General features: G+C 40.9%; 1 protein-coding gene across 1 annotated transcript; it reads left to right on the forward strand.

Annotated features, from left to right (window-relative positions):
* Window positions 1-15,359: 15,359 nt before the first annotated feature.
* cntn3b (contactin 3b) lies at window positions 15,360-91,689 on the forward strand. Its single transcript, XM_079578543.1, has 23 exons — window positions 15,360-15,535; window positions 27,057-27,182; window positions 33,565-33,700; window positions 43,835-44,010; window positions 49,025-49,123; window positions 54,508-54,711; window positions 57,898-58,000; window positions 58,815-58,999; window positions 59,441-59,577; window positions 64,808-64,937; window positions 66,353-66,503; window positions 68,846-68,973; window positions 70,771-70,946; window positions 76,866-76,983; window positions 77,621-77,779; window positions 78,003-78,152; window positions 78,852-78,922; window positions 80,376-80,610; window positions 81,136-81,245; window positions 84,993-85,179; window positions 86,682-86,794; window positions 87,674-87,839; window positions 88,793-91,689. The coding sequence occupies exons 2-23, from the start codon at window positions 27,107-27,109 to the stop codon at window positions 88,882-88,884; spliced, it is 3,102 nt and encodes a 1,033-aa protein (XP_079434669.1). The 5' UTR covers window positions 15,360-15,535; window positions 27,057-27,106; the 3' UTR covers window positions 88,885-91,689.
* The last annotated feature ends 52,490 nt before the right edge of the window (window positions 91,690-144,179 follow it).

Here is a 144,179-nt window from a genome sequence, read left to right on the forward strand (position 1 = left end):
CCGTGCTTGTTTTCAAGGACAAACACACAGGAGAAAAATAAGGAGAAAGGACTTAGACGTAAGAGGAGTTTCGAGCAGCTTTGTCTTGAGAATGTATCCGGAGTTCATTAAAGGGTAATGGGGCATTGATGATTAGTTTTATCCTCTCTTGTAGACGAATGGGGCTGTGCTCGCACTTTGACTTTGCAGATAGGATTTAACACCTCAGGTAAGTGCACCCTTCTTCATGGCTGCTCGCAAGTTTTGCCAGACAGGAGTTACGACTTGACCCACCCGTATTCTCACCATGCCCAACATGTCAGCGTATCTCTTAGCATACAGAGAATAAATCTGATCTGATGCTTATCACCCCATATCTCGACATCGCCCAAGGCAGTAGCAGAGTGTCATATAAAGTTGCAGCTATCTCTGGCGCTTGTCTGAAATGCAAACAGAAAATGGTAAACTTGGAATCCGCTGGGCATTACAAGGTGGGTGGACGCACATACAACATTTGGAAGAAGTTTTCTATGGATCCGCAAGTATTTGATTTACTGAAAGTACTTTGAGACAGTGGAATGTGTTGTGCTTTTTAATGTTGAAGGGCGACATTTCAGTGCTGGTCTGTCTGGAGGGAAGTTTTGGTACTTGAACAGATGCCAGCATTGCAAGACTACAATACTAAGACTTCTTAAACTTATCTATCTCATAGTAAGCAAACTTACAATCCACTATGCAGTATAGCGTAGGAAAATGTAAATATGCATTGATTTCTTGTGTTACCAGTCTGTACCTTCAGCCTACAGTATATGACCTCCACCAATCACTCTGTCACACACCGCACGCTCACCCTCCTGTTGGAAAATGACAGTTGTTTACAGGCTTTACTTTTAACTCAACAAGTTTTGTGTTTGCCACATTGTTTCATACCAATAATACAGTCTCACATCAGTCGGATGTGTTGCCTCCCTGCCTGCCTACGCTCTGTCTCACAGCATGGCAGTGGTTAATTTCACTATGTCTGGCGTGTGTCATGTGGAGTATACTGTATATACAAATGAAAAAAAACAAAGATGCTGTTTATTGCACAAATGTCTTAAACCTCAGGATTAGTATACCATCTAAAAGTGAAAGGTTGCCTCCAGCCGAGCACAAAACAACAGCGGCAGTCTCACTTTATATTTCAATATATGTGGTTCAAACAAAGCATTCATATTATATGTACCACACAAAGAAAAACACTGATTTTCTGGTCTGGAATACCTACGAGCTTTGACCAATGCATAACATTAAGACAATCTTGGTGTCAGGGAAGCAAATATGTTAAAAACCCTTGAGGACATAGTTGTAGGGAGGGTATAGCTTTCCTAATGGGGAATTAAACTTTTGATACAAAGCTCGTAAGTTAAAATTTGACACTGTCACAACCATATTCAGAGGCATTTTATCCAGCAGTTATCAGACCTCCTCACAAAAATGTAATATACTGTATCTGCTTGATCCCATTATTGTGTGGGAGTCGCTGGAACTCGGCAGAAAAAGAGACTGAGCTGGTTGAGCACAGTCACTTCTCGCCACACCACTGACAACAGTATGATCCCTGACCTGCAGACCGAGAAGAGAGTTGCTCAAAGTGTGTGAGGAGATCTATAAGACGGTGGCGTCATGAAAGTTGCCAAAAACATGATACATTTGTCACAATACAGGTTTTTTAACATGAGAAATGTGTTAGGGGTGAAATGCAATTGTCACACAGCTGATGTGTAACTCTTGCGAGCCTTACTTGATGATTGCTGTATTGTGTATGTTTTTGTTTCAATGAGGAAAACGAAGTACTTGTTGGTCTGTTTACCTGAAACTATTGGTGAATGTGATGAACATATACAGGTATTCTTGTCTCCTTCTTAAAAACATAGTCAAAATCTTCATTAATTGCGTTTGAATAGGGAACATCTATAGCTATTTCTATATAAATTGACATAAATTAATTGACAGCCACAGTCTCTGTCAGAATCCTTTCACACTTCAAGTCGTGGAAATTAGACACTGCTGTCATGTGCACACAACGCTGTTGGATTGAGCAGACAGTAAGCCACAAATAACTTTCTCATCCCAGTATGGGCATATCCCTGCTGGTACATTGCATAAAGTTTGCTACTTTCACTGGGCACACCTGACTCACTCTACCAAAGGTACGTCACACAGGATGGGGACATTCTTTTGGTCTGTGTTTGGCCTATGCACAATGTAATTCCTTCACTCATCTACTCTCTGTTTGTCTAACAGCTGCAGAGAACCACACACCAATGCACTCAATGCTGTCTCCAGAGTCCTTTTGTGCCTGTCTAACTTCACAACCCTCCTTGAAGCAGGCTGTATGGTGGTACTACTAGGCAAAAGTAAGTATTTCAGGACCCCTTTCATGCGTATGTAGCTGTATTTGCAATAGTTAAAGTAGTAGTATGGATGTTAATGAATAAACAAACAAAGAAACTGAAACCCATCAGCTTTATAATAAAAACTGTGTGCCAGCCTGGCCGTTTGATGGCAGAAGCTGAAACAGGTGATGTGACGGATGAGAAGAGTCATTTAGAATGCTTTTTTGTTTTACTTTATGGAGAAAACGCGAGTGAAACATGTCCTCTATTGTTGGCTTTTGTGTTTATCATTGCCTGGGTGCTTTTAACCACTCTCAGCAGGGCATTCTTCTCAGCTGTACCACTCAAGAAACCCATATATATATATATATATATATATATATATATATATATATATATATATATATACATACATATATACATACATACATACATACATTGTGGCATTTTTGTGTTGCTGCTAAACTGCTAAGGCTAACCACTTGCAATGCCACATTTGCAAGCACTGCCACATACAGTATAGCATATACACATGGAGACATGGCAGTTTGTCTATGGCTACTCTTGCGATCTTCATTACATTCAACATTTGCTAGAAATTGATAGATGTGCCATTTATAAAACTAACAATAGCGTACATTCAACATAATATTATTAAGCATGGCTAATATTAGGAAGACATTGCATTTTGGCAAAGAGAAACACTGCTTATTCAGAGTACCTTGTTCAGTGTCAAGCATTTTGCCTGAATTGCTGCTTTTGGTGCAATGTCACTGGTGTTTGTTGTGAAAATACTTTCGTAAAAGTGTGGTATCACAAAGGCTACTGAAAATACAAACTTCTCTGAATAAATATTCTCCAGAATTTTAAGGCCAAGAGAATTTCGGAGCGGAGCACTACAACAGCTTATTTCTAGCTTCCGTACCGCTTCTTAACAAACTTAACAAATGTGCTGCCCGGTCAGCTGTTCCATTACAGGTCTGTTATTGAGATTAATGTTGTTGTGTTGGTTATTACCTGTGTAATTGTATGGAGCTGGGGGGGGTTGAGATGGCGTGCGCAGGTTAAACGCGGTGCCAAGCCTCTGAGTGGGGATGTTGGACAAATTGAACAAAACATCTGTGAAGGGACTGTTTAGTTGTTAACCTCAACGGCACACCCTAATGCCTGTGCTGTGTGCTGTAACGGCAGGGTAAAAGAGGGTTTCTACACCACTGCTCAGTGAAAACTCAGCTGCTTGGAGAACAATTTGTTTGATTGGTCTTCGGTGTCGAGCTGCGCAGTGTTGAGTTGGCACGCAAACTCCATTCGGTTTACTCTTTAATGATGGTAGTCATTTGTTCTATAGCAAGCTACGCAAAATATATCAAATCTTAAAAATATATTCTGTGTAGTATAAAAATACATTAAAAAAAAAGGTCTGTGATTAGGTTCAGAAAAAATGTATGTGTTGTTCAGACAGTCGGTAATAGAAAAAGAAAAATATTTGAGTCACTTCAGCCTGCTCTCTCAACATGACCTGTGAATCGACTGCACAGCACAAAATGCGAGTGAGAGCAGAAAGCATTTGGCATTTAACAGTACACAATTTCTTTCTTTTTTTTTCTTACTAACAAGGGATTTCTCTAATGATGCATACAAATCAATGAAATATATAATTCTTTGGGGATTTTGACTGACAAGGCAATACCATGGTGTCCCCCAAGAAGGGCAGGATGGATAGGAAAGTCTACTGTAGGCATTGCAACTTTATTTATACCACACATTTCATACATAAGGCAACTCAATGCGCCTGAGAGTTTAATAGGCTTCAACACTTTGACATCGAACTTTCTCACTGAAGAGCTTGCAAAGATGGTGAATAAATATCTCAACAAACCCAGATTCACAGAGCCTGAGGGAAGCATGTGTCTTATGGTACGGGTGGTGGCATCCATGATATTTCTATTTTGAAGCTAAATCTGCACTTAAGTTGCTGTGACAGCCACTCAAATCACCACCAGAGAGCGATCAAACAGAATGGAGGATTCTGTGCGTTAGCTGTCTCCAAAAACCCAGCGTACTTCCTCTGGCAGTGGTTTTGTGGTGCGGTACGCTTTTCCTGGGAACAAAGGCCTTGGGTTGGCAAAATCTTGTGACAGAACAACAGGAACCTCTTGATAGCTCCCATGTCATAAGTCTGCCACAGGTATGGGACAGACAGATGCTCTTACAGCGTGCCTGCTCACAAGTGCGCACACATTATGAACAGGATGCAAAAACACAGCTGTTTTTTGTGCTCCACTGAATCAGTCCAATTAATGTCCTGACTGTGCTTCCGTTCTGGGAAATTTGCATGAATGCTAGTTTCGCTCGGAACTGCTCAATGATTCCAAATCATTTGCAGATAAACTATGTCAATGAGAAGCCTTTTTCTCCCTTTTGCCATTCATGACATCGATTCATTTCCTTCGTCCAACAAAGTTGTTTATTATATTTCATAAGCTGGAGAGTTCTGACAAGGCATCCATTTGGATCTGCCAGCATTCAAGATCAAATTAATTGGCTGACAAAAAAGATGCAGTTTGTACACAGGGGTAGGGTACAAGTCTGCAAAGAAATGTTTTGTGGATAATCACAACAGGCTGGTGGGTAATCAAAATTGCAACGTTAGCTCAAGCACTCAATGCCTTGTTGAAATAATGATGGTTAGGATTTGTTTTGTTCTTTACAATATTGAAACGCTTTAGAACTTTATTATTTAATTTTCTCACCACTCAGCGTTATTAAATATTCCCCTTCCCCACACCCGATAGTGGTAAGCAATGTAGCCACAGTTGCCCTGATATAGGCCTTTCTGACAACCACTACTCATGCATTTACTCACTACCAATCATACACCAACGCACACAGCATTCATTTATTATAAGGTGGGTCAAGTCTCTTGGCCAAAAATACAAAGCATCAGTCAGTGCTGTGCTTCAAACTGCTGAATGTTCTACTGCTGTCACCATGTCCACTATGTAGTGTCTTCTTTCCAGTCTTTTTTTCCCAGCTTATAGGTTCAGTTTTTGGCATGTAGTCTCCTTAATTTGTTTTTTATCCATATTCTGGGGGAATACTGATGAAAATAAGCCAATAGTTTAAAATTGGCAGCTGGAAATTCCGTAGAGGTAACTATGGTGACCATCAAATTGATCCTTTGCAAAAGCCCCGCTGCCTTAAGTAATGTTAACTAGATTTGTCAATAGGCTAAGTGTAGCTTAGCAAATGTCATAACGGAGGAGAAGAATCAACTGCATTTCCACAGTGGTACATACACAAGCAAACAGGAAGTGAATTAAACCAATCAGCAAAGGGCCGTTGACGCGGTGTTATTAGCGGTTCTGTGTTAATATTTGCACAGGATTATGAATCACAAAACCCACCTGCTGACGATGTATTTTTGGTCATGCACTGTTCGTAGATTGTTATTGAGGGGACTTCCGCGTGTCATGAGTGACGATGCTCGTGAACAACACATGACCACAAATAAACAAATCTGATTGCACGGGCTGGTTTGAATTGTTCTGAGGCCACTAACAAGGCTGATATCCCGCTGTATCAAAAGGTGTGTTCGAGATGAGCCAGACGGAGGCAGTTTTGACAGCCGACTGCAGACGCACGGTGCATGCCGGTTAGATTTCTCCAGATAGGCTCTGATGTCACGGGCACGTGGGGCACGGAAAGATCGTGAGACCCCAACGAGACCAGCCGACTTGATCAGCCGCTGCATCTCTCCAAAGGCAACTGCAGGGGCTCCACGGCCCCGTGCATGACGGGAAAACGCCCACCTGTCACGATCAGGTGATTGGATACCAGTCTGCTGTGATCAGAAACGTGATCCTTTCGGCTATGACCCCCCCTCCCTTATCCTCAGGGCAATACTGAACTGATAAACGATGACTCAAACTATGAAAGTTATGTATCGCCCCCTAAAATAGAGCTCATGTTTGATACTTTTCAGAACAAACTCAGGACTTAAATGGAAATATTTTATCTCAGAAACTTGAACAAACAAATGGGAAAGTTTTCTCTGATGAAGAATGATGTCACTGGAGTAAAGGAAACAGAGCAGGAGGCAAACTACCTTTATTTAGGATAAACTTTAAATGAACGCAATATCTGAACGAGACACTGCGTGATCTGAGGCCACTCTTGTTCTCTGCATGTGGAGCGGTCGGATGGTCTTCAGACTTTTTTGTCCTCGCCCCGGCTTCTCTCGCCGATCATCCAGGCGAGCCGCAACGGCATCTTGAACGAACCTAACAATATAGAGGGGCATCATCTCTTGCGCTACCAGGTAAATGACCTCCTTTTGTTAATCTAGTATTGATAAAATAAAAAGTTATTGTTAAGTTGGCTATCTTAAAAGACCTACAGGTGCAGTTCTGACTTAAATCTGAAAGTTACATTTCCTCAGCGGCTGACGGACGGCCTTTTACTGCGGGGGTAGGACTTAAAAAGTAAATGTGCCAGATATTCCAGTGGCAGAAAGTTTTTTTTTTTCTTGGGGACAATGTCCAGCAACGAAGTGTAGTTTTCGGCTTTGAAAGGGGAGAAATAGCTCCATTCGTTTCTATGATATGGGAGGATATCCGGGGAATGTCTGGTAGCAACAGTTGCTACAAGATATGATTGGACAATGACCATTTTGAGGCAGGGACTTGCAATATTGCAAAATAATGTTTTGCCTCGGTTTATGGTTTACTGATATCTTCAATCACAATCACAAAGTTTCCCATCTTCTCTGTCAAACACATATGAACTAAGGTCAAATTATTTCCTCATAAAGGTGTCCAATATTGTTGACAGTCTATATAATGATGTACGCGTGAAGTTGGTCAATCGAAAGAACTTAAATTTTCTTTCAAAAACTGTTACTCTCCCATAGAGTCATGTTGGCTCCTGCCCTCCAGCTGAGGTCATGACACCATCAAATTTAAGAACGTGATACGTGAACAACTTCAACAACCATAAAACAATAATAAAAACTTGAAAAAACTTTCCTCAACTTACATTAACACCTAATTCGGCACTGGGGCAGGCGGCCTTAGAGAGGAAAGCTTTAGTTTTCCTCACCACACGCTCCAATAAACAGACCGACAGTGTGCATAGTCCCAATCTGTTAGCACAGAAGTCCGCCAACAACAGTCAGGTCTACTCATCAAGCTTAAGTGAAACTCATCTATCATCGTGCCTATCCATTTTAAGGCACTGCAGACAGAGGCCGAAGATACATGTGTGATTAAATATCCAAATATTAACAGAAACCGGGGGTCGTGTTGCTGACTTGACAAGATATCAGCAAGAAAGTGCCACTACCAACTCTGATCCTGGGGAAGTAATGCATTTACACAAGATACTACAGTCATAGTATAGTATGAACGCTTCTTACTCATCTTTGTTTGCGCTTTGTACCGTTTACTGTGTACATGCATATTTGGTTAATTTCCTTTTCATGTCCTTATCAAATTTACAAAACCTGGCTGTCTGCTTTCAGTCTCCTCTGATCCTCTGAAACGGTGCACCGCTTCCTGGGTTTGTCCCTGTTTCAGAGCATGGTGTCCTGCACTGGTCAGCTCCACCTTCTCCTTCCTCTTCCTCCTGTGCAGCTCCCGCCACTCCACAACAGTCTTTCACCATCTTCTTGGAAGAGCATACAGTTAATCTGTTTTATTCTCCAGTGAACATCCTTTAGCCAGAAGGCATGTGTGTGTGTGTTGCATTATTACCATTATTATCTATACATCTACACACTTGAAATAGCTAGTGAGATGTATATTTAAAAAAAGAATTAAAATCCTCAGGCATGAGGCATAAAAGAAGGCCTTGAAATATGTTTTTATGAAGCCACTACGGTACGGAATCTAGGAGGCATTAAGATAGAAGCTTCTGGTTTTCTATACATTTCATCTTCACTTCTTTTTATGCCACTACTGAAGAGAATAAATTAGTTATTCTCTGCATCCTAATGTTCACAAAGAGTTTGATCCATGAGCCATCACCCACTACCTCAAATCAGCAGTTATTAAAGGTTACACACAAAAGAATTACTTCAGCTCCAAGAAATGAGTGAGAATGCATCAAGTATATCTCTTCTTTTGGCATTTGATGAGAAGCGACTCATGGGTTTATGGAATCATCAGCAATGGCTCAATGTGGTTGCTTGAAGTCAAGTGAGATCAATGGCCTCACAGCTGGAACACCAACTAAATACACTGAAAAGAAAATGAGTTTGATGTGGGGCTTTTGTGATGCAAATCTAGTAATATGCATAAATGTCCACCTTCTGTACACAAAGACAAGTGAAAACTTTATGAATTAGTAATCATGAAAGGAATCATTAATTAAAGAGTGGCTGTGGTCCTTGAATTTCTTTCTTTCTTTTTCAGTTGCAAAAAAAAAAAAAAAAGATAAAAGAAAAGGAAAACTGGCTTTCATGTGAGAGTAGCTCCTCCAAATGTCAAACCACATATAAAATTATGTGAAAAATTCTCTGCTGGAAACTCGTGTGCCATACAGTACCCAGGCTGGATTAAAATTGCATACGAACATGTACTTGTCGACAATGGGCACATGTTAATTAATGATATTCACGATGCTTGTGTGATTTTACAGGCTTCTCTAACCTGAAAACAGTCTTTGAAGCTCCACCAGTATAATCTGGCTATGTATTCCCATTCCCAGTCTGATGGTCAGTGAACAGATGGAGGTTCTACCCCTGCAGCTTCTCTCACTCACAGCTGTGGTGGCACACACATTGTTTGGCGCCTTACGTCTGTTGCTTACAGCTTTGTGGCCCGAAGGCTCACAGCTGAAATGACAGAAATCATTTCACCACCTTTCAATTAATATTTCTGGATCACATTAGTTTTTAGTAATCAAAGTTGTATTCCTGTTTGAGGAAGTATTGACTGCTGAAAAATGGCCCAATGACGAATATGAAATATGGACACACATACGGAATACTGCTATTGCGGCTTTAGAACAAAACAGAGAGGATGAGGCTGGGTCCTATGGCTCAGTTTTGTGACGCGCAAGGAGGCTATGGTTACAAATATGCTGAAATCTTAAAGGCACACTGCGCAACATTTTGCACTACACTGTTGCCATGCCAATGACCAGCTTAACAGAAAATGCGATTGTTGCAGTGGGTAATCAAAGAATGGATTTGGATGAGGAACGAACCTATTAAAATCTCAAATTCTGCTGACTTTAGTTAACATCCCCATTGAGACGAGCCGGAGAAGTACCCACTCCGGTAAAGATACAATCATGTCTTAGGAAAGGTGAGCCGCTCACAGCAAAAACACATGATTGTTCATTTAGTTATTTTTCAATGATGAAAATATCTGTCATAAAATAAATGCTTGTATTTTGTATAGATTACAAAGTCCAAGTCGTCACAGGAAATATCTTCATGGCATACTGGTAATTTGATTTGCCTTGTGTACGAATTGTTCTGTACAAATAAACCTACCTTCCCTAAATGAGAACATTTCTATCAGCTTACAGTGCAAATTGTTGCATCATGCTGCTGTGCCGCCTCGCCTGCCCGTTATATTTTGGCACTCTACAGAGGTTTTCCCAAAATTCACACTAGAACTACATATTTGCAGTGTCAAACAAATTAGCTGCTGGGAAACCTTCACTGAAACTGTACAGCAAACATGTTCACTACAGAAACATAAGCTACAAACTATATTTTGCTCTGTATTTTCTCTTGTCTGTAGTTTCTCAACCCTTGACACTTCTCACTGTATTTTTTTCCACAGATTGGTTTTCTCCCTGCACTCCAGACCAAAGGGGCACCAATAAAATGAGTATTATTTTGGCCAGTGGATGTTGTGCTAGCTGTACATTTGGAGAACTGGCAGCAACAACAATCGAAGCAGCGCTGTAAACTGGCAAGCCTCAAGCCTCAAGAACACCGGCTCAGTCAAAGCTCACCAAGAGACTGCACACTTCCAGCATAACTGAAAACCTCCGCTGTCTTCAAGCATCCAGTATTACGCTCTGATGCAGTTGAAAACATTAGATCAAGAAAGTCCAATTGATAGGAGGACTTACTGTGCAAAAGGTTCTTAAAGATTTGCCTCGCAGGTGTGGCAGTTAGCGGTCAGCTGGCCTTTGGTGCCTTTAGGAGGAGCAAACCAGATTTAAATAAACTTTGGACTCCGGTTTCCTCTCTTTTGCATGTTTAAACAGACATATGGCCATATTTGAAGAAGCGTCTGATTACATTTCCAAGTGGAAATAAAATCAGCGAGACTGGCACAATTTTTTACCAATCCCTTCTCCTCAAAGAAATATTTTAATACATAAGTGAATTGGAGTAATGGATGGAATCTGCTTACAGTAAACATCTGTATAATAGAACACTGGGGCAAAGTGCAGCCAAATAGGATATTTTACCTCACACTAATTTGCATTTGGCTTTGAATTCTATTGGTAATTACTTATTGTGTGCTCAGTCTGTTACTTGTTTACTCCAAAAAGTGACATGGAAGTGGTTCGAGAAGGAAAATGTGCCAATATGGCTTGTGCAATTTTCAAGGGATATTTTAAACCCCAGCTGGCCAAATCTTTGCTGGGCATTTTCAGTTGTGTGTGTGCGTAGACCACTTATATTGGTTGTTTATTCACTCAAAGATGTGGTTAAACGTTGGCCCTATGTCCCTTTTTACTGCTGCATTACACTGGAACAGGGATCCCAAGTGGATGAATGTCTACATCCCTGATACTGTTCGGTGAATGGGAGTCAGATCAAAATATTACTTTGTTTTGAGTGGTAATTTGTGTGTAATATGTTTAATATTTGAACGTAATGACCAGAAGTGTGTGTGTGTGTGTGTGTGTGTGTGTGTCTGCGTGCGTGTATGTGTGTGGTCAGTACTCCAGCTTTACAACCTGTTCCCATCCTGGAAATGACTTTATAAGTTTATAAGAATGATGAAAGCTGATCTGCTATCGGTATGCATGATCATAAACACACATCTACCATATTTTCCGGAGTATTAATTGCTCCGGAGTAAAAAGACGTATAATCAATAAAATGCCTAATGAGAAAAAAACAACAGGCGTGCGGTATGCTAACGTAACACATTAATGGTTAGCTACATGATGCAAAAACAATAGGTGTCTGGTATGTTGACGTCACATAAGCGGGGGGAAGCGGGGAAGTCTTTAGGAGTTACTGCGCGGACGTTGTGCTCCTCGTATCATTACGCCTCACAATATAGTACCCCTTTTTATCTGCTTATAAAATCGACATGTTACATTTCTGTGTAAATATACTTCGCATGACAACACTTCACGTAACTTTATTTAAATAGGGAACACGTGGAAGAGCTTGGTAGCTTCTATCGTGAGCTTTTTTGGAGCTATATGACATGTGGGAGAGGCTGCGTATGTGCTCCGTTTGCATGACAGAGCGCACGGACAAAGACCAGACGGGTATATATTAACTCGTCTAAGGTTAGGTAAGAATATATCTCAGTATGTAAAAACGGTGGCCTATTCCTTTAAGGAATAAAAAAAAACGTAACATGCTACAACACCTGCAGTGGTGCTTATGGCCTCTAGGGGCACATGTTACTTAGTACTGCTTTAAAGAGTAACCTCCGCTTTCTCGCTCACTCAAAACTTTCTTTCTGCTGGACGATTAGCTTGCAGTGCCCTCTCGCGGCATGTGAAATTATATATTTGACTTTTTTTTTTTTTAAGAAAAAAAAAAAATCACATATTAGTTGCTCCGAAGAATAAGATGCACCCCCTGCCAAACTACGGAAAAAAGTGCGACTTATAATTGATACCAAAAGACAGTGCTCTTCTTAATATGCAATTAGTGAGCTTTTAGGAACCAGAAAAGTTTCTGTGTCAATTCCAAAAGAGAAAAGCCAAAATGCATCATTTATTTAGTAAGGACTAAAATAAATCTATAGTTAACACTGAGCATAGTTCCAAACAGAGTATCCCCATCATAAAAAGTGTAGTTTATCGAGCATCCTCCATCTGCTCCATGTCTATCTCCCTCTTGTATTATTTTCCATCTGTGCACTACCTCTATATCACTTCACACTTGCATCATAATCCACAGCTGCCAGCCACTAATGACTGTGTAGATTGGAAAATTTAAAAGAATCTCATTCATCACACATGCATACATCAACAAACAACTCAACAAAGAGTGGGAGCTTACCAACTATATCGAGAAGGGTTATATAATAATCAGCTGCGGCGCTTTGAGAGGTATCACAATATATTAATTAGGCTATTAGAGAAGAACTAGCACAGGAAAGACCACTTTCCTGCTTTCCTTTAGTTCAGGGAATTATTCTTATTCTGATTTTGAGGCGCATGTGAATCTCATCATGTGGATAGATCTGCTCTAAAATTGATGAGGCGCTGTGGATGCAAAGCAGACACCTTCCTCATTCGCCTGTATCAGTTGTAGCGAATGCAGCTCGTCTTCTGTGGCCCTGTGTGTGATAACCGCACACCTCCACTGACCTTCATCTGTCATTTCAGTGCAAACAACTCCCTCACCAACATGTCCGTGGCCCGTAGGAACCTGCATGACCTTAATTAATAGAGTTTCACCCCATCTGTATGTTCTATCAGTTATCCCGAGAAGCCCTTCACTCGTACCCACAAACATTAAATATTCATATCTCCATTCAGCCAGATTAAACTAACACCAATTACACATGCAGAGATAGGGAGATTTATTTAGCGTGATGAGTGACAGTTGGTGAAACACGAGGCTGTCACCCGCCTTCAATCTCTATTTCATCAATTGTTTTGTATAATTTTTACAGTGCAGTGCTTTCAGGCCTTCCCTCAACTTGAAAGAGAATAGATGTTGTGGCTTTTGAGGGGTTTTCAACATGATCCATCTACTTAGAACAAAAAGCGACAGTGGCCCCTTGACAACATGAGAGTTACAAACTGGTGGCATGCATCGCTCTGACAGGAAAGAGCCCTGACACTTTCTCTTTCATCAGCACTTTAAGTGTCAACGCCATTTTTGGGGCAAATCAAAACATTTATTTGTTGAATCTGTCCCAATAGCCTATATATCAATGCTAAACATAATAGAGGATGTCAAGCAATATGCCCACACACTTGGTTCTATACAGACCATTTTAAAACCCTGTCCGCCTTTATTTGTATGTTGTACTTTTATGTTCTACCTGGGTCTGAGTAGATTTATACTTCGGTTTCCCCTACCTCCAAAAACACGCAGCTTTGGCCGCGCACAGAGAGGCAGCAGTTCAAGAACCATCCATCTGATCTTAATTTTGTTGTGCAATTTTAGAATGCCCAAAAAAACACTTGCCTTGGAGGGGTGACAGTGGCACAGATGGTAGAGCGAGTTGCCTCATGAACGGAAGGTCGGGGGTTCCGATCCCGGCTCCTGCAGGCGCACGCTGTGTCCTTGGGCAAGACATTTCACCCTCCTTGCCTCCAGTGTCTGTCTGCGTACATTGTTGTATGAATGAGAGTGTGAATAGGTGAGTGGTTCCTTGCTGTAAAGCACTTTCAGTGCCTAATGGTGGTGGCCACTACGGGATCAATTCTATTTCAGGTTTTATTGGGTTTCTGGTAGGTTGTCTGGATGGAATGTATAACCGTGGAGACAGTTCCATCAGCAGTGAAAACCTACCAGAAACAAAGAAACAAACAATTGATCCCCACCAGGAGAGAAAGTAATGACGCCATGCTGACCGCCCATATGGCTGCTGAAAGGTCAAATACACACTTATATCAACATTTTTGTTTGCATCTAAACTACCATAATGCTCCTTTAATCGTAGATTTGCCCTGCATTGTATCCCCAAACATCAAGTTTCAATACCGCGTCAAATTCTTTATTCTTTTCTATACTTTTAGATGAAATACATGCTGGAGTTCTGACTTGCTGTAAGTCAAAGTGCACTATAGCTACAGACATTGACCACCTTGCCAGAAAAAGGGAATGGTTGTAAGTTAAGTTAAGTTAAGTTAAGTTAAGTTAAGTTAAGTTAAGTTAAGTTAAGTTAAGTTAAGTTAAGTTAAGTTAAGTTAAGTTAAGTTAAGTTAAGTTAGGTTAAGTTAAATTAAGCTGGTGCTCGGGGAACCATCTCCATGATGTGGAGTCTGAGTGGTGGTCAGAAACACCTGGCTGGAGCATTAATCTATCGCATATGTTTTTTTTAACCACTAACCTACGCAGACACGGGTAGAACATGCAGACCCCACACAGAAAGACCCCGTCCAGGTGGGAATCGAACCACGGACCTTTGAGCTGTGAGGCACGAGGGCTATCGCTATTGGAATTATTTTCTTGGTATATAAGTGATCAGCATTACAACAATGGACGCTTAACCTGATCGAACATTGGCTATATATTTATTCATTTTGAGTGACTGTGCTTTCTCTATGCGTTTTTTTTTTTTTTTTAATTAATGTTTAAAAAAGATGAGCAATATACAGTACGTACCCATGTGGATGTGTTATCTATTTGCATTAGTATAACCCCACATTCGGTTACCTGCATTTCCCATGTGACGGACAATAACCGCCTCGCGATCAGGAGCTCAGTGGCTTGTGCAGAGCGTCGGCAGGTGCTGTCTGCTATAGGCTGGTGGCGCATTACATTAGCGTTTGCACGCGTCACCAGTGGGCGCTTCTGCCTTCTTTTCTCTCCTCTCCCTCGTCTTCTGCAGCGCACAAAACGAGCGCAGCCGCCGGAGGGATGTGACTCTGCTCCCTCTCTCTCTCTCCCTCTCTCTCTCTCTCTCTCCCGCTCGTTTCCAACTCTGCTCCATCTCCTTTGGCAGCATCTCTCGGAGTGTACTAAAAGGACGAGGTCGTGGAGCATCGCGTTCTCCTGACTCCGCGCGATTGTGGGATTTATTTGCCGAGGTCTTTCTTTTTTGCTTTCTGTTTTTTTTTTTTTTTTTTTTTTCTACCCCCCCTCTTCTTTCGCCCTGCGTGATCCTCGGAGTAGACGCGGAGCTCTAAGTAAAGAAGTGGATCACGCTAACCTTTTCCCTCGTGGTGGTGCTGAGGATGATTTCTGGACACTAGTAGGTGCAGCGGCAACGCGGCTCGTACATAGCAGGATTACGCGCAAGGCAGTTTGATGAAGAGGAAAAAACTGCGCGGAACAAGTAAGTGTCCTGACAAACCACTTTTGACTATTTCATTTCATCTGCCGCCCCGTGTTGTCCAACTAAAGCGTTATTCAAGGGGGTACATTTAATCTGATCACACGCTGCACGGACGGTAACACCGATCGCCTCCACGACTGTTGGATCATTTCTTAGATGCGTAAAGTTAAAACCCTCTCGCATCGCTGCAACGATACGGCTCACGAAGGAGCTGCTGAGTAGATACCGACTTTCCTGTGTTTTCTGAACCACAACATTGTAGCTTTTTGGGGAGACTTAACAATATGACCCGCGAGGAACACTTTATTTCCCCGTTCAGGCTTCGATTCAAATTTGAAGTTACTTGTCCATTTCTTTTTTTTTTTTTTATCTTAATAGGATGAGTCAGTGCACTGCCCCGTGGAGATGTGCGTATTTGCCCAGATAGCCCTTGTTAAGAAAAAAAAAAAAAGGACACAGAGTGCAGTCTTGCCTGCCACTGCTGCTGCTTCTGCTGCTGATGATGACTGCGATTGCACAAATGCTTTGGATGCTCCTAGTGGGATTTCTTCTGTTGGGGCTCATTTCCCTCTCATCTAGGACTATCTCCATATGGTGCCGCTTTGCTCAGTCACACAGAAGCGGGGTGAGGGTTGTACTTTAGAAAGTTCTTTAGCTGATTTGAATAATGTACAAAATGATTTTTTTTTTATTTTTTTTTGGCATTTCGTTTTATTCCTCCAGGCTAAAATACATAAAGAAAAAAATAAATAAATACACTGCTGCATCTGCAAAGCACCACCATATTCTGTTGGGTTTTGTCCCTATATCATCTCCGTTCATGTTTATGGTCCCCGTGCACAGGTGTGAGGGATACCGTGCAAGCAGTAGGCAAATGAGGTGAGCCGTCTTTGAAGCAGAGAGGAATATTACGAAACAGGCAATATCCTCTAGCTTGGATGACTTTGTGTAGCGCCATTTGCTTTGTAACGTCTTTGATTGAACCCTAGTGGCAATTACAGTTAAAAGAGGCAGTTTGCCTTTGGCGAGTGAAATGGATTGAAAAATGTTAAAAAAAACAAAATAAAATAAAAAAACATTGTCTCCGGCAGCTCTTCATTCGTGTGCGTCTGCGATTGAGGGGTCTCCAGAGGGCATAGCGTCTAGATATTATCTGTAAAGTGTTAACCCTGCACTGAAACAACATGGTCCACTAACACTAATGCTATAGATCAGTGGTTCCCAAAGTAGAGCCAGAAAAATGTACATTTATTTGCTAAAATGTGTCGCATTAAATCAGTATTTAGCTATAGTCATTGCAGATGTTGTTTTTCGTGTAATTTTAGCTATGAAATAATTACAAATCCCTTTTGAATAGAGTAAATTGCAAATATTGGCGGCCCCGGGAGATTTTTGGATCAATAAGGGGTCCTTGATGTCTTGGACTTTGGAAATGGCTGCTGTAGATTATCAGATGCATAAATGTCACCCTTTTTCTAGCCATTTCTACAGGTATGTTTTATTTGTACCATTAATTGAAATTATTATAAATATTAATTTAGATATTTCACTAGAGGCTTACAAAAATGGCATAATTGAGAAAAAAATATTATTAAGGATGCCCTCCCACTTGTCCATCCAAAGTGCAGAAAGTCCGTCCTGTGCGGTTTGTGTGAGTGCGGCTGATCAGCTGAACTACCTGCAGCGTGATGAACTGTCATTTGTTGCAGAAATAATTATATTTTTTATATGTAGCTCTTGAGAAACCGCTACAGATAAGTGCTCACCTTTCGCTGAAAGGAGAACAGAAGTTTAGAAGCCTCTATATCCTTTGCCCAGGGCTGGTTGTTGCAGAAATGTCTAAAACTCTTCTTCAGGAGCAGATATCACAAATGCAGCTCAAAGCAAACTCGCATTATTTCATGCTGCTGGGATGATTGTTTCTGTTCCCTTCGCATTTCACTTGCTAATGGCACATGCTTTGGTCCATAAACAGGCCGCACAGCTTAGTTTGCTTTGGCAGGTGTGAGGGCCGGCCAGCGAGATGTCTCTAGTAGAGGATTAGTTTAGAAACTGTAGCATATTTAATATAATGTGGACTTGTTTAAACTGTCCAAAGAAAATATATTGCATCGTTTTTTTTGTATATAAATAAAATAAAGAGTTTTTTTTAAAGGCAGCAAATAATCGTTTGATCGTTTGAATAATTGTGATTTCAATTTTATTTTTATTTTTTTTATCTTATGATATTGTACCCAGATCGTCATAGTTTAAGGATCCATCGCAACAATGTGTTGTTATTGGCAGCTTCTGTCTTAAAGCACAGTGAACAACACATGATTGTACTCGTGTGTCAAGTTTTCCCCCGGTCCTCACTGCCCACTAAGTCATGACGATGAATGAGTGAATGAATGTAAGAAAGTCTGAGTAACTAGCTCGTCAGGAAGGTGGCTAATTGAGGCCCCTAGTTACTCGGATAGAATCTCCAAAGTGGAAACTCAAGTCCCGTTGGCAGAATAAAAGTCTGTTGCCATTGTTAGTAGTTGGTCCATTTTTGTAATCGATTCACTGAGGCAACAATATTGCCCTGGGGCCATGATGGAAACATGACTTCTTTCCGCTAGGACTCAAGGCTTAGATTTATATTACACTCTTTAAGATACCCAAAACGCTTTAAATTGCTGTACTTTTGTAACCACAGCTGCCCTGACAGAAAGGTGGCTTCCAATGGTCTGTCATGGCCAAAACCAGACAAACGACCGTCAATGTGAAGTTAAATGACAACTATAGTATTATAAACTATATAATAGTGGGCTTTAAGTGTGTCTCTATCAGAAACTTGTTTAATACAAGCTGGAATGAAAAGGGCTTCATACTGTATTTATCATATCATGCTGCCTAGATGTTCATCATATTCCTTCAATGCAATATATATTCAGCCTTATCCGTACATCATGACAAGCCACTCACATGTGAAGTGGACACGTTTATTATGTTATCATTGAAATTGCAGTGGAAAAAAAAAAAAGTCTCCCGAGAGAGAATGTGGCGCTCAAGCAGCTGTAGCCTTTTTTATCCCTCACTAACATCACTTGGAGATTTCCTGTTCAAATTGAAATTATTGTTGGCTTTTAGGAATTACCGCTTCAGTCTTTATGATGCTGCTACCTAATCACCCACAGGCCTCTAGAGAAGCATGCAACTATTTTTTAAGAGTTAAACATTTAAGTGCCCATAACCTAAAGAAATTGCTGCAGTATATCTGATGATTTTTTCCCCTGTGTCTGTACGTGCTCCTTCTCTAAATCCTAACCCCTGATATAGAGCAACATTTATCGGACTAATATACCTTATGGTGTTTTATACACTACTTTTGGACACCTGAGCCCTTTGGTGTTTCATTCAGTGTAAGTTGAAGTAATGCTCAGACTTTAAATTGTCAGTGTACAAAATGGAACTACAAGAGAATCACCAGCCGTTGATTCACTGACAAATGAAGCAGGTAAAATTATGTATAGAAAAACAACAACAGAGAGACTTAATGCAGATGTTTGCGACTATCCAGCTTGCAGCACAGGGTTACTGGAATTCAGATTGAGTATTTCCTTGGTGGCGAATTGTCTTTGCTTCGCACAAACACATTCCCAGATAGCTGTCATTAAGACAATAACACAGTGGAAATGACCATGACCCACGTCCTTTGAATACCTAATCTTTGTGCTACTCCTGTCCTGTTTAGATAACATTCTCCCATCTGCATACAGACCCTGCGTTTACAGCCCATGTGATTGCAAACGGCTTTCGTTGCCTCACTTATATTCCATTTTGCAATTGCTGTGCCCTCAGAGGGGAAATAGATGCATTTAACCACATCTCATATCAATTATATGGCAAACAACAGCGGCGCTAACCAGGAAGCCGTCTCATTTAGCAAGGAGCGCATTTAGCTGACGACTCCCATTTGCTACGGTGGAGGTGAGAGCGTGATGCCTCATTACATTTGGCATAGAAATCTCTCGCTGGTCGTCTCGCCGGGAAGAAACCCATAAGGAAAAAGCCACCTTTACCTTATAAGGATGCAGAAACGTGCTTTTCTCTTGATTTAGCCACGTTGACTTCAACAAGAATTACTTAATGTAAACTTTACTGGAGGAAAAAGGGTGTGGTTTCAAAAGTATACAGTATGAGAGCCGTTTTATTTCTAAAAACTTTTTTTTTTTTTTAAATCAGTCTAGATTGCGCTTTTTTTTTCAGAAAAAGAAAATGATTTGGACTTTTTGTGTGCAGGGAAGAATGTATTACACCAAATGAAGGTTGCAATGAAACACGCAGGAGCTCTTCGTCTGAACCTTGCAAAACATTTTACACATGTTTCTATATAAACACAGATCCTTTGCAATAATGCTGTATTTAAGGATGTTTCTTTAGTATGCTATACTTAAATATTACTTATATATTTCTGAAGAGATATCACAGAGGGTTTTCCAAATTAAGAATCTGTTATGCAGCATGAGAGCCCCTTTTTATTCAGTTGTCAGACTATCTGGAGATTATGCCCCCTTTAGATCCTGGAACTTAAAAAAATAATACTTTCAAAAGGAGGTGTGGAATTGAGCTGTCACTTTGTCGGCCAAAAAAACCACCAAAACTTTGCATCATTAACTACGCTAAGACTGGGGAATGCATGCAAAATCTTACTTTGTCAACATTTGAGACCATGCAATTTATGTGACAGGCATATTTACCTGAAAAGAAAAATCACAAAAGGAAAAACAAAACAGAATCTAGAAAATAATGGAGGAGTCTGTCAAAGATGTAACTGTACGGCTATTGGCAATGGGACATAGCATCATATATCAAGTTATACCTTTTGAGACTTTGAGATCACAAAGGCCATTTATTTGTTGTCGATATTTGTAAAATAACCTTCTCCTTGTGGACTAATATATAGTTTACATTTGTTTTTTGTACTGTCTCTCTGCCACTGCCTCCCACAGTGAAAATGTTTTGTGGCTGTATTTAGGTCTTTTTTTTAAGAATTCCAAAGATAGCCCAGGATAATCCGCACAATGGGGTGGAATTGTAGAATGAAGGGGCTGGGTTGGACTCTTAATCCTGAGAGCAGTATCACTTTTCTCTCGCTGTGATGTAGGTCAGAGCCCGTCCTGCGCCACAGCAATTACAGTTCTCCTCTCCGTCTCTCCATGTAAGAAAACTTTTAATGGTCTTTTAAGGAATCCATAGCTGCCTTTTGTGAAACAAGGCCTCAAGCATTGTAAAAAATAATGGGAGTATGGATAAGGATGCCATAACCATCAGGTCCAGGTCTTATTTTTTTGAAATGTATGAAAAGTATATCTTTCCCAGTTGCTGAAATAGATCTCAAGGCATACTGTCTTCCTAGGTTTTAATACTATATTTCACTGAAAAATTGGGGGCCTATATAATAATATTGCCCCTATAGGCCATCAGCGCCACTGCAGGTATTGTAGCATGTTTTTTTTTTAACTCATTAATTGTCTGTGAGAGTAAATACTACGCTGACAGAAAAGACAAAGGGAGAGAGGGATATTGTACATCCAATTACACAATGGATACTTTTTGTCAAACTTAGCTGTAAATACTGTTTAAGTGGCGCAAGCCTGCAGTTAGCTTTGCCCGCTAGCCTGTAAGCTTCTTCTTCGGGAGTCCATTAGTGTGTATTGTGGTCTTCGACCCGGTGCAGGAAAGCTGCAAGCGTGGTTTTCTGGCCAGAGACACCGGGGGAGATGAAAAAAAATCATCCCATCAACACTTGTATTACCCCCAGACGGACTAAGAAAAGGATTTATTAAGGTAAACAAGTTACTTACTACTGCTTAATGAATTATATCGGCTAATGTCCCCGTTTCCCCAACCTGTCCCAACAGCGGGAATAAATATAGTACGTACATACGGGCGGGGGTCACGGACCCCATCAATTATTATATGGGGGGTCGTGGCCCCAAAAGGCCGAGAACCACTGCTTTATCTGGTAGACATTCATTAGGAGCAGGGGCCAAAAATGTAAACGCAATGTTGGTTGGGAGCGGATACAGGCTTCCCTCAAAATAATGATTTGACTACTTTTAAATAGACTGTAAATTACCAATCCACATTTTGAAGGTTCTAAAGGATTTTGTGAGGCTACTGTTTGTTGTACTTTGAATTATAAATAACAATAATAAGCTCATGTTAATTCATGTATTATTAATAATGACACAGTGGCCCGCATCAGGCCCGATTTTTCTGTTAGTCCCACTTTCTTACTGTCACAGTGGTTCACTGTGGCACTACTTTTAGCATTTTGAAATGTTCCTCCTTCACAGGACTCGTCAGTGCGACCAAGCAGAAACAAACTGAACAGTGTCCTGTCTTTTTAATATGACATTGTGCGCTCTATGTTGTGAGCAAATGAGCACTTTATGAAGCTCTAGGAGAGATAGTGATCGAGACGAAGAGGGGTGTGTCAGCCAGTGCATGGTCGACTGCGGTCCATATATTCTTACTTCACGGTTAAAACTGATGCTTTTCATATTCTAGTAAGAAGACAGTGCTTGAACTTGTGATGTTTCCTTTGTAATGCTATGCAGTTGTAAACTTTTACCGGCATATGATCAGCTCACTGATCTGTCAGTCTCTCCAACCTGTCTCAGAAGCGTCTGGTCTCTCCATCCTTTGGCCTGTTGTCCATACCTTTTTTGAAAAAAACAAGTTTGCAGGGGCAAGTTTACAGCGCAGGGACGAGGACAGAGTGGGGCTGCGTCATCTGTGCTACCGCAACGCTTATGGGAAATGTAGTTCTAACTATAAGTCGACCCATATATCACCCGGCAATTATATGGGTATTTTACTATATGGGCTATCAGCTTATATTATGCCGATAACATTCAGATTCCACATCTTACGCCTGTTCGCTCAGCTCCGTTCCGCTGCAGGCCACCTCCTAACAGCAGCGACATCAACACCCACTACCTCCTCTTCAGTCCGCCCCGGTCCTCTCCGCCAGTGAGCACCTGCAAAGCAATGAGTTTGTGAAATTAAACGCCTAATGAAATAATAAACAACTATTTAGGGGCAGGCAAGCTATAAACTCCAGCCACACAGGAGATCGCTTTGAAGCTCGACAATTTCTCTTTCACTATCACTAGTTTTTCTTCCCCTCTTGCATACAAGAGAGAGAGGGGCAGACAAAGGGTGACGTGACTGAGAGCAATAGGAGCTTAATCGGGCTGTGTGATTGTTATTTATTGCGATACCACAAAATTGAAATATCAAGGTGTAAAATTGTGACATTTTCGTTAAAATAAAGTCCATGCAGAGGGCATTTACTTTGAAAATAGGGATGTTGTTGCCCTGGTGATCGCACCGCACTTTCCTGTGTGGTGCGATCTGAACTATGGAGCTTGATCCGACCAGACTCTGATGTAGCTGAAAAATAGAGTTGATCCGTTTCTTTGTCGGGGGTAACAGAGAGGCAGACCGGCAACGGAGGCTCTCGGAGCGGAGGGAGAGGATGTTTCTTAACAATTGAAATAGCAACATATTTGCTGCAGAGGTCGCGGTGGAGTGCAAAGGGGCGAACACGGAGAATTTGGAATCTGGTAAAAGGCCGATGTCTCTGGAACTGAAAGTGAAAATGAGCCCATGCACCGCACCCACAACGTCGTAGACCACAGGGGAACTGAGAAATATCACAGTGAAAATCTGTCCCAGGTTTGTACATAAGAATTAGAGACTTAATAAACCCTATGCCTCTAATAAAGCAGCCCCTGCTGTCACAGTTGAACACTGTCACATTTTACTGTTTAGAAGCATCATACTTATTATAGACATTTTTTAAAAATCGGCCAAAAATACTAGCTTTAACTAGGGCCTGATCAAAATGAAATTTTGGAGTCCGATACCAATATGAAGGGGGTTGGCATGGCCAATAGTCGATATATAGGCAGATTTTTTAATTTGATATAATTTTTTTTTTTCATCTCTCAAATAGCCAATGGTTGAACATTTGTTATTATAGTTAAGGTTTCAAATATAGAAATATATAGAAATATAACTGTAGAGGGTGACTGATTATTGGGGATTTTGATTGGTCGATGCCCATTTTTTCTGCTGATATTTTTGGCCAAATGTTAAAAAATGTCTCGCCCATAATCCTGTGTATGATGCCTCTAAACATGTCAGTGTTGAACTGTGACAGCAGGGGGCGCAGTATGAGGAGTATAGGGCTGATTTATTCAGGACATTCATATTTAATAGGTAATTCAGCAGATTCCCCCCAAAAAAATACACGTCTCTTCTGATTCCGAAATTATAAATACAAGTCTGCAACATAAAACACATAAAATAGGTATGCAATGTATCTCCGCTCCCCTGTGGCCTAGGAAGTTGTGGGAGGACTCATATCGGTCGGCCATTATATAGGTCGGGCTCGACTTTTGATATAATTCATCAATGGGCCAGTTAAGTTAATAATCACGTCTGAGGCTAACGAAAATCATCTTGCAGGCCTTGAGTGTGACATATATTTGCTTTATTGTCAAAAGGGCATATGAGGTAAAGCTTCCTGTGTCAAATCAGTCAAAAGACATGCTTGTATTACTCAGTGTGCTAAGCCAGTGAGTCAGTGTGTCTCCTCATGGCGGCTTAGACACTGAAGATGATGGGGAGGAGATGCAGAGGTTGAGGTGGCTGGTTGTTCTGCTGCACTAAGAATGTGTGGTCTTCCTCAGCCATTCTGCTGGCTGAGCAGAGACATGTTTCAGCTGTGACTGAGGTGATTGGTTAAGGTAGTGGTACCAGTGATTGATGGGCAGCAGATGGAGGGGGGTGTAGCCGGTCCGCCTGTCCCCGCAAGGAACATGCTCTGTTGAAGAAGCAAGGTTTATAATAAATCTATGGCAGCAATAAAGATTACAATAATATATGAAGGATGATTTAATGAACAGCTTTATGTTGCTTTTTTTCCAGTGTAAAAAATACACACTTAAGATGAGACACGGCAGGTGAAAGTACTGATTTTTCACGCAGTGGCCGAAGTGGAGATTTTTAGCTAGTTTCCTCCGTTTACATCTTAGTTTTCATGTCAGAGTATAGAAATGATAAAACCTACCCCGTAGGATACTTGTTTTATGATGTCTTGTTCACGAGCGAGGTGGAGATATCCCGGAAGTAGCAGCTACGCAAAGCTGTCTTTCCCATGGGTATTCGTTCTCAAATATCGACAGATTTTACATCCACCTGTTCTATGAAAGGTTCCTGCAATGATGCTATTGATCACCCAAATATGGTATTTCTTCTTCTGGGAGACGGCCGGTACAGAACAGCGGAGAAGTCTGCCGCGCATCTGCACTCGGTACAAAACGTTTGGACTAGTTTTCTGCGAGTAGGCCACTATAACAGTTCTTTTTAATATCTAATTCCAAGCCTGATTTTTTCAGCTTTTAACCCAAAAAACACAAAGCAAAATGGAATTAGTTTATTAAAAAATTATTTAGATTTAAAAAATATAGGCAATGTTCTTGCACAATATGCCTTTTTTTAATATGAAAACATAAAATGACAGAAAACTTGCAATACATTTTTTCTCTTATATATATATATTATATATGTAATGTTCAGTCCAAGTTTCAAATTGATATCTCTAATGTTTTCCCCTGTTCACCTGCAGTGTCTCGCCTTAACACTATAAACTAACAGACAAGGGATTTAAATACACCGTCAATTAGACAACATTAAGTATCCAATATGCAATACAGAATTTTTCTTGTGGTGATGGCGCAAAGTTGAGAGAGCAACCCGTGCTTGAGCAGCTCTTGTTTCAATTTCAACTGGCACTGAAGTGCATACAACAACAGTTTATTCACTGAATAAATGTTTATATCACCCAATTCCCCTGTCCTCGCATGCCTTTGAACAGTCAGGGAAGGCAGTGTCAGAGGATTCACTGCACAGTTGAAATGGCTTCGGTTTGACTTAGGGTTGTGCCGATGGACGATGTCATCGTCCATCGGCGATGGATGAGCAACATCACGATGTAGAGCCACCATCGTGATGCCACGCCCCCTCCCGTCAAAAACACGCACTGGTCTTCTGTGGGCCTTGCAAACCTACAAACTTTGCAGGGATTGCACTGTAAATTAAATCACTGATGTAACTAATATGCGCGCTAGTGTCAGTACCTGCCAGAAGCCACGATGTGTTAGCCGTAATTATTAACGTAAAGACGCAGCTGCTCTGTTTATGACGCGCGGGGCTCTCTCTCTCTCTCTCTCTCTCTCTCTCTCTCTCTCTCTCTGCAGCTCAGAGTTTAACAGCGCGTGGTTTTGTTTTGCTTTGCTGCGTATTGAAACTTAAACCGTTTTAAAATGAGATGGCTCTCACATCGGAGCTAGCTGAGCGCGTGGACTATTCTCACGAAGGACCGAGAGAGGAAAGAGAGAGGAGAGAGAAAGAGGCGGTGCAGGAGTTAAGAGGTTAGAGCACACGGACCGGGCGGCGCGTGGAGCGGCTTCAAAAATGTAGCTACGACGCAAACTTCTAAATATTGTCCCGTTCACCCACTGTTTCTTAAACATTACGTTAAAACTGAGCAAATGCAAATAATAAGCTCCGACTTACATTTGTATTAGTGGAGAAGAGCCTTGGAGTTCACGCTCTGAATACGTCGTTCTCCTCTCAGACTTTACGCACGAGTTTTAACACATTTCTTTTGCAAAAGTCGTGTCCGTGACTCTGTTCAAATCATGTTTAGTTTAGATCCATTTATCTGCAATCTCACATTTTCCTAACATACATAGTAATATGCAGCATATATATAGGCTATGCAAATGTCTTTAAAAAAAAATGCTTATAATGAGAAATGGACGATATCATCGTCCATCACGATGGTTCACTGTAAACATCGTCAACGGCCAATTAAGGGGACATCGCCCAACCCTAGTTTGACTCAGATGCAGTAGTCTGTGTAAAATGACATCTAAAAAAGTTATTTGGATTTTAAATTTCAGAAACCAGCAGGAAACATTCTTCAATTAGCATAGCAGCAAACAAGCTTTTCAATAATGGTCTCTACCAATTCCCTGTACAGCTGTTTTTTCCTTTGATTAGAATTAGTGTCATTCTGATAATATAGCGGTGTAGATTTGTTCATCTAGCTAATCTCTTGCATATTGGAAGGGAATATTTTCATTGTCCACACCTGCTGTTTTAGTGAAAGGAGTGTCTTTGGCGCGTTCCTCGGTTTTCCTCTCGGCTGCATATTTGAGCTTGTTAGTCCGCTAGACAAACAGGCACACTGGTTTAGCAGCTGTTTCTTCTTCTGTTCCACCTGAAAATATCACTTCTGCTGCATATCCCCAGGTTTATATCACGTCTGTTCTGCCCGCTTCTCTGTTCCCACTTCACTCTCACTTCATTTACAGTACCCCCAAAATAATAGCTGCGTCCTAATCAGGTTTCTGTTGTCGAATGCTTGTCGTTTTTGGATCAAAATGTCATATTTTAATTACTTTCTGTTTAGATTGAATTCGAGGGAGCGACATCCACTTGCAAGCAGTTGGAGGAGAGTCCATGAGCCCTTGGCAACTAAAGATGATGTTGCCATGGAAACAAATTGTTCTGCTATCAATCACTGGATGCCTTGCAGGTAAGATATTTGGTTTCAGTGTAGTGTTCTGTGTTAACACAATCCCTCTCAATATTATACTGAATACTATTATGTATAGATATTGAAATACATGAATAGTGCTCTGCTATTATGCAAAGTAGTTTATTTGAATGTGTTTCCCTGGGGTGAAACAAACTGCAAACCGTTTTTTTGTTTTTTTTTCTTGACTATATTCATATGCTCCAGACGCTCTAGCTGTCGCACGTGTTCAACACTTTTTTTTAGTCTGTGCTAAGTACTGTATGTCTGGTATTGTTGTGCATAACTCTCTGTTGATGAGTTCTGAGGTTAATAATGAGAAAAATCCAAACAATCACGAGTTTTGAGAAAGGAGTTGAGCGCTTTAATTGATCTCAACTCTTTTAACGTACTGTACAGAGGAAAATATTACAGGAATCTTTTTTGAAAACATCTTTTGAAAATTGTTTTAGCACATACTGTAAAAAACCTCAAAGTAACATCCTTTGTCATGAGGCAATCCAATGTACTTTGTTACAAATTCCAGACGTCATTAGATGATGTCAAAAGAATATTCTCTTGTGTATTGTAAGCAGTGAAAGAAGGTCAAATTCTCTCATGAATGTAATGCCTGTTACACAAGGGCACGAACATAACTGTGCCGCCCCAAAGTGGATTGTTATAAAGCACTAATACTGATTTAATTCTTCTGACAATCTGCTATTTTAGTGATGTCATCATATCGTTATTCAGTCTAAATGCAGCTCTACTGTATGCTCAAATACAGACACTTTCCCATGAATTCCTCCTATTAATTAGTCTCTGTCATACTTTGAGTAAGTGACAGTGGGGTTTAATCCATCGCTATGAAGTATGAGCCCTCAGAACCAGTAGATGCCAATGTAAAAATACATAATGTATGCAAAAATCAAATGATGATCTCGGCTCTTGGTAAATTGCTAAATACTAGGGCTAGGACGATCCCTTTTTGGCTGATCCAATACGTATCATGATACTCATGGGCCGATCTGATATGTATCTTGATTCAATAAGTATTTATAATAAGTAATAGGTTTATTTTAAAATGTGTAAAAAGAGAAACCAAATGCCATTTGACATTTGGGTTAAAAATAGCATAAGTGAGCACTTCGCTGGGTCATGAAGTAAAAATAACAACAACAATGGGTGCTCTTCGAGGAGGAAGATAGAGGGCAAATAACGATAAGGTTCCTTACTAGAGTTGTGTAAAAATGGGCTACAATCCGAGGCACTCCGAAGATAAATAAAAAGTCCTTTATTGAAGAGGGACGTCTGCGCGTTTCGATCCCACAGCAGGATCTTCGTCAGGGCATAGAAGACGAATTGCACTCAGGTGTGCTTAAAGGGGGGGTATTATGCAAAATCGACTTTTTCAAGCTTTACATCATGTTATTATGTCATTACCTCATTAAAAACATGCCTGAAGTGTTGCCTTGGCACATTCACGTATTTTTGAGTAATCTGTAAAAACTCTGATGGCGGCCATTTTAGGGATAGGTTTGCCTGAGTCCTCCTAGGAACGCCCCCACCTCCTGGAGACGCCTCCGAGCTTTCATCACCAGCCGAGTAACCAACCACTGCTCCTCAGCAAAACCCCCTCCCCACTGATGCCCATGCCACAGACAGCGTGTGAGGGGGCGTGTCGGAAAGGGTCAGAGGTTCTTAAAGAGACAGAGGCCTATTTCAAGACATTCGCTACAGCCATTTTGAGAGAGCAATTTTATACAAGGCAGTTATTTTAATTTACTGCATTTACAAACCAACAGAAGGTTTCGTCATCATTGTAGTGTCCTATAGACTGGTGCTATATGATTGAAAAAAGCATAATACCCCCTCTTTAAATATACATACAAGTCATGTGACCAAAAATTTCACGTGAACAGACCACATGATGATCAAAAAACAAGGTATATACACACTGACTTAAATACAATAATACACACACACAGGTCGACAACAGAGGATGTGTTGACATGAAATAATCAAACCTACCGAGTGTCAACAAAAGTGAAGAGCAATGCTGGTAAAAAAAAAGTAGGTATCACATATAATATCACATATAAAAGCTCAATATAGACAAAAAAAACACGTGCGTAAGTGTGCTGCCATTTGACAGTTATTGAAGTGTTAAGATTGAAAAATGCATTAACACAAAATCTAACAAAGTGCTGTTACTGTTAGCATAGAGCCTCTCCTCTACGGGCCCACACGGGGTTGAAGAGAGAAGCGACCAAGCTCTTCCACGTTTTCCCTACTTAAGTACGGTTACACGATCCAAGTATAGTCAAAATCAAACATGTTGATTTTCTAAGCGGATAAAAAGGGGTGCTATTTTACAAGGCGTAATAATACCTTAGGAGCACTTCGACGTCTGTGCAATAATGTTGAAAACGGTGGCCTATTCCTTTAATATTTGCCACAATGATGCCAATTGACAATTTTATTGCCCAGGAACTTCAAAATTGCCCTTCCTTCCTCATCTGTCAATGCCTCTCGCTCAGAAGTAGCGCTCAACAATGTATTTTCGGGCTGTAAAACTCTGCATCCCACATTGATCCAATACAGGATGAAATTTGTTCTGTGTTTTTGTCACAAATCTGAGACCGCTTAAGCGAAAGTTACTGTGTCGAGAGTGGGCCTGTCTCTCTAAATAAGTGCAGACTGTGGACATCACACTGTTTTGAATGTGACACTTAGCCTGGAATCTTCTTGACACTTTTTATGTGAAAATTGCCTTAATATCCCTTATTATCTGTGTTCTTAAGTGTACTGAAATGATGATCAGCTGATCCGCCGTGGCTTGTGTTTAGGCTACTTAAAAACATCTGAGGAGTGACATTCAGACACCCGGTCCTGACAAGTTTTACAAAAGCTCAGACAGAGAAGCTTTAGGAGTGAGGAGGACACCCATTTCTTTATTAGTGTGGGGAAAGACATGAATATAATGTCTTTTGTTGTTGGAAATGATGCATATTTACATCATGATGTTCTTCCTGCGTCAAAACGTTGTCCGTGCTTTGTGGTTTGGATTGGAATATGTCCCAATTGATTACTTTTCCCATATGGAGTAACTGGAGTAATCTTATCTTATCTTAACCTGAATAATAACGGCATGTAAACGGAGTCAATCATTCATGACATCATTGAACAATTTTCCTCTGTTGGTTGGTTTGTTTGGTTTCTTGGTTCAGCGCCTGCCCCTCAAAATGTCCCCACAGAAATTTAGCAGAGATTTAAAATGATCAATGAGCTCTTGACAGTTGCTTTGGGGATTTTGCCATTCCAAGGTGAGCTGCTGCTGCTGTTGTCTCTTACTGTAGGTTAGAGGTTAAAAATAGAATCTCACTCGCAGTAATCCCTTTTATAAAAAAACAGAGTCTATGCTTCATTGAAAAAAGCAGAGCAGCTGTGAATAACCTCATCTGTTTGGACCACGCAGGCTGCGGTGGTTGTATAAGTCAGTGTGTCCTCCTGAGGACTGTCTCCCTTTACAAATTCTGACCACGCATCCAGGGGCGACAGCGAGTCCTATCTGTTTCCTGTTAATAGTGGTCCTGATCATTATCTAGATGCAAGATTGAATCTCATCTCATCTTTTAGTAATCTCCCTGCCACCCTCTCCCACCTGCACTTGTTGTGACTGCTTTGGGATAGCACCAAAAGACAACGTACATTCTTCCAACAAATGTCAAGCCTTGTTCAAGTGACACTGAAAAGCCCGGTGATTACAATTCAAATTGGCACATGAGTACCTCTATAAAGGCTGGTTCACCTTCCACACAGACAACAATTGGAATTGTTCGGAAAGCCAGCTGTTTTTTTCAGATAAAAAACACTGGCCACTTTGGAGCATTGTGATTGTGCCCTTCAAAACACTTGGCAATCACGACAGCCCATAGCAATCATGAGAAGATGTTGGAGATTAAGATGGTCTGGCATCATTTTGAGAGTGCATTGTTGTCAGGATTGATGTTGCACAGAGGTTAATTCATAATGAAAATGAAAAGTAATTGATTATTGACTTTGATTTGTGATTACACTAATACAGGCTATAGCTATAAGAAAGAAGAGATCGAGATGTTGGGGTTTTCATTTCGGTACATGGAATAAATAAAGTCCAGTGGCTTGCAGTGATATGAAAGGGGGTGGGACTAAATAAGGTCACAATTCAACCCAAAATTTCTCGAACAAATGCTTTGTCTTGTTATGCACAACATGCAGTATTGTTATTTTAAGTTGTTTGAAATAAACTAAAACTAAAAAACTAAAACTAGAATCTGCTAAATTTAATTGTTGGATCCGTGCTTTGTCCACACAGCAATAATGATTTCAGAATCCATCGATCAAAATCAAAATGGGTTTATTTATGTATTAAAGGGGCTAGATACAAGTTGGCCATTTTATACTCACTACTGCCACCTCAGGTCATGCGTGTAACTGCACCTTCTATATTAAGCTCGTGCATGACGGCAATTCGGACCCGAAGTAACACCTGTTTGAGTGACAGTGCAGGATTTTAGAGGCAGTTGTGGTGAACAGGTCTGGGCTCATTCTACACATTAGGACATTGCGGAAACATGTAGGGGGAGGAAAATACATAATTTCAACATTTTTAAACTCTGTATAGTCCCTTTAATGTATTAATTTAAGTATAATCTGAATAAAATAACAATAAAAATACTAGTTGCCCTTTACTTGATAGCACAATTATAACATAGCAATTGTAGAGAAATTGCACGGTTCTAAAAAAAAAAAAAAAGTGCAATAACATGGTAATAAAAGTAAATAAAAAGTACATAAACAGAACGCACCAAAAGTATTTCATTTATCTTAGCCCTCCCTAACCTCCAGTAACCTGCAAATGACCAAGAAACAAGTATTTTCTGGGTAATAATATAGAATCATGGCTACAAAATGCTCTTTATTCACCAAATAAATCAAGATCATTACTAATTTTAAAATTACAAACAAACTCTTCATTTTTCCAGGCCTTGCATTTACTGTTTTTCAGGAAGATATGTTTTGTGTATGCACCATGGCTTCGAATTCTCGATGCAAAGAACCATGTTGAACTGTTAGCCACATGTTGCACGAGTGATAGCTGTAGGATATTAATTAGGCCTATACTCCATCCGTCTGTTGACTTTGCCTTCATTTCTTCATTTTGTTCCAGATTGCGTTCCATTTCTCTTACTGTTAAGCAGCAGGCAGATGAGTGCATCCATATGCTCTCAGTTTCTTAGTCCATGTGTAGTGGCGTGTTGCTTCACACACACACACACACACACAACCGTGTCGTCTTCTGATGGATGCCATTCCTATGTGCATATGTACATTTTATCAGTACACTGACTTACAATTTAGAATTTGGAAATAACAATCGTTCTGTACATTTCTTGCTTGAGGCTCCAACACACGATCAGTGTCAGGAAAAGAAGCTCTTTGCTCCTGCTTCACCTTGTGTGCGTCTCTTATTTGCAGTGATGACTTTAGTTCAAGTGAAGCGACATGCTGTACTATTTTTCAATAAAATATATTTTCAAAGTTTATCGTTTTTAATATTTTTTGTTGTAATTGTGCATGTTCATTCTCATATATGGGTGTGCAATCCGCAAAGACTAATTAAGCTCCTTGGCTGTCTGAGGTCGATCAATACTTGAGATGCATATGTAAAATTATCTTAGCCCATTTGCAAAGGAATATTGGAATATCATGTTGTCAGCATTTTCATTTTGCAGCATTGTTGAACCGGGCTTTAGAAATGGATATTATAAATCTTGCATAGTGTTATGATGCATTGACAAGTCAAGTATTACACTGGCTGGAATGTCCACGCTTAAGTGCCACCGTGGTCAGTGTTGTGTTTCCCATTACTGTTTCAAGTGTCAGATCTCCTGAAAATGCAGCCATGCGCAGTAAAAGTGCTTACAAATACATAAGGGCCTAAAGAGAGATTTACTCACAGCACGATTAGAGCAAATAAACCACCATTTGGGGAGTGTCATATCAATCACAAGAGTGTTTTACTCTTCTTAATCTCAGTGTCTCTTTGTCCATTTGTCCATTTACTGATGTCATAAACAAATTCATTAGATGTATCTAGATTTAGGACACCGAGTAAGAACAAGAGCAATAATTTGTTTCCAGGGAAGAAGTGGCAGGCTCAGAAGACAGCCTTTATATACTTGTGAAAAACTAATATCAACTGAGTGCCAGAAAGTTGCCATTGTTGAGTTAGATAAAGTGTTGGTCCACGCGCTGCTGGGGCTGTTGTTGCAGTGCTCCACTATTTTCCTCTCCAGGTTAAAGAGACACATTTGTCTGCCTTGTTCTACTCTGGACTTTTCTTCCTCTTCTCTTCCAGCCTGCACAGAGGATGTCATCTTTCAAGGGCCGAGATGGATGACCGAGCCAAATGACCTAATTTTACCAATCAACTCTCCAAATCGCCAGGCCACCGTCTCATGTCAGGCTGAAGGCAGTCCGCCTCCACACTACAGGTAAACCAAACCCCCACATAAAACAATTGCATTTTCAGCACGCTTCAATGAGCCGTCCACATTCATCCCACTTCTGTCTCAGCTTAACTGCTTGTGAATCCTCATTGTTGCCGGTGTGGAAATCAAAGCGATTTCCAATAGAGCTGATTGCCATTGATCTGATGAAGTTTTCTGGACAGGAGTGAGCGATTAGGCGCTATCCAACAAAACATTCGGCTTCAAAGAGCAAGCGCTTAATTGAGCATCCATTCCTAATTGAAAAGCTTATCTGGGTTTCGGAGTTAAGATATGAGGTATGGAGTCAGCAGGCCAAAAGTCGTTACTACCGCCGCTTTGCTTGATGAATATGACAATTCACTCCGATGTGAGCGGGGTTAGCTTATTAATGATAAGATTTAAGCCAGTGTGCAGCTAAAGCCGGTGATTTATAATATGCTGCATGGATTAAGAAATCATTAGGAGAGAGGAGAAGATTGGAGTGGCTCATTTGCACTGCAGATCCTTTGATATCTTCTTGTTATTCCCTGAGCAGGGCAAGTCTGAAAATGGCAGCGTGCATAGCAGATTGTGTTTCGGAGCTAGGTCAGCACCATGGGTGGAGATATAAGCAACCAGAGGCAGGCAGGCTGTAACCTTGGCAGTTAAGAAAATGGGTTGTTGTGATTTGGTCTCAACTAGAAATGCACTTGCTGCCGATACTGGGGTTTGAGTATCTGCCGATATCCGGTATTTACCGGTACCAAGAGACTTTCTTAAAAGTGTCTTTCTCCGGAAAAAAAAAAAAATTGACTCTTTTCTCCTTTCTATAAGATCAATAAAGTCATATTTTATTGTCATGATGTTACAGATCAATTATCCATTATGTCTATTGATAAACTGATGGAGGAATATTAAACAAGGATCATTAGGCTTTTCTACACTAATTATCCTTGGGAACATTGATGTAAACAACTCACATGAAGTGATCTGATCATTACAAATACGTTAGATCAGTTATTTCTTAAACTAAAATACGATCACATGGCTTCAGCAGTGGTTATTTTATTGCATTAGGCTTCTTTAGGTATTCATATCATTTCTGACCCAGCCCTGATTAGTTTTTAGGAGCATTAGCATGCACCCACTAGCTTTAGCATGCTAATGCTATCGCGAATTTTGCGCAGCGATCAAAAATACATGTGCAAAGGTTAAAACTCTCCAGGTTCTTAGCTTTGAAACGATATACAGCATGCCCATATTCATTTAGATTTAGGTGGAAAGAGTTGCGTTTTTAAGGCGTGAGAGCCAAAACAGTTCAGTATCGGATATTTGTAGCTGATACCCAATATCGTTTTTTTTCCAGTATCGGCTCTGATATCCAATACCAGTATCGGATCAGAGCATCCCTAGTCTCAACAACTTATTCAAAAACATTTGTGATACACTTGCATATGCCCGAGCAAAATATTCGTTCTATACAAATAATAAAATACAAAACTGTTTTATTCGAGGTGGTAAATTTGCGACGATAATCTGTATGATCATTTTGTACTGTATATCAGAAGATCCGAGTGGTAGATTGTGTTTCGGATCTTGCTCGGCCGAGGAGTTGCGGTAGACGTGCAGTCAGCAGGCAGGCAGAGGTATCCTCATGAGTGACATTCCTTTAAATGCTTACATTTCCTTTAATGTGCATTGAGACATGCTCCAGCGGCTGCAGTGGGCGATGAGTGCTCCTGTGTGCTGCCATGAGAGCCGTTCTGTCACGAAGCCTTAGCGGAGCAGCTACACCTGACCGCACACGCATGTCGGTGCTGTGGAGAGGTGAACATCTGTGAATGGAGATGCTGTTGTTGTGAGAACAATGATCCGAGCGGGACACAGCTGAGCGAAACTCAGCATTATGCAACGGCAGAGGAGTGCGCTCTCGATGTCTACTCAAGTGGAACATGTTATTCCATCACAACAATATCATTTCACACAATGACTGAGCGGTCTATCTCTATTGGATTCATTTTACAGTGAAGCAGAGATAAAATGAATATTCAAACCAATATTCACATAGTTTACAGAGTTTTTGACTTATGCTTTAATCTTCGGGAGCCGTGGCTTTACTAGATTATTAGATCTGTTTTTTCTTTATTTGGATATGTGTTAATTTCTAGCTTTTGCATGCTTTCATCTTGACAAATGAAAGCATGCATTTCACGGGAGAATCTCAGACGACTAATAACATTCACTTATCCGTTTGAGTCAGTTTCACCATTCTGCAGAGGCATAGGCGTACATTAGCATTTCCCAGTGCTCTTTTGTTTTGTGGGCTTTTAAAGTGTATCTTTCAGCTTCATTCTTTCCTCTTTCTTATGCACTTGGCAGCTGTAATGAACCTGCATCCTCCCCTGTTACAGCACGAAACATCAATCTCACCTTATTGTGGAGCATACGCACACACAAAAAAAACCTCAACAAAGGCAACATATTCCCTTCAGGAGTAAAAAGCTGTTCTGCGTTTCTGTGTTTAATTTCACACCCTTTCCCAAATGTTTTCCATTTTTAGGTTGTGATTTGTTTTGGTATTGAACAACAGAAGAGCAGTTGGGTATGCCTTGGATTCACTGTTGTTCTTAAAGTAGTGTTTTGAATTTATTTGAAAACTTTTAAATTGACATGTTTGATGTCAATTCTAGTAGTCCTAAGAAAGACCAGATGATATATAGGATAGTGATAGTCCTTCATAAGTTCAATGGGTAAAAGTGCACAAAGGGAGATTAGGAAAGGTAATGGGGATGAACTTCAACATACAGTAGATGCTATCATTGTTTTAGCTAACAGAGACATCACAGATTAAATCAGCAAATAATAAAATGTTACACATCCATACATATGTATGTGTGCATGGATTTATGTGTACACAAACTAAATTCTTGTCTGTTGTGGATACACAACTAAAAGCATATTGGTGGATAGAAATGCCAACAACTACCCCTTTGCACAGCCTGTCATGAACATGTTAAAAGCCATCCACTTCAAAGATCTATTTTGAAAGAAGCTTGTTTTTTTATATAGCATTGCATCACTTTGCATGACGCTGATCGTCTTTGAATGAGGAACAATGCACCATTGCGCTTGATAAATAGATGCCCCCACCCACACACACCTAAACAAATATATAAGCTGTGAATGAGACCTTGTGAATGTCCCTCTCTGACTAAAACAACCCGCCTTTCAATGCAGTATGCACTCTCGGCATGGGCCTCACAAATGAACACTATTTGTATAATTAGATGTGCCAAGCAAGAGCATATTACATTCAGGCTGCTAGGCTCCTTTGGTGCTGCTATTAGAAAAACTATCCATTTGCTTTAACATTAGCAGAAAAATTGCAAATTGAATTTGCGTTGGTTAACCCATTTCAACAAGTACACTGAATATAAAAAAAAATACTTCTCTAATAGATTGAGTTTAAATAAAAGTGAGAAAGAAGCAAAGGTTGATTTTTTTTTTCCTGATCATCAAAACCAGCTACATTCAGAAAATTTAAATAACATATACAAATCAAAAAAACATGAACTATACAATGTTGATGATTTGGCAATGTAGATCTATTCTATTCAGGTTTTTAAAGCTACAGTTTTTGTACAGAATATTTCTAAACTTAAAGGGTTAATCAACACCTTTTTGAGTGACAGTGTAGGATTTTAGAGGCAGTTGTGGTGAACAGGTCTGAGCTCATTCTACACATTATAGGACATTGCTGGAACATGTAGGTTTTAAACAGAATGTGACCCTTTTCTCATTGCGTGACAGAAAGAATATATTTCTCCAAATGCGTAAGTTAATGTAATTTGACCTCCCTTAAGAATTTCGTATTATTTCCGGGTGCAATGGCCTTCCCTCATTAGTCAGTGTAATCCCAGTCACAGTGCTCCCCCTGACACAGCGAATATAGCAGCAGCCATAACAGTTGTTTGCTTGACAAATAGTCCGGCGTGGCGGCGGAGTGCACCACAGGGCCGCGAGCTCTGCCTTATGAATACACCTGTCATCATGTTTATATGAATCAGCTGCACCCAGGATCAAGGGCACAGCGGTGATTGGGAAGAGGGGGAATAAAAGGTAGGAGTGGGGCATGCTATCGTATAATGGGGCTCCCGGTAGATGTATGGCTCTGGATGAGCATAATGTTAGCCTGCACGGAACTAGAGTTGAATTGAAACATGTGCTGCCTCTGTGTTTGCTGCATGTTTAGGGTAAAGTGAGATTAAAGATTAGATATGAGGATTTTTTTGTTTTTTTCACTTAAGTATGAAGGTCATCGTTCTTGTAGCAGGGGAAAACATGGAAATACGAGTTTCTGTTCCTTTTGGTTGGAGGATGCAGACCCCGTTAGTAACCACGTAATCACAAGTCATGAAATTCAAGTAATTCTAAGCATTTCTTATGGGAATAAACACCAGCCTTGAGGCCATCCTTCATAAGCTAGTACTCATATGATGAGGAAAAGGTGCACTAAGAATTCACTGAAGTCTAGCCTGGGTATTTATCAGTGTGTCAATAATAATAGAGGTGCTCTGTCACATGAATGCAGTATTTAAGCACATATCATGAGCTCAAAATGTATTTGTATTTGACACCGCACTCAGAGAAAACTCACTTACACCTGAACATGCACACACTGAAAGGTCCCATGAAATGAGGAGTGTACCTGTCCCAGATTGCCGTGAGGCTAAAGAGTTACCTATTCAGCCACCCTGCTGCTGTGATGTGGCATTTGAATTCAGCATCCCAAAATATGTCAGCCCGATAATGTTTGTAATCATAACGGAAAACTAGAAATTCAACTGCTGTCTATTTAATTCCACTATCGCCATTTCCTCACACCATACGCACCATTGCAGCTCACACCAGTCAGAAAAAACATAACTTTCGTGTCCTTTTCTCCTCTGTTCCTATTAATACCAGACATATTTATGTGGATGTGGCCCGTGAGTGGATTTGCCTGCACGGTGCTGAGCCTTTAATATGTCCACTAATGCTCTGGGATTGTAAAAATCCACTCACACCTCAACTGACAGTGAGAGGAGCAGCCGCTTTGAGCCACATTTACACTTCACATTAACACTTGCCATCAAAGCCAGATGAACAGACATTTATTTAAAAGCAATATTGCACTACGGTGGAGAGTTCACAGGTCAGCAGTATAAATCCCATTATCCAATCGCGGCATGTGAAAACATAATCCATCATACTGCAGTTTTTGTAAACTATCTGAGTGCATTTCTTTGTATCTGAACCAGTAACACTGCATTGATCTGACAGTTTAATTAGTCCTGAATTACTGTTTACTATAATTAACATGTCAAATGGATATATTTTGAATGCAGTGAAAAGCAGAGCACCTAAGTTCTAAACCTATAATTTATTTAATTCTACTTTTTTTCATTTCTTTTCATTCCTCTCAGTTTCCTCTCATTTTCTTTGAACCAGAAATATGGGATAAAAGACCATTTGATTGGTGATCAGATCTAACACATCCCACTTTTTCTGTGACATTTGCATCAGAATTTATTGATCAAATATCCCAGTAGCTAAACATCTGTGATAATTGTGCAGAAAATGTTATGTGTACTATGGGGAATTATTTCACCTTTCCCACATACATGTGTGTCATGTACATCCGGCCAGTCTAGCCATCACCATCTGTGTCAGGCCTTAAGCAGAAGCCAGGTGAGCTACTGCGGCAGTACAATCCCCAGTCTATTAGATGAGGAGAGCTCATGCAAAATTAATGTGAACCTCAAGGTCAGTGAGAGTTCATTCTGAGCATGAGCTCAGCTCAGCCTGCAGCCAATAGCACTGTACTGGTCCACTGTGCTTGGACTTACTGTAAGTCCCCGTCTGCTTCAAAGATGTCAGCACAGTCCTGGACTCTTTTACTAAAGTCAGCCTTTGATAAGGATGTCGGTATATTCTACAGTTTTATGTAGCGATTTCAGATTGGCCCACAGTGGTGGTGCGCTCAGTTGCAGCGGCTCAGGACTAACACCTAAACACAATTTGTTTGTATGGTTGTACTTACTTAATTAGATGGATGGTTGAAGCTAATATTAATGAGTTAGGTCCTATATTTTAACACTTCTAACAGAAAATCATCAAATACACATTTCCACACAGACTTTGATTTTCACATTTTCTTTCATAATAGCCTCACATTAACGTTTTTTTTTTAGTAAGACAGCTGTTCTTAGTGTCCACCATTTCTCTAATTGGTTACAAGGCCTGCCTACTAACAAACCCATTTACATCACCAAGCTTTCATAGCTTGACCTCCATGATCACTGAGATTACAATCCTTACAATCCATTTACAGAATATCCAGTAACTGGAACAAAACCCATTGCAAATAAACTGTGGTGATTTTGTATTATTTAAAAAGAGCCACATAAAGTTATGAGCACACTTTGTGTATGAGGTGGTGCGTGTAGGAGGAAGAGGTTAATGAACGCACTCTTGTGTCTAGGAAAAATGTTTTTGTAAACACAATGATGAAGTTTCTTCAATTGCCATTACACATAATGATCTGCCTCATTAATCCTTGTTTATCAAATGAAGCAGAAAAATATAAAGGCACATTGAAATTCAGGTTAAATTGTGCTTTTTTTTAAGATGTTGAAAACAGTTACAAAAGTAATTAGTAAATTAAGCGCAACATGGCAATAAATCGAAAAAAGAAAAAAACAAATATGGATAGTTCAGTCTCAGCAAGTATGGGGCAAAAGGCACAGATGAAATTCATGAATTATTTGCCACTGTGGACATTATTGACATTTATTCCATTGATTGATTGATTGATTTGGCAGTATAAGCTCTCCAAAATATAGTGTTCCTGGAATGTATGTTTTCCTCAGATGATAACTAGAAGAGTGGTGGGACGTTTATCCATTCAGTCACATCTTCTTTCTCAGTGAAGTCTCTCTCTTCATGTCGCCTACACCTCTACACTCTACAACTACTACATATAAATGCTTTGATTTTCAGTTTCAAACACATACGTCTGACCCACTGTATACAGTATGTTTGAAATGTGTCGTGCGTAGTTATTGACTGTGTGATTAATAATGCAGGCTACAATACAACATTCTGTACTCTGTCAACAACAGAGTGACTGGTGAATATTGATTTTATTGTTATTATTAGCTTTGTCATTTTACTTGTTGCTATGGAGACTTACACATGTGAGTACAATCAAGATCTCTCCTCCAACTGAAAAAACTGCACTCAATGGACAAATTGATCCACACTTAAAATATTCTGTTGACTAAAATCCCAAAGCAAAGAATATTTGTAGAGCATAATTCTCAGAGTAATTGAAAGTGCTTTATAGAGCAAGTGGGGTCTGTTAGGGTGCATGAATTTACAAGCAGATGGCAAATTAAATGAATAAAACACAAATAGCCTAATCATTAAAACTTGACTTAAAAAGGATACGTGCAGACACTTCTGTCAGAACTGTTTCTTCAGGAGATTGTTCCAAGTATATAGCTGCATAAAACGTAAACACCTCAAACGCTTCAAAGTTAAGTCCTTACTCTGGGAACCAGCAGGAGCCACTCACTCCCTGAGGTTCTCACAGTCTGAGATGGTTTATATGGCCATGGAGAGAATTGTAAACAAGCCGCTTTAAAAGTCTATTTTCTGAGCGACAGGAATCCAGTGCCGAGAGTACTGGACTCATTTCATTTATAAATGCCTGGCTCTAGACAGTACTCGTGCAGCAGCGCTCTTCTGCGATGTACGGCTGTTGTCTGTTTACCGAGGCCAGTGAGCTGGTGGCTACAGTTGTATAAATGCACGGAAAATCTGGTCTAGACACCACAATTTTGATTCTGGAAATGTTTTAAATGGTGAAATGCACTGATGCCATTGATTACATTATAATGTGATAATTACAATTAGGAGAAAAACACGTTAACCCCTGAAATCAACACGTTTACCAGCAATTAGCATTTTTTCAGCATGTAAGGGTTAAAGCAATACTAAGTAACTCATGCCCCTAGAGGCCATAAGCACCTCTGCAGGTGTCGTAGCATGTTGCGTTTTTTTACTCATTTATTGTCCGTGAGAGTAAATACTACGCTGATAGAAAAGACAAAGGGAGAGAGGGACATTGTACATCCAATTACACAAATACTGTTTAAGTGGTGCAAGCCTGCAGTTAGCTTTGCCCGTTAGCCTGTTAGCTTCTTCTTCGTGATTCCATTAGTGTGTATTGGTGACTCCGACCTGGAGGCAGCGAAGTTGCAATTGTGGTTTTCTGGTCAGAGACACCGGGGGAGATGAAAGACCCCCAATCATCTCATTAACACTTGTATTACTACCAGAGGGACTACGGAAAGGATTTATTAAGGTAAACAAGTAACTTAGTACTGCTTTAAGGTATTGTCCTCAAAGGGACTTTTGTTCTCAGCAGTTTACCTATCCTTGAGCAGTCACAGTATCACTCGTGACGATCAAAGTTCCCTCTGAAGGATTAATCCATATGCGATGAAAAGATAAAAGATTTTAAGCTTTGATGAACAGTGTTTTGAAAATAATTCTCTGAAGTTGAAATAAGACATACAATTCTTTGTTTTGTTGGTAGGGAGTGAGTGATTAATAACTGTCCCATCCCATGAGCTTATCTGTCACACCATCTCCGTCGTGTGACCTTTTGTTACAGCAAGCACTTCACAGACAGTGCAATCTAAAGTGTCACACTGCAATAAGTCACAAACACACACACAGCGGCATCAGAAAGCACTCAGGGAGATGGCAGCTGCAAAGGGCATGCGCTTTACTCTTTAATTATGTTAATATTGCAAAAACGGTCGACATTTTTCAATACGCATCTAGGTCAAAGTAATCAAATGTACTGTTATGAAAATGTTTGTTCTGTGTACTTTCTCTTCTATAGGTTGTAATCATCAGAGCACTGTCTTTATTGAATGGATTAATTAAAATTAAGATATGTAAATAATGTAGAGTCGTCAGCAATGGATTGAAGAAAAACTGTGTTACATACAGTATTTGGGCATCTTAATCTTGCTCAATGGCCAATGACATTGGGGTGTTGCTTGTTAAGAGGAAAACATATAATAAAAGCGGTGGCTGATAGTTCTGCTGCTGTGGTAAAAACAGGGTGCATGCTGCAGATAACCCAAACTGGAAAGAAGGGAGTGAGAAGAGAGAAGAAAGTGCATTTATCTAAAGTGTTTATTTGCTAGGCAAAACTTGAGTCTTGTACTTGTTAAATTTATGCCGGAATTTCATAATGTCCTTTTGACTCTTGGGTCACGGGTTAGGGGTTACTGAAAACTATTGTCCGTTTGTGCTGGGAGGCAACATTTTTGTTCACAGGACAGTCAAAATGGTCATATTCATGGTGGTAAGTTAGTTTTTTTCAAGGTTGGGTCATCAGTCTCATTACATTTAGAGGATGTTATACGGTGATGTAATATGCTAAAGTGATAGCATTTGACCTGGTGGGCGCAACAGAGCAAACTTCGGCAAAATTAATGATTTTTGAGTGTTCATCACAACTAACAAACCGTATTTACTTATCTGACACGATAAAAAGTCTTTGTTTTCTTAACTTGCTACTTAACTTAAAATTAAGAGCAAAAATAAATCTGAATCTGACACAATATTTTATACAAAAAAGTGCTGGTGTCTTTATTTTACTAGATGCTGAATGACAGTTGTGCCAAAGTAAAAAGATCTGCTCTATTTCTATGAATTATCTTTGAATGGGTCTAACAAAAGGTGTTGTATTACTTAATCATCAGTGCAACAACCTGGGCAAGAATACAGTAAAACACCTCTAATTGAACTTGGGGTGGGGAAAGAAGCAAACCAAGAAACATATTTTACTATGCCGCTACCTCAAGTGAGATTTTACCCTGATTTTGCAAAGATATTTCAGGCATATAACTGAAATGGTTGCTGCTTTGCACTGGTCCGTTAAAAATCTGGAAGGCTGTGCTCTTTTCCCTTCTCCACTCTGCATGATGTGGATGGACTGCTCAAATCGATCCTCTGATAAATAGTGTGTGTGTGTGTGCGCGTGTGTGCATCTCCACGGGGGCCGAGCCACTGATTGTGTTTGCATTTCTCCAGATGGTCACTAAACGGAACGCTCATCGATCTGGGGAACGACTACCGGCGTCACATGTCTGGGGGCAACCTGATCATTAACAACCTGGAGCGCAACCAAGACACGGGGATATACCAGTGCACCGCCTACAACATGTGGGGCACCATCGTCAGCAGAAGAGCCAGGCTCCAGTTTGCATGTAAGTGCTTTATAGTGGTATCTGCACTGTGTCCAGTCTTACACCCATGTTAGGGATACGGCCCACACTCTCCAGAGACATCCATGTGTTGAGTGCATGGATTAATGGATTGCACAGCAACCCAGAAGTCGATGGTTCAATCCAAGCTCCCTGCAGTGCTGTTGTTGCATCCTTGGGAAAAGAACTTAACACAATAAGCCTCCAGTGACCATTTATTATTACACAAAAGTGAGTGTTAAAAGGCGGCAGAAAAGCACAATATTCTAATATTACTATTTGCAATAAGGGTTGTTCTGCTTCAGGACTGTTTGTGCTTCGAAATTAAAGTCTTGCAAAGAACTTTTTAGATAAATAGATGCCGTTTCCCTATATTCCATGAACACATTAATTGATTTAATCTGGCCTTTGGGTAGGCGTCGGAGGTTATGGCCAACTTTATGCATCAGTGCTGGAAGACATTCCAGAGCAAAAAACATCACAGATTAGTTTCATAATTCATATAATTAGATTTTAAATTGTATTCTAAATACATCAAGGCTGCTCTCTTGTATCAGTAAACATTTGTAGCTGAAGTACTGTATTACAACGCAGCTATTGAACAAGGTAATTTGATTATATTTGATCTGGAAGTATTTTAATACATTGGAATGCCCTTTGTATTATAATCTAAATAAGTTACCTGAGTCAAAGTGCTTTGGTGATTAATCTTGTATTCTTACCGTGCATTGAGGGTGACCACACTTTTTGTTTGTATCTTAAATGAGCTTTGGCTTTACAAAATTGACTCTTAACATGATGGGAAGTATTGACTGTCTAAAATGTAAGAGGCAACAAAGGCAGAGGGCAGTCTCAGAACTCTGCTGATTCTCATTAGAGCTTCAAATTCTGACAGCTCTGTCCAGACTGGGTTACACTTTGCGACTTACACTTGCTACTGCGCAAGTAGTAGTGCCCACTTCTCTGTACATTATTTAGAACTAACTGGAGCACACATTTCAACTTGTTTTTGTCCCGCGAAAAGCACCAAAACAAGAGACAGCCCACAATGCAATGTCAGCCTGGTGCTTACGCGACAAATATCAGTTGGAATGCAGTGCTTATACAGTAGGGTCCAACCTTACACTGGCTGCTAGAGGAGAAGCACCTATCTTCCCCCTTGATCAAGCAGCCTCTGTATTGATCATGCCCAGAGGATAGAGAGCCTTCCACTTCCTCTCAGGAGATAGACTGTCATTATCCCCACAGCCCAGTAATGAATCTCACTTGTGGGGGACGGGCCGAGGAGCAGTGCCTCTTGACATTTATGGTCCAGTCTAATGCACAGCAAGGGAGGGAGGAGGACTAGATGACCGTGGTTGATACGCTGTGTTTCCGTGTAATGAGGCTCACAGGCAAATGTACCGACGGTTGTCTAGAGCTGTCTGTCTTCCAAATGTCACAACCTGCAGGAACAGCCATCTTAATCTCTGCTGAAGCAACATGCCGTGTTTGGTAACTAGCTGTCACGCGGGGTACAGTTGCATATTTGGATTTCGATTTGTGAAGCGTAGACATAAGGAGTGGTTGAATGACTATAGCAAATTGTCATGGTCTATACCAATGGCTGTGGATATTATGCCCCATGCTCGCTGCAGTCTCTGGCTGAGGAATCTTGCAACGCAGAGGCTGTGCTCGCAAAGAAATCACCACAGCTATGTTGAGCTTTGCCCCTGGCTGTCCATGTTACAATGTGTGGTCAGTTCGTACCAATGAAGCCCAGTACTCTTTTTCTCTATGGATTTCGAGAGGAGAGAGGATGGTACAGTCTGACCTGTACAGGCGAGGCGGCAAAAAAACAACAATGAAATTTTCAACTAGAAGCAATTGTTTTGAATTGTTATTCATTTTTTACCCTGATATACAGCTTTTGGATTTAGAGACGCAGCTATAACAATGCTCTGCAAGATACAGGGTAATTGGTTTATACTTACCTCCGTACCACCCATGCAAAACACAAAGCTGTCAGCGCCACAATGAACCTGGCAGATTTTCACAGACTCTAAAAGTTCAAAATCTCAGACAACACGTTATTTTTCAGTAGCTTGAAGATGGTCAGTGCATTGGACCTGTACGTTGAACATAGTCCCCCTTATCACCCGTTGTTTTTTTTAGGCATGATCCTATAAGACTTTATTAATGCTACAATGGAGACGTTCACTTGTTACAGCAGCTTTTAAGGAACACAATTGGGGGGGGGGGGGGGGGGTTTGGGGGGTGCAAATAGTTAGAATAGCCGCTCATTCCTGCACTGAGGGGGCCTCGGTCTGACACTGAAGGAGCTGCTCAGCTCCTCTACAGTCTGGTACAGTGGGTGAGAGGTGTAATCCATGATGAATGTGAGCTTGGCTCCTTCTCAGAGCCCAGTGGGCAGCCCAGGACAGAGCTGGCCCCACTCTGTGCTGGGGCAGCCCTGCAAACGACAGTGTAGGGGATAACATAGTGTAGTAAATAAATGTATTCTCTAGAAATCTGCAATCCTGTTGACAATGCTGCTTCTTCGCAAAGAATGTCTGTCTAATTTACACGGCCTGTTGCGATCAGAAGGGCATCAGAATCAGAATAGGTTTTATTGCCATTATCAGTGAAGGTACTTTCACAAACTAGGATTTTTCTTTGTCAGTCGTCTCCTTCGGTGGCCCTTCATTGTGTCGTGTCCTGACTTGGCTGGGACCAACTCCTCTGCGGTCATCAGAGTGTGGCTCATTAATCTTAGCAACACTGTCCCACATTCTTCATAATCTCCCTCCTCCTAATTCCCCTTATCGGTCACTGCGACTTTCTGTGTTGGTGTTTGGAGGGCTCTCTCCAGGCTGTTAGCCAGAGGGTGCAGACAGAGCGGCGAGGGGACTGCGGCATCAGTCACGAGAGTGGGTGCTACTTTATCATCCCAGGTTTAGCTTTTGTCTGCCAGCAACCGCTCATTTATTTCCAGTGGATAGATTGTGTCGAGGCTATTGATGGGGAGGCTAATGCTTTTAAGTGCAAGATTACAGCACATTTAATAATGATGTTAGTTATTGCTGCTGGCACTGCAAACTGTCATTTGTCTTGCACACCGCCCTCTGTTTTCTCTCCAGTTTCAGCCTAATCTCTTCCTTTTGCAAAGCAGTTGTGCTGAAAACGACCTGCATTCATCTATTTCATCAGCAACCTTTTGAAAGCAAACGGATGCTGTCAAGACGTGTCCCAGGGCGATCAATGATGACCTATTAAAGTCTCAGCGCTCCAAATTCAACTTCAAAAGCCCCCCCTCAGTGAATCAGGGAACAAACAGCCTATAGATTTAAATCTCTCACCCCCGAAACATCTTCAATCTCCGTGCATGGGTGTACTGTATACTAGAAATTACCTTCACAGCTCGTCAGTGAGAGCGTTAGTTACTTTTTTTGTTTTGTATTATTCTTCTTCAATGTGGTTCTTCTTGGGGTTTCTTTTGGTTTCTACTGTGACTTGCAATTTCCTGTAAAGGATCAATAAAGTATATTTTTATTAGAGATGCACCGATCCAGCTTTTTTGCAACTGATACCGATATTTACTGAAACTAAAAGTGGCTTTCTCTGAGTCATATTTTATTGTCATGTTACAGATCAATTATCAATTATATCTATTGATAAACTCTTGGATAAACATTTAACAAGGATAACTTTTCTACATTAAACATCCTTGGGTATATAACAGGCTTTAGGTTATATTAATATAAACAACGCACATGAATCTGATCATTACAAATATGTTAGATCAGTTATTTCTTAAACTAAAATACAAACACTTGGCTTCAGCAGTGGTTAGTTACTGCCACCTCAGGTCACATGTGTAACTGCAGCTTCTATATTAAAGAGGGGGTATTCTGCTTTTTTCAATCACATAGCACCAGTCTATAGCACACTACAATGATGACCAAACCTTCTGTTGGTCTGTAAATGCAGTAAATTAGAATAACTGCCTTGTATAAAATGGCTCTCTCAAAATGGCTGTAGCGAATGTCTTGAAATAGGCCTCTGTCTCTTTAAGAACCTCTGACCCTTTCCGACACGCCCCCTCACAGGCTGTCTGTGGCATCAGTGGGGAGGGGGTTCTGCTGAGGAGCAGTGGTTGGTTACTCGGCTGGTGACGAAAGCTCGGAGGCGTCTCCAGGAGGTGGGGGCGTTCCTAGGAGGACTCAGGCACACCTATCCCTAAAATGGCTGCCATCAGAGTTTTTACAGATTACTCAAAAATACGTGAATGTGCCAAGGCGACACTTCAGGCATGTTTTTAATGAGGGAATGACATCATAACATGATGTAAAGCTTGAAAAAGTCAATTTTGCATAAAACCCCCCCTTTAAGCTTGTGCATGATGGCACTTCGGACCGAAGTCAAACTTTTTGAGTGACAGTGCAGGATTTTAGAGGCAGTTGCAGTGAACAGGTCTGGGCTCATTCTACACATTAGGACATTGCTGGAACATGTAGGGGGAGGAAAATACTTATTTTTTACATTTTTAAACTCTGTATAGTCCCTTTAGGGTATTTTTATCATAGTTTCTGACCCAGCCTTGATTAGTTTTCGTTTGCATTAGCATGCTCCCGCTAGCTTTAGCATGCCATTGCTAACCACAGAATTTTGCGCGGGCATTGTGATCAAAAATACATTTCTAGAGGTTAAAACTAAGTCAGTGAGTGAATTCTCCAGGTTCTTGGCTTTACAGTGATATACAGCATGCCCATATTCACTTAGATTTAGGTGGTAAAGGTTGTGTTTGGCGTTGAGAGCCAACACTAGTATCGGCTCAGTATCAGATATTTGTAGCCGATATCCGATATCATATTTTTTCCAGTATCGGCTCCGATATCCGATATCAGTATGTGATCGGTGCTTTGCCGATTTTTGCTGTGGTTTTGGTAATCACAGTTAATTAAAAAAATCATTGAGAATCATTGTGATGAAACATTTAGAAGCTAACACACAGCACTTCTCCTTTTGTCCGTTCCAGACCTTGATACTTTCAAAACGCAGATGGTGCGGAGTGCGGTGAATGTGCGTGAAGGCCAGGGAGTGGTTCTGCTCTGTGGACCCCCTGCACACTCCGGAGGTAAGTTTACTACTCCCCCCCCACAAGTATGTTTTATTTTTATTATGTATTCATATTTGGATCAAAGGTTCACTGTACCTCTGTTTGTTTCTCTTGGCAACATTTGATCTTGGATTACTTCCCACTCCGAACTTAATCTGCTTCTGTTTCTATTTGCGGCTTTAATAATCATCTTTCACCCACTTAATATATTCCTTGCTGAACACACTGTTTTCTCTCACTCAGCGCTTTCTTTGTATCCTGATTGAAGCTGTGCGTTCCTTAAGCTGATGAGGCTTGATAACATAAACACGTACCTCCACCCCTGCAAAACTGATGCTTTGATTGCCCATTGAAGAGGAGATAGAGATGCAATGGTGGATTTAGTGAGAAGAACAGGCACAATGCCGGCTGCTGTGAATGACTGCCTGTTTTTTTCTATACAGTGGCATGCACACACTGGGACAACCAATTTCTCTCACAAGAGAAAGGTTTGCTTTATGCAGCCGGTCTATGGGATAATGGGTCAGTGCTGGGTGTGAAATGTAGTTTGACAGCTCTCCCCTTTGACAAAGGCTTATACACTGCTGGCTGATGTAACCATGCTGCTATTTTGATTTTGCCATATTTTCAAAAGTGAGTGAAAGTCCAACACGTCAGGTTGAATTTGCTCTGTCTATATTTTTTTCTCATTCTTTATGCTTGACTGTATATTGCAAGTTTTCAGTAGCAGTGTCCCTGTCAAGGCCAATAACTTCCATAAAGGAGACTAAAATGTTTTGAGAGCAATTATTTTCAATAACGCATTACTGGAACAAAATGAAATAAAATTGCACTTTTGATCTCTAGGCATGAATAACTTTATTTCGTACTGTTGTAGTTTCCAATGCCTACTCGGTCTAAAAAGGTAGCTGAAGCATATCTTTTAATATCTTAGGCACTTAGAAACCTTGTCAAATTCCAACTGATTTGTTCGTCTATCTAGTTGTAAGTACGTATTATTTCAGAGAGCACAAACAATTACTGCAAAATGGGGAGGATGATATGACAAAATAATATCATATCCCAATTGTGCTTTTCTTTCACGATTCAATTGCACTGGCAAGGCAAGACACAGCCGATTTTGAGATTTTGGGGCGTTTTTTATATCTTAGCTTAAAATTAAAGTTTAACAATTGACCACACTCATTCTTTAAAGGCATACTGCGTAAGATTGAACCCAATAAACAAAATTTATTTTACGATAGGTATTTTCACAATTGAAAAATACCTCAAACAAACATGTGACTAAAGTCAGTAGAATTGAGAGTTAAAATAACAGGCCACCATTTCTACATACTGAGATATGTTCTTGTCTAAGCTTAGACAAGTTTATGTGTACCTGTCTGGTCTTTACGCGTGCGCTCAGTCACGCAAAAAGACCAGAGAAGTTGTTAGCATTTCACCTCTCCCAGTATATTCCTATTGCTGCAAACGGGGTGAAGTTAGAAGCAAAGACCAGACAGGTATGTATCAACTTGTCTAAGCTCAGGTAAGAACATATCTCAGTATGTACAAACAGTGGTCTGTTCCTTTAAACATGTTAAGCCCTCATCCATTCTTTGATTATGCACTGCAAAAATAGCATTTTCTGTGTCGAGCTGGTCATTGAGAGCATGTTTTGTGTTGATGGCAACAGTATAGTCCAAAATGTTACACAGTGTGCCTTTAAGACGCAAATTTTCATGAATTTTTTCGGGTTTTATCCTGAAATGCCAAAAGAGTCGCCCATAATGCCGTGTCTGATCACAAAACGCATCTTTCCTGGTATTGTTGAAAAGCTCTCAGCCTCCCCTGCAACGCTCTGTAATCCAAATATGGTAATTTTGTGAAATATATCAACTGAGAAAGTATGTGTGGGTCGTCATCCAATAGTGTTTTACTTCACTAAACTATAAAGCTGTTTTCTCACAATGATGTGTTTTATCTTTTACCTTAAAACAAAATCTTCACTTAAGTAGCACCTAACATTAACTGTGAAAATGACAGGATTGGCAATATAGAGTGTCTGTGAGAAACAGGTGTGTACGTCATGCACGCCTGCCTTTTGTCACATCGTCATACACACTAGAACAATGAGTTGAATTTACAAGAGAACAGTTTGTCAGCGCTCACAGGTGTGACTGTCTGGACTGTCTTTTACTTGAAGTTCAGAAATCTCATTTACACTAAAAAAAAATGTCTTATTGAAGACAGACAATAGAAGAAAACGTCCTCAACTTCTGTCAGTGTCGTTTTGTTAGCCATAAAAAGAAAAATCCTGTTGAACTAAATGATGAATAATAAAATGAAAAAATATCTCACTTTGCACTGTTGATGATTTTCAAGTTGAAAAAGAGCAAAAAAATGAATAGCTCAAAATGATATTATTTGAATCAGTTCTCAATGTTGTCAACATTTATTTATAAATCTCTTTACAACACTCAAGGTGACCAATGTGCTTTACAGTAAAATCAGGCAAAATTAGAATAAAAATAATCACATTAACAATTGCGTAAACAACAATAAAATATGCAACAATAATAAAATAAAATAAAATAAAAGCATAAAATGGATGAAATAAATACGTAGTATTAAAAAAATAAAGTCTGAATAAATAGGTTTTAAGCTGGGCTTTAAAAATGCCAAAGTCAGTGATGTCAGTGCATGTCGGTAGCAGCTTGTTCCAGAGTCAGTAAAAAAAAAAAAACATGCAGGAACATTATTCTGTGAGAACTTTCACGAGATCAGTAAAACTTGGGACAAAGCTGCACCCATACACGGGACATGCAGTTTATTTTACTAATAATTAACATTGTGTGCTCTGCATTTTCTATGTGCTGTAATTTGTCTGCATAACACTTACTATTTTGTGTTGCATGTTTTTACTTATTATTGCTGATGTCTTTTGCATGTGGCCTTTTTGCCAGTTTGTGCTTTTTGTTGTGTGGCCTGCCCTGTCTATAAACATCTAATCATTTAGGCTTCAACAAGCATAAGATTATGACTGCAGAATTATATTTAAAAGTCACTCAATATGTTACAACACAAAGCAGATGGAGTCATTTGAAGTGGGCCTGAGCATGAAGTGTGACCACAGAAAACAAAGAGGTGTCAGGTGTCCAGATGGTGCATGTTCCAAATTAAAACACTATTAACAGGTTTTAATTAACAGAAGGGAGCCGTTTCAAGGTCTCTACGCAATTCCTTCAGTGTTTTTGTATGTGATGCTGAAAACCAGCGTCACAATTAAAACCCTACGGAGAGACAAGACAGAGCAGGGTCCAACAATGACAGCACTGCGAGAGAGGAGCGGGGCGGAACTCAGCCAGTGCTGCTGCATGCAGTCCATGGACCAAAACTTTTAGCTTTTATCTAACTAAACAAGCACGTTTGCTGGCCATACCGCTTTTGCTATGCCCGAGCCCGTCAGATCTGGCTCAGACTGGTAGCCTCTCTTCCGTCAGCATACCCCAGGGCATCTGTGGCTGCAATAGTAGCTTACCACCACAGAGTATGGAGTGTATGAATAATGCATGCAATAAAGTGACTTCGAGCGTCCGGAAAGGCGCTATATAAGGCTAATGCATTATTATTATTAGCTCTTGTTTTATCATCAGTAACTGCACTAATTACATTTCATCATATGCTATATATATAAAATTTAAAAATCAAATTAAGTGTATAGTTGCAACAGTAAAATCCATGTGTCTTGTTGTATGGCATATCCTTAAGTCTAGATCAGCACTAACAAAGAAATTAATGAAAAAGACTTTGTGGTTTGCTGAGAGAGGATTGTGCGTTGAGAAGCTGGACTGGACTGGTCATACGACAGAGATGGTTTGACCGTACAGTATGACCCGATAGAAAAATGCTAATTTATTTTATTCTCTAGCAGTTGCAATGCAAAATGTTTTATTACGAATGTTCACATTATGCACATGTATATTTGCATCGACCTCTTTGGAGTCAACATTGTAAAATACAGTTATTTTTTTCACCAGGTTTACCTGAATACCAGTAACAGAAATGAATTGCCATCTTGGGAAACTGGTCGAGCTCTTGTGGCTCATTATAGCTGTATAGTCCACATGCTGACTGTGAACTCTGGCTTTTGCTGCGTTAATAAGACAGAACTGTGCATCTGTGTGGCTACACCTGAACCCAGAACAGGATGTGACCATGAATGTGATCTGCTGTGTTTTCACGATTTGAAACTTACCTTTAGACCTGCACCCATAGTATTGAAGGAAAACTGTTTCTTTGAATGCATTTCACACGCTAATACAGATATAAATCACGTGTAGGCATGTTTGGTGTTTATTTAGACCGAAGTCGAGGCATACACTAGCTTATGACATCTCGTACGTTACATGTTTTTAGATCATAAAAACATACCGCATATTCTCATAGAAATCTTAAATCAACAGGCCACAATTTTTGCATACTGAGATATGTTCTTACCTGAGCTTAGACAAGTTGACACGTACCTGTTTGGTCTTTGTGCGTGCCCTCAGTCATGCAAAAAGACCAAAGATGTTGTTAGCATTTAGCCTCGTCTCCTCTTAGGTAAGGGTGAAGTTAGAAGCGAGATCAAGTTCTTCCGCGTTATCACACCTTAGGAGCACTTTGACGTCCACGCAGTAGTGTCTTCAGAATTCTTCAGAAGAGAAGATGTGCTCGGTCACTTCTAACTTCACCCCCGTTTGGGTCCATAGATACAGGCGGCATCTCTGGAATCGCCCATATATGGTCATGTTTGAAAACAGTGAAGGGGGAAAACAATTTGGAGAAAAATCTAAACTGTCTCTAATTATTCAAAAACTAACAAATGCTGAATTGTGAATATAGTTTTCTACTGAATAAAGACACAAAGACATGTTCTGTTTTGCCATTTTAAGTAGGCTGCGTCACGCCAACCGCCTAACCAGTCCAAAAGCCGAAAGATTGTCACTCTCAAGCGTTTGAACTTACCTGCACTAACCCAGCAAACACAAAATGGTCATTTCCTCCATATCCCGTTTTATTTTTTATTTTTGCGTGTTTGAAAATGATTCTATGATGTAAGTCCATGAGCTGCTTGGGGAATACAGGCAAGCAGTGTCAAGGGAGGACCACTGACACGCTCCAATGCATTAGTTTCGCTCTCTTTCCTGAAGTCCAGCCAATTCTTCTGCACTGATAGCTGTTTCATGCAAATATCTCAGCCCCAAAGAAATCTCCGATAAGTCAACGAATGTGGCAAGATACGCTAGAAATGTGAATACCACAGCGGGATCTGTTCTTTTGAGTCCATCTTACCCCGCCATCTAATCCCTGACGAATGTAGAAAAGTTTTGACTCAGCATGTATTGTGCCTCACACTATCTTTTCTGTCCCCTTTCTAGAGCTGACATTTGCTTGGATCTTAAACGAATATCCCTACTTTGTGCAACAAGACAGTCGGCGCTTCATCTCTCAGGAGACGGGCAGCTTGTACATTGCGAAAGTTGAACCGTCGGATGTGGGTAACTACACGTGTGTGGTGAACAACACCGTGACGAGGGAGAAGATGCTCAGCTCGCCCACGCCGCTGGTCCTCAGGAGCGATGGTACGTCGGCAGATCTCGGTGCAGCGTTGTGACCGTTCTGATTGTGTATTCGCACCTTCTGATCAGTTCAGATCACAGCGAGTCAATGGGTTTGAACCTGACTCGATCACTTATTACATGAAATGAGAGGATTTCAAAGGGTATTTTTCATCCAGCAGACCTTAAACCACTTTTTCTTTTCAGCAAACATTTGCCACAAAATAACGAATGTGAATGAGGTACTTAAGTATGACACAGGTTTTGAGTTTGAGAAGATTTTTTTTTCTATTCAGTACCTCTTCCCACCACAGCACTTAACATATGAAGAAAAAAAAATGCGACATTTTCCTGTTTAGAATACAGTGAAAGAAAGTGTACTTTGAAAAGAGGTGATTTTGTGTTCAGATCAAAAGAGATCAGGCTTGCTAATCAACATTTTTTAGATTTGAATGGGTGACCTTAGTTTCTTTTTTCCTCTTTAAAACCGGCTTGCAATATCAGCAATCCAAAATAAAAAACATGTCCTTGCATAGATGTGTTCTGAAAGGCTGTATTATAGGTCAGCCTAGAGTACAAAAACCTCCACCGGTGTATACATTTCTCTTTTAATTACTTTAATTAAATAAATTGTCTAACTTATCTTTCCATGAAACAAATACCTCAGTATTTCAAGAAAAACAGGTCACACACTGCACCTCCAATCAAGATTACATTTTCCCCAAACATAAATGGACTATAATGCCAGGTTCAGACTGAATGTGGTTAAGTCTGCTGCGTGTTAAGTGCATTTATCTTTTGATCTGCCACTCACAACGTGTGTGTGCAGAGTGTACGCAGGGCAGAGCACTCACAAGGCCACAAGTTCCTGGGGTTTCATGTGATAACCACTATGTATACAAATAAATACCGGGCAGCATTAAGCAATTTGAACTCTCATTCTCTCCCACAACCTCAGCTGAGCCACTACATGCCTACTCCTTTCTGATGCTGTCCTCATAAGTCCTTATAATCCTCATAAAATCCCCCGTGATCCTTTGACAGACTCCTTGGCCACTCGTCCTGTTTTTGTGAGTGTGCAGTGTAATTTAATTCTGAAATACACTTGGTTCTTCTCTCCCCTAGCGGGCATATGACTTCTTGTTTGGCTTGTCTCATTCCCTCAACTTTATCAAAGACTACCTCAGCATCCGGCAAAACTGGGCTCTTGTGTATTCTTTCCACCGCTCCACACCTGCATCCACACCACAGCTAATGTGACTGCATAGCTTTGACGGAAATGAGTTTGGCTTTTTTTGCAGACTGCGTATTACATTCAGTGGGAACCGGACATCAAGAATTGAGAGCCTTCATATGTATTTTTTTTTACTTTGGTAGTCTTTACATAGATAATGAAAATATACATTTAAAAGTTGTGGGGTTTTTGCATTGAGATGCCCTGTGTACGAAATGCACGGTATAAATAAACATGCCTTGTCTTGCCTTGCCTTTGTGGTCAGAAACCCTACGAATACATCCATAACAGAAAAAGGTAATGTGACTGTTATGAAAATTAGGGTTGCACAATTTTGGAAAAATCTTATTACCATTTTTCAGACCTGCATTGTGTTTGATTGGAGAATAGATATTCAGAAATGCAACAGAAAGCAGGAATTGGCATGTGGTGTGTTTTAATTCCCTTCTTCCCTGTTAAAAGCTGTCCTGTTTTTGTCCTGTTTTTTTGGTTGTGCTCTTAAATTTTTGGTCATGGTCCTAAATTTTTAACTGTGCTCCTGAATTTCAGAATTAGGAGCACACGCGTAGTCTCAATCAAACCGTGCTCAGGTCCAGCTCAGTTGACTTTGGCCTGCTTCAAGGAGGTGGGCTAGAGCGTGGGCTAGAGCGCAGCACTGTTGCTCGTGTATGTGCACACGCACGGATAGGTTGCTGTCATGAGCGGCTGTATTTGCTGTCACAGCTGAGCGGAGGACAGGAAGAAGCGCACATTTTAGTTATTAGTCACTTATTCCCCATCGCCTCTTTTGTTTCATTTTATAAATCGCATGCTGCCTCGTGCATGTTATTAAGCTTTTGCAAGACAAACTACAAACGATGTCTCCCACTGTGAGTTAAACATTGGTAAGGGATGATCATAAACAAAGGATCTTCCCACTCCCACACAATACTTCTAATGCAGCATATGGCAAAGGGAGAACAATACAACTATAAGTGAAACTCTCGTTGGAGATGGGAAATCAGTACATTCCTTTTTTTCTTTGTTTCTTACTCCTCTGCACTCTATGTCCACAATTCTTCAAAGACAACTGACTTTTGCCCAATAATATTGAGTTAAATTTCACTAAAGGATTCAACACAATCATTATTTGTTATTTTTTTTCATTTTTTTTAAATATATATATATGTCAGGAATCAACATGATCATAATGCCATCTCTGGTATGTCTGTCGTCATATAAGTCTGTTTGTCTTATACTGAATGTCTTACATTGTTTGTCTATCACTTTTGCATTAAATTTGTCATAAATAAAGGAGTGTTATCATGACCAAGACTGAAATACGACCTCTTAAACAATTTCAATTTTATAAAATGCTTTTAAAAGTCTTAAGAACAGGATAATCAGATACTTAACATACGAGGACCCAATGGAGATTAGAAATTGTGCTGCCTAAAATGCCTAATTATACTAATACTACTAATAGTAGTATGTACTAAATGTAGTATTTTGCAATTAGTAGTTTAGTTGCAACCATTCAATTGTGCAGCCCTACTGAAAATGTACCATAGGAAAAAAGAATAAAGAAATTAAAACTTTGCGGTGACCTCTGGATCACGCCCAAGACCTTGCCTCCTCAGTTTGTGCCAGACTGTGAGGTTTTAATTGCTGGTACTAAAGGGCAGCTCTCTCCTTCAGCCCAAAAATCTTTGCCGCGGAGGTGATGAATATAAATAAAGTCATAAATGAAGTCAGATGGCACAGGTAATAAATCTGCTCTGAGCAATCCTCCTTGATGTGCAGCCTGAATCTTTTATAAGCCCTCTTTGATTTCTTGTCTCCAGCCGTGTCCCCGCAGTGGTGACCAGTGCTGAGTGCTCATAAAGACTTGACCTCTTTCCCACTGTGCCACCGGGTCGCTTTGATCCAGCATGGCACTCTGTGCACTGTTAATCATTCATGTCCAATCCTTGTCGTCTATCCTCTGTCTTTTGTAGGAGTAATGGGAGAGTACGAGCCCAAAATAGAGGTCCATTTTCCCGACTCGGTTCCAGCTGCGAAGGATTCCGTTATCAAATTGGAATGTTTTGCTTTGGGAAAGTAAGTCTGTAATTTTGTTTGCTATACATGTTCAAGTAACATTTATATTATATACTGTATTGTACATGTTTTTACAGTTTTTATATATTTTTCATAGTTTTAAAGGGAACAGGTTGGGGGCAGGAATGCAACCTTTGCTATTTAGCTTTCTATACGTTATAATGTTGTTCCCATATCAAAAACACACCTGGAGTTGTTTTTACAGTCGTTCACATATGCTTCAGTAATCACTGACACGCTTGTACTAGTCCTGATGTTCAACAATTGTATATTTACGGAGTCAGAAGAATCAGCAGAGGTTTGTGTGACAGGGTGTGTGGGGAGGATGGTCTTGAAGGGATGTGCAGTGAACATTGCTCGCCACTCATATCTGGGAAGTTTAAAGTCATATACATATTAAATGTATACAGCCTCCAAGAACAGCTTACTGTCATCTGTTGCTTCTAAACTTTATAATTCTTTTTTACTTTGTGTAATAAGACACAAAGACGTACCATATGCGCACAATGTCATCTTATTTTCTTGCAAGCTGTTAGTCCATTTTTGCATGAAAGAAAGTTGCTTGGGATGATGTAAGGACACATAAGCTTTCTGCATTACTCATTGTGATACACATCAATGCTTGGGAGAACAGGAGCGGTGTGTGAAAGCAGAAATCAAAGCTGATTTAAGTACATCTGAAAAGACAGTGATCACAGTCTGTCTCTCCCCAGAACAATAACTCAGCAATACTTAGGCTTTAGCTCTTCTCCTGCTGCGTTTGATGACTGCCGGTGACAGTTGCCTCTTTTTTTTCTCTCTCTTTGGTTCACAGCCCTGTTCCAGAAATCAGCTGGAGGAGGACTAGCGGGGTCCCCTTCCCCAGCAAAGTCAAAATGAAAAACTCAAACGGCGTCCTCGAAATACCAAATTTTCAACAGGAAGATGCAGGAACCTACGAATGTGTCGCAGAGAACCGTCGCGGAAAGAATGCTGCGAAGGGCCGCCTCTCATTTCACGGTTGGTTGAACAATACAAATGAAATAACGCAGCTTTTATGTGTTATGTGTAGTAATATAAAATGTTTAGAAAGTGGGCATTTGTATGACAGGATTTGAGAGTCTAAATCAAGAAAAGAAAGAAAGAAAGAAAGAAAGAAAGAAAGAAAGAAAGAAAGAAAGAAAGAAAGAAAGAAAGAAAGAAAGAAAGAAAGAAAGAAAGAAAGAAAGAAAGAAAGAAAGAAAGAAAGAAAGAAAGAAAGAAAGAAAGAAAGAAAAGCCAACAATACAGACCGCGAGAAAATTACTTTATCTTAAATCCCTATGACCAATCATCAAGATAGTAAAAAAATATGCACCAAATATGAATCCTTTTTATTGTAAGGTATTTATTATCAGGGCTAATGTGCTGTGTAATGAAAAACACATGCTTGAAGAAGGTATTCCTCTCATTTGTGTTCAGCCAAACCTCATTGGCTGCAGACCATAGACGACACTGCACTGTCCATTGAGGAGAACCTGTTCTGGGAGTGCAAGGCCAGTGGGAAGCCCAAACCATCCTACAGCTGGCTCAGAAACGGGCAGCCTCTCACAGCAGAGGTAAGGCATGCTCATCTACAGTTGCTTTGTCTCTTTAGAGGTTTGCATAGTAGATAACGCCTACGCACAACTCTGTGTCCACTTTCTTACATTGACTAACTTCATGTACCCTTGGTCTGTTTTTTCTTCAATAAAAGTTCCTACACCACAATACTATTATCTTTGGTTTACAAACAATGAAACGTGGCTTGGCGTGGATTTTAAATTGTTATTTGTAGGGATGCACCGATCCGATACTGGTATCGGACACTGCAAAAAATATGATATCAGGCATCGGCTACAAATATCTCATACTGAACCGATACTACTTTTGGCTCTCAACACCTTAAAAACAAAACCACCTTAATCTCAGAGAATATAGGCATGCTGCGTAGCCCTGGAAAGCTAAGAACCTCGCTCAGTTTGTTTCAACCTCCGCAAATGCATTGTTGATCGCTGTGCTAAATGCTGCGCTAGGCATCAATATGCTAAAGCTAGCATGCTAACATACAAATTCCTAAAGTAGTAATCGACCACTGCTGAAGCCAAGTGTTTGTATTTTAGTTTAAGACATTACTGATCTAACATATTAATGAGATCACTTCATGTGAGATGTTTATAGCCTATTAATGTAACCTAAAGCCCTTCATATACCCTAGAATATTTAGTGTAGAAAAGTCCAGTGATCCTTGTTAAATGTTTATCCAAGAGTTTATCTGTAGACATAATTGATTTAAGGATCTGTAATAATATGACAATAAAATGTGACTTTATTGACTTAAAATGGAGAAAAGAGTCGATAAAAAAAATGTTTATTCTTAAATTCTAAAGTCCCTTATACTTAATCCTACACTTTTCATTCCTTGCCATTTCCCCAAAAGGAAATTCCGCTAGTTTTGCTTCTGCCCTGCCTCTTTTTTCCCCTTTCTGCTGTCTCCAACCTGTGCAGCATTGCCACTCTATTTGGCTTGTTAATTTTCCAAATGACTCTTCTCTATCTATTCAGAGCACCTTGTATGCAACACTTAACCCCCCCAGCCTTTAACCCTTTGGTACTTACATGCACCAATAGTATTTTATTATTGTAAACCGTTCTTGAAGGTTACTCCCAATTCGTCTCCTCCACATTTGCCTCATTTGCATAATAGAGTTGTAAATTAAATTATGATGACACTAACACACCCTGTTAAAGCTGCTAATTTGATCAAGGCTGTCAAAAATAAAGTGAATTAGGGAGTTTTGAAAACTGAATGACTCTCCCAACTAATGACTATCGCTATTGCATACATGCCCTGCAATGTGCTATTTGACTTACCCCGACCCTTTTAAATGAGGCACTTTATTAATAACTGGTAAAGGGAGTACATTTTGAGGTTGTTTCATTCTTTTGGAACTTTATGTGTTTTAGATTTTAGATTTTTCATTATGTACAATTAGCCACTCATACATATATCATCTATTTGATACGCCCTATGTAAAGCAGAAGTCATCTGATTCCGACTGCTCCCAGAGTTGCTGCAGTTTTATTTATGTCAGAACTGATGACACTCCAAGAAGAGACAAATGAGCTGCAGCAATTAACAACGGGATATTAATGAGAAAATATTCATGTGTGAAAAGAGACTCAGGATACATTGTTGAAACTGGTGTGAAGAAACTTTCTTCCTATTAATGGTTTGATTTACATTTTTGATTATCTCTTGAAAGTTTTTGCTCATACCTCCTGCCCATTGAGCATTGCCAAAGTTGAAAAGAACAATTAAAGATACATAATTACAGTTGGTGAAGTGTTACTTGCAGAGTTGGTTGTGATGTAACACTGAATGCGAAATCCAAATTTTGGGTTGTAAAATCCTAATGTTTCCTTTGATCGTGGATGGTGTTCATTTGTTAAAAGTTTGAGTTCTGTTCAGTAAAGTTTGATATGAATGCAGTGGCTCAGAGTGGAGAGTATAGTGCAGCTGTATAACACATAACTATGCTTTGCAATGATGTATGTCCTGCCTTCTTTATGAAAAATAATGCAAAGTCTAGGAACATTACAGAATTTGCAGATATTCTCGACTTGACCTGGAAGACCCTTGAGTACTTATCTTGAGAACAATTCACATTACCACGCTATGTAGGTTAAGTTGCTCTGACTTTCTTTTGAGAAAGAAATCTTAGCCTAACAGAAGGCAAGAACACTCAGTTACACTTGAGTCATTGCTGAAGTACATACTTACCTTGGCAGACAACTTTTCACTCTCATTTATTCTCAGCTAACGGTAAAAGAATAGGAATACATGCAGACATTATAGTTTCAAGTTCACAACTATATCAAGTATAACATTAAGTAAATCACACAAATCCTTGTAAAAAGGTTGAATGGTTAGAGAACAGTGCGTAATTAAGTTGAATGAGCAGTGACATTAGGGGCTCAGTACAAATCCTCAGCCATTTCAGACACTAGTAAGCAATGTCTTCTTCCTTTCACTACCCTAACAGCCAGTTCAATGATACGCTAATCATTATTCCCTTGAATACATGCTGTATATTTGTGGTCTGACTTGTACCAAAAAATTATATAAGGCTACCTGCTGTAAAAATTATTTGCAGCACTCATTCTCATTATTGTTATTATTTAACAATATTTTTATTGAAGAAGAATTGTTTTACAGGCTTTGATAAAAGTACAAAATGTATCAAAGTGTTTATAATAACATATAAATTAGTGATGTACGATAATGCCAATTTGAACCGATAACCGATAATTCCTCATGTCCCGATACCGATAACCGATAATGACACCGATAATTATGTATATATATTTGCACTTTATTTTGTGACAAGAACTCAATGTAACAGTTCACAGTTCTGCCCAAAATGTATTAACTCTACCAAGCAATATACAAGTGTATAAATATAAATCAAATAATGAGTTTTACTTTGGTTTGGGTCTCCACCTTTTTCTAAAGCTCTGTTTTTTTTACAGTTCCATCATGTGAGCAGGTCTGTCTCTGCTCATCTGTGTCACATCTTATTTAAAAGAAGAATATTACTACTACTACTTCCTACATCATACTAATGAATTCTTATTTACAATTCTGGAATATAGACAGTATTATAGTATTTCACTGAGTCTAGAGGCGTCTCTGACATGAGGGAGAAGTGATGCCAAATCTGTGACAGATTCAAACTTGACTAATACGATACTACAGCACAAAAACAAGACTCTCCTGCATTGGGCTCATTTATGCATTTGTGCCTTGTGTGGCAAAAAACCCCCGAGCAGCGCGGCTCATTTCATCAATGTAAAACTTCATAGCGCTTCAATCACGGGGCTATCGTGTTTATTTTATCAGAAATACAAAGATAATACATGGGTGTTCAGGCCCCGCTGTTCCAGTAACTTACGTGAGCGGAGCTCAAGGTGCTAATGTTGAAGTGACTTCGATGTAAAAAGTCAAAAAACTCTTCCTTCACGAAGAGCGTCTGCACAGCGCTGTTTCGCTGGAATACTCGTCGTATTTTTCAGCTAAAACCGTGCAGAAGTCGGCCGTGAAGAGCGTATATCTGCTGCTGTAAATGTGCTGTCCTGAGTCTGCAGCAGCTCCGTGCTGCAGGACCGGGCCTAATTATCGGCCAATTTTTTTTTTAGCAGCTTTATCGGAGATGGCTTCAAAATGCCGACAAATGCCGATAATTATCGGCGGCCGATATTATCGTTCATTCCTAATATAAATATATAGAGGCATACAAAACAGTGGCAGTCCGACCCATGCACACTAGTGATGCACGGGTCCCGCATTTGGAGCAGATTCTAACCCGACTCAGCCCGCCCCGCAACGTTGTTCTATTTTTACAGCCCGCCCCGCCCCGCACCCGCAACCATTAAATATTACGCGTTACAAATATGATCCGTATGAACAGTACCGGCGTACTGCGCGCTCGCTTTCTCTCTCTCTCTCTCTCTCTCTCTCTCTCTCTCTCTCTCCCTCCGAAGAGCGCTGGGCAAGAGGGAGAGAGGAAGAGAGCAGAGGTCGGCCTAACGCGAAGTCACACACAGTCGTACATACGGTGGAAAATAGGAGACATGAGCTCCACAAAAGCGTTCTCTGGATCACAAGCTGCAAAACGCTGCTTGTTTTATGAAAATCCGCCGTATATTTACGCCAAAGACGACGGAATAAGTTGTGACTGAATTCAATGAATGCGCGTACGGAGGCATAGTGTGCCCGCGACCGGCATTTTTTGACCCGTCCCAACCCGCCCCGCGATCGAAGGAGAATTTCCCGACCCGACCCGAACCGCGGGCAGACCGCGGGGTCCGCGGTGGAACCCGCAACCCGCGCATCACTAATGCACACCACAACAAATCAAACCCCCCCAAAAGTAAAGTAAAATAAAATGAAATGAAATGAAATGAAATGAAATGAAATGAAATGAAATAAAATAAAATAAAATAAAATAAAATGAAATAAAATAAAATAAAATAAAATAAAATAAAATAAAATAAAATAAAATAAAATAAAATAAAATAAAATAAAATAAAAACTCCAGATGCTATGCAATGATCATGAAGTTACAAATCTCCACTTTCCATCAACACATATGACAGATCCACCCTTTCCAAATAAGTAAAAAAAGGTTGCCAAATCTGATGAAATGATTCCCCATTACCCTTCAAAATATAGGTTATTTTTTCCAATGCTAGAGCTGATGCCATTTCTCATACCCAATGTACCCAATGCCCTACTTTTGGACACTCACATTTTTTTCCAGAAAAGTGCTATTAAACGTTTAGCATGAAGTAGACCAAAATTGACAAGAGTCTCATAATTTTTAGGTATAAAAATATTAGTCTGTTTTTTAATGAAAAGTCATTAGGCGTCAGACTAAATAAAATGAATGATCAATATGCCAAAAAATTCCGTCCGTGAAAAGCTTAGCCCATTGAGGTCTCACACTAAGCTGTCATCTGTTCCATCATTGTGCCTTTTCCAAAGAAATCAAAATGAATTTTTCATTCACTCCTGCCGATGACAGTTTTTTTTTCCCCCTCTGTGTATGTACAACCAGTTAGCAATTTCCACCTCCCGTCTCACCTCAAAACGACGGTATAAAAGGGCCTCACTTTTCTTTCGATATTTCTTATTCCTGTCCCGCGGTCCTCTTCTCTTCATGGTGCACTGGTAATTGCTGCCGAGCCTTTGGACAAAGCAGAACGGCCTTGCAATGGTAATTCCAAATGTTTGTGTCTCCTCCACAGGATCGGCTGCAAATCGAAAACGGAGCTCTTTCTGTTACGGCGCTAAACCTGTCAGACTCTGGGATGTATCAATGTGTGGCCGAAAACAAGCATGGCATTATCTATTCCAGTGCACAGCTAATGGTCTTAGGTAAGCTCTAAATGGCTTTAATCTGTGCTTATCGTCACATGCCCTGCTCAGTGAGTGCACTAATAGCTCTTTGATCACTTTTGATGTCACTATGGGTTTCACAGACAAAGAAAAAGGAAAATGTAAGTCTGATATTGAGTGAAAGTGGGGGAGGTTGGAGTATTCACATCTTAGTAAGGGAGTGTCAGTTCAGCTGTGTTCAATTTTTGTCCATACTTTAACACGTTTTGATTTAAAAGCCTGTTTCTTTGAACAAAACCTTCTTCTTTTCTTGTTGTTTTTCTTCTTGTCTTTTCTCTTTTTCTTCTTTTTTTTCTTCTTTTTTTTCTTCTTCTCATTCTTCTTTTTCTTTTTTCCTTCTATATCTTTTTCTTCTTGTCCTTTTTTGTTCTTCTGTTTCTTTCTTCCTCTTCTCCTTTTTCTTTTTTTCTTTTCTTCTTTTTCTTCTCCTCCTTCTCCTCCTTCGCCTCCTCCTAATTCTCCGATGCTTCTTCTTCTTCCGCACAAAAAAGTCAAGACTCCACTATAATAGATTCATTTAGTTTATGTTTATGGATAAGATTGACATGCTTTAAAGCATATACAAAATTGATGAATAATATATAAAAGGAAATTGTAATTAATAATTTACAGCATTTTCAGTATTTGTGTTTGGTCAATCCATATACATGCACGCTTTTCTCTAATGGTGGTATAACTCAAGTATAACTCATATAGGATTTGGCTGCAAAAAAAATAGTCTCGTCTTAGCTTTTTATCATATTGATTGGAGAGTGCAAATGTGTATAGCTTTGTGAAATGCATTTCTCGTTTAGATGGATTATTGATTGATTTGTAATGCGTTGGAGACTCATACCAGACTGACTGAATGAGAAATCCAATTCAGGTGTGATATGCATTGACACCAGGCGATGTGTGATGATGAGGGTAGTAGATAACACGTGAGCTGCAGGACATTTGAGGAGTGGAGTTCTTGGGAAATTTGAGTCCTGATCCAGTTGACCAGGTTACACAGTATATCACTATTAACAATTCCAGCAAACAGAGAATGTTTTAAGATTGTACCTGTTCTTGGATTGCTATCAGTACACCATGTACATCTCTTCTTAGCTTTAATTTTTTTCAGATATAACAATGAAGTAACTACGTTTCATCCAATGTTTTTTAGATATTTTCTGTTGCTATCTTGTGCTGTTATTTTTCAGAATTTATAATGGGCATATTGGACTGATAAATGGAAGAGAAGTCTACAAGTCTAAGAGAAATGTGTCTAAAATGAAAATTGTGTATTTCGTTTTCTATTACACGCTTGCTTGAGACTTCTTAATGAACACTGAAATAGTACAAGTATAACTATGTGTTACTCTACAGTTATACATTTTGCATGTAACATGATTTTCTCCCCCGCTGTGCAGCCTCACCTCCCAGTTTCTCCAAAAGCCCATTGAGAGCCCTGTTAAAAGCCCGCTCAGGCAGCACAGTCACTCTGGAATGCAAGCCCCAGGCCGCGCCCCCAGCAATTAGCCTGTGGAAGAAAGGCAATGAGATCCTGCAGCGGAGTGAGAGGTAGGTACGCCTGAGAGTCCATGTTCCACACAGATTTCCATTCCCATTCGCTGCCAGGGGACTATTTGAATAGCACATTTGGCATTTGTGCACATGCATAAAGAGAAAGGCTGATGAATATATAAACACACATATATAGAGGCACAGAGAAAATGGCATATAGCAAATATACTATTCTGTGTGCAAAAAGCTAGTTGTGAATGTTTTTATTTTTTGTTACAATTTGAGGATGCTGTGGTGGCCCATATTTAAATGTTCTGATCAAAATGTGTAGCCTTTGACAACAGTGACGTGTAATAGGGTCTTAATGTTGCTTGATTTTTATCTGCTTCTAAAAAAAACAACGCAATGGTGCATAGTTAAATTGATTTGAATTCAACTCAGCGAGCAGGTAGCAGAAAAAGGAAATGTTCCTGAAGTGTTGTGTGCCTTGGGTGGTTTGCATACACAGTACATATCAATGTAGAGATCAGGTGTGGTAGAATGTCTTTCTAACAGCCTCGGACAATGTTGCCACATGAGATCAAGCTACACACAGCCCGTCTGCATGGGTTATTAATGTATTCATTAATTTCCAGCACTTTACAAGCTACTGTAATGCACACAATATCTTTTTTTTTAACTAAAACTTAGACAAACTCAGTGTTATCTACTGCTAGACCAAAGAAGGCATTTCAATACTAAGCCAGCGCCCTGCTGCAACTGCTATTAGGGGTGTACTTTATTGAAGAATAAAATAGAGCTTGATTCATTCAATCACTGGCGCCTCCGACACAAAGGAGACACAGAAAATTGAAAGAGCCATGTCTTGTCAGAGAACCAATTTCTGACTCCACAGACAATGAGCAAACTGGAAGTACCTCTCCCAATGACAGAGTGGCACTTCATTTCGTTTGTTGTTCTTGCTCTGATTTTTTTTTATTGAATTTGCCAAAATTATTTGGTATTTCTGGGTGTTTAGTTTGCTCTTTTTCTTGGTTCTTTGAAATGGTCTTCCTTTTCCACACTTTTAATTTTAACGCACTTAGCAGGTTGTTGTTTTTTCCCACAGTATTGCATCAAAAAACAATAACATGGGATTTGTGGATTGCTTTTGGTTTTCAGTTCAACCTAAGACAGCGAGAACAACTACATTACACTGTGCAATCACTGCAGAAGATGCACCGTGCAAACTAATATACAAAAACCTCCCGAATTAAAAAGGTCTCGTTACCATTATTCCTGTTCATGTTAAAGCAGTACTAAGTAATTCATGCCCCTAGAGGCCATAAGCACCACTGCAGGTGTCGTAGCATGTTGAGGTTTTTTTTACTCTCATTCCGTGAGAGTAAAAATCCCCAACATACTAGTACTACGCTGACAGAAACGACAAATGGAGAGAGGAATATTGTACATCCAATTACACAATGGAGATATTTTTTTTCACTCCAACTTCGCTGTAAATGTGGTTTACGTGGCGCTAGCCCGTTAGCCTGTTAGCTTCTTCTTCATGATTCCATAAGTGTGTATTGGTGGCTCTAGGTCGGAAACAGGAAAGTGTGGTTTTCTGGCCAGAGACACCAAGGGGATCATCCCATTAACACTTGTATTATCCCCAGAGGGACTACAAAAATGATTTATTAAGGTAAACAGGTTACTTAGTTCTTCTTTAATATGTTTCAATGTCAATAAGAAAAAAAGTGGTAGCAACCAATTAAATGAACGATAACAAACTTAAACTTCCTTCCTCTGCTCGTGTTTATTAGCTGCACACTCAGAGCTATATCCCAGCTGGAGTTCATGGTCCACTGCTCTATGTCATGTTCTGACTCTTGCTAATGTGTTGTGCCTTTAGTTAACATTTGGGGGTTTGTGAAGTGCTCACAGCATGGCCGAGCCCCTCCCTGACCTCAGCAATGCAAAAGCAGAAATGCTTATTTTACTTATTCATTGCTTTATTTAGCGATGCTGTTTAAATGTTCACCAAAAGGGCCCGTGGTTTGTCACCACTGATTCAAGGCAATAGGTCAAACTCTTTTCATGCTGCACAGCGCTGGAAAAAAAAAAAAAAGAAACCATGGCAATGTGCGCGTAATAAATAGGCATCATTTCAATCTGACGATGCAATGAACGACAACTGAAAGCACTTTCATTAAACCTTTACTGTGTAATTATTATTGTGTATCATTCAATTAACTTATAGGGTCACAACGCATCAGGGAATGTGAAAAGGAGATGGCAGCATGTGTATAGTAGATATAATTGAAGATCTCAGGAAGATTTATTAGATTTGGTTTAAGCTATGTTTTTTGCAATACAGTCTAAATATAAAATAGAATTGTGTATTTGTCCTTATTGTTTAGGATCACGCTGCTTTCCAATGGAACCTTACAGATTGCCAATATCAGCAAGCAGGATGCAGGAAGCTACACTTGTATCGCCAAGAACCAGTTTGGGACGGCCAGCACAACAGGGAAGCTAATTATAACAGGTGAGTCATTTGGCTTTTGACACGCTCATCAGTCAGAACGGGGTTTGTTTGTTCATTTCTTTTATTTATTATTAATTTATATAGGTTATTACACTTAAGCTCATTGCCACTACATTGTATGCTCTTTTTTTCTACTGTTTTACTTCACTAATCACTAAACCCTGTGCAATGACGTCTACTTTTATGTGGGGATATATTACAGTTCATATTGGGAAGTACAGCATTTAAGCACAAGCGACCGAACAGTTTCCTTGATTTAGTAGTTAAAGGTCACATGTTATGTATTCCGTGACACAGAACGTGCAGTGGCTACATGTGGTTCGAGAGTGATTGGTGTGTGGTTTTGTTTTGTGCACGGGGGTATTGGTGTGCGTCCACTTGACTTATTTCTTCTCATTAGCTTCAGTTCGTTTTGTGCCCGACAGCTTGGGCCATTTAATGTCACCTATTTAATTACCATGACCTTTTACCATTGTTCCCCTATCATTCCAGTCCACAGACACCAGCCTCCACACGCTACATGGTACTACCGTGACTGGATAATTCCTTTTTATCCCTGAACTGGTTATGTTACTAATAGATAGTTCTGGAATTTATTCATTTAGTCTTTGTGCAGTTTATATCTGCAGGGAGCTAGAGATGGTTTGCTTCAGAGGTGGGTAGTAATAAGTGGGGTGGGGTGCAGTTGGTTTATAGGGTACAGATACCTGAACATTACTTTTTTGATGCCTTTGCGAACATTTATGGTATAGAAAACAAAAAAAAACAGAACAATAATATGAATGTATTTCTTAAAGACCATGGGCGCGATCTTTCAGTATCTTGTGTGCACATACCTGCTGCGTTAGTGCTTGTGACCTGTGGCCTGAGTGTGTTGCGTCGAGTAGAAAAAAGGAAGCTGACTCACAGACTCAATTCTATGTAAAACCATGTGCAATAACCGCTGCATCAGAGCCAATTTATCAATCACCTGCACTAAGACTCTAAATTTTGCACTGCCAGTGTTGCCTTTTTGATATTTCAGTATTTTTATTACGGTTACTGCGGTTTCCCCAACCTCCAAAAACATGCTGGTTAGGTCGGCCCACAATGGCGGCATGCTCAGTCGCCGTTGGCCCACAACGGCGGCATGCTCAGTCGCAGAGGCTCAACTCACCCAACACCTGAACGCAAGCACATACTTACTTACTTATTACTATTGCTCGGTTGATGATGATGATGATGATGATGATGATGGCCTACAGTTGTTTTGCCTGTATTACCAATTTTCTCGAAGCACTACACTGTCGTCATTATTCATTCACGCCATACTCGGTGGTGGTAAGCTACTGTTGTAGCCACAGCTGCCCTGGGATAGACTGATGGAAGCGAGGCAACACATCTGTGCCATCAGCCCCTCCGACCACCATCACCCACTCACTCCATTCACCGAGGCTTTCTGGTGTTCCCAAACAGTCTCTCATCCAAGTACCAACCAGGCCCCCCCCCCCTGCTTGTTTGTTTGTTTTGTGGTGGGAATCGAACCCAGGACCTTCTAGCAGTGAAGCGGAGGCGCTACTGCTTAATTAACTACACTTTTTTCCAGCTTGTTTTGCTGCTGTACCCAGCTCATGCTGATGATATCATATTATGTTATGGATGAACAGCATCCATAACAGCTTGCTCTGGCTGTACAGTTTGCCGGGAGTTGGAGAAAGTTTGCGCTTGCCGCAGGGGCTAGAACTGGACTGAAGTTATCTGTAGTGTGTCATGACCATATCAACGTTCACACTGTGTACTGTGTCTCGTCTGTTCTAGAGCCCACCAGAATCACCATGAGGCCCACCAACACAGAGATTATCGTCGGTGAGAGCATTGTGTTGCCATGCCAGATTGCATGTGATCCTGCCCTGGATGTCTCTTTCTCGTGGGCATTCAATGGACAGCTCATCGACTTCCAGCAAGACAACGGCCATTTTGAGCGCGTGGGTGGGGTGAGTCATATCTCCCAGCTTTAAATTGTGCAACTTTGGTCAGTATTCTGGGATTAATTGGGACATACTGTGTAACGTAAGAAGGAGGTGCTCAAATGCCCGAGGAAATAAAAGGCCACAGTTATATGCTAGGCTTGACTGTTTGCATGGCTGTGACAAGTATCTGATTTTTAAGTAGCAGCAAAGAAAGTGTAACTTCAAGGTCAAAAATATTGCGGTTTAATGAGGGTCATGTTCATATCAGAGACTCTTGAGTGCAACCAAATTAATAGACGGCATTCTGGTTTTACATGTCTTTCATGTCTTTCCTAATTAGCATTAATGAGTGAAACCTCAACAAATAGAAACTCTTCCGATGTATGGACAGTAGCATCCACTCAAAATGGATCAGGCAATGTATGGACACGCTTAAACAAAAGCTATCTAATCTCATGCACCCAGACCTGTCCCAGTCTTTGGGCCATCTTTTAATCTACTTAGCTGTGAATTGACAGCCATGCGTTAAGGTACCTCTCTCATTAATAAAGTACTCCGTTTCAACTTCTAATTTCCGACCCCTCAAGGGAGAACTGTTTCTTTTAATCTCTGTGCTGTAATTGAATGGGAATACCTATTCAGAAATCATGCACACGGAAATAATTAGTAATGAGTTGGCTGGCTTTTACCAAGGGCAGTCCTGGCACGAGTAAATGTCCTTTTGAATTTGAATTGGCTTTGAAATAATGATAAGTGGTAGGTCCCTTGTTTTGATATTTTTCGTCAATTGTTAAGCACTTTATGAAAAAAAAAAGGATCTAATTTTACATATGAAACAGTCATTTATCATCCAAGTTTAATGTAGCGTTGAATACCATTCATGCAGAAGTCGGTACTGTGTTTGAATACAATGCAGCCCTATGTCAAACTGCTTCATCCTCATGAATGCAAATTGAGGTGACTAATGACATTGAAATGTGCATATAATGAGCTATAGTTTCAGTCTGGTATTGCTGTCCGGGGAGATTACCGAGCCCATACTCAACAGCTTCTGATGAATTCATTTACATAATTAAAGCAAATCTGTCTCATCACTTCCTGTGTGCCAGGGCAGGTTGGCATCTTAGAAAACGGTGTGCACTCGGACGGGCCAGGTGGTGTCTGACTCAGAGGGGAGTGTAAATGCTTGCCAAGCTGTACAGTAAAATACTGGAAGAGACATGAAATCAGGATCAGGAGCAGTGATGCTGTGTTGTAAGGCTTTGGTTAAGTGGCGGTTGGCCGAACAGTAAAGTCTCAGGTGCCTTGGATACATCCTCAGGCAGACCACAGCTAGGTGGGGCTGTGATCACTGATGAGATCTGCTCTGACTGCTGCAGCTCCAAGTCACTCTTTAGCTCTTCACAGGCTGACAGCCTGTGTGGCAGCCGGCCCTGGTAGTTCCAATGTTGAGAGTAAATGCATCTGTAGACATAGAAATCAAATACACCAGTAACTCTGTTGGCATCTACTCTTTTTTTTTTTTTTTCTTGACTTTAAGTGAACACAAGATTTGAACTGAAATTAAGAGTGAATGAGAATCTAGAGTGTCATCTCGCTCTTGTGTGGTGTCTGTATGTTCTCTGTTACCATGGATACTTGGTTATTCCACTTTCTTCAGTCAATGATTAATTGTTCATGCCCTTTAATGATGAACATGAGTGATGTTTGTCAGCACTGCAACTGGTGACTACCCAGTAGGGTGGTCCATAAAATGGAAATTTTGAAAATTTAAAGAGGCTAGATGCAAATTGGCCATTTTATGCTCACTACTGCCACCTCAGGTCTTACGCGTAGCTGCAGCTTCTATATTAAGCTGGTGCATGACGGCACTTCGGACCCAAATTAATACCTTTTTGAGTGACGGTGCAGGATTTTAGAGACAGTTGTGGTGAACAGGTCTGAGCTCATTCTACACATTAGGACATGGGAGGAAAATACTTAATTTTAACATTTTTAAACTCCGTAGAAGTCCCTTTAAGCTCCAACCCTTGGAATTCATTGCAATAGTAGAAAAAACCCTCCTGGTGATTTTTTTTTTCTCAATTGGATAACATTTACCCCTGCCTCATCGACCTCATCGGTGGTACGGTAGCGCTCGCGCTTCACAGCTACGTCCGGGTTTGATTCCCACCAGTGACAGGGCCTTTCTGTGTAAAGTATGCATGTTGTCCTCGTGTCTGCGTAGGTTTCCCCTACCACTAAAAACATGTATAATAGGCCTGGATTAATGAGAGTGTGTTTGAGCATGCCCATAGTGGACGACGGATGGAAATTAGCTACAATCCGGTGTAGCGTGTTCATTAACATGCACTGTTCCGACCAAATAAACCAATAAACTAAACTCTGAAAAAGTTTTTGTAACAAATATATCAACAAAATAAAACCATAAATTTGATCCATTATTCAGGTTTTGTCGCCAAAATTATAGAGAATTTTTCTTTTCTTTGAAAAAACATCATTTTATGAAATTTAAAAAAAAACTTAAAATTGGTATCTTTAAATATGATTTTTTTTCCCTATTCACCTGAAGTGTCTTGCCTTAACAAAATGTCTTTTACTTCCAATACCTATTTTGTAGTCGTTGTAGGCAAATGTAAATTAATTGTACACATTTGTATATTTTAACACAACATGGAACACAATTGGAGTCTTTTTAGTCTTTGGAACGCAATTCTGCAACCTCAAGAATCCACAGGCTTCTAGACCCATTTGTCTTAGTGTGCCTTCTAGGTGGCAAACTTCAAGGTCAATGAGGCGGGGGCAAATGTTTCTGTGATTTGAAAAAAATAAAAATGTTTTTGTGACTATTCGAACAAAATTCAGAGGTTGGAGCTTAAAAAAATAATTATTTGAAAATTTAAGGACCACCCTACTGCCCAGTGCAACCTCTCGCCAAAGAAAATAAAAAAAATAATAACAAATAAATAAAGTGATGATATACTCTATTTGGAGTTCCTAATGCTGTCAAGTAATAAAACAAAACCACTGCACATAGGTTTAAAAAAAACATTCAGTGAGACACAACTCCATCCAACAACACATGCCTTTGTGTTTTTGTACATGTTGGTGCTTTTATAATCACTTCAACTATTGTATTTCTAATGATAGCGTGTGAAACCCTTTCAATACCAACCGGCCCCATGAAATAAATGACTGTCAGCAATGCACAAAAAATCGTTGGAAAATGACACTGTATATAAATATGTACATCAATATTTAGTTTAATTCCGGGTGAGTTTAAAACTTCCTCTGTTCTTTAGAGGGAAAGCAATCCTTTTAGACCTCTACAGAGATGTGCTGTATAATTCTTAGCCTAATTGCATCTTGTTTGCAATCAGATCCCATCTGCTGTCACTCTCCCTCAGCTGATGAGTTATGATCCACTTTGAGATCCTGGGTGTATTTCATGGCACTATTTTCTGCTGTGGTTTCCACTCTGTAACGGAAAGGGATTAGATGGCTTTTGTTGTAGCGAAGACAACAAGGCACAAATGAAGTATGTCCATAAAAAATGCCCTAAATGCCTGACATAAAAAAAAAAAAAAAATTATATATAATTACAATATAATTTCATTCTGATTATATTGAAAATGACTCTGTTGTACGGTTTCGTGTCATGTTTATTGTTGGGGTGTCAATTACGCTGGGCCGGCATATTGTAAGAAGAATGAGCTCTGTGGAGTCAATATCTGACAGACGATTTCTTTTAAGTCTGCATTCTCTCAAAAGACATGTTTGTTCAGAAGAACTTTCTTTCAACAATCATTGAACACAAGTCCAAATTAATGAGTGTCTCCTCTGTGTCTCTTTGATTAACTGTGAATTGACAAATGTGGATCCATGCTAAGTTTCATTGTATTTTTTCTTGATTTAGGCTACAGAATTGTATATCAAATTGTGTTTATATTTTGAAAGTTTCTGTTTCATTCATTTATTTGTTTTCTCTATCCTTTATAAGTTAAGTCATTCGCCACTGTGTATTCTGTTTATCACTGTATGTGCACACATTTTTAATCTCTGCTTTAAAAGACAAAATGCTGTGGATTAGAGTTAAAATTCAACATTAGTATGCCTTTATCCTGCTAAAATAAACATCTTTAAGCAGATTAGTGCGTACTCAATGTTTGAGGCTGTGCTGTTGTGTTCCTCGTGGCCATCCCGTTCATTCTGCTTATGTAAAATCATATTTGTACTCTTCACCCCCCACCTGCTCCTGTCTTGCGGGAGCTTATGCTATTACTGAATAATTATGAGGGTGCTGCCAATTAGAGTCAGACTGTTTGTGTTGTGTGGCTGGTGGCTGTTTGTGGGTGGCGGGGCGAGAAGCCGGGTGTGCTCACGCCAGAGACATGCCAACTGCACTATCTGCCTAAGTACATCTGCCACGTCGGCTGTTGTCTTTGAGAAGAGGAACAGATCAGTGGTCTGGAGACGCTGCTGTTGTGCCGAATCTGAGTATAGAAATACGGGTGGCAAATGTAAGTGGCAAAAAAGCACAGGGGAAACTGGTAATAATTTTGGATGGTTGAAAGAATCTTCTGTTTATATGTAGTGTTATCAATCGTTTTTGGCATTACTGATGGTATACAAGCTTCTTTTTTTGCTTGAGAACTCACAATCTTCACATGTTTGTACCTACTTGACACGATCAACCACAAGAACAGTTGTACTGAATATACAGTGGGAGGAAAAAGTGAGCACACCGGTTGGAATTCCTCACATTTCTGCCTTAATTGGTCATAAAATTGTCTGATCTTTATTAAAATCACAAGAATGATTAAACGGTGTCTGCTTGAACTAACACCACCCGAACATTTACATTTTATCATATTTTTAATGCCCATAACATGTAAACATTCACAGGACAGGGAGGAATAAGTAAGTACACCACCTGAATCTCACTGAACTTCCAACAGTTTTATAAAGAGGAATGGTCCAAGATTCACCCTGATTGTTGTGAGCGTCTAATCTGCAACTACAGAAAAGCAGTTATTGCTTATCAGCCAGCTATGTAATATAAGAGTTCACTTACTTATTCCATGCATGTTGTGAATGTCTCAGGTTTTTCTGGGAGGAAAACATGTCATGTGTGGCGGACAAATGGAACAGCACACCAACATCAAAACCCTATCCCCACTGTGAAGCATGGTGCAGGGAAAATCATGCCGTGGGGCTGTTCTGTTGGTTCAGGGCCTGGACAACGTGATATCATCAATAGGAAAATTAATTCACAAGTTTATCAAGACCTTTTGCAGGAAAACCTGAGACATTCACAACAGCATGTGAATAAGTAAGTACACCCCTGTATTAAATAGCTGGTTGATCCTTCTTTTGCAGCAATATCTGCTTTTATGTAGTTTCGAACAAAACTGCTGCAGTTTACTGTGATTCAACCGGTGTACTTTCTTATTCCTCCCTGTCCTGTGAATGTACATTTCGACGAAACCTCAAAGTGCTACAACAGATGAATAAAATCAGATAAAAACAAAATAAATTATGTATGTATGTATCACTTCAAGCAGACACTGTTTAATCATTAATCATTTAATAAAGATCAGACCACATTTTATGAGAAATTTAGGCAGAAATGTGATAAATCCAAACAGTGTACTTAGTTTTTTCTCCTACTGTATGCTGAATTTGGAATTGCAAAGGGAAAAGCACCCCAGTTAAAAATTGGATTGTGCTGCTTTAGCTTGATGGCTCTCGAAAATGTTATTTGTGTTTTATTCATATTAACCGACTGTGTGAGCGTTCAGCACCTTTGTCAATCGACTTTTTATGTCTGCGACCTGGAGAAACTGCCACCGTGCCAGGTAGCAGATATATCCACTCCACAGCAGCCGCGGAGACAAAAAGGCTAGACTTTAGCTGCTTGACTCACTGCTGATCTCCTTTCAGAGCATATCTGGAGATCTGATGATTCGGAACATCCAGCTGAACCACGGGGGGAAATACGTCTGCCTCATTGACACAGATGTTGACAGCCTGTCCACCTCTGCCATTCTGGTTGTCAAAGGTAGGAGAACTGTTTGATTTAATGTGCACGTTCTGTGTTGGCTGTATGAATAAAACAGAGATGTGTCAATGCACTACTCTGCCGGTGAAGTTACCCAGATTTACTGAGATCGCTCCTTCAGGCTTCCTGCAGGGAAAGTGGAGTCAGATTCTACCTGAAGTAAGCTACCAGCTCATGTTTACATTATGGATGGGTGAAGCTTGCACACACTGAGGTTCCGCAAACCTGTGTGAGAAGACTGTTGTGTGCAACCCAGTTTATCTCTGGTGATTTACATTGGTATTCATGCCCTTAACAAAGTGTAATAGCTGTCCCAGGTGCTACGCCAAGGCAATGTTTATCACAGAAAATGACGGTAATTGGCTCATTTTCACATGGGCGAAATATCACGGGAAACATTTGAATAATGGTGCAGCGGACCAGACAACAGAAACAGCACCGCATGAGCCTCGTTTTTTTTCTATTGAATTTGTTCTTTTCTCCTCTTGTAAATGATCCTCGCTCACTTTGGAGTAGAACAAAAACACGGCCCCATCAAGGACAAGGCTTTTATTGAATAGAGTCGATTGTACATCTACTATGGGTGTGCTGTAGAGAAGAGAATCGGCTTGGACACTACATTGTTGTGTTTCCATAGGTCCTCCTGGCCCTCCAGATAAAGTGTCAGTGGAGGAGATCACCGACAGCACAGCCCAACTGTCCTGGACTGCAGGCAGAGACAATGGCAGTCCCATTACCGGGTACTCCGTCCAGGCTCGCACCCCCTTCACAGTCGGATGGCAGGCTGTCGATACAGGTACCACACACAATCAAGTTGAAAGTAAACATTCCACAGCTTGAGCTTAGATGCCTTTGGAGATGACTTTTTGATTCACCCATAAAATATTTAACATAACATTGTCATAGTTAGCACACAGTTCACATTAGTCAGTAGCTGTTTCATGCGATGTATGACTTATTCATAAATCAATCTCGTGGTGCCATAGCATGTGTGACAGAGTGTGCTCTTTCCGTCCCAGTGCCAGAGATAATAAACGGGAACATGCTGACAGCCACAGTGGTGGACCTGAATGCCTGGGTGGAGTATGAGTTCAGAGTGGTGGCTCGGAACGCCGTCGGACTGGGAGAACCCAGCCCTTCCTCGGCCAAAACCAGGACAGAGGACACAAGTACGTGGGCTATACTGTGCAGTCTATTTCAGTATGACATGGATGTTGTTGCCTACACAGAAATTAGGTCACCATTGAAGCATGGAAAAAGGGCAGGGGGGGGTAAATATAAAGAATAAATGTGTTGAGAAGAGAATATTTCCCAATAAGGATATGAAGTCAGAGAGAGATGCTACAATCTAATTATCATGTTTTCCTCTGTGAACCATATAGCATGTTTTCTCCAGCATCCATAAAGGAGTACTATAGAGCTGCTTTGTTCTTCTGGGCGTCTGATGTGGCTGTGCTGTACATTGATAAATACGGAAGTAATCAATGCGCTCATAGATTTTTGCAATGGATTCAACAAGCCGCAAAAAGAGTTGTAAATGTCATATTACTCACTTCTCAGTGCTACTTCAAAATGTCATATTGACCCAAGTATAACAATGATTTGCCGGCTGAAAGAATGTAAATCCAATTCAAATAACTAACTAACGGAGATGGAGCTGTAAAGGGATCAAGTTACCTCAGAAATTAAGAGCAAAGTTCCACGGTGTTGTTTATGTGCTGCCTTATCAGAGCCGTATTAGTAATTCAGCTTTGACTGTTGTGGTGTAGCAGTGTGTATCGACGCCTCTGTCACGAGCCCCAGCAGAGGCATGTCGTTGGGTCTGTAAACTGTGTTATAATTGCTCCCTTCTGGGCTCTGCCTCTCAGTTCCAGATACAGCTCCCACTGATGTCGGAGGTGGAGGCGGCACCAAGTCAGAATTAGTGATAACATGGGAGGTAAGCGATCTGTCACATTTTACTGCGCTCTCTATCGCCCAGTAATGGTTTTGCTTAATTGTGCAGAATTGAGCAGTGCAATTTTATGACCCACATTAGAGCGAGATACCTCTCTTCGCCTCGGCTCAGCGGCACCCGGCCATTTTTCAGGCCAAGTGCAGGGACAGAGAGCACTTATTCTCTTAGTTCACCAGACAGAGTTACACATTCTCACATTAACTAACCGCAGTAGTATGCTCTTCATTGAGCGATAATTTGTTGAGCTACAGATTAGAGTTTTGCAAAGTAAACACGTTGCTTTTGAAGGATACATTGACAAAAATCAATTAAAGCAGGTTATTTGTTGCATTCTAGCCTTTGTTTTCATTTACTTGGTGACATTTTATATTTCACACTTACTGCTTCCAAAGTTTGCTTCATTAACCAGGTAATATTCACTATTTGGGGTCTTGATCAAACACACAGTTTCAAATGTATGCTTGTGAAGATGAATAGAACAATTGTGTTACTATCAAACCTTTAGTGCCAAACGCTATATACAGAGCAATATCTAACACATAGAGTATATACGCAATAGGAGGCAGCAGAGGTAGAGAAGGGGAGAGTTCAGCTTCCTTCCTGGTAGCCAGGTGGATGAAGCTGTCCTTCAGTCTCCTCCCTCTGGCAAAACTGAAGAGGCTTTGAGATGGGTGCACTGTGTCTCCCTTTGAGATAACCCTGCCTGCTCTGCTGCCGGAAAGCCAGTCAAATGCTCAGATCATTGTTGAGCCGAAATACAAAAGTCGTACACAGTCCACTCACTGGCTGGCTCCGTTGTTTACTCATCTTTGTTTTCCGTCAGACCTATTGCAGTTGTTTAGATCTGGAATAGTTGACATCCCCATTACTTTTTTATGAAGGGCTTTGTTTATGTGAGAAAAAAACAATTCAAAACTGGGTTCCCACTCCACAAAGGTGATGAAATCCCCAAATCTTCCCAAAACATTCAAAATCACAATTCATAAGAAAAAAAAAAAAAACACGTTTTGGGAGAGAGAAGCCTCGGCGGCATGCAACCCCAGGTTTCCCCATAGCCAAACAAAAAAAGGAAAATAAAAAAATGATATAAGCTCCACAAAGAGACAAATGCATGACGGAAGGATGTAAGACCCAAGGAACATTGATAATGTGATGGAGGTTTCAAACATTGTGGGGAAAGTTCACACTATTTGATTGCAATGTACAAGTATCGCAATACTGATTTTAACCAGAAAGAAGAGGGGAAAACAAATTCTGTAAAAATTGTTTAAAAAAAAGAAAAAAATGTTTGATTGGTAGATTTTGGATCGACTTTGTTTCCTCAGACAAGACGTTCATGTTATCACAGGATGTCTGTATGGCATATGAGGATGCCACAGATGCCTGAATGCTGTATGCCTTTTAATATCACTATAGTTGTGTGTTTCGCTCCCAGCCAGTGCCGGAAGAGCTGCAGAATGGTGAGGGATTTGGCTATATCATCGCCTTCAGACAGATGGGCACAGCCATGTGGACACGAGCGGTCATCTCAACACCTGGGGTCTCTCGTTACACTTTCCGCAACGACACTATCCCCGCGTTCTCCCCATTTGACGTCAAGGTGGCTGCGTACAACAACCGCGGGGAGGGTCCCTTCAGCTCCATCGCTTCGGTGTACTCGGCAGAGGAAGGTACCAGTCACTTTAGATCATTCAAGTACCAACAACTGAACAGAGCTATTACCAGTAGTTGCAACAAAAGGATGTTTTTGTGTTTATGTCTTCTTGACTAAGGCCAAATTATATGTTTATTTTCTGACATTATAAAGCGCACACACACACTCAAAAAAAAAAATGTGTGTAGTGCACTCAACTGAGGCTTAAATACTCTTTAATCTCTTCTTACTGCTCTGACCTTGGATACCAACAGTGAAATGAATGCCTCTTGTACTCTAAGCTGGGAATGTCATCTGAATATTAGTTATCATGCTGCTAGATTACTGGAAATCCTAGCAGACTTTGACTGCACACCGCTGTCAGGGAGGTATCCGGTTAATTGAATTTACCGGGCAGATTGTCTTCCTCCATGTCACTCTCTGATTCCATTAAACCAAGAAGTGGGAAATAGCTTTGCACTGAAACTACGGCTGTATTTTGTGTTATACTTGGTTATTGCTATTAGCACGTGGGATTCTCACGGCTGCGCTATTTCTGTAGTCCCCAGTGCGTCTCCTAAGAGGGTCGTGGCTCGGAGTGTGTCTGCCGTGCAAATTGAAGTGGTCTGGGAAGCTTTGCGTGCCATCCCTGAACGAGTGCTGGGATATGAGGTATGCATCACAACGAACCATTTCTCTTTCCTCTCTAGATAATAATGTCTTTCTCACGGGGCATCTTCTTAATTATACTGTGTGCCATGAAAAGTATTTTTCAAACAGATATAGAATTTGTATACATGGTAGTTCCTATTTAGCAGCAGTGCTTCAAAACTTTGTAGATCCTTTATGGTAAGTACGTGGGTCACTTTTATTGGTCTACATTAACCTGTTTCTTTTCTGCAAACATAAATGGGCCCTATGGTGCATGTAATTCACCATGACCACTATTTCAAATTAACATAATACAATGAATGAGGTCAGTAGTCACTCGGGAGTTAAGGCCGTTAATGATGAGACAATATTGTCCTAAATATCTCAGATCAACTCATGACTAGTAACACATAAACATATGATTTAATCATGGGTCATTTGTAACATACATATAACAAATAATTGGATCCTTTCAGTCAAAGCTGTCGTATAGTCATTAAAGTCCTTAAAGTTCTCAACTGCTGGGTAGGGACCCTAATGTGAGCTTAAATCCTTAAAGAAGAACTAAGTAACCTGTTTACCTTAATAAATCCTTTTTGTGGTCCCTCTGGGGTAATAGTGATAATGGGATGATTCAGGGGTCTTTCATCTCCCCCTGGTGCCTCTGGCCAGAAAACCACACTTGCAACTTTCCCTGATCCGGGTCGGAGGCACAATACACACTAATGGAATCACGAAGAAGAAGCTAACAGGCTAACGGGCAAAGCTAGCTGCAGGCTAGCGCCACTTTAGCAGTATTTACAGCCAAGTTTGAGTCAAAAAAATTATCTCCATTGTGTACAATGTACAATATCCCTCTCCCTTTGTCTTTTCTGTCAGCGTAGTATTTACTCTCACGGACAATTAATGAGTAAAAATGTTGATGATATGATATGTTCTTACCTGAGCTTAGACGTGTTGATACGTACCTGTCTGGTCTTTGTGCGTGCCCGTGGAAGAGCGTGGTAGCTTCTAACTTCACTCCCATTTGGAGCTATAGGAATACATTGGGAGAGGCCAAATGCTAGCAACATCTTTGGTCGTTTTGCGTGACTTAGCACAGAGACCAGACAGGTGCACATCGACTTGTCTACATATCTCAGTATATAAAAACTGTGGCCTGTTCTTTTAAGGCGAAGTGACAACAGGTGGGAACCTCTTCTGTAGAGAACTAGATGTTCTTTACGTCACCTCCGGTCAAAGTTCTCCGTATATAGCTGCCTTTTTAAGAGCACTAATATCTTCTGTGACCTCCACCAGCAGCTAGTGCCAAGCAGAATAATCCTTTATCCCGCTTTGACAAATGCACGGAGCTCTTTGGTGAGCTCTCCCCTGGTGCTCTTTCAGCCGCTGTCACCTCTGGCCCTGCGCTCACAGCTCACAGTTGCCATAGCGCTGGCCACATTGTCCTTTTAGAACATGCCTCAATTCCCTGCGCCTCAAGTGGCTTCAAACGGCTCACTCTCACTGGGCCGCAGGCAGCTTTAATTCACACCATTCATAAAGCTTATATGCAGCGCTGTTACACATGCATTTGAATATTACATTTCACTTAAGTCATTATGATGCTTATCTTACACGGCGGTAATTGAGTAACGCATATGAAATATAATCATTTGCAGCGGAGTACCCCCCCAAGGCACATATTTTGATTGAATTATTTATCTACTTTATGTCATGTAATACCAGATATATCAATATTTAAGATGTTCCAAAGCTAGTTGCAAAGGCGTGTTTATTTTCGACATGTGTAATTGCAGATCCTTAGCTTAGGCACAGTTTTTGGTAGAGCACAATATGCATGTATACATGGGTTGTAATTCAGTGATATAGTGCAATCATTTCTGTGTATAAATGGTAAATGGTAAATGGTCTCAACTTATAAAGCGCTTTTCCACCTACATTAGGCATTCAAAGCGCTTTTACAGCAAGGATCCACTCACCCATTCATACTCTCATTCATACACCACTGGGTGCACATTCCCTCATCATCCATTCAAGTGAATATCAACAAAAGGTTACAAAGTAGTCGCCTCAAAGTTCTTTGATTAAAGCTTTTATACGTCCTTGAGAAATTTGAACGCTTTTTGGATAAAAGTCTAAACTGTATTGAATTTCCTGTGTTAAGTATACCCTTCTTTTAGCTTTTGTGTTGAGCTTTTGAAGAGATGGATTCCATTCCAGACCACAGTTTTATCTATATAAAGGCAGTATGTCACACTGGTGGCCAAAACACTATGAGATGGAGTGGCACAGTGATACGGCAGCTAGCTCTCTTTCCTTTCACCAAGAGTGTCCCGAGTTGTTTCCCGGGACAGGTGAGGCCTTTCTGTGTGTTTGCATGTACTCCCCATGCCTATGTTGTCTTCGTCCAGATGCTCCAGTTTCCCTGACCACAAAAAGCCATCACAATAGGGTCCCCTCTGGATGCCGGATGAATGAGAGCGTTCTTGCGAGTGTCTCATTGTGTTCATTAACACGATCCTGATCAAATAAATAATTAAATGAATACATAGAACAATTGTAATCAGCAATGTGAGCATAGTATAGATGTTGTCCCATATACTCTATGCCAGTGGTTCTCAAATTGTGGTACGCATAACCCCGGTGGTAAGCAAGGGGTACACAAAAAAAAAAATTCACAATCTAATAGAAATTGACCCGTTAAAACCTTATACAGGTGGAAGTATCTTCTAATTCAGACGTGGATGTGCTTGTTCTGAACCTAAATCCCTTCTTCTCAGAACCAAACCCCAAGAGGCGAGCTTTGGACCCGCGTGCATGAAACTCCACAGACCGGGAGCACGGTCGAGGCTGTCCGTCAGCCCTCACGCCTTTAACATGAACAGCGCCAAAGTTTGATCAAGTAGTAATGTCTTTATATCTGTCAAAAAAAAGAGAGGAGCCAGTGCATACGCCGTCAGACTAATTGGAGACTTTGATTTGCAACACAAGTTTCTGCTCATTCTGATCCGAGGGGAAGGAGAAGCGTGTCACCCCCTCCTCTCCAGCTCTCCCCCTTGGCTTGGTATCTGTCACATGATTTACATGTCGAGTTGGCATGTGATAAGCCTGTAATGTTCTGCTTATGAATTATCTTTGCGTTAACGAGAGCTTAAACCAGCGCATTCGGATCTGTAGCTGTAGGTCTGACAGTGAGGGAGACGCTCATGTAAAGCAGAGGAGGCGGGGCCAGAACGGAGAGAGTCCAACTCCAAACCAGTGTCTCAAGTTCCGAATAAAGTGACAAAAGCAGCAGAGGCCTGGTCCACTGGGACAAAGCAAAACGCTAAGCTTTACCCCTTAACACTAAAAGACGCCATTTTCTTTTTCTTTTTAGGCTATTTAATTAGGCCAACATATTCTTAATAGCCTATCACCCAGACAGGCCACATGTGTTCAAATGTGGAAAACTTGGTTGAGTTCACTGTAATAATGGATGAAATTGTTATTTTATTATGTGCCATATTCACAACTTTTTCAATCACATCAAAGTAGGGGGTACGTGACCTCTCACCCAAAGCTTCAGGGGATACACGGCTCCAAAATGTCTGGGAACCACTGCTGTATGCTGCAGTTCTAACCACCTGTGCCATTATTTGTGGAACCTTGTTTAAACAATGACACTTCATTCACTGAATCAATTACCAACAAAGTTTTAGATTTAACTTCCCTTCTGTTTCACTGTCAGATAGAATTAGCTTGTTCCTGTGTACCTTTGTCTGTCAGGTCGTTTATTGGGAAGACGACACCAAACCGGATACGATCGGCAAAGTGCGTCTGACAGGAAACCACACCGCAGCCAACTTGACAAGCCTCAGGGCAGACACTGCATACTACCTCTCTGTGGCAGCCTTCAACACAGCCGGCCCAGGCCCTCAGTCGGCACCCATCAACAGCACCACCAAGAAACCACGTGAGTGTGTCCTCCAAGGCGCACATACGCACAGACACTCGTACATCAGCTGTCTCGCACAAAGCCGTTTGGCTTAAGCACAACTTCAGCTTTGTTCGCACTTCGTTAAATTTAATCTGACAAGAATCTTTTCATTTTAAACGAAGAGAATCAGCAAGTTCATGCTACAATGACAAGACATTGAACCAGGTAAATCAGGACAAGAGGGGCTCGTGAAGGAGCCCATTATTATTATTTGGATTGATTTATTTTCATTTTCTACTATTCACTCATTTATTTTTTTATAAATGAGTGAACAGCACATCCAATTCCATTGTATTAGCCCATTCCCGTAAGGTAACCCATCTGTGTTCTGTCCTAAATGAAACACGGATTTAATGAATCGACCAGAAAGTTAAACTCAGTCTTCACTGTCTGTCAGTTGACAGTCACATCTGGACACTGTCTAACAGAGGACAGTCAGATGTGGAAAGTAGTTTGGCTGATACAAGAGAGTAAATCGGCTGATTTGTCTCAATGAGGAGTTTATTCAGTGACTCTGAGGTGTGTGAGCAGCATGGGAGCTACTTTTCTAACTATTGTTCTGAGATTGCGTGGGTTAAAGGCTTTGACAATCAATAGCAGTCATGTGCAGTTTGACGCACCAGAAGATGGATATTTAGTGCATGCCAAATGAAACAGTCGTCCTCAAATAGTGGAATAGGGCTGGAAAGTTGGACAAAATCAATTGCATCACTTGTTTTGATCCATATGAGGTTTTAGATCATACATACACTGACTAGATCTTATTTTATGTGCATGCTCTTGGTGTTTCCATGTATCCAAAAACTGAATCTAGATCTGATAATGAACAGTAGAGCAGAGTAGAGCCATACATAGAAATGCACTGAACTTATTTTTTTAATTTTCTGTGTGATATCATGCAAAATGCATGAAGCCCTTCCTCTCAGTCTCGCCCCAACTTCAATATAACATTAAAATATTGTGGAAAATCAATTATTCATTTTATATGATACATATCAAGTCATATTTCAGATTTTACCCTTGAATTCTAAGTTAATTATTTAGGTCTAGTCCCCTTAAAATCTTGAATTGTTTAACATTTCCAAGTCAATGAAAAGAATAATTAGAACTTGAAGATTTAGATTGGTTGAGGGGGGCTGTTTTGGTCAGTGCAAGCTGATCGATAGTGCTTTGCCCCATGCATACCAAAGCCCTCAGTGAAGCTAAATGAGAGACAGACTATTTGGTTTTCTACCAATCAAATGTATTTTTTTTTTTTTTCATGAGTTCTTATTGATTGCGCTAACATGTATTACTCATGTTACTGGTTCAGTTGCATGAAATCTATTTATTTATATTCTATTCACACAGTGTTTGTTTCCTAGCTTTATAGTCTTCAAACTGTACCTATTCCCAAGCTTGTATTTTTTATAAATGGTTATTTTTATGTCATGTTTTGACCACATGCTTTTTTGCTCCCTGTGCCAATGTCTATCCAGCCCCAGACCGGCCTCCTCTTAATATTCAGTGGACTATGGTTGGCTCCGCACTTTCACTCCACTGGGATCCGGTTGTTGCCACAGAGACTGAGTCAAAGGTCACAGGATACTTGGTAAGTCTCACTTGTAAAAACCCATGAATGTAAATCCAGTTATTTTCTTCTTAAATAGTGAAAACATTTGAGCTGAAGAATTTTAGGTGCTGCTTATTCCTGTGAGAGATTGCAGCCAGCCTATATCACAACAACTGTGAGACAAGGTGTGCTGACACTGTGGCCTGTCCAATCAGGGTACACACAGGCAGGGGGCTGCCTGCCCACTGGACCACAGTCACACCCACACCAATGAACAATGCATTTAGGGAAGCAGGATTGGGAAAGTGCACTTGAATTAGGGGCATTGTTAACCGCTTACCTTCCACTTTAACCAAGCGCATTTTCTCCGGTTCAGCATTACCCAAATGTAAAAGCGTCTGGACTGGAGCTTACAGTACAGACTATAGGCCAGAGTAATGCCTCATTTGAAAGCTAAGACCTACATCTAAGATTATTCCTTGTATTGTCACCTGTTTTGTAGTTGTTTTTCATCAGTCTTAACACTTTTTTGTTGCTTGTTTTGTTGTGTCCCATTTTTGTTGCTTTGCTGCCGCTCTTTTGATGCTTTCTTTGCGATGCATTTTCATCCAAGTCAAACTGGAGAAAATGCACTCGGTAAAGTGGGGGCTTTTAGAGGTTAAGAGTGTACTCTGAGGGCTAACAGCTACATCTTAAATTTTTATAAACACTGGATTCAAAGCAGTACTGCACAGCATTTGACAAATTCTTGCTTCTTCCAGCCTTTTGAGCCTTTTGTCCTGATTGTACCCCACCTTTAATTCCGTTTGTTCAATCAGAACAGGGAGAATGAACTGGGGAATGATCGTCACATATACTGTATTATCAGCCTATCACATGCCCATCAACTGAATCCTTTTTATGTTCACCTCACTTTAGGTGCTGCTGAAACGGCATCGCTACAATGACATGACCACCATTTTGACGACGAAGACCAGCGTGGAGCTCAGCATATCTGCCTCTGACAACTATCTCATCCAGATCAAAGCTATGAGTGAAGGCGGCGAGGGAGCGGGCAGCGAACCAATCCACATCCACAAATTGAGTGAGTTTGCTGTTCTCTCCACTTGCATATCATTTCCTCTCCAGCCACTGATGAAGCCTAAGTGAGAATTTAATAACTCCAGCAAAAGAGCATTTCATTTGGCTTGGGTGCATCCCTCTGCAGCCATGTGTAATAGACTTACCTCAGAGGAAAGCAACCTTTTTGGAAATGTGTGTGCAGTGTCATCCATCTCTGCCATTGGGTTATTATTCCTTGTTGACTGGCTGCACAGCGCCACAGCATATAAAGCAGTTCTGTGCTCCCATCCAGCTGCCGAGCTAAACTGTGAGGCGGCTCAGTGCACCGCTCCACCATCTGATACAAATTTTTATCTCCTCCACAAGCTTAAATGGCCTCTCCTGTTCAAGCCAGAAATAAAGCAGGAGAATGTCACCAACAGGATTTCTGATAGGAAATGCTTTCGATTCGAGGGATTCTTGTTCTCGAAAGTGGAATTATTATTAAATTGTTTTTTGATACTCGCTATCTATAAGCTTTGAGATTACAAGAACATGTTATGTTTTTTTACCAGGTAGCCAGTGACCGTCCATCAGTAACTCACTGTCCATCATGTTTTCTGGAACCATTTATTGATTTGTGTAAGACACCGTTAATTCCCATTGGGGAAATAGCGTGAGAGGAAGAACAGCAGCCACCGAAGAATTCACTCGGATGTCACTATCGTGCAACTGTGCAAAGAGCCCATTGGTATTGTGCATTTTAGGAATAATGTGCAATTTACTATCTAGCTTAAACATAGGTCCAAACAAGCACACAAGTGTACCTGCTTTATGTCTTTACACGTCTGTTTTGAGGGACTGTTTTCTACCTTTCAATTATGAAGGCAATGTTTGGTTCCAGAGTTACTTGATATCCATCTCTACTAGCGAGATGCATATTCTTTTGAAGTGCTAGTTGTTGTTCAATGTATTTTGTTATTGGGTGTGTTGCAGGTATGGGAGCCCGAGGGTCAGGAGCAACACGCCCTGGCCTGTGGTATCCCAGCTCAGCCCTCATCAGTGTTCTGCTCAGCTCCATCTGGTGATGTCCAATCAATCCTGCTCCATTCTCCTGTTCTTCAGCCTGTGCCCTCCTCACACACGGTCCATATTCGCGGATTGTTAAGGACCAGGCTGCACTGGACAAGCACTAACGGGACCACATCTCACTTATCATCAGGCTGGATGATTTGAGTGTATGATTGTACATATGCTTTTCTTCTTTCTTTCTTTCTTTTTTTCTGATAGTGCCACCATGCTTTGCTTTTCTCGACTTCCAGCTGACTTTGAAAGGATAAGCCCCTGAAGTTGCTATTGCCTCAAATGTTCATTGTAGTCACATGATCTGTACCAAAGTAATGGCTGCTGCTTCTTACTTTTTACCCTTTAGTCCTATAAACACTTTGCAAACCGGTTAGAAAAAACAAGTTGAACAGACTTCAGAAAAGCTTACTAAATGCAGACACTTACCGCAGTTAAGACTCTCATTCAAACATGCTTCAAAACACTTCTGAAAAACTATTAATATTGTACACCCACTATTATCTGAATTTGTGCTATTTTTGCAAAGAGAAGCACCTCTGGCGTGCAGACACTTCTCAGGATTTGTCGAGTACATTAAGCCGGCATTGCAAATTGATCATTGGTGCCTCAAAGCCACTTGCATACACGCGCTAAAATAATATGAACTCTGGGCTGCTTAAGGCCCCTCCACAGTATCTTGAAAGATCCTGACATTTGGCTTTCTATCTTACGCTCCTCTAAATAATAAATGCGTATCACAGCCCGCTTCCTCTGTCTGAAGAAAAAAAAAAGTCAGGATTGCAAGAATAGAGACGTGTTACTGTGTCGGGCAGGTCTCGTGTGTAATGCACCTCGACTACATTTAGACGACCCCTGTTCCAGATACGTAGCTCATATAACCGTGTGTACACCCATGACCAGATGGACCAGTGTACATTGGATTACAGAAAAATAGTGCCTTCATCACTGCTTGGTTTAAAAGTGGAGGTAAATAGTTGCATAATGATATTTTTTATGGTATCATGTAATTATCAAAAGACAAAAACTTTCATGGAAATTATTTCTTCTTCCGTCACACTGCATCTGCTTTGTGGGGTGTTGGCAAGTTATTAAAAAGCGCAGAAGCCCACAGCTCACCTTCTTATATGTAATGTCAAGATCTCAATCGTGCAGCGTTTGAGCCATGCACTCTCACAACATTGTGTTCCCTGCCGATGCTTTCTTTAGGGATGTGTTTTGGTCTTACCCATAGTCTCATTTGGCTGTAGGCCAGATTAAGACATAATCAAAGACAATCAGTTTCTATCACAGATTGTATTTGAGAATTGTACTGTATGTCTTAAAATTGTCAGAGGCATTTGGACTATTGGAATGAATCCCACAATGGCCTCACTGAACTGTGACAGATCAGTATTCTACATCTTACAAATGAACTGGGCTGATGGACTGTACTTATTTTTTACCTTCCTAACACCCCGACCCTTTGAACAGTTAGCAGTTAAATCATAGCACACACTCTCAGTGGGATTCAGTGCATAAGGGATATGGAAGAAAGTGACCAGAGCTCTAACAGGTGAGCTGTCAGACTTGACATTCCTAATTGCACAGTATGACAAATGCTTAAGAGAAAAGAAAATTATTTTGAAAACTGCATTGAATTAGCACCTATAACTGAACGTTTATGCCAGAATTGACAGTCTGTTATTATTAATGTATGACTTCAACCGCAGCATAATTCATGACCTATTAAGGCATCAGAATAATTGATGCCAAGTGCTTTGACTGGAAGCCGAGGGAAAGGTATGGCTTTCATTTTGGAACCTTCACTGTCTGATGCACACTACAAAACTTTTGGGAACTACTTGTGGATGGATCTGTCAAAGCCACTTAAACTTGAAGGCAGAAAGATGCAGACCTCCCAAAATACTGCTTCACATTACTGTGCCTTTTGCTGAATACAAGGCTGCGTACCCTCGTTTGCTTGGAGGCTGGCCTGGTCTGTATCTTGCACTCCTCACCCTGCCCCAAAGTCAAGCGAAAGCACAAGGAAATGCTGCAAGGTGTGGGGCAGCTCTTCTCTGGACATGGTGAACAGTTGTGTGGCCCAGTAAAAAAAATGACCTACATAACAGGTTTCCCTGAGGATACCTGACTGGGGATTTGACCGCTGCAGACTAGTCAGTGGGATATTGATCCTTGTGCCCCATTATTCCGCCTGTCAAACGTCTGCAGGGGTGATTGACTGACAGCTGGGATCTTAATCCTTCTGTTGTGTTGAGGTCAAAATACATGTTTCGATGTTCTCAGCAGTTTCTATAGGTACAAGGCTTTTTCAGCTGGGTCCAAAGGCTTCCCTTTCTCTTTTTTTTTTCTTTCTTTATAATCAGTTTGTTTTACCCCATTGTTAAGGACTCTGTGTATTGACAATTTATAACGGTTCCATAACTGCAATCGCGAGGGTGGATAGTGTGTGTCATTTTGAAAGTGGTCTTAAAAGCATTTTTATTGTATGTAGATCTATACCGCTGCTGAAGCAAAGGCTTAGAAGGAAGTGGCTCAAAATCAAACATATCTTGACTTGGATATCTGTGCTTGTGCTCAATGGTGAAGAGTGTTTCTGCTGAAATGTAAATAGCTTGCATATATTTTTGAAAGATGGCCATCAATGACGACCTTTTTGCTTTTATATAGTGTATCTTCTGACCTTAATACTGCTGTATTAATCACTGATCTCTGTGAGATACTGACCTGTAGAATGGCATTTTCATATTGAAAAGTAACTGTTTTGTCTTGTATACTAAAATTGTGCATGTTAATCATTGTTTGTGAATTTGTGTTGAACTTTTCTAAAACTATACCTTAATAAAAACGTTTATTCCAGCCTTTGTGGGCTTTTCGTTCGCAAACGCAGCAAAGTCATGATATCCTCCAAAGTCATCCATGTTTAGTTTGTACAGGAGTGGATTCAATTCTCATGGCCATTTCAACATGTATCGGTTTATCCATTCATCCTTAGACGCATGTGTCGTGGTTTGGAGGTGCGATTGTGGAATGAGGACCCAGATGCAATCAGCCAACCAAAATACTGAAAATGAATTTAATGGATGATTCCAAGGTCAAAAATGCAAAAACCAAAAACTCACAAAACTGAAGCAGGACACAGACATGAACCACAGACATGAACGACAATGATCCAACAAAGACAAGGGAAAACAGAGGGGTCTAAATACACAAGGAACAGGGAACAGGTGAAACACACTAGGGCGGGGCAGGTGATCAACAAAGGGGAAGCAAAGCAAAATCACAAGGACAGAACAGCCAAGTCAAAATAAAACACTAAAGGACAAGAACACCAAGCAAAATCAAGGGGGAACTGAACATGGACAGAACCGTGACAGCATGTAGGATATGTTAAGTTACACACTATCTCTGTCAACTATAGAAAGTGGTTTGAACGTCTGAAAACAGATGATACTACAGGACATCATGTACATATTCATTTATCTTATTATATGTTACTATGTGCTGTGTGGCCTGCTATTTCAGTATTTTCTTGCTTACTGTTGGAATCAGGTACAAGTTCAAGTTTGCATATTTTAATTCCTTACGGTTTATGCACTTTTCATACACAGGGACTGCTCAAAGTGCTTTACTAGCAGTTTAAGACATCATTTGTTAGACAAAACACACTCTATTCACCTTATTATGCCCCGCCCACTTTTGCCACTTTTTGCTTTGTCTCGGTACTTCCGTTGTACAGACACTGCCGGTCGAGCGCGAAGCCCGTTAATTTAAACTGAGAACGAGGGAAAATATTCTCCGCTCAGATCAGATGTTTAGTCGATTGATTTGTGTAAAATGGCCGATGTTCATTCGCACCAACATGTCCACACTGCAGCGTTTCTCTGCGCGGCCGAAAAACGGCGTTGTTTTCCTGTAGTGACTGATTTTATCTGGACTTCTCCAGTCCCATGTTAACAGATAGGAGAAAAGGGGCGGGTACAATGAATGGCGGCGCCCACGCGAGCCTCCGGAATAAGGTGAATAAGAACATAAATACATTTCAAGATAACAGCGAGGGAATTATAGAATAAGATAAAAACAAGAATACAAACAACTAGTTATATATAGTCAGAGTTAAAGTGGTGAGATTTTAAAAATGGGCGAGTTACTCTTGAGCAGGGATGTCCAAACTACGTCCCGCGGGTCAACTGCAGACCGTGGGCCACTTTTAATTGGCAAAAACATATGTCACTGTACACTTTACTGTGAGTACAGTAGTGGCATGAGTGACTGTTTTGTGGTGGTTAGAGGCCTTGTTTGCGCTACATATACATGGGGGGGGGGGCTTTGGGTGATTTGTGTCATGTGAACAGCACTACACAAAGTAAAATTACATTCAATCCGACTGCATGTGACAAATTACCCTTATTTTTATCTCATCTTAATGCATTCCAATTTCTTAGAACTCATCCATAGACAATCTTCTTCACATGCCATTCATATAACAGCAAGAAGTCTCATAGCATATCAATCATTCAGTCATAATCGTAAGTAACTTAGCCCTAGGTTATCCTTTCTCTCATTGAGATGAATGGTGTCAAGCAAGGTTACAAACTGCAAACGACTGTAAACAAGGCTCTTCAGTTTGATGTGGTGGCAAGCCTCTCTGAAGGACCAAGGTTTCAGTTTTTCACCCCAAATGATAGATGAGTGGGTATGGGGGATTTTTTTGTGTGTGTTTTTTTCAGCCTGCACTCAGCAGTGCAGGCTGAAGTTATCCTCAGAGGGAGATCCCACACCCATTTCACAACCTCTTCCATCCTGTCATCAGGGAGAGAACAGTAGAGTCTTGATCCAACTGACAGAAGGACAGCTCTTCCCTCCCCTCCCTCTGCTGCTCTCTGTTTTATACATATACTGCATAATGCTACCTCTTGTTTTTTTGTTTTGTTTTTTGCAGCAAGGGTAAACACTATTTCTATATACAGTACATCCATAAATCTAATCTCTTATAAAGTATGTCCAGTTTGCACTCACTTGACCATTGCAGTGTTGTGGCTGGGTGTGAACACAGTGCTCATTTATGTCGGATCAATGTGTCCTAACGTGAGGACTCAAACATGTAGAGTGAAGTGAAAAGAAGAGCTCTGAATCTATACCGTCACCTGATGAATTATTCAGAAATCACTTGTGTGGTTTTACAGATGGCAGGTGACAGCAGATGTGCAAATGAGGTGTGCTCAATATAACAAAGTGTCCTCACAGTTGTAGGAGTGTGGTTGAGGATGGGGCTGGGTACACACTGCAGGCACAAGTGGACACGTCTCAATTTATTTTAACACCATAACCACACCTCACTTTGTGTTAAGGAACATTATATACTAAGGAGTAAGGTGCATTATATTATTCTTATCTCAGGTGTGCAAATGTAATATTACCCATTTGGACCAAAGAGGTTTGGTTTTGTGAAAATGCAGAATGTAAATAAATTAACAAATGAATTGATTGTTGTGGAGGTTTTTAAAATCATCAGTTGGACAGGCTTGTGTTTGTGACACTTCACCTTTCTTCTCAGAGCCTTCTTATCTGTTTCACAGTGGTACTTCAGCTCAATCCTGAAAGGAGGAGTCAGGACAGCCATAGCCCCTTGTTATTGTTTCAGTTTCTCTCATTAACCAACCGCTGTGAGTGAAAATTACTCTATTGAGTGGAGGAAATGGTGTGGAGATAAAGAAGCAAAAAAAACAAAAACAGTTTTCCACAGCTTGTATTTTCAACTCTTTCGCTGCAACTGTCCTTTCAAAGTAAAAGCTCGCTTTATGTGTGAGAACAAAATCGGTGTAATCTTTACAATATAAAAGAGTCTTTCCACAAGAACTTGACATTCTGCTTCCCCATGATTCTTCTAGGTCTATCTTATTTCCTCAAAATCCCAAATGAGTTTTCAATAGCTTAAACTATAGATTGATCTGTATCCTTTAACACAGTATGAATAACAAATCTATGATTTTTTAGTTTTATAAGATATTTCATTATATTTTAGTACATAGATTTTCTCATGTCCCAGAGGCATTTAGTAAAAAAAAATACTTGGATTATAACAAACAAAATAAATACATTTTGATATCATTGTAGATCTACAATTTTTGTGCTTTTTCTTGGTAATGGTACTTTTTAGAAAGAAATGAAATAAAATATTAAAATAACATAAGTTGTGTCCCTGGGTCAGCCCTCAACCTCCATAAAAGTGTATGCTTAAAATCCATTATAACCCAAACAACAGGAAGTGACATCACTAAAGTCTTTTAGACGGCAGAGAAGCAGAAAGAGGCAAATGACTTCTTCTACTTTATTCATTTTGATATTTCTCATGAAAATGTTTATAGTGGGGGTACGCAGGTTTTGCTTGATCGCAAGGCAATTTTTCCATTTAGATTCAGGTTGAGCCTCCCAAAATTATATACAATTAGTAGCATTGTCTATAATGCTACTATAATGTAGGTGGTTTCTAACTCAGGCAGTTAGAAACCTTTTTATTTTGGGTAAAAAAAATAAAAAAAAATCATCGTCTTGGGAGTCACAGGAGTTGGCACCTGACAACCTATTTAGCTATAAAGTTGTTATAATTCTTTCAAAAAAGTACTAACTGTGAGTGAGCCTCACATGACATCAATGGGGTGGCAACTGGGGTGGTAAGACCTTTACTAGGGGTGCCACCCCTCTAGAAACGCTCCTCTACACTTTCCCTATAAACAAGTTAAAAACCTACACCTCAGAAGTAAAGTAATTTATTTCGAACATGTAAATCTCATGCATGCCATGTGGTCTCTTTCTGACACTCAGTATGTACTACAGCAGCCATTTTCCACAAAAATCACAAGCACATTACACATTTTATTATTATCCAAAGATTGTTTTTGTGCTATAACGTTTTTGTCTATTCAACCCTGTAATGTCTTAAACCATCAACTATCAACTAAAACCAAATACTGTATTTTATTATTTTAGGTGGCAAAACTGTTCTATTTGTTGACAACAGTCTAAAATGTTTTGTTGCATCATTATATAACACATTGTGTTTGTAAATCTTTGGTTTAATTACATTTTTAATGAAAAATGTGTAGGTCGAGATCATTTAAAGCTCCATTTATGGCTTGATGAACTGAAAAATGAAAAAAAACAAAAAACATTTTATACATACAACATTTTATTTAAAAAATCTCTTTGCATATACTTGATGACTGTTTTGGGACATCTGTAAATCAACAACAATTCATGTTTATTTCATAAGATGATCATAAGATAATAAGATTGAAAATTTGAAACTGATAAGGCTCAATTTGCACAGTTCTTGAAACATTATTTTGAAAATTGTCTTTTTCAAACTGTTGCACATAATGGCCATCATTAGTTCAGTGCAGCATCAATAACTGTTTCTATTTCCAGATGCCATAAAGGAAGGATTCATCATTTGAATGCTCTGTGATTAACCCAGCGTTGACCTCTCTGATGTTGATGTTTTACACAACTGTACTAAAATATTATGTAAATGTTCATTAGAATATCCCTTTGTAATTCAGAATCCATTAAAGTAGTTTTCTTTTGAGAACAGTAGCTGAGAGACACCCCCTCAGTCGGCACCAATGACTTCCTAAACGTGGTAATTATAAAAAAGAAAAGGTTTAAGTCACATAACAAAGCAATGAGGAATATCTGGAACCACATCACCACTGGGAAAAGTTGTCCACTCTAAGTATCGTTTCATAACCACATAACCAGTCTAGGCCCTGATGCTACCAAACGTATTCTCAGCAAATTTGAGACTAAAGATATGAAGTAAATGTGAGAATCTCAAACAAAACAAATAATGAAGCTTTAAAAAAAATCAAGGGCATGAATTAATTTCTTTGTTTTGTCATCTTGTCATCAAGCACATTTTAAAGCACATTGGTTATTTTAAAAGGGTCCTTGAATGAAAACAAGTAAATCATGTCATTATCACTCTGAACTCCAAATTCCAAATAGATGAAACCTTCCATAGCTTTCTATTATCTTCACTGGAAACATACCACATCATTGCTCTCTAATTAGAAGGGTGACTTTTTTCTGCAGACAACAAGGAAAAGGACTCAAGAGAGAGGGTTGTAAATTAATCACTGTGTTATTAACGACTGGGTGTCTGCCCATTGTGGCCTCAGCACTATATGAGCAGACGTGCTCCATTCATCACCTCATAAACTGCACTGTAGGAAAGAGGGGACTGGTTGCTGTCCAAATCTATGTTTTTAATGAGGTAAATGTTAGCCCAAGTTTTTCAGTTTGTCTGCAAGAAGTGACCAAGTATTTCTTAAAGTAGACAAATTATACAGAATTTCAACTTATGGGTACCTCAACATCTTGACATTTTCTAAATTAACATTATGTCTCTGTAAGGATAATAAAAAAAAGACACAATGCTGATGATATGATGAGAGTTATACAACTTTTGTATCGATTAAGACACTTTTTATAAAGAGTCTGAAACAGATTTAAATCTGCCCTCAGCTACTCCTGCATTCTTGGAGGAGTGAACACCTGCTCTACTCCCCCACCCCTCACCTGGCTTTCCTATCTCACCCAGGCCCCTCACTCCTCCTCCACATGCTGCCCTTATGATGCGTTCAAAGAGAGAAGAGAAATATCATAAATCTTGTGTGCAACACACATTTATCAGCAGAATAAATAAGACATGTAGCAAAGTAAACATTTCCAAAAAAAAAGAAAAAAAAAAAAAAAAAAAGAGAGACCTGACTCCTGACCTCCCTATGGATATTGGATTATTAAACATGGACATTTCATGAGGATTTCAGCTGCATCAGAACAGGTCGGTCAGATGTTGATCAGTTCATGATCTTCAGTAAACCTCTGTTATAATGCGAAACTCGGACTGTGTTATCCGCTAATTGTTGCAGCATCGGCCACACATGTTTGTGTTGACATGGTGCGAGGGTAGGTGAGGGGTGTTTTGGGGGTGAGGGGTGCTTTGGGGGTGAGGCATAGGAGCGGGGCTCGACTCTGCTTCTGCGGGACAAAGTCCATGCTGTTGAAGGTGATGCATCTTGCGATGCAATTAAATTTAGGGAAGCTGGCTCTGCATATTCAAATCATTACATCATGCAATTTTTCCGTAAAATCTCAATCGCATTGATTAGCTACTTAGTTGGGACGTTTTTTATTGCAAAGCGCTACCGACCAGCAGATTATGTACTACACATCACAGTGCATGGCCTGCTCCTGAAGACAGTGATAGATGGGCCTCCTCATGCATCATAATTTTTCCACTATACACCACAAAGGATTTTATGCTCAGACAACCTCAAATGATTATGCTCAAATAATAAACGCTAATAATAAATCTTCCCGTGGAACTGGGCAATAAGTGGTTGCAACTGAATTATAGATGTGATACTTTATACTATACCTAGCAGTGGAGTGCTCACTGCCTGGCAATAAATGTGTTATTCCCTCATGTGCTGTACTTGTTCCATGGAATGTTGATTGTTAAAACTTTCAAGGCCAAAGGTTGCATGCACATTTCTGCTGCTGTGTGCTTTATTCCTAAAGAGAAACCAGTAACATAATATACACTTTTAACGACAGGCACATCCAATCGACCAATACTTCCTTTCACTAACAATGCCTAACCATTTCCCATGCATGGCTGTATATCTGCAGAACACTACACCATGGTCATTTGGACCTGCAGCTATTTAAATATGTTTAAAATGCTTGTCTGGAAGGGGTCAGCTGAAATACAGAACGTTGTTTCTGTAAATGCTCCGTCTTATGGTAAGCTAAACAATTAAATGTAGGTCTCTGGTCGTCACAATCGCAGAGAAACTTGAACTTGATTTGTGATTGTGCAGCCGGAGTGTACTTACCTGCAGACAAAATCTAATCAAAAGTTAAACCTTGTTAGTCATAACTTTTGATTTAGGCAATACTGGTGTCGAGGGAAAAAATGGGGGAAACAAATCTTTAGATATCAAGTTTTGATGCCTGTCGGGTCCAGGGACAGCACAAAAGAAAGCTGCTTGTTTGCTTCAACTTTCAGCTCAAACAAATTATAGAAATTTAGAAGAATATGGGGCAGATCGTGTGACCGACCCACTTTTTTCCCTAAGCAACGCCCTCAGGCTCCTGGAAAAAGCAGAGGTGCAAAGTTGTATTTGCGCAAGATCTGAAGCCTCGCTTTGACTAAGAATGTCCTTGCGCCAGGCACAAGATCTGGCTCATATCTTAATTGCCGAAAGGAATACCGCCTAAGTATGCATAAGTATTCATACAGCATGAATACAAAACTTTGTGGAATATGACGCTACAAGATTTGCACATGTAGAGACTGACATTTTAGCCCATTCCTCTTTACAAAACAACTCGAGCTCTGTCAAATTAGAAGGAGAGCGGCTTGTGAACAGCAGTTTTCAGTTCTTTCCACAGATTTTCAATAGGATTTAGGTCAGGACTTTGACTGACATTCTAACACATTAATATGTTTTTTTTTTTTTTAAACCATTCCATTGTAGATTTATCTTTGTGTTTAGGGTCATTGTCCTGCTGAAGGTGAATCTCCGCCCCAGCCTCAGTTCTCTTGCTGACTCCAGCAGGTTTTCCTCCAAAATGTCCCTGTATTTGGCTCCATCCATCTTCCCAACTATTCTTACAATCTTCCCAGTTCCCGCCGAGGAAAAGCAGCTCCACAGCATGATGCCCCCCCCCCTATATTTGACACTGAGGGTGCACTCAGGACGATGAGCAGTGTTAGGTTTGCTCCATACATAACGTTTTGCACTTGGGCCAAAATTAAATTTGTTGTCTCATCTGACCAAAGCTCCTTCTTCCACATGGAGCTGTGTTCTCCATATGACTTCTAGCAAACTTGAAACGGGATTTCTTATGGCCTCCTTTCAATAATGGCTTCATTCTTGCCAGTCGTCCATGAAGGCCAGACTTGTGTAGAGTACGACTTATAGTTGTCCCATGTACAGATTCCCCCAGCTCAGCGGCAGTACTTCGCAGCTCCTCCAGAGTTATCATTGGTTGCATTTCTTACCAGTGCTGTCCTTGTCTTGGTAAGTTGACAGTGGTGCTTTACCCTTTGCATTTCCGAATGATGGATTGAACAGTGCTCCGTGAGATGTTTAAATCTTGGGAAATCTTTGTATAACTTAACGCTGCTTTACAACTTTATCCCTGACCTCTCCGGTGCTCCTTGGCCTTTATGATGTTGTTTAGTGACCATAGCTCTGAGGCCCTCACAGAACAGCTGTCATTATACTGAGAGTAGATTACGCACAGGTGGCCTCTATTTAATGGTTAGGGCAAGGTGTGAACATTCTGCAGTCAATAGGCAATGCAATTCACTCAGAAAAATGTTGTATGAATACTAATGCACGCCTCACTTTTCACTTTTTTTTTTTTTTTTTTTTTAAATTACAGAATCATGTATCATTTTGCCTTCACGTCACAGTTGTCTGTTATTTGTGTGTGAACTTTTGTTTATGGTTGTGAACATGACAAAATGTGCAAAGGTTCAAGGTGTATTATTACTTTCGAGAGGCACTGTATGTATTTTAGGTCCAAACATAGGGAGTAGAAATCAAAAAATATTCCAAATGTGCATGCTAAATGAAGAAGCACATGTAGCTGCCACATACATCGCATCTGCATGTGTCAGACAAAGTAATGTAAACAGTCTGCTGTGACAGGCCTGAGCTCCCGGAGTCACGCTGTGCAATTCCAAACACCACGTTTTAATTGAGCAGCTCGCGTAAAATCGTAGCCTGGCAGATGACATGTGTTAATATGTCAGTTTTCTTTCTGCTCTGCAATTTGTTCTCAGACACTTAAGCCTGCGGCAAATTAGAAATGAATTTGAATTATGCAACATATACATATAAGCAGTCACTTCAGGCCAGATTTGCCACAAGATTAATATTCCTGAACAGTCTTTAATCAACTCGTCCCATTTCATTCATACATTCAGGAACAATGAGCGACAAGATGATAAAAATCTGACTAAGTAATCGCAGCGTCTCAGCAGCAGTACAATATTGGAGCATTTACCCAGCTTTACATAACAGCTTTATCCGTCTTGTTGTAGAAATTGAATTTATACTGTGCATTTATAGTGTACTGTCCGGAAGGTTTCTGGCAGACCGCGGTGCCAATCATAGATCCCAGCGCTATAAATGAGGTCTGACATGGGGCACCAGAAACCCCAGAGCCGGTAGTAGCATCACTGCTTCCTCATTATGACTTAATTAAGCTGCTCCAGCACAGATGTGGACTATGTATGCTGATGGGCAGGCTTTCTGATTAAATACACTCCCCGGATTTCATAGGGTGTGGGAGCTTTCTGAGGCATAAGCTGGGATAAGTGGTAGTGCACACGCGTATGAGACATCCAAGTGAAATGATGTAAAATATAGGACGCTAACATATTGTGAGATTATGTTTCTGTTTTATTGGTGAAATCCATTCGAATTCTAATTAATGTGTGATGGTCTCCAACAAAATCTCTGTTTATTTAAATTTTTAACACTGACCATTAGCAGTAGCATCTTCGGACAATTGCAAAAACGGTAATAGCATAATGGATTGTGCAGTATTCCCTTCATTTACAGTTTCAGTCTTGTCATACGACCAAAGACGGCAAATGTTCGTGGTTGACCTTTGTTTCACACACAATTCCAAATATAACATACGTTTTGTCAAAACACTCAGTAATAACACATTTTACTGTATAACTCGATGTTGACACTCATTTGGCTTCCGTTGCTATGCTGTTGCCATGCTGGGATATCATCTACCTGGGTGCTCAGGCACTGGAAACATCCCTTAATCCATTTGCATGATCAAGTCTGTCCAAACAAACATTTTCTGATGGACAAAGTCTCTACTGTATATGAGATGTCTTCATGTTGCATTTTATTGTATGTCGGCTCATGCACAAATATGTGTTTGCGGTGGTAAGAAAGATTTCGAAGGAGGAGACAAATCAACCAACCAATTAACTTATGATATAATGATAGTGGGGCAGAGCAATGCGATCCACCCTCATCTGGTTCATAGCAATACGTGGTTCTCCTGCGGTTGAGCACTAGCCTTCACGGATCAGACGCTGGCCCTCTGTGGCAGGACGTGGATTTAGGGAGGCTGTCCACCCAGGAGAATGTGAATTACAGCTGGATGTTCCTAGACAGCAGCGGACCAGTGGATTCATGTGTTCTGACATCCCCTTGACTGTGTGTGATGATGAGAGACAGCTCCGGGTCTGTGCTCGGCACCCGCTCTTCAGCTGACAATGTGAATTATAGAGACCCGAAGGAGCAGGAGCACGCATCAGCAGGCCCCCGTGCACATTAATCCTCCCCTCAAAGGGTCCACTGCAAAAAGCCCAGACGTACATCAATGGTACCGCATAATGCCTCTACTAATGTGGGCTCCATTATGGCCGAGCCAAGCGCTGCTCTGCATTCAGAAAGTTTAAACTATGTTCAAAGAATTTTGTACAGGAAGGTTATGTTTTTCAGTGTATACACCAAGGTTGTAACTTTGAATATACGTATTCTGGCCAGAAATGGTTTGGAATGATTCCCTCCTAAGCTTGCTGAAATGGAATGGCGGACATAAAAGGTGTCTTCAGGAAAAAAAGAAAAAAAAAGAAAAATCTTGCTTATTTGAAAACAGACATACCACTTCCTGTGTGTTTTCTATTCTACCAACACAATAATTGAGACGCGTGTGTTTGGTGTGGACAGCACCATCGCTCGTAGACGACGGTCTGGTTTTGGCCGATTGCGTTTGTCAAATTGTCGTCTCTCGCCGCCGCACTAGGAGCGCTGTGATTGGCCTAGTGTTATCGGCTGGTCAGTGAATCAGCTGGTTATTAGAAGGAGAGCTTTTCTACTGTGTTTTGAGTTATTAATCTCTCTAAACTTGGCTCCCTCATGCTAATTTTGCATAATGTGCTGCACACAGCTTGATCAACCAGCCGGAAAAATATACAAGCTTCTTTGTGACATGAACAGAAATGAAAAAAGGCGATGGGACTCTCTGAGAAAACAATTCACATGCCTAACATTATGCGCACACACACTATGCAGCTATCGGGCTTGGTCTTGGGTTCAGGTCGCTTCAGTGGGATGTTGCTCTTAGAAGGGGAGACGGGGCAGACGAGAGGAGACCTGAGCAGACAAATAGTCACCCTGACCCCCCGAACATCGACAGTGCGTTGGGTTGGTGTAAATCCTCAATATCTTGAACTTTGCTCCAAAATATCTGTCCTGTTGTTTTTCCGTTCCACCATTTTGAAACTGTGCAACATTCCTTGCATCAGTTGTACACATAACTATACAAGACAGGTTGTGATAGAGTCAGTGCCTTGGTGGAGGTGATCAATTATAAAATGAAAAGTGGATTGACTCCTCCATTTGACCTTGTGGCAACATGTAAAGAGTAGTACAACCTACTGAGACTCCTCTTCTGGTCTATTAGAGTTCAAGTTTATGTGGTAACCCGACACATAAAGAAAAGCCACGCAGACAGTGAGAACACGCAACCTTTCCCAAAATGCCATACACAGTCTGGAAATTAGACATATGGGGCCCCTCTTTTGACTATCGCGTAGACTGCTGCTGTGGCACACAGTGAGATTTCCAGCTCCAGACCAGGTGCATTAGGTGGGCAGGACGACACCTATGGCCAATGGCGATGCTACTGTATATAGAAAAACCTTTTTCCTTCAACCAAAGTCTTTCAGCAAGGGACGAGGGCAAGGGACAAGGGCGGTGAACATTGTATTTCAATCAAGTTTTCGGCTCCACAGCGGGACTGGTGGTATATTCTCTTTCTCTCGGGACACTGGACATGGATAGTGTCCCGTTTTAGTTTGACCTGATAGAGCTTATAAAAGCATATAATGCTGGTGGAAGAACATGAAGCAGCACAATGTAAAGATATGAGGCTGTAAGAGAGAGCAGCTTGCAATAAACCACGCCACAGTCAACCTCTTTTATTTATAAGCAACTCCCTCTCGCCAGTGGTGCGCAACAGCTACGCACATGCAAGATGACCGTCTTGTTTGGAGCAACGCTGTCCTTGCGTCAGGCAGAGGATCGGGCCCAAGGTCTCCTTGCTGCTAGCCTGGCTAACACCAGACTAAAATCACAAGTGATATTTAGTCTGGGGACCACCAATTCATTTTCTCGTAGGAGAGGTGTGGTTTACGATCGTCCATAGTCGTTTATTGGGCGATACGAAAAAAAAAAAAAAGTCTATCATGCATCTGCACGTAGCCATGGCCAATCGTATCATCGTATGAGATGACGTATGACGTACCGGCTGTAAACTTTTGAGCTAAATTATTTAGAACAAGGTCTAAAGCTTGATCGAAAAATACCATTGTGTCTGCTGCTGTCATGTTGGATCCGTAAATAAACTTTTTTTTTTTTTTTATCCGTAAATAAACTTTTTTTTTTTTTTTTTTTTTTTTTTTTTTATTATTAATCCGTAAATAAACTACAAGCTTCTGTATATCGAATAGCGCGTCATCGTCTTGCCGTCCCTCCTCGCTCTGTGATTGGTTCCCAAATCCACCGGAAAATTTGGGCCATGGTCCCCAGGCTGTTGTGCAGTTCGAAATAATTCGAGCGCACACAGCAGCATGGTGTTAGCCAGGTTACCTTGCTGCAGGATGATGTCCCTTTTTGTGTCTCATTAGATTAACCTGTTAGATTACACTGACCTGTGACAATGCATGTGTCTAAATTAGTTAATTCCACGGACATTAAGTACATTTGAAATAATCTCATACCAATTTTTATTTTTCATCCACACATTCCCATCTGTAAAATCAGCCATACTGACGATATTCCCTACATTCAACTAAGGAAAAGCAGTGAAATAACAATGAGGTGATTCTGACCATCCGCCGAACCTTGACTTGAGGCTCTGCTGGAGGAGATATGAAAATTGAGCCATTGAAGAGAAAGACAAATCCTGTTGCTTGCCGGGCACTAATCCTCCCTTTGGATGATAAATGCATCAGTAAGCTTAGAGAGGCACCACCCAGGCTGAACTGTGGTACAATCTCTCTGCAGACAATAGAATGAGAGTGTATTTCTCATCTCATGTCTGCGGCAAGATCACATGCCCACATATACAGACAACAGAGCCAAGTCTCAGAGCCCGCAGCCACACAAGCACCCACCACCATCACTGTACCACACACTTATCCGCCTCAAGACACTGGAAAGAAAAGAGACAACAGAAATACAAGCACAGCAGTCTCCAAAAAGCAACACTCTTTCTTAAAAACAACTAAATAACTTTTGCCGGAACATGCAAGGATCGCTGACATAAACCAGGTCTCCTAAGGTGTAGCTATTATATTAAATAATAATTGACACGACAGCGGAGTGGTTAGCCTTTTTACCTCACAGCCCGACAGTATACAGTATTCAAGGCTTTCTGTCTGGGGACGGCATGTTCTCACAGCGTCTGATTGGGCTTTCTCCAGGTGCCCCATCAACCTAATCCATGCTCATTAGGCAAATACTCAATCCAGACAACAAACCTCAAGATCTGGAGATAGGTCACAGCATGGACACTGTGGCTGAACACTGCTCCTAACAGAAGCCTTCCTCGCGGTTTTGTAAGGTTTAAAAACGGGGGGATTATTAGTAAATTCAACTTTTTGGAGCTTTTTACTATGCTACAGTGTTGCTCTTTCCTTCATCAAAAACATGTCTGAAGATTGCGCTTTGAGCCGCGAGCGCATCTTTGATAAATCTCTGTGTCTTTACACCAGGGGCTAGTCTTAGCTCTGCAGCGGTACTCCACAAAAGCGCTTCCCGTTTCCAAGAAGCTCCTCCTGAGGTCCCACGTATCCAGGAATTGCTTTCTTTACCTCTCGATCTCTTGCTGAGCATAATCCTTTTGCGGCAAGTTTAAGTCACTTGCCATTTCTTGAAACAGCTCTGCAGCGAAGGGTAGCAAGAAGCGGGGGTAGTAGAGGCTTTTGGGGAGATTGTGTGAAAATCAAGTTAATATTTAATTTTAGCTGTTTTAGATCAATATTGCATTTGTGTAAGATCGCGATAACGATGTGTTTGAGATTATTATTTTATTAATTGCAAGAAGCATAATACCCACTCTTTAAAGGCCCTAAACCTGATTTTTTTTTTTAAAGCAAAAATGGAATTGGAAGCCACTAAATTAAAATGTCAGGCATGATCAACTCATCTGTAGCTTTCCTAATATATTTGTAGCATCTGAATTCTTCACAGGCAGTGTTGGGAATTACAGCGTTTATAAATAACGGCGTTACTTACTGCGTTTGATTTTCCAGTAACGAGTAATCGAATTAATTACAGTTTCCTCCGTGAGAATGGCGTTCCCGTTTCTGTCTAAGTAACAGAGGTAATTATTTTATTAAGGCTTGCAGAAAAACTGCGTCCCTCAGATCCTGCTTTCGTCAGTTTTTCTGCCATGGAGCGACTTGTTTCAGGAAGTGAGAAACAGCATGACTTGGGCAATGGTGACGTAGATTGGCTGATAGAGTGGTTGACAGCACAAGGGACCAATCAGAGGATGTGTCTGCTGGCGAAAAGTGTGTCCCCCACACGGTCTGTTGTTGTCTTCACGAAAGCTGGAACATTAACAGCCTGTCACACGAGCAGACTTTATGGATATATTGCCTTATTTGACGACTCGTTTGGATAAACATGAGGTGCAGGAGCTGCTGCGTGTTTGTAGAAGTGATGTGGGTAAGTTAACACGCTGAGTGCAGATGTTCATCGTAGTTTACAGGCGCTGTTGCTACCTGTTTATGTCCTGACATCATTGTGCAGTTAGTAAACCTGTGGTTTGCCCATCGTCTACTTAAATCTTACATTATTTGCTTAAGGATGTCAGACCCCAACCCCATGAACTGCTACCTTAACGTGGTGGGGTTGTTTGAGTGCCCGAATGATCCGAGGAGCTATGTTGTCTGGGGCTTTATGCCCCTGGTAGGGTCTCCCATGGCAAACAGGTCCGAGGTGACGGGTCAGACGAAGAGCAGTTCAGAAGACCCTCATGGACGTACACTATACAAGGACCGTGACGTCGCCCGGCATGGCGCAGCCGGGGCCCCACCCTGGAGCCAGACCTGGGGTTGGGGCCCGAACGCGAGCGTCTGGTGGCCGGGTCTCTGCCCACGGGGCCCGGCCGGGCATGTCCTAGTGGGACAAGGCCTCGTGGAAGGCCCAGGACACGGTGGTGGGACTATGTCTCCGAGCTGGCCTGGTGTCGCCTCGGGGTCCCCCCAGAACAGCTGGAGGAGGTGTGTGTGGATCGGGAAGTTTGGGCATCTCTGCTGAGACTGCTGCCCCCGCGACCCGGCCCCGGATAAAGCGGAAGAAAATGGATGGATGGATGGATGGATGTCAGATCAGTTGTTTTACTGTGGTGTGTTCGCGAGCCTTAGCTTTTGCCTTCTGAGTTTGCTGTGTTTGTGTCAGTGGCTAAGTCTGGGTCAGAGACTGAAAGTTCTGAAGCTTTGGTGATTCCGTGTAACCTGGCTAACGCCATGCTGCTGTGTGCGCTCGAATCATTTCGAACAGCCTGGGGACCATGGCAGAAATGTTTGCATGGATTTCACAGAGCGTGGAGGGACGGAAGACGATGACGCGCTATTCGATATACGGAAGCTTGTAGTTTATTTACGGATTTAAAAAAAAAAAGTTTATTTACGGATCCAACATGACAGCAGCAGACACGATGGTATTTTTCGATCAAGCTTTAGACCTTGTTCTAAATAGTTTAGCTCAAAGGTTTACAGCGGGTACGTCATACGTCATCTCATACGATGATACGATTGGCTATGGCTACGTGCAGACGCATGATACTATTTTTTTCCGTATCGCCCAATAAACGACTATGGACGATCGTAAATATCACTTGTGATTTTAGTCTGGTGTTAGCCAGACTAGATTCCGTGGCTAAAACGGGCTTATGTTTACTCCAACATTCTGAATAAGTGTCTTTTCTTTTATCATACTATAACTCAGTTACCAACGCAGTTAATTTTAAGGAGAAGTAACAGATAACTATAATTGATTACTTAATCTTCTTAATCTTCCCAACACTGGTCACAAGGACAAGGTTTACCAATGTTTTATAATTAGATGCACAATGTTTTTTCCCACAAATTCGTTCACACTGCACAACAGGGGGACAAAACAAATGACGTTCCAGAAATAAATTCAGGCATAGTGCCTTTAAGGCAAAACCTTGTCAAGAAACACAGCGCCAGAGAGTTACTAAAGCAAATGTGAAGGGGAAACAGAATAAAATAAATCATTTCAAGTTTGTATTATACCAGGTGCATTGCCCATTTCAACCTCTTCATTTTACTCTTTGGAACATGTAAGACCACTTGGTCGAGTTCATTCCTTTGCTTTCTCCTGTTTTGCCTGTGTCAAAATGAATCCTCCACAATTCATGAACATATTATGCAGACGATAATGGATTTGGTATAGCAATACTGGGAACCCATCGGTGTGGAGCAGTAAATCTAACCAGCCTATCCTGTTGCTCGTATGCTGTCAGATAATCTTATTACTTAGAGAGAGCAGTCTCCACTATTGGCATGTTGTCTGAGGTTAACGCACCCACCCACTCACTCACAACCACAATGCGTTGCTCTATTTCACTTTCTCTCCGTTTGATATGTGTCGGCCGAGAGTGAAGATTGCCATTGATTTTTGCATTCCGGGCAGGCAGTGTTTTACAAGTGTCCGACCGGAATGTTTCTGAATCCAAATGTATATGGTTTCACTAATGAGTCCATTTGCTAAACCATTCCTGGATGACTGGAACTAAGTATAGAGCCTTTGATCTGTTTTCAATAATGGTCCTGCGAGATGAAGCAGTGAAAGCGTTAATAAAATTGCAAATAACTATCGTTATGTGATTGTTCGGTTCCGCTGGTTCCTGTGGAGCTCAACAATCCTGCTCACAAATAACCGCTGTGGTCCCAGAAGTTACATTGCCATTCATTTGTGTTCCCCCTTTTCTACCTTAGCTATTCTTCCTGATTCAACAAGTGCACTGTCTTGAAGCTCCTCCACCCCCTTCCCTTGCATTGCATATTTGGCTGTTTGGATATTTTTACCTGTCAGTTCTCTGTGATCAGAATCAGAATAGGTTATTGTCAGTGAACAGGTTCACAAACTACGTTTTTTTTGCAATCGTGCGACATAAAACATAAAACTTGGTAGAGATAAATAATAAAAAAATTAAAACTGTAAAACTAGGGCATGCGTTAATGGAATAGGCCACCGTTTTTACAAACTGAGATATGTTCTTACCTGAGCTTAGACGAGTTGATGCTTAACTGTCTGGTCTTTATGCATGCGCTCAGTCACACAAATGTTGTGAGCATTTAGCCTCTCCCAGCAAAGGTATAGCTCCAAACTGGGGTGAAGTTATTATATTAGGAGCACTTCGACTTTACTGCACGGACGTTGAAATGCTCCTAAGGTATTATTACGCCTTACGACGTAGTCCCCCTTTTTTATCCACTTAGAAAATCGACATGTTTAAAGGAATAGGCCACCGTTTTTACATACTGAGATATGTTCTTACCTTAGCTTTGACGAGTTCTTTAGGACCTGTCTGGTCTTCACCCGTGCCTTCAGTCACGTAAACACAGCGCAGACGCCGTTAGCATTTAGCCTCTCCCTCTCCACTATAGCTCCAAAACTGGTCAAGATAGAAGCTACCAAGCTCTTCCACGTTTTCCCTATTTAAATATGGTCACGTGAAGTGTTCCACTACAAAGTATAATTACACAAAATTAAACAATGTGGATTTTCTAAGCGGATAAAAGGGGGGACTATATTGTAAGGCGTATTAATACCAGGAGTACTTTGGCATCCGCACAGTAAAGTGAAGATTACTGCGCAGTAAAGTGAAGATTACTGCGCAGATTTCGACCTACTCCTGGTATTATTACGCCTTACAATTTAGTTCCCCCTTTTATCCGCTTAGAAAATCCACATTGTTTAATTTTGTGCAATTATACTTTGTAGTGTAACACTTCACGTAACCATATTTAAATAGGGAAAACATGGAAGAGCTTAGTAGCTTCTATCTTGACCTGTTTTGGAGCTATAGTGGAGAGAGGGAGAGGCTAAATGCTAACGCCGTCTGCGCTGTGTTTACGTGATTGAAGGCACGGGTGAAGATCAGACAGGTCCTAAAGAACTCGTCAAAGCTAAGGTAAGAACATATCTCAGTATGTACAAACGGTGGCCTATTCCTTTAAGTTTGTGTAACTTGGATCGTGTAACTTTTCACGTCCATCCATCCATCCATCCATCCATTTTCTTCCGCTTTATCCGGGGCCGGGTCGCGGGGGCAGCAGTCTCAGCAGAGATGCCCAAACTTCCCGATCCACACACACCTCCTCCAGCTGTTCTGGGGGGACCCCGAGGCGACACCAGGCCAGCTCGGAGACATAGTCCCACCACCGTGTCCTGGGCCTTCCACGAGGCCTTGTCCCACTAGGACATGCCTGGAACACCTCCCGCGGGAGGCGACCAGGAGGCATCCGGAACAGATGCCCGAGCCACCTCAGCTGGCTCCTTTCGACGTGAAGGAGCAGCGACTCTACTCCGAGCTCCTCCCGGGTAACTGAGCTCCTCACCCGATCTCGGAGGGTGCGCCCAGCCACCCAGCGAAGGAAACTCATTTCGGCCGCTTGTATTCGCGATCTTCACGTAATTTTTTAAATAGGGAAAACATGGAACAGCTTGGTAGCTTCCAACTTCACCCCAGGTTGGAGCTATATCTAGGCTAAAGGCTAACAACATTTGCGTGACTGAGCGTACGCACAAGTTACGCATCAACTCGTCTAAGCTAAGGTAAGACCTTGCTTAGGCGTGGCAACCCTGCCGTAGCCTCCTGCCTGAGGGGAGAGGGGTGACTAGTCTATCCAGGGTGAGAAGGGTCAGTTGTTTTCCGACCTTCATCCACACGGGTTGGGTTGGGGCGGGTCAAATGATCCCGGTCGCCGCTCCTCATTGCCTCCTTGCGCGCGCTCATTGTATTCAGTCATGACTCCTTCTATCATCTTTACAGCAGGTTTTATGACGTATGTGTGTCGGATTTTTGTAAAATAAGCAGTGTTTTGCCGAATGTGATCTAGGGAATGGTTTTAGGGAGCTCAATTGCTCCTATTTTCCATGGTATGTGCGTCTGTGCGCGAGTTTGCGTTACCTCTGCTCTCTGCCCCTCTCCTGATCCCAGTGCTCTGTGCAGGAGGGAGAGCGAGCGCACGGGGATCAGTCAGTCTTGTTCATTTCAAGCACATTCTTGAACGGAATTAAAGCCGCGGTCCATTCAGACGGATTATATATGTAACGCGTAATTTTTAATGGTTGCGGAGTAGGTCGGGTTTTCAAAATAAAAAAAACATTGCATGGCGGCCTGGGGTGGGTAGAACCAGCTGCAAATGCAGGCCCCGTGGAATGAAAAAAAAAAACCCTGACCCATGCATCACTAGTTGAGGTCCTGGGTGATGGTGGTGCCCCGGAAACGGAAGGAGATGAAAGTGGGGATAGAGGTATAAGCATAGGTATCTTAAAGTAATCACTTCCTAGTTATGTCGGGTCAAGGGAAGAGCTTGAGTTAACAGGAGAAGCATCGTTTAAGCCACTGCCGCAGCACTAAGAACCATCACCGGGGAGGATACAAAGATTCCACAATTAAGTGGCTCGAAACAAAACCCCACACAACACAACTTACAACATTTTAACATGCAAACAATCTCTCAAAAATCACTAAGGTTATCTTTATCCTTCACCCCAGGATGTGAACATGTAACAATGAAATGCATGAATTTCCTGAAAAAATTAAATATGACACAGATATGCCATTATAGATCCAAACTACTTTGAGTTTAATTCACTGCATCACACCTCACTATGGACAATATATTGACAAAATTACATTACTCTAGCTAGCACATAAAATCAGCATCATCTTTTAATATCCCATGTGAATTGGGAGGGCCTCTGCTGCATCCATAAACATTGTTATTCAATTGCTGTCAATCCATCTGCCATACCTCATAAATTCACAGTCACCAGAGAGGGTCCAGCGGAGGGCGGTCGGACCTGCCGTAGTGCTCTGTGCTGTGGAGGTGATGCATAGCGCTCCCCTGCTGTATAGCCAGGATGCAGCGGCTCCTCTCCATGGGGAACTGAGGTGTGCAATATTCACGCAGAAACCACTGGCCCTTAGAGACAAATTATTTTTACTATACAAAAAAAAGAATATACACAGAGCGCAAGTCAGTATCTTATGTGACAGAGCAAAAGCTGAACATCATTACTGATATGTATTTTACTGCTGGTTGCTCTAAATAACCCTTAAACCCTGTCTGGAATAGTTCAGAATATTTAATTGTGCTACATTCAACAATTACAGTTCTGTTTTAGAGCCTTGATTTGCTTTTGTGGAGTGGATTGCACCACTGTCTTTTAAGATTATTGGATCATGAATTCTTAATAACTTTATCTGCTTACGCATCTGTCTAAAGTTTACCAAGGTCACTCGCTACTACAAATTAGATATTACAAATTTATCGCAGGCTTTTTGGCAAATGGCACAGCCTTAAGTTAAATGGTGAAATGTAGCCGAAAACATGCATAATAAACGATAAGGTGCACTGCCTTAGAGGCACTTTTGCTCTGGTTTGTTGACCCTTCCATGTTTTATTGATTCACATCCATGACCTGTTGCAGTGGTTCCCAACGTGGGGGTTGAAACCTCCATTGAGTCGCAGAGTGATTTTGGAATGTCGCCAGATCATATGGTTTAATAACAACAGTGGTTCTTATGTTCGCAGAGATAAAAACTAGTCTATCGACTTATTGGACTGTTTTGTCATGTTAGTGAAAAAACCTAGTCTTAGTAGTTATCAAGTCAACTTCACAGAATGTGTCCAACCATCTGTCATATTCCTTTATAGGTAAAGGTGCTTTATTTGTCACTATACAACAACTGTACAAATAAATTTGTCCTCTGCATTTGACCCATCCCTCAATGCCACTGGACTGTAAGGTTCTCCCATTTCCTCAGAATAACTGGAGCTCTGTCAAAGACCATCGGGTTCCTTGTCATCTCCCTGACCAAGGCCCTTCTCCCCTGATGGCTCCGTTTGGACGGTCCCAGCTCCTGGTGGTTCTGAACATTTTCCATTTACGAGTAATGGATGTCAGTGTGCTCTTCGGGACCTTCAATGTTGCAACAGTTTTTCTGCACCTCCCCCATATCTGTGCCTCTATACTAACCTGTCTCTGAGTCTACAGACTTTGGACTTCAGGGCTTAGTTTCTGCTCTGACATGCATCTGTCAGCTGTGGGACCTTATAGAGAGGTCTTTCCAAATCAAGTACAACCCATTTAATTTAGCACAGGTGGACTCCAGGAGAGCTATAGAAGCATCTTAAGGACAATCTGTGGAAGAAAGATGCTCCTGAGCTCAGAGTGTCAGAGCAAACAGTGGGAATACTTATGTACCTGTGTTATTTCAGAGTCACTTTGTCATTATGGTGTGTGTGTGTGTGTGTGTGTGTGTAGATTGATGAGAAAAAAGAATTCATTTTGGAATGAGGCTGTCGCATAACAAAATGTGGGAAAAGTGTAGGGGGATGTGAATACTTTCCGGGTACACTTTAAAAATATGTCAAATATCCACACAAAGATCTGTGTGGTCCAACACAAACAGGTGTGGCTCCAAATATGAGACGAGGGTGATCTTGACAGTAAAATAAAAGGCAGAGCTTTGTTTTCTCTCTGGCACCACTCTGTCATAGTGTTTTGCCAAAGTACTATTTCCAAAGGCTTTCTCCGCTGCTCATTTCACCTCTCGTTCCATCACGCTCAGCTCGGATATGAAGACTCTGGCAAACAGGAGCGTCCCTCAGCCTGTCCCAAATCACTGTTTGTCTGTCTGTGACCTTTCCACATTGGCAAACAGTGGCCCTGTCACATACACTTCCTGAAGCGCACAGACTTCTGAAAGCTCACTATCACAAGCGCACCCTCAGCACATTCCCTGCAAAGAAAGAGAGCCAGTCCCCTTGCCCCAACCCCCGCTCGCCTCTCTCAGCCCTGAGCGTTCTCTAATAGCACTCCACTTGATGTGTGAGGAGCGCAGCTTGTGGTCGACCACAAAGCATTGAATCATTGTTTGCTCATAAAACACTCAGCCCCGAATGCGTACAGAGTGTCCATGTTTAGAGCGTCGCCTATGACTGCTGATGAGATGGGAGACCAGGCAATTTTGTTACAGATTAATTGAAGGGGACCCTGTTTTCAACAGACATGGCACCTCATTCAATTCCAATGGCTTTATTTCTCCCCAAATGTGGCAACTGAATATGACTGTTGCTTAATTTTATTCATGTTCCTCACAAAACAAACGTATGTCACTGTTTTGTTATGCTGACATTGTGTGGAGTTAACCACATAAACAACAATTTCAGCTCCATAAGGAATGACACCTTGGTTTTAGATCCCAGAAATCAAGATTAGACTTTTAATCATTGAAATAGATGAAACAATGCCCCGTCACGAGAACCAGGGACACAAGTTGGCAGCCCAAGTTTTGAGAAAAACGCAACAGAAGGTTTTTAATTGAAAATTGGTGATTTTCGCTTTTTTGCAGAATCGTTTAGTTGAAGTCATGAAGAAGCCTCTACACGTTTAAACTAGCAGTATTGGTTTATTTAAAAGTGTAAACTTTTCGGTTCAAACTGGCTTGTTTAGGGAGATTTGGGAGGATGGAGTAGGGGTCGTGTTGGATGGACGCTGCAAAGACTGTAGCAGACGAACTGAACTGTGGATGTTACAACCAACATGTTGTGGAAGTGGATTTATTAATCACGGATATGTGGCGCCGCTTCCATGAAGAACGCAGCGACAGTGGGACAGAGACGCTGCTTTAGCTTCCCAGACAGGACACCACTTTGGCCACACAGCTTCAGCGTTAAAAAAAAGCTTCCAGCAAAGCACCAAACTGTAAGTAGTATCTTTTTATTACGGTGGATTTTGCGTTTGCGTTGATCTCTGATGTCTCGCTTCCGGGAGGACGGAGCTCCGGAGCTCGGGAGAACGGAGCTGCACACTTAGCGGCCGGGCTGAGTGTGGCCGCTGTGGCTGTGCTCCTTCAGCCTTCTGTCATTTTTCGGCTTGCTTCTTTTCTCTTGTGATGTGGTGCACATTCATAAAGTGCTTTCTTTTCTCCGCGGACTGGCGTGTATCCCTGGAGCTCTCTGGAGGACGTAACGCAAACTCATGTAGAGACACACATACGTGGAAACTAGGAGACATTGGATCACAAGTTGCAAAACGCTGCTTGTTTTGTGAAAATCCGACGCACATTTATGTCAAAAGCCTGCTGTAAAAATAATAAGTCGTGGCTGTATACGATGAACGTTCGCACGGCGGCCCGCGGAGACCGCGTGTGAATCCGTTGCATTACTAGCGCGCAGTGAGGTGAGCGAGGATAAACATGCTGATAACTAAAGTCTGCATAAGTGGCTAGTTGCAGTTATTTATTTAATGTAGGCTGTTTGAGGGGATGATATGGGAGACACTCACGAGGAATGAACCTGCTATTTACACAAAATCAAGATCTCTACAAACTTAAACTAATCCATAAATGTAGTCAGTGCATCCCTAGCTTTCAGCCACTTCTTATTTGAGAGAGATCCGCTTCATATTATCGGTTTTATGGTTAGATAAAGTTACGCTGGGTATGTTTAGTAAAACGTAAACAAGGCGATCACAAACTGGGTGTGAGCTGTACATAAGCCTTGTTTCCACAAAGTCGGCCTACAGATAAGCCTGACAAGGGACAGAACTTCATACTTGCAGACAATCATCCTACAATGAGACAGGCTGCCATAATAAAACCAGGGTAGTATGCTGGCCGCGAGGTGAATACTGCTGTCATAATACAGCTTTTTGATAAAGTTTTTGAAATGATTAAGTGCCAAGCCAAAAGCAAGATCAAAGAGGCACATTGAAGTTTAACTAACATACCCTTTATGTGGTGAAATATCAAAATGTTATTGATATGCCTGTTTCAGAGAGCGGTCTTGTCTCTCCTCAGACAAATCAGATACCAGCCGTCATGTCATGTATCTACTCAGGAGCCCAGGAGTTTTAAGACCGTCCCTGTCATGATTCGTCTTTTGTTCACCTGATTTTGTATGTTTTCTTGTGTTTGGTCTAGTCCTGTGTTTTATTTTGACATGTGTTCTGTCCTTGTGATTTTGCTTTACTTCCCTCGTTGCCTGCCTGCCCCGCCCTGATGTGTTTCACCTGTGCCCCGCTTCCTCTTGTATTTATACCCCTGTGTTTCCCTTGTCCTTTGTCGCGTCATTGTCTACGTCAGCCCCGGTTTTTGGTTTTCTCTGAATTTTGAATTTTCCCTTCTGTTCCGGAGCCACCGCTGGACACTGATATCCGTCCAGGGTCCTCTTGTCCTGGGGCCACCATCGGACCGAGACCTCCGTCTGGGGTGGGCTCCTCCTGTTCGTGCCCCAGGTCCACTGCGGGACCTTGTTCTCTGTCCTGGGTGGACCCATCCCACTCCTGTCCCTCCTCGTTCACCAGGGTCGTCTCCGCTGCCTCCAGTGCCTGCACCTATTTCCCGAACCACTGCCAGACCACACACTCCGTCTGGGGTGGGTTCATCCTGTCCTGGGGCTGCCATCGGACCGAGACATCATCCGTGGTGGGCTCCTTCAGTTCTTGTCCGTGCTCCTCACCTGAGCTCTTCCGGCCTCCACTAGTCCCCCAAACCCGCCTTCATTGCCTCTGGGGCCTGACTTTGTGGACCCTCTTGGCTTTCCGCCTTCTGCATCATCATGCTCCTGACCCTCCAGTTCCTCCTGGTCTGCCTCATGTTGCTCTTGTTGCTCCGCTGGTTTTGGACTCTGGATTTTGTTATTTTAGTTTTCGTCCTTTATTAAACATCACCAGTTTTGTTGCAGTCCTGCATTGTGGGTTATATTTTCCTTGTTCCACCTCACATCATGACAGTCCCAAAATGCGACAGGGGTTAAATGCGCACAGTGTAGCGTTGCCGTGCGAGCGCTGACAGAGGAAACGCCAGAATACTGTTGGATCAACAATGACATTCTGACTGAGCTGTTCTCTTTAGGAAAAAAAAAAAGATTTCACCTGTAAATTGGCAAATGTCTTTCACCGTAATGCCATAAAAAAGGGTTAAGCTAGCAGTGACAGAGGTTATCAGCAAATAGGATTAGAGAGGATTTGAGTCTAAAAGGATAATGGCATAACTAGTGTAAGTGTTCTCTGGGAACGGCTCATGTTTAGTGATTGGACTCAGCAAATGGAATCTGGTGAAATGAGAGGTAACCCTTTGAAACAGTCTCTTCTGTCCCGCTGAAAGATGAGTACTTTTACAAAACTCCCACTTAAACATTGACCTGGTTTCTAAGCATTGACCTGATTTCTTTTGACTGCACCATTAAAATGTGGTTTATTAAAAATGAAAATATATCCAAGTCAATATTTGGATTACATGATTGATGCTGTGAATAACACTCACCTCGATATAATTGTGCAAATTGTCAGTCATCCAGGGGTTGTTGGGGATGTTCTAGGTTTGAATAAGCTTTACCTGGGGAGCGTGATTACAAAAAATCTGCCATGAGTTTGCACATGGGATAAAAAGTGAAACAATGACATGTTAAATCGAGCTGAATTGTCTTGAAACCTTGAATATGGATTTACATAAATACACCAGAGTCTGTATCTTTCAACCCCTTTACAAGAGAACTGTCTTTTTGTTTCGTTTTTAAATGGCAAACTTCCTCTGCTCACTTATAACCTACGGGCATAACACAAATGAGGGCTGTCAAACGAAGCACCAAATTATACACCATACAGCACGAGCATTGATGTGGACTACCTTGCAAGTTAATTTTGTCTGCAACGTTATGGAACCTGGCAAGTGGAAGAGAAGCATGGAAAGCAAGGCAAGTCTCTAACATACACTAATGAGATTGAGTTTTCGAAATCTGGGAAGGATATATTTGAAAAAGAAAATTTTAACAACATACGCAAATTGCTGGGATAAGAAAGGGTTTCTGCATGGCAAGAAGTGCACCAGGGACAGAGGCAGAGCATTGTCTGGTCAGAGGGTCAGGTCATTCAGAGATTATTTAAACGAAGACAATGGTAAAACATATTTCGTTGTGTTTGTGAGCCGCAACACAGGCCAGAGCAAGGTGGAGCTCTGACTACAGTGAAGGCAGCAGCACACGGCTCGTAGCCAAGTCACTTAAAGAGGGCAGTGTGTCGCAAAAGTGGCAGTGGCCGTGCCGACTGCAGCGAGACAGCTGATGCCTGACACCGGTCTGAATCGACCAAACTCAGTCCAGGTTGACCACGGAATCTCTCTTATGTCCCCATGGCCACTTCACCATACCTTATGGATATACTATGGTAAGAATCGTCTTTTGTTAAAGTTAGTATACTCCCTTAGATGTGGAAAAAACAAAACAAAAACATTTGGAACATTTTACTGTAATTAATTAATGTATATGCTGATACTTTATGGATTGATTTGATCTGCTTTCTTGTAATTTTATGCAACTGTGAAGCACTTTGAATTGCCTTGTGTATGCATTGTGCACTACAAATAAATCTGCCTTGCCTTGGGTCAGATCTTCTCGAGGAGTACAGTACATTTTTAATCAATACATTTACTTAACCTTGGTCACTAGAACACAGTTTCTTCAGTGTAATTCTGAATGAGGTAGAATGAATGAATTTGAAAATATCTGCAGGACGATTATGAAATCATTTTAGACTTCAGTATACGAGTTTAATGTTATGCAAAGTCAAGTGCCCACCAAGATCAAATTCATACCTTAAAACAGTGTTTTTCAACCACTGTGCCGTGGCACACTAGTGTGCCGTGAGATATTGTCTGGTGTGCCTTGGGAAATTATCCAATGTCACCTAGTGAGAAACAAATGCATTATTATCCACAAATAATGTACCGTTTTCGAGTGTCTGTGCTGTCTAGTGATCGGCAGAGTAACCATATTATACTCTTCCATATCAGGTAGTTAATTTCTTTGAGACAAGAGAATTAGTGATGTATTGAGGCATTGTGGCTAGTGAGACTGTAGCTCTACTGTCCTTCCAGAGCTCTGAGGTCTGCAGACCAGCTCCTTTTGTCTGTGTGTCCAGAGGTGACCGAGCCTTCTCAGTGGCCCCTAATACATGTGCACTCGGCTCAGTCTGTAGAGGACTTTAAAACCAAATTAAAAACACATCTTTTTGCTTTGGCCTTCAGTTCTATGTAGACCAGACACAGTTGGTGCCTTTATATATGACCTGTGTTTAAGTTTTATTGTACATATTGTCACTGTTCTTGTACAGCACTTTGGTCGACTATGGTTGTTTTTAAATGTGCTTTATAAGTAAAATTGACATTGACATTGACTATATAAGACACTTTGATGAGAACATTTTCTGCTGTTGGTGTGCCTCGGGATTATTTCAATGAAAAAAATGTGCCTTGGCTCAACAAAGGTTGAAAAACACTGCCTTAAAACATAGTCAGTGTTTGCTCTACATTAGGCCTAAGTGAGTCATTGAAAAACTATGACTAATTATTGCAAGAATGATGAAACGTACCAGCGTTATTTTGAAAAGAGAGTTGCCATTCAAGTAACAAATGTTGCACGTGCAGCATTTAAACTGGCCAGCCAAATTATTCATACTATCACAAAAGCTAATGAAGGCTAACCTGGCTGTTTCTCACTGCCTCTGCTTTAGAGATACAACTTTCAAAGAACCTTGTATTGAATTTTCACTTCACAGCATCCGCATTGCAATACATTACACGATCCAAGTCTACTTACACAAAATTAAACATGTCGATTTTCTAAGCGGGTGAAAAGGGGCACTATATTGTTAGGCGTAATAACACCTTAGGAGCACTTCGACGTCTGTGCAGTAAAATTGACATGTTTAATTTTTTTCATGTAACTGTATTTAAACGTGGAACAGCTTGGTAGCTTCTAACTTCACCCCAGTTTGGAGCTATATGCTGGGAGAGGCTAAATGCTAACAACATTTGCGTGACTGAGCGCACGCATAAAGACCAGACAGTTAAGCATCAACTCGTCTAAGCTCAGAACATATCTCAGTATGTAAAAACGGTGGCCTATTCCTTTAAACGGTAATTGACTTGGACAAGGTAAAACATTCCCAATTACCCAAGCACATCCTGACAAATGAACTTATAAAATGCATTATACATAAAGAAGGATTGAGACACTGGCCCACATGGTAGCCTGATTTGATCCCGGACCGCCAGGTCATCAGAGAATTACATGAATCATGAAACTAGAAAAATGGTTTCAGATTCAGACTCAGTCTTTTTCTGTGTTTACCTCCCAGCAGCTATTTTGTGTCATTTATTTATAGGCAGAATTATTCAAATAGCTAGTTTATATTTTCCAAGCAGTGGAATGTAAAGCTTGCACAGTGTTGAATTTTATATCTATTTACCCCTCAGTGCACATTATATAGGAACCATTCAAAATGTATATAGCATCGACTAATTAATGGAATTTACTTTATTTTTAAAGCGCTCTTCATACACAGGCGTATCACAAAGTGCTTGACAGATTCAAATATTTATAAAACATTCTCGCCCAGAACCCCCAATATTCACAGACCTCCACTCACTTACGTGCTTGTGTAATGCACTGGGGGACCCTTGCTCTGTTTATTGAATTAGTTGCTTTCCCATTTCAAATCAATAATTAGATTTATGAGTACGACAGAGACATATTTTTCTTGGATAGTGGACATTTTAATTGGTAAGTCCATTCTTCTTCAGTGATATTAGTAAATTCAGTTTTGGACAAGGAGAGCGGAACAGCTGTATTCTCCATCTCCAACATGTAGCATCTGAGATGTAATTATAGCATAATTCATACATTTGATCATTTGGCTTAGATGCTGGCAGATAGAGATGTCACTGAAACAGATTCCTTCTCAAAATACTGATGAGGAGTACATTCTAACGCATGATTTAGTATTTTGATATAAAGGAAAACAGAGTTTGGGAGGCTGTTTGACAAAATGAATAAATGAACTTGCATCCAACATTTTGAGCAAAAAGTTATCATTAGAGCCAATGCAGACCTGTGATAGCAGACAATACCCATCCATATGTTACAGACACCGTCCTGTTAGCATTACTGAGGATAAATGCCAGCGTAAACACAGAAATGAGAAAAACATGCAAAGTAAGAAACAAAGGAAGCCATTATGAGCCACTCGCTGGAGGAGTTTGTTGATTTATAATTATGTTCTTTTAAACGTTCAGGCATTGTGAACGCAGGCTTTTACAAAAAGAACATCCAACATCATCATAATGCTCCTGATGTTTTGCACACATCACAGTTAGAACTCTGTGTGGCTGCCTCTGTGTTACTACTAAATACACAAATATGATTGCCCTCCACAGAATGGAAGAGGCCATTACTCTGAGCTGTTATGCTCCGTTTTATTTGGGCTTTGTCCTGTCAGAGATTTGATTTTGGAAAACGTGAAAGGGGTGTTTGTAAAGATACTTTTACTTTAAAGGTGGTCTAGTCATAATGTATTTACCTGTTCTGACCCAAAGTACAAAATAAACCTGTCAACCAACACTTTAGGTTACAGCCCGCGAGTTCCGTGTGTAGTAATGTGGTAATTGGTAATTAAAGTGCAAGGTTTAATAGAAGCTTTGAAAAGAGGGGAACAAATACTTCTACATTGTACTTTGCACTTACAATGTTGGGACCTGAAATGGGAGCCAACCATCAGCTCCTTCATCAAGAAGGCCCAGCAGAGGATGTTCTTCCTGAGAAAGCTGAGGAAACTTAAGCTGCCGACCAAGATGTTGGTGCAGTTCTACACGGCCATCATCAAGTACATCCTCTCCTCCTCCATCACTGTGCGGTTCCCGGCGCTACAGACGAGGACCAGCATCAACGGCAGTGCATTGTGTGTGCTGCTGAGAAGGGGATTGGCTGTGAGCTCTCATCTCTCCAGGACCTGTTCACCTCCAGGACCCGGAGGCATGTGAGACCCTTCTCACCCTGGACACGGACTATTCACCCCTCTCCAGGCAGGAAGCTACTGTCCATACAGACTCATAAATCCCACCACTAAAACAGTTTTTCCCCTCCGCCATCTGACTCAATATCTCAGTTACAGACTCATGAAAGCATTCTGCCCTGTTCAACTGTGTATGTCCACACTTAGATCTGCTGCTCACACTGCACCTACACATCTGTGAATAGACTCACGCTGTTGTTCTATGTCTAATTGTTGTCGTCTTTATCATAGTTTAAATTAAACTTCCTACACATGCCCTTATAGTCTTACAATTTTAAGCTTTATAGTTTATTATTTATCTAAGTTAGGTATTGTGTTATGTTTTATGTTTCATGTTGTACGATCGACCGAAAATAAATCCTAGTTGTGAACCTGTTCACCTGTTCATAACCATGGCAATAAAAACAATTCTGATTCTGATTCTTCTGATATTTGAAATGAACAAGAGGAAACAGATATGAACAAAGAGTAACAAGGTGGAACAAGAGAAAATGACTGCATAACGACGGATGGAAAGTAGCCTAAGGCTACAATCCACTCTTTACATGCATGAGACCCATGTATGTTCATGCACTGTCCCGACCAAATAAACCAATAAAATAACTGATTTACAAACGCACCGAACCTAATGTGTAATTACATGTGAGAGCGGGCTATAATCTAACATGAGGCCTGTAACAACAAGAAACAAGAGGCAACAAAAACAATATAGAGCAACCAACTGGAACACTTTGTACACATTTATTAAACCTTCTACACCTTGATTACACTTTGTACGCCTTTAATGCACCCTGTACGCATTTGTTACACATTGGAAGCCTTTGTAACACTTAGTTCCCCCTTATTAAACCTTGCACTTTAATGAATAACTACCTGTACTTACCTTCTTGTTACCTGTACCTGCACATGGGGCTCGCGGAATGTAATCGAAAGTGTTACGGAACCAAATTAACCTCCGTTGAAATGCCGAGTTAAAACCTGTTCAAGTGAAACTCAACTTTTTGTTACATTAGGTAACAAACTCAGCATTTATTAAGGCAGTATAATCCAACTCTTGAACTATAGTCCAGAACTCTTGTAATAAAATGGTCAGTCACAGTCCACAAACCTTGAAACATGATTTACATTAGAACTTTGTAATGTATGCTGCACTGGGTCGGATTTGCGTTATGCCTGCATACTGCTCATTCTTTGTGCATTGACATGTGCGCAGATGAGCACACATTTAACCCCATTATGTGAGCATTGTAAGTGGATCGACCACGGCTGTGTCTGCTCCTCGCTCTAATGTAATAAATGCGGCAGTGGGTGAGTGACATGTGCACGCAGGGTGGAGAATGAGGGTGAAATGGCTCCGCAGAGACACAATGCCACGAATCAGAGCCTCAGACGCTGCATGTTGCTCTGCATGTGTATGCGTTTAGTGGCAAACAATTTGCTGCGCTAACCTCGAAATACATTTATCCGCCCTAATTGAGCTTCATAAACACAAAACAAGGAAAACACAGACAGTGGGCCCAACAAGAGATCCCACTTTAAGAAATAAAAATTATTTTTATTATTCATATTATTTATCTGTCTACGCCAAGTGGCGTAGACAGATGAACTGATATTGGCTGTTACAGATTGTTCATGGCTCTTACCTGCACTAAATACAATCACACCTACACCACTGTTACATTTGAGAACTCATTTGCAGCAAAATGCCACTAACCTTGTGTGTCTGATCTCACTAAAATGGCATATTATCTGAAGTAAAGGTTTATTTCTTAAATATAAAAAAATATTGGTTCTTGTGTCCCCTCCTGGAGGGGTTTGAGCACCCGAATGATCCTGGGAGCTCTGTTGTCCGGGGCTTCGGGCCCCTGGTAGGGTCTCCCATGGCAAACAGGTCCTAGGTGACGGGTCAGACAATGAGCGGTTCAGAAGCCCGTTATGAGAGACCAACAGGCAACGTGATTTGGGCTGCTCCAACAGCTGCCCCCACGACCCGGCAACGGACAAGTGGAAGAAAATGGATGGATGGATGGATGGATGGATGGATGGATGGATGGATGGTTCTTGAGTGTGGAAGATTATAGGGATTATAGGGCTTGTAGGATGTAGGTTGTCTGTTGACATAAGTAGAAAGTGGTGACCTATTATTAGTGTTCATTTGCAGAATTCAATGCGGATGATAAAGTACACCCTCCATTATTGTTGACTTGGATGATTATTGTCAATACGGTCAAGCCTTTTTGCCCATTAGGCCTGTAGAACTCCCTGGGGGCCAAACCCACATAATCATATTCATTCACACATTTGTCATGCAACCACAGCCCAAAGCAAGTCTGGAGGCACTCTGCTGCAAGAGCCTGTAAAATGCAAGATGTAAAAAAAAACAAAAAAAGTGTATCAAAGTGCACTCGAACTTGAACTCTAAACTAAACCAGCTCTTGATCTGCTGCGATAATAAAAAATAAAAAAAACATATAAAATAAGACATTGCCGGTGTCCTGTGGTGTCACGGGGTTGTAGTCTAAATTGTAACTGACGGTTGCATGGTCAGAGCCAAAACTCATATCAGAACCTATTAATCCATCTCGCAGATTTCAAGGCAGAAGCTACAAATGGATTGGAGGAAAATACAATGCATTCTTTTTCTGAGAAGCAAAATACTTTCAAACAAGTTGAACAATCGATTGAAAAACGATCTGTGGAAAAGATTTGAGAGCAGATGAAGCGATGAAACGACATAACTATACAACTATACAGCGGTAAATTAGTTGTTATTGTACTCAACCCTTTGTTGTCATGTTCTGAAGCACAAAGCCGGAGACAGCCTGAATAGTATTGAGAGACATAAATGTGTCTGACCTTTGGCTTCAAACCAAGAAAGTTCTAGATATGACTGAAAAGCAAATTTAATTGTAAAGTGACCCTAAAGCTGGGGACACAATAGGATTTTTGACTTGATACTGTGACAGATTTTGATCTCTCCGAGTTCTGGGAGGTGTGGCATAACAGAAGGTTTTCTTACTGTGGCATTGCCAATTTTATTGTTAAATATAGGCTAGTAGATCTTATTAATTAATATTTATTATGTTATATACAACACGGAACATCAGCAGGTGGCACAAATCCCTTTAAATCATATAAAGCCCCTCGCTTTCATTCGTTCGTCCTCTGCCATTCTCTGCACTTCTGCCTTGTTTCCGCTTGGCTGTGATCGCCCAGGGTGTGTTTACTTCTGTAGTGTCGTGGATGGTTGAGGGCTTTAGAGTGCACCATTCCATGGCGTCCAAGGCTCTGCTCGGCGATGGCAGTCCGGGGTCTGCTGGGGTCAAAGCACTGGATCGGCTGAGTCGCTCGTGCGGGCTGTCCTCAAATTTGCACAATGCTGTTTCATTGTACCTTTTGTCAGGGCTGTAACGATGAAGGGGGATCACTGGGCATTTGCTGAAGGGTCCCAATTTGAAGGCGGCCCCAGAAAATGTATTCTTTAACACCAGTAAATAGACCAGCGAAAAGTATTATTCATTATCTAAAATCCACCAGAATGCCACCAGAATCTGAATTATATACATTTTCCCCCCAAACCCCGCCTTAAGGTGCCCTCCCACACTTAAATCATCTGACAGAGATCACATACTTTGAGGTACAAATGGATTTTGTCTATGCAGCTCCTGATGTGTTCAGTCACCCAAAGCATTTTTGCTTTGAATTTCGGTTGATCACACGACACTATAGCCAAGAAAACGGCCACCCAGCTCAGGACCAACCAATGTCTCACTCCAAAGTTGGGTGAAAAGTTGACAGTTCTGGCTACGGTCATTTTCCTACTTTTATGTTACAGTCTAACAATATCTTATATAGGTCGAAAGGCTTGGTCATGTCCCTGCTTTTTGTTTTCCTGCTGCCTTGTTTTGTTTAGTGTCCGTTTTCTATGGACTTTTTCCTTTAACAACTGAAAACCAAATGTGAAACAAATTATGAACGTCTGACATCTGCTAACTTAAAAGTGGAAATGTGAACAAAAGATTTTAAAGGAAACAATGAGATCATAAATGTCATGTATTTTTGGAACATCTTGCCCTCTTTCAATGAATGAACCGACGAGCCTTTTTTTTTGTTAGACGTCCGGAGCCTTCTCTATTTTATTTTAATCCTGCTAAATTATTCCATCACCACTCGTCTTGCTACATTATAACACTATTCAAAGATAATATTTGAATATTTAGGAATTGGGACTTTAGGTGAACAGAACAGACTCCTTGATTTTATGCCTCATTCAATGAAAACGCCTTACCGCAGAAATCATGTGGACATCTCACTTGTTTTCTATATGTCACAAGACGGAAGCCTTTCAGTATGTGCTTTTAGCCTATCATTTGTAGCAAAGACGACACAGACACAGGATGGAATAACAAAGCTAAACAAATGAGAGTATGCATAGACATCCGAGGCCAGGATCTCTGCCTGACGGTGTAATGAAGTGGAAAGAAAGCACCATATTAATGTTGTCAAGCGTCTCTCTCCTTAATACAAGTCTTTGTTTACTGCGACATTTTCTCGCCTCCTCCTGATAAAAGCTGCATAAAACCGAGCATTTACATGACAATGACAACATGCATTTTCTTCGCTTTTTATTTACCACACTCAGCAGCGCACAAATCAAGTGTCACTGTCATCCACTGCATTGCATTAGCTGATCAAGTTATATATGTCTAAGGAAGGGGGCTTTTGGTGTTGAAAATATGAGAATGTAGCAGCTTGGTGGTGTGTTAATATGCATGATGTATTGTGATGTTTTAGAGAGTATATTTTTGTCATTATACATTTAGTTTCTCTTCTCTCTGAAAATGTTACCCTCCTGTCAAGGCTCTGCTATAGCCTCTGGCCTGCTCAACGCCACAATATATGAATAGGTGATTACCAATACAAAAAAGATTTTAAAAAGTTGGCTTAAGTATTGAAATTCCTAAGTCTGGTGTAAGGGTATCCTTTTATGAACTGTGTCCACTGCTTTGTTGGCTGGCACGGCGCCTGATGGTCACATATTGGACCGTCTCCAAAGGGTCAGCAGTTAGTCTGAGAGGTGTTCTCCTGAGAGGAAAGGTGCTGTGGATTTATGATGATCCAGCACTGCTTTGACTTTGGAGCAGTTGTCTCAAACATCTGTGGTCGCTCTCTGATGGCCGTCCTGGGATGCTTTTTGAACTCTTAACTCTCCCGTCATTCATCTCTTAGGATGATCTATGCTAAAGGACACTGGCTAAATCTTCAAAAGGAAATGTAGTATCTGACTTCTCACAACATTATTTTTCTCAACCGGACTGCCTGTATTTTGCCTCAGAAATGTGGTGGGATTTTTTTCTTTTCTTTTTTTCTGAATAAACAATTTGTTAAATGCTACATGGCAATGTACATGGCAGTCTGCTCCAAACAGGAACCTCTCACGTAATTTATATAATGTTATGCAGTGGTCCCTCCTCTCTCTCGTGGTTAAATACAGTGTGGCACGAAGCGAGGAAAAATGCACTTTTATCGGCTCATGAAGAGGAAAGTATCACTGCAGCAGGAAGGGAAAGACAAGAATGTGAGACATACAGTAGCTTGATGATTTAAAGTCGATCCATTTTGCCTTGTCAGAGCACTAATCCAAACGTCCTCATGCAGCGTGTTTTCATTCTTTCTTCGCGTTAAAAAGAGGCGTCAAAGCGAGAGTCGTTCAGCCCAAGGTTGGCCACATTCATACCACGCTCCGACGCATTCACACCACGCTCCAACTGAAACTTAATCACTTATTGAGCACAGGACCTACACTGCACTAGCCACGCCACTGTAGCAGCCAGTTTGGTCACCGCAGCTTCAATTCCATTTCCCACAGCGGTACATATGCAAACAGGAAGTGGAGTAAAGCAATGGTTTTGCATTAATATTTGCCCAGGATTCCAAACTGGAGTACAGGGCAACAGAGCGCCATTGGAAAGGTGCAGTGCAGGGCTCAGCCACAGCACATTACTGAGAGAGAACGTGTATTAGACCACAGATTTTAAATAATCTCGATGAATTAAAGCAGTACTAAGTAACTCTTGCCCCTAGAGGCCATAAGCACAACTGCAGGTGTCATAGCAAGTTACAATTTTTTTAACTTATTGTCTTGGAGAGTAAATACTACGCTAACAGGAAAAGCGAAGGGAAAGAAGGATATTGTGCATCCAATTATACAATGGAAATATTTTTTTCACTCAAACTTGGCTGTAAATACTGTTTAAAGTGACCGTAGCCTGCCCGTTAGCATGTGAGCTTCTTTTTCGTGATTCCATTAGTGTGTATTGCTTGCTCCGGTCCAGTGGCAGTCAAGTTGCAAACATGGTTTTCTGGCCAGAGACACCAGGGGGAGATGAAAGACCCTCCAATCATCCCATAAACAAACACGTTACTTAGTACTGCTTTAACAGAGGCAAGTCTAGCTGAGTGTGGAAGGCAGAGGAAGAGAGAATGGGGAGGTGCACTTTGAGACTTTAGGTGCTGCCACCTGCTGGCAAAAGGTATACTGCCAAATATACAACAACAGAAAGTCTATGCAAAATTAAAGTTCCTTGTTTAAAATCATCACAGCTTTATGAAATTTCTGTAATGGGGATCAGAACATTTGATCGAGCGGTACCTTGTCCCTGAAGGAAGCAGTTCAAAAATGGTCCTAGCAGGGTAAAGCCTGGTTTAAGAGTCTAGATATAATATCCAGGAGCGACAAAGTACAGCCAATGGTCCTTCGTGTAATAAAACTATATGAGTGCATGGTTTAATTCTTTATAGCTCCAAACATTAATAATGAAAATCTCTATCTCTATTAATCAATAACTATATTGGTCTCGTAACGGAACACATTTTCCCGTGTCTTCTGAGGTTTAGTTGGTGGCGAACCATTTTGACATCCACATCCATCCTTCCTTTACTCACAGTCCACATATTTTCTCATAATGACTCGCGCAGCTTGACGTCCCACAGATGGATAAATGGGTAGCTGAGCGCGTAGTGTAGGTTTTGCAGCTGGGGTTCGGTCTCTGCGTGAGTCCAGACCTGCCCGCTGTGTCCCGGTGCAGCGGAGGGCTCAGTGCGTGTATTGGTCTTCTTCCCATAGAGATGGGCACACGGAGACACATCCCGGAAGAACGTGTATCATCACCAATTAATTGTGCACTGCGCTTCCACGTACTCGACAGCCTCTAATTTGCAGGGCGAGAGACAGCAGGTGTTCTGGACCGAGAAAACAGAAGGGGAAATAGGAGGGAGGTCTGCCATTATGAGACTCCCCGCTGGACTGAAAACAAGACGGCACCTCTGTTGGTATGCACAGCCTGTTTAGCCTGTGCCTGTCTCTGAGCTACAGCGGGGCCCGAGGTCACGCTTCTACAGAGGAAGCTTTGCAAATGTTGTTCCATCCCCAAGGCTGCAGCCAGCAAGCAAATGAAATCACTTGTGCGTTTGGGGAGTTTTTTGGGGATTCTGTTTTTATTCCCAAGAATGACATTATTCACCACAACGTTTAAAGGATAAAGTGTCAATGAGTGGGACACTAAGACAGGGACTCGTGTGAGATCAGTATTGAAATGATTTCTGCTCTGCTGAGTTTAAGTGATGCAGAAATGTGTGCATTGACAATAACACAGCATACAAAATGAAAACATTTGAATAACATTTACTGACTTTGAATTGTTGATTTCTCTTTTCCTCATTGAGTGATAGAAACGCTCAATCCATCAACTGCAGCTAGTACAGAACGCTGCAGCACGTCTGCTCAACATATAACCTCTGTGTTGGCCTCATTACATTGGCTCCCTGTAAAACACAGAATTCATCTTAAAATGTTGTTGTTGGCGTTCAACTGTTTGAATGGGATGGCTCCTCTGTAGCTCCACATTTTTAAGTCTATGTTGAAGATCCATTTGAGCACTGAGCAGGACTGTTTGTGTTGTATTTTGTTTTTGCATCTTTATTTTTGCATACTTTAAATCTATATTGCATTTTATATACATGCATTTTTGTGTACAGCACATTGGGCAGCAATGTTGTTTTAAATGTGCTGTATAAATAAACTTGACCTTGACCTTTCGTGATGTGTCTCAATTAGAAATTGGGACACAGGTGGTTAGTTTGTGTCTTGTATCTTGTTTCAGAAATGTGTTCTTATGTGCACAACATGTGAAGCAGACAATTACACTCCACACTGATCATTGTTGTGAATAAGACAAAAGTCCTTCTCTCCTTCAATACCTGTGCGCATTTCTACACAGCAGATCTTTCAGCAGGATGTGGAAGTGGAGGATGTGCGTGGTGTTGGCTGATGCAGGGATACCAGAGCGCTGTAGCACATTTGTGTATCCAACGTGGTGTTTTATGCTGACCTTTCTCTGTTTGCCTCTCCCTTTTCTCCTCCCCGTTCTCCATTTTGCCCGTGGGTGACTGATGGATTCTTTCACCTGCTCCTCGTTAGCTTTTCCTCCTGAGAGCATTTAGACTCTCTGTTCGACTTTGTCCATGTCACTTGCTTGTCAGTCCGAGTACACTGATACCAGCCCCGCTCTGCTTCTATCACATTGAAGAGGACTTTTCCAAATCCAGACTCTTGGCAAGGATTTATTTCAGCTTACCAGTTCAAATCGCAATGACATGGGTTGTTTGCACAAAAGATTACCCCCATGGGAGCATATTTTAAGGCATTTATTATTTATTTGAAGTTTTGAACGTTTGTATTTCAAATGCAGATTTCCATTTAAATCTACAATGGAGAGATGCAGTGAAATGATTACACAGATTGTTGTGTAGATTAGACCCAGTGTTTCTCAAACTATGGTACGTATGTGCTTTTCTAGACAGAGTCTGGTTTTGATATGGTTTTCAGACATCAGTTATTGTATTTATACCCTTTTAAGACCTCTTTGATAAATGATATGATCTAGATCTAGTTCCGGCATTTCTTCGAACCACTTGCACTAATTAGACCATTTCTTAAATAGGTGGTAGCATTGAGGAACAAAAAAAAACATATTCCCAGCATGTGAGTGTACTTCAAAATGTAATGTCAATTCAACACACTCTCATCTCAACCCTCCACATCTGTGTGCTGATGAGAAAATCTATATCACACTCTTCATATAAGTGTAGCCTTTTCAAAGCACTAAAGAATGCTCTAATGCTTATGTAGTCATTGAAAGCCATTGTTGTTGCCCAGGCTGTGTGAGCAGTATCCTCACACTGCAGTGCTGTTGACTACAATAGTGTTTTAATCAGCATACACACAGTCAGATGTCATCTGTTTGGCCCCTGGACTGGCTGCGGTGACCTTTAACACGTTTTGAACTTTCTCTGCTGTTAAATATACATATTCTCCACGCTCGCACGCTACGTGATTTGGCTGACATTTTCCTGAGCAGAGCTGAGAAGTCCAGTATATATTTATCCTCCTTATAATATATAATGTATTTATATATAGACATTTAGCAGCTTTGACCACTCATTAAATGAAAATGGACAATAGGGTGTGTTTATATTTATATTTTATTTATGCATAAATGTGTGTTTTAGCCTTGTTTTGGTTCTGATGTATTGTTTGATGTCTTGTTTTGACACAATTTGCGGAAAAACTAGTCACTTACAATTTGTGCTTCATTAGAATGGAACATGTCGTGTTGATATTGTTATCGCGATATTGCACAGACGTATCACATATCGCAAGTTACTTCAATATTGTTCAGCCCTAATGTACAATATATAAATATAATAAAAACCTCAAAAACGCACCGAAATGTACAAAACTTTAATTTAGTATCTGAACACATTAAAGCAATACTACAGAAACTTGTTTACCTTAATAAATCTTTTTTGTAGTCCCTCTGGGGGTATTACAAGTGTTGATGGGATGATTGGGGGGTCTCTCATCTCCTCCTGGTGTCTCTGGCCAGAAAACCACACTTACAACTTCCCTGCCTCCGGGTCTGAGTCACCAATACATGGAATCATGAAGAAGAAGCTAACAGGCAAAGCAACTGCGGGCTAGCACTACTTAAACAGTATTTACAGTAAAAGAGTTTAAAAAAAATCCATTGTGTAATCGGATGTACAATATCCCTCTCTCCCGTTGTCTGTTCCGTCAGCGTAGTATTCACTCTCACGGACAATAAATGAGTAAAAAAAATACAACATGCTACGACACCTGCAGTGGCGCTTATGGGGCATGAGTTACTTAGTACTGCTTTAAAATACAGTTGTTTGAAGAGGAACTGTTAAAATACAGTATAATATAAATCTTCAGTGCATTTGCTGTGATTCATTCTCATGAATGTATTTAGTTAAAGAGAATACATTCCAAATACATGATTAGCGAATGAGTCTTCTGTGACGTTGTGGAGGTCCACAGAAAAATCCACACACAAAAAATACAATTATTGCATGAAGCAAGACAGACTTTTAAACCCAAGGCTGTCACTTGACCGGGTTTGTCAAATCATATAATAGAAAAAGCTTTCAAGACCAGCAGCTCCTCATGTCTACCCCACAATGGTGCGTTTTGTCATTTCCAGCCAGTGATGTGGAGGCCACTGTCCGGAGGGAGCAACACGTAACAATGGCTGAATGGGGAGCACAGGGTCGAACAAGTCTGAGGGCGAGTGTGCCATAAATACAAGGCTTTATCAGGCCAGCGGACGCTATGAATGGGTTTATAAATGGTTGAGCGGGCTGTCAGAATGATTGGATCTGGCATTTAACTGTTTGTGATGTACAGCGGAGAAATATGTGATAACAAAGGATCGCGCTATCGTTACAGTGGGGGGGGGGGGGACACAAAAGCTTGTGTTTGTTGGGAGTATTGGCTTTTACAGTGGGCTCAGATAAAGCATCTCAGTTTGTACATGTCATGTGCTGTGATCAGTCAAGATGTGCGCGTGCGTGTGTGCATGTGTGTTTATTTCAGCCGCCCAGAGATGTTTTTAAGATATCCACTGCAGTACAACCTCTCAAGGATCCGCACAAGCCTTCCTTCAGTAAACATTTGCATTCGCCACACAGCGTTTTGTGAATCAAATTGTGCAAAGTGCATTTCCCTTGAAAAAAAAAAAGAAATAAAATTGTGTCAAGGATGATTTTCAAGCAGAAGGCAAACGTGGCTTTGACTCCACTGGTACAAAGATGCACTCCTTTTGTACCAATTTCCATCTCACAAGAGCTCATGCAAACGTGACTTTTCAATGTAAATACCGGCATTAAGAAAATGAAAAGTCGAGCGTGATCATTTTATAGGGGTGAGCTGCATTACTTTAGTTGAATGCAAATGGGAAAGCAAGGCTTCTCAAGGTCATTTGCATGGAGAATCCTGATAATGGGACTTGTATGACAGTGACTTGGTTTTTAATTGCTACTGTGGGCTGTTTTCAACTCCACATGACAGTGTATAAAATAGGCAGGCTGCTGTTTACAGGGATGACCTTAACAAAACAATTCCTCAAGGTGGTCCTGAGTGCGGTCCTTTGGTTGGGAGTTAATTGGGTGTCATGGCCTCTAGGTGCAGATTTATGGGCTTGTATGGCAGAAGAACAGGGCCTTAACTGTGAGGGCACAAACTGCTGTGCAGATTCAACAGCTCTTTGTCCACATCCATATCTGTCTCTACATGGGTGTTTTTTCAGTCAGCACAAAAAGGCTAAACACTCAAAATGCAAGATTTTACTATGGACTGACCTTGTGCGCCCCCCCCCCCCCCCCCCCCCCCCCCCCCCGTCTGTTGAGAAGACGTTGCACCTGTGTGACATGGCACCTGTTGTGTTCCCTCCTGCCAGCTGGCGGCGCTGCGAGTATAAATGGCACACACACTTCCTCACTGTTCTCTGACCTCAAGCACTCCCTGTGTTGGGCGCATCGCAGCTCCGACCTCAGGTATTGCCCATTCAAACCGTTTCACTACACCATTTAAATAGTACACCTAATCCATTGCTCTCAGCGCACATACTAACTACGCCCCCATCGTTCTGCATCTGTTTCAACACATTTCCTCAGCGCCACCCCCAGTCAATGGCCGGTCGTTCTTCCAGTCCCCAAGAAAAGATTCCAGCACCTGCCCTGGTGTACTGTGTATTTCCCATGTCTTGATGTTTCTATGTGCTTGCTTAACCTGATTGTAATTTGGCATATCTTCTTTTGTAAGGCGCATTGAGTTGCCTTGTGTACGAAATGCATGGTATAAATAAGCATGCCTTGCCTGGCTTCTTATAGTGTCTCTGTTAGAGTGCATTCAAAGCTGGCTCCCCTCACTCTGTGTGTCCGCCTGGCTGTGTGTGAAGTTAGGCTGTAGTGAAAGTTTCGGACCCAGCTGTTAGCCTGGCTGATGCTAATTTGGTGCCCGTTTTTAGCCCGCGGTGCAGTTGTTTTTGTCGTAGCTGCCGTGGATCTCGCGTGTCCAGTTTTTCCCCAACGAACTCATCGGACTCTACTGAGGCAGGGGACGGTTTGTTTACGGCTACTCATTTCAGGTGTAGCTAAGCCCAATGGCCGCAGCCAAAAACATTGACAGTTAAAAAACTTGATCATATGCCTTTTTGTGACCCACTTTAAATAAAAGCTCTGAGGTAGGATCTGACTGAGCTGTCGCCCAATTTATTTATTTATGTGTCAGCCCTCCAAGCTCTCTCACCTCCCGAGTAGTCCATCTTTACAAAAGCCAGTGGCCATATCGAGCGGCAGAGCAGTGCTACGTCCTGCAAGATGTGTTTAAATCAGGTGTGTGATAGCTGTCTGTGCTCATGCTTTGAATGTCAATGAGGGGAGGACAAACAGCCATATACAGTAGGTAGCTGTCAAGTTATGTGTGTGTTGTCAATGCTGGTGGACAGTAACTTGAAAATTAACTTATTTTGTGGGTACCTGTACCTGTTTGAAACATTATAATAGGACTGTAACTCACCGATGGCATCTCTGTTCTGCAGTGCATTGACTGGAAGTATGAGTGTGCACTGCAGACACAACTTCAGTGAGACAATGTTGCTTTTTTCTTTTTAACTGTGGCACTATGCACATCAAAGTGTTCAAGTTTCATTAATGAAAATAAAATGTCTCCCATGGCAAAATTATATATATAGTTGGAAATCAACTACATTTTTGTGTTTGCACTAGATAATTCTGTTGGGCTTCACTGACTGTCTAATCCAACATTCTCAGATATATTTGAATCCTTGTGAAGAGAGGCTTCCTGGAGTAGTTCATTAAGACTGTGCTTTTCAAATGCTGGCCATATTTTTAAAATCCCTTTAGCATTCAAAGGCAAGTTCACCAATCAATTTAGAATCTCATTCTGCAGACCGAGTCAGTATGCAGTGAATAAACAGAAACGACAGAAATTAATTGCATGTCTAATACTGTATGTACTTTCATTATGGTTACAAGGACAACTTTTGTCTTTGTTTCACTCTGTTGACTTTCACCTCCTTCATAGTTTTATAATGTGTGTTATGTTGTCATTGTGGCAGCAACACACACATTACTCCCACAACCTAACTGCTTCAAATTGTATTTCAAATGCCATCACACCTCTCTCCCCAGGCACAATGTTGAATGGGAGTCTCACTGGGTGGCCCAATATTATATCTCTTTACTGATAGAGCTGATCATCTGGGACTAAAATCAGGAGAACAGTACACTTAAGCAATTAGATTTGCTGCAGACTTGGTGAGATTTGGCCACTGTGCACCATATTTATGTCACAAACACCATACATCATCCAACAACAAAACATTCAACCTGTTCCTTCAGCTAATGATCTCTTTGATACTAGCAAGAATAACAAAGCAAGTTTCGCTTTTGTTGTGAACAATACAGCATGCTAACGCCAGATGGTCTCCTAATTTGGATAATTGTATCATATGTGTAAAAGGATAGATCTCAGCAGCAGCTCTGTAAAGTGAGACTGGAGCCATCACAAAGTGAGCAGTATGGGGCTGCAGAGTTAACGACCTGAGAGGAGAAATCCCACATGGTGTCTACCACAAATGAGGTGTCTGATTATCATTAAAAAGGCACTTTTTCAAAAACGGCAACCCATTTTTTTCTTTAATGGGCTGTCGTTTTAAATGGACTCCAGAACACTGTCTTGGTGCCAGTTAGGGACATCTTGATATTGTGGTGGCATGTTGCATGCTGGTAGCTTTGTTTGCCCATAGTGATATTTAATTGGGGTGTAACAATACGCCGTGTAATGATGCACTGTGGTGCAAAAATCTGACAATATGCATCATCCGAAAGTGACGGTGCAAGTTTTAGCCTGTATGTTTTTTATTTATAAGCTCGTGCCATGCGTGTATGTGCTCACCAAAACAGATCGTATGTGTGTCATCATCACTTACACTTCCTGAAGGCTGCAGTCACTCAAGACCTGCAAAGTTGCATCCTCCAAAACACATGAAAAATGTGTGGCTTTGTAATGGTTCTCCTACAGATGTCCAGGCTGTGGGGGATGATGGATCCAGTGCACCGCACATTGTCAGAGGTGCAGTTAATGCGTAATATCCAATCTTGATAATTATTTGGCTTCAAAAGCTTTGTGTCTAACAAGCATATCATTCTCCAAGAACAAGCCTCAAATCAAATGTGCAGCTCTGTGCGTGTTTTAGCTGCTGTCAAAGTGAAACCAAAAACTTGATACTTAAAGAACCCATGGCTGACACGTGACAGTGCGCTGCATTTCCTTTTATATCACTTTTGTGGCAGGAGGGGGGTGTAGATTTTACCAATTGCTGTGTACAGCAATTGGTAAAATCTTTTACTGAAAGGCAGGAGGCTGTTCAGTGCAATTTGTCCATTTTTATTCATGGTAGAAAAATTAAGATTCAACTTTATTATAGGTATGCATTTGCAAGTACCAAGCTTTTCTTAAAATACGCACACCCAATATGAGGGCCTGGGAGCAGGGCTTAACTGTGGGAGGGGGCAACCTCAATTAATATCACAACACAACTCAACACAGTAATAAATAGTGCACCACAAACCAGAAGGGGCCACCACCAGGGGATCCACCACCACCACCACTGGGCTTGGCTGGCAGCTCCAAGGACAAGAAAGGTTAAAATTACATTTCGTCAAAAATTGGTCAAAAGTCAATGGTCCCAAGAGTTGCTCGTCCGAGAAAAGAATGTTCAAAGTGGCGTTGCAGGGCACACTTCCAAGAGGCACGCGTTAAGTTTCTTCTGTTTTCAGTAAGCCAACAACTCTCCACCTGGAGCTCGTAGTTAAACAGGAAAGTGGTCCTATTAACCACAATCAAGCCCCAGAGATAATAGCGGGATGTTAAGGCTGAAAGATCATGCACGGCAAGGTTGTAGCAGCTGAGAGAACAGGCGAAGCAGTAGCAGCAAATGTAGCAGTGGCATAGGCCAAGGGCAGCGTAAACAATTGCAGCAACACAGCAATAGCAGTAGCATGTAGCAAAGTAGAGCAAAACAGCAACATCTGGGGTGAAAAACGGAGGATGAAATATTACATTGGAATATTGGAGACCCTCACGCCAAAGACGCAGACATTACTCACCCTGCACCTTTTACACACGAGGAGAGAGACAGACTCTCAGGGATGGGAAACAGGGTCTGTAGGACTACGGTTGGATTCTATGTCAAGATTCTTAAAGACTGTGACCGTTATGGGAAAAATGTACTTCAGTATATTACATACCCAATCATGCAAAGAGCCACACTCTGATTGATCAAACGTGTTCGCAACCCCTGATTTAGGTTATTTTATTTGCACCGAACTGTCGGTCCTTTACTGAATCAAACTTTGAGATAGCTGAACCACTACACTCCTAAACAATCTTTCCAGAAATATGATAATTTATTCAACTGCCTTTCTGTGCAGGTAACCAACAAGCTGACCTGAATCCACCTCCTTGACACATTGTTGTCCACTTGTTTAGTTCGAGACCCTTGCAGTGATACCGACAAAATACTTTTTAAAAGCAAAATATCTTTCTTTCCCATGTCTTTGTTCTACACATCACCATGGATTTCACACTTGTGACTTCTCAGCCTGACCATAGCGCCACAAGGCGTACCTTCTAACTGCATTGTTGGTTCATAATTAGAATGGGCTCTATTTTTGTTGTTGTTGACTCTGAGCATCAAGCTGAAAAATCTCAGTATGGCTGAAGTGTTGCCCTGTGGAACAAGGTGTGACAGAGTTTGACAGTTTTATCTCTTTGAAAACAATAATATCCAAAACCCAGAAAATATGACAGTGTTTGTGTGTGGTCATTTCCGATCAATCCAATCAGCCAATCAGAAAACATTGTCTTTAGCCTCACTTTCACCTCTGTGTTAGATCAAGAGCTGTGAAAAATCTCAGCTTGATGTTGCTGCCCAACTTTTCCTATATCTCTCTATATATATAGGTCCCCATTAACTGTTTCATGTCCTAGAAGAGTCACACAGAAAGAAGTAAAGGTTTATTGGTAGTGACACTGGCTTTGGTGCTGTAAGCGCTAATAAAATGCGCTCATGATGCTATCAGGATGTATTCCAAAATGTTTGTGCTTCCCCCTCTGCTGTGTGGCATGTGTCTGAGTGAGCTGCTTATCAGGCCACCTAGTCAGGAGTTCACACGCAGGTTTATATGGTTTAAATGTGCAAATGAATCAAATTCAATGATTGGACCCTACAGGTACATGAGGAGAGGATGTGATACCGCGCCTATAATACCTCGATCACTACACAGTTCGAGCAACTTCTGTATTTATCTCTGTAGAGTCTAATCTTCTCATAAGGTTGTGTCTCCTGCAATTACTGTATTATCATGGAGTTTGAGGAATACAAGGTTGTGTATAATAGATGCCCTATATAGCTGTGACAAGACAGAACACACAGGTTGCTAATATTATTCGCTGAAAAGCTAGCACAATAAATAGACAGAGACAAAGCAGGTGTGAGGTGAAGTGTGTGTTTCTTCAAATGGACACAGAGTTAAGGCCATGTGCTCGCCTGAGGGGGTTGAGCTCTGCTGCAAAGACAGCCTAATGGAGGGTCCCAGTGAGAGAAGCTGACAGCCTATTTGCTTCATCGCAGTCAGCACAGCCACCACAAAAGCAGGTGCGGCGAGGGAGAGGAGGAGCTGAAACGAACAGCTCCTCATTAAAGGTAAATATACATATTTAATGAGCCTGGAGTCGTCTGCATAACGGCTTCACCATGCTAATTATCGGCACTAGCACAGCAGGGGAAAATGAAGCTCAAAGACGAGCCAAATATAAATCAATGCATAATCACTGTCAAACACATACAAAGAAAAAGATTTGGTCAGCTGTAGGTGACACAAGGTATTAATGTGACATGTTTAGAATGTAGGTCACGCACCGTGACCGTGGAATTTAGGGAGGACAAAGAGCTCTTTGATGCTGATTCGCCACATGAAAGTGCCTTTAGAGAATTCATCCCTCAGATCTTTGCATCTGTGATAAAGAGTACATTTTCAAGATGAAGTATACCAACATTTTGTCCGTGGGGAAACAGAGTGCTCATCTACTCAATAAAGCTTCAGAATTTATTCAAGTTAAAGTAATGACATACAACTATTTTATATAATTATAAACAGAGATGCAAAAGATGCGATGGCAAAGCAACCGAAATAATGATTTCTATAAACAATATACTGCATTACCTTTTTTAAAATGTAGGGCTATGAGTGATCCTTGAGCCACAATGATCCTTGACCAACATAATTTCATTTATAAATCAAATCAACGTGGGTAAGTCTACATTTACTGTAATATTGATAAGTATTTTCTTTGCAGAGAAAGGCACAAATGATTGAATAGATTGAAGGTCTATGTTGTAGGAAGCTAGCTTGTAGATTAAACTATGATTAAACTTTTAAGACAATTTGAATCCTATAAAAGTATGCCTATGCATAGAGCATATTAGTTGTACGCTCAAGGCCACATAAAGCTACAGTACTTGACAACCTCTTTTTTCCACTTGCAGATATTCATGCTTCCACTTACAAGTTTTAGAGCTGTATCAGCGTATAGCCTAAAAGCAGTGAGGCACTTTTTTATTTTCTTTGATTAACCAGAACACCTACAAAGCAAAAGGAATAACAACAGCAACCATCACCTGCGACCGAAGTCCACTGAAAAAAACTCAACAGTGACATCAACATTTTAATCCAGCAATGTGGCAATTTTGACAGGCCACTGTTCAAAATATGTCTGGCCAGATGGCATAGCAACATCTGGCTCCGGGTGACCAACAAACTGCAGCTTTTCACTACAATTAGATCAGCCATCCATAATTTTCAATGACAAACACTGTAATTAAGATTATGTTTTGTGACTCTTGAGTAAAAAAAAAAAAAGTCGAATTCTGAAACTCTTTTTAGTTTAGGTGTCACCTATTTTTCCATTGTTGTGTGAATGCAAACGAATACCACCACCCAATGCAGCAACACAGATTTACCCACACACACTCACACACGTACACACACGCACACACACACACACACACACGCACGCACACACACAGACAAACTGCGCAAGGTTTTTCAGCATGGGACCCCAGTAAGCCAAAGGCAATTTGTAGATAGAATAGAGTATCCCACATTGTGCATCTTCAGTGCACTACATCCAGCTTATTCTGAACGTGAATACCGTTGAAGTGTATTTCTATGCCTTGAAGCTGTGTAACCCATGTGATTTGTGTTGCAATTTCAAGGGCTCTGTTTGAAAACTGCAGGTGAGAAAGATCACAGCTCCAAATGCAACTGCCATTCTTCTCCAGATAAAAGCACCTTGACCCCACACATTATTAAACTGTTTCAGAGTTATTTTGCTCAATACGTACATGTTTTCGGGAGTGACTATTGACAGAAAAATCCAACAGCAATTCCCTTTACGTAATTTTGCTCTAATATTTGATGTAAGATGGGAGGAAACTAGTGTAATTAGTTAAACAAACAAAAGCTGATATGGGAAAACACTGCATTATTACATTTTTAAAACTGCATTATTTCCTTCTTCAAAGCAAGCTTTTTGCAGCAGAAATCAGATACATCGGACAAGTTTTTCTCCCAGTGCCAAATGTCACGAGCATTAAGGAAGATTTATCTAAACAATCAGCGCAAGAGCTCCATTTTACGACAAGAAGGGTACCAACTTTACAGGCACGAGTAAATCAACATAATCGTATGGAATAGAAGCCAGTGACAGATACTGTAAATTCCCATCTTTATTTTTATTTTCACTGTGTGTCTTGTGTCAGGGTGCGTCTTGTCAACAACTTGTTGACATCTGAGGGCTCATTGGGTGCCCGACTAAGATTTGTGCCGCAAGAAGTGAATATTTATCAAGACAATTACATCTTTGCCAGTGCTGAATTCCTCTTTGGGGCTAATGAAGTTCCTTGCCTCAGCACTGCTTGGAGGATGCCTGCTAATGTCTTTTAATTTGCAGAGATAATTACATTAATGTTCCACTTGAAAATCCATACATGCAAGCTAGAAAGCAACGACTATCGTTTCAGCACACCGTGGGAATAATATGTCCATTCTTGCTGTTCTATCAATAAGCCTCTCGAGGACCATGGTGGAAATGTGTGTATCAATAAAGCATCAATATGACATGTGCATGATGTAAGTTGTGGCGCATGAATACTGATAAGATAATAACATACAGGTACATACAACGTTTTGCCTAAGGATGATTGATTCTGTGTTGGAGACAATTTTGAGTCGTTTGCTGGAGCAAATTGGATATCAAGTCTTCAAATTAATCTCCTACATTTTACCAAACCTTGCTTGGAGCTTGAACAATCTGTTAGGAGCAGTAGGTAAATACTGTGTTATAGGCTGCAGCAATGACCAGGACTATTTACAAATGAAGAGTGCATTCGTGCTATTGAAAATAATCAATGGATGCTCGTAGTTTTCTCCTTGTGAAGAGTATTTTCTGACCAGGGCTATTTTAGTATCATAAAAATATGCAGTCAATTGTTCTTAATCGAATCAAAAATGTAGACTGTAGAGTGCAGTAACAAAAATATTAAACGTTTTGAAAAACATTAAAAAGAGAGATGTCTGTTCAGGCAAATGAAATATTTTTAAAGCAGTACTAAGTAACTCTTGCCCCTAGAGGCCATAAGCGCAACTGCAGGTGTTGTAGCAAGTTACGATTTTTTAACTTTTTGTAAAATTCTCTTAATGTGATTTTCATTACCAGATCTGTTTCAGTGCCACATAGATATAAAGTTACTTGTTCTTATTCAAATTGACACAACTCTTGTTTCCTACGTGTCATTTGTAAAGTACAAAATATCAAAGTCGATTAACAAAAAGAAGTCAAGACAGAGATATTTTCTTGATATGATATGAGCTCTTCATTTGTTTTGCATGGTCTGCTGGGTGTGTCCGCCAGTCTGGATTATGTTTAGCTGCCCCATCAGACCTGCAGACGCGCTGGAGTGAACTTACGTTAGAAGTTGATTAGTTGAAGAATTTACCAGATGAGCTAAACTACTGCCAGAGATTGATGCTGTTTACTTGTTGTGCTACGTTGCTAAATGTGGGCCGGTTCAAACACCCAAAATTATTTGCTGAAATGAGATCCCAGCACAGAAATGCCTGAGACCCAGGCCTTGAGGCTGGTTCTCTCAATCCTTATGGGGATAAACCGTTTGTGAACAATTCCGGTTGATGGAGGGACTGAAGCACTTGGACATGCAAAAATCTTAAAATTTAGCAGAAAAATGTCTCCAGGTGGGAGGTTGGACTGAACAGTTGCTCTACTTTGACATCCTTTTCTATTATAGTTAGTTATAGTGCCAATGACACACGTCCTCGACACAACTGAGGGAGTTGCATCGTTTTGAAATACAACACAACATGTGTAAATAAGTAAACACATTTATATGTAAATATTTGATATGCACATAATATGTCATGGCACATGCAGTGTTCAGCTCACAGGGGCATTCGAGGTGATTTGGGGAGACAATGTGTCTACCAGGTGAGAGGAGTTGGCCACAAGGAGAGTGTGGACATAATGAGTTTAGTAACATACATTGTTCATTAAATGGTAGCTTTGAGGTTCTCTGGGGGTGTCAGTGCTGTCAGATTAGTGCGGGCACTGCTGCGTGCGTTGCATAGCTGGTGGCAGGAGCCCATATGCTCAGCCAAGCTCCATAATGGCATGACCCTTAACAGATGTGCTGAAGCACTATACTCCACTTCTCTGTCACACCTGTGTTCATCCTCCCATCCAACCACACAATAATAGCAGCAAACTGTTGGATGTGAAAGGAAGGTGGAAGTTAAGCGTCATTTTAAAGGAGAGAAAGAACACAGTGTTGAGCATGTGGGATTCTGGTTCACAAACACAAGCCTCACACACTGGATTCTGGTTTTCCCATCATTCATGAACAGCAGCCTAATCCTTTTGCTCCCGGATCACGACCAAAATATACAGAGAACGGGTTGAAAATGTTGTTTTGATGGGTTACCTCAATGAAGAAATGGTAGATGTATATTTTGTAACATGGAAAGTACTACATCTTATCTCTTATCATCTGCATTGTTCATGTCAATAAGTAACAAAGGAAGAGGCTATTGCCCAATGTGGACAGTTATTCTATATATGTTATGTTCTGTCATAAATTTCATTGTTTATTTTTTACACAATATACCTTTACATTACTACTATTACTTGTTTGCACATTAAGTCTTCTTTCATTGCACATTTCCTGACTGTTCTGGAGAGCTGTTGTAACAAGTGAATGTTTTCCATGTGAGATCTATAAAATTGCATCTTACCGTAGGCATGGTTATTTAGAATTGATATGTCACCAAAATAACACACTTGTGACGACTTACTGCTCTACTGACAAAACAATGGCAAAAACACACAACAGTCTTTCCTCTCCCTGTTGCTGATCGTGCTTGTGGTTTGGCACAGTTGAAATATTAATAACAACAACAAAAAAATCATATTTGTTCAGCTCGACAATCTGTGGGGAGCCCTGCCTGCCTTGACGCGGCGTGTGAGTGAG

This window comes from Gobius niger (assembly GCF_951799975.1).
Source record: "Gobius niger genome assembly, chromosome: 20".
Taxonomy (NCBI): domain Eukaryota; kingdom Metazoa; phylum Chordata; class Actinopteri; order Gobiiformes; family Gobiidae; genus Gobius; species Gobius niger.

Bases quoted from the DNA above. Each gene is read 5' to 3' on its own strand.
- cntn3b (XM_079578543.1), top strand. From the start codon at position 27,107: ATGAGCCCTTGGCAACTAAAGATGATGTTGCCATGGAAACAAATTGTT. The intron at 54,712-57,897 runs GTACGTCGGCAG...TGTCTTTTGTAG, and splicing joins GCTGGTCCTCAGGAGCGATG to GAGTAATGGGAGAGTACGAG. The intron at 76,984-77,620 runs GTAGGAGAACTG...GTGTTTCCATAG, and splicing joins TGCCATTCTGGTTGTCAAAG to GTCCTCCTGGCCCTCCAGAT.